Source organism: Mastacembelus armatus, chromosome 16 (assembly GCF_900324485.2).
Source record: "Mastacembelus armatus chromosome 16, fMasArm1.2, whole genome shotgun sequence".
In the NCBI taxonomy this organism is placed as follows: domain Eukaryota; kingdom Metazoa; phylum Chordata; class Actinopteri; order Synbranchiformes; family Mastacembelidae; genus Mastacembelus; species Mastacembelus armatus.
Window position 1 is genome coordinate 4,352,652 of NC_046648.1, and position 144,179 is coordinate 4,496,830.

The following is a 144,179-nucleotide window of genomic DNA, read 5'->3' on the forward strand; positions in this document are numbered from 1 at the left end:
TTATGCAGCTTTGTTAGTCTTGACTGGCTGACTTACGATTGATGGACACTGTAACACTGACTGTCAGCAGGGGTTTTTGTTGACTTTATTTTGGTCTACTGTGTATCTGATCAATCAATTTGAACAAAGACCTGTATGATGCTGAATATGAGCAACATGATGTGTGTTTTGCATGTGAATTTATGAGGCTGCATATTGTTTACTCCTTGAGTGGATGTTTACACACTGGAGGGACATGGTGTGATCTGGACATATACACATATAACTCAAGACTGGTGACCTTTTGCACATCAGACTCCTGTGGTGTGTTCCTATCACAAACATATTCCAAGTCTGAAATATCACAAGCAATAGAAGAAATGACCTGAATGCTGGGTTATCCCTGGTGTCAGTTCAGCCTGAGGCAGAGAATTACTCAGTTCACACCGATTCTTTTGGTGCATGTCACCTAAATGTCTTATTAATCCCCATGTTTTAATGTACTTACCAGCCTTACCTGCAATAACACATACCTTAGGGTATGATGTTAGAAAGTCTTATGCAATAGTTTTACAATACTCAGAAGGATAAAGTCACAGCTGCGTCTGGAGATAGCTAGTGCAGTGCGATTTGACCCTGAGTTGTGCAATATACATACCTCACAGCTACCAGTGTTTTTATTTTTGTGCTTGTCAGAGCAGGGCTTTTAATTACAAGTGTTGTCTTTAACTTTAGGTTTGCAGTGTACCGTAAAGGTATTCTTGCCATGCAACCACATTGTGATTATTTTTGGTCCTGAACGCTACGTTTGGCAATTAATCACTAACTTTGACATATAAATAAATTATCTTGTGCTCCCTGCTAGAGTCAGTAAATACATATAGCAAGTCACCCTGTTTATAAAAACCTACACAGTACAGACATTGTTCTGGCAGTGTCACATGGGTTTATAGAAAAACCAGAGTAAACCTGGAGACAGACCAAAAGATAAACCCTAAATGTTGCCCATGTCATGTGAGCTGTCTTTGCATTAATGGTGCGGATTACTTTAATGCATATATTACTAGCCTGTCTGCCAACGTATGGAAAACAGATTTATGACAGGAAGGAATTTAAATGTTTATATATCATGTTTATATATATACCTCACCTCATACATATGAGGTGATGCCATAGCTGCGTTTCATGGAGAAGAGAAATCACTTGTAACTATTTCTCTTTCATGACTTATTAATAAAAATGCTGGTAACTAAAAATCTTCAGTGTTCATCCACGCTGTGACCTCCTGTGTGTGTTTTATAACAGCACACACTGAGCTCAAAATTCATCTCTTCAGAAAAAAGAAAAGCGGAATCCTCTGGACACGCCCTTATTCCCATGAGACGTGAACGCCGCATTAATCACCCCCCACCCCCCTCGGTCTCGTGGGCGTGGTTTTGTGGAAAGGGGGTGGGGTTGTTTGCATGCGCGCGCGCGTGTGAGAGAGTGTGTCCTCCTCGGCCGCATGAGATGATCCGCCTGCAGTCTTTGCAGCCACTGTTTTCGCCTCCAGCGCCACCTCCTCCTGTCCTCAGTGTCTCAGTCCAGTCCGGGAATGACCCAACGCTGCCGACTGTCCCCTCGCCTCCACACTGCCACTCTCCGCTCTGGTCTCTGGGGGTCGTAGCCGCCTCGACTGATCCCATCTGGCTGTAAGGTGAGTGCGCGTTACCGAGAGAAGAAGCAGTTCTCCTGCTCCTTTCTTTTGGAGGGAGAGGGGGTTAAAGAGTCCACGGAGAGTGGGCAGTGAGCGCGTGTAATAAAAGTTTAATGCGCTGTTGTGTTTTCGTGTCGGAACACATGTGCGCACCGAGCACAGCCACCGACTCGGACCTGGCTCCAAGTCTTTCTTTCCAGCAGCGCAGCGGCAGGTCACTGAACTTTGCAACCAACTTCACTCACCGCACTGGGCTGTTGCGTTCAGCTGTACTGACTTAAGTGTGTTGCTACTCGTGAAAAGCTTCCGCCGGAGCCACCTCAGCCTGTTCCGGGGTTAGTACGTGTGGCGATAAGCTGCACAACACTCACCGTGGCTCACGTCTCTGTTAGGGGACACTATTTTGATCCCAACAGCCTGGTGCCTTGTTTACTGTTGCGTAACAACAGCCTCCAGTGGGCCATAGTTTACGTCCTATCCAACGGGACTCAGCTCCCCTTATTGCGCCCCCCCCCCCCCCACCCCACCAGCCACCCACCCCCCAGCTCAGTTGTGTGAGAGTTTCACCAGTCTCGCCTTTTATCGTCTTATCCTTTTGGCAGCATTTGTTTTGGGGGTTGGGGAGGGGTCGAAAGAAAGGCGTTTTCCCAGAGGTAGCTACTCATGGAGCACTGGTTCCCAAAGTGGGCTGCTTGGATGGTGTCCAGGGGTTCCCCAGCAAATCCAGGAGTTGTTGGATTTGCTTTAAAGCAGCCCCGACTTGACACAATAAGTGGAAGAAGTTTTTTTAATCACTGAGCTGACTGTAAAAAGTGTTATCAGTGCACTTGTTAAGCTGCTCTGGAGTGTGGAATCGATACCACACTCCCAGAGAGAGTGTGTTGGAAAGTCTTAGCTAACTGGGCTTGATGATGTGGGCTGCTTGATGTGAAAATCTTTAGGAACTCCTAAAGATGCTCATTCATCATCAAGCCTTCACTAAATCCAGCTACTACCTAAATCGCTGCAGTAAATTAATACTCCTCTGTTGCATACTTCTATATATAATATTCAGTTATGGAATACTTTGAGCGACTATCCTGAGTGATGGTAACTAACAGAGAAAGGGTGAGTGAGAGAGAGGCTGATCGTTATCTAATCTAACTTTATGTGCAAACGTCTTGACAAAGCAACCTTTCAGAGACAGTCTAATCTGCCCTGTCATTTGGGCATTCCTCCAAATCAATCTCTTTATTGGCTGCATGTAGTCACCGCAGCAGAACGCTGCATCGCCGCCCAGATTTATGATTCTGGGAGTCGTCCACATCGGCCTGTGTGTTTTGAACGTAGTACAGGGCTCTCAGTGGGAATGTGGGATTAGAGAGGAAGGGAGGAGGCACTTAGGGACTGATGTACAGGGTGAGACTGTGCAGGTAATGCACCACAAATCGGGCCTGCCAATGCACACTTTCAGGAGGTCTTGTTACTGGCATTAACCGTCTCTCTTCAGGGTTCATAAATTTAGGATACAACTAAATTTGGATTTTCCAGTTACTAAATAAAGCCAAGAGAGAAGTATGAGAAAGTACTGGTTCTTTTGTGTACACTCTTAGCATCCTGAATTTGTGGTTCATCCCCCCATGCTATATTGCCAGCTATTAGATGAATTAAATCCTGGTTTGCTTACGTTTATCAGTGAGTGTTCAATACAACCCCAATGTACATTTGAGAATTAAGGCAAGCAAAGTGCAGTCATCGACCTTTTCTGGACTTATTGAATGTGTAAATACCGTACACTTCCACAGTTGTCTGCATGTTAACTTCTATGTGTGGTTGAATGTGAAGTAGTCCCTGCCACATACAGTCTGATACATATTATAGTTGTGTCTTTTGGAGCGTGTCATTTTTTGACACACTCTCATTCATAACCAAAGAGGATTTCTCTTCCTTGCCCCTGCCCTTTATTTCCTGCTTTCTCTCATTTAATTATGTTGTGGTTGCATCCCTGTGCACATGGCAACTGCTCGAGCTGCGGTTTCTTTCACCCCTCAGCACCAGCCCTGCTATTTCAAGTCCATGCTCAGTAAGCACAGGCATGACAGGGCATGAACTCTGCAAGACTACAGGCTGCCAAAAGGCTGCTGACTGCTCATATTGCACATAATTATACTTAAAATAAGCCATACTCAACTCATTTAGGAATTCCCAATTGTGTGTTTTGTCTTTTGAAAAAGTCTTAAGAATTCAAAATTGATTTGGTCCTGCATTAGTATTTGATTCAAATACATTGTGCTGTTGCATAACAACAGCTTGAGCCTCATTTTCAACTTGAGTCCTTTTCTTGGATTCTCCTTGCCCGTGCTTGTATGCACATAGTTTCAGCTGCCATGGAAGGTGAAAAGTGGCCGAGATATCCTGTTAGCTGGTGTTGATGGTACAAGAGCTTGTGGTCCTGCTCCAGGCAGCATTCCGTTGGGTCTTGCGTCAGCCAGCAGTGATTCAGCACTGGTTAGTCTGGGTTTATATGCTGTTAATACCTCCTCACTGATGTCATGACACCATTAACCCAACCCTGCTGGGGAGCAAAGCACAGTTCATGTCAGTCAACTGACTCTGCCTGGATTAATAAAGCAGAGCAACTTTACCCTCTGCAGCAAATTGCTCAGCTGGACTGGCAGCAGTTAAAAACTATCCCAACAGTGTGAAGCAATGCTGCTTGTTTTCTGGCTAAAGGTTAAGTTTGAACTTAACTGCATGATCAGGGATCATTTTCTTTTATAGACACACTCTCTTCTATTGTTCTACACTGAAGTTCCCTTCCAACATACTTGGCCTTAGAGTGTTCCACAAACTTTTGCATTTGTGCCCATTTTTTTGTTGACATTACAACCCAAGTAATGCTTTGTGTGCTCGGCATCTCGACTTTAACTGCTGACTAATCATGCGTTTGCTTGGTGAGAAGTCATGTCTAAGAACCTAGCTCCTTGCCAGAGGAAAAACTTTGTGGTATTATTCTTGCCCCTCCTCCTCCATGCTGTATATATGGGTCTGTACAAACCCGATTCTCATCACTTTCCACTTGTGACCTAAGGTGATGCAATGCTTGCTTGTCTAACCACCACAGTGTACGGTGGATTGAGTTTCTCACCGTCTGGTGTTGGTCCAAACGTGGCTGTAACCCAAGCCTGCGTGAGGGGCAAGAATGTTGCCTTTATTCTGTAGGTAACTAAACACCTGAGGGACCACAGGCCCTGGGGGCACAGTGATGTATCACACAAATACACAAATGTTCCTGTTTCTCTCGTGTTCATTTATTTATTTTTTTTGTGTCCGTGTAACTTTCTCTTTGTTGATTTGTTTACCCCACTGTCTGCTTCCTTCTTTTTTTTTCTAGCCTCTCTTCTAGTTCCACTGTCTTTTATCTCTCCCTGTCTCTCTTCATTGAGCTATGTCTCATCCTACCAGCTGAAATCTGCAATGTAAAATCAAAACCTACCATGGTTAGTTGGCTTTTGTTGATGTACCATGCGATTGCAAACAAGAAGGGGCTTTTTTTTTCTAGAAGTATTTAGCGGTGCAAAAACTCTTCTGTCTAAACTGCACTTTGATTGTCTCTCATGCTCTAAATATAGCACATATGGTCATGTGTGCCTGTATTTTATTGTACATAATTACATTTTCTGCCCTCTGGTTTTCTAGTATTATTCCCAGACTTAGAAGTGATTAGGGCTTAAAGTGGTGTTCTTTGGTGCTTAGGAATAGGACTTATGCTAAGTCCTTGTTAATATGATTTTTTTTCAGTCAGCCAAGTTTTTTAGCATTCCTAAGAATAAATAAAATAAATCCTGTTCCACTTTCCTCTTAAGTAGTCACATAGAACGCCTGTCGTTTTCCAATATTAGTTAAATATTTGACTTAAAAAGTCTGTTTTATCTAAGTTTGATGTTTCCCTTTTTTGATGATGATGATAGTAAGGTTGAGTTTTTAAATAAAAGTGAATAACTCTGTGTATTTTTTACCACAATCATTTGTTAAAAAGGTTCTGTGCTTCTAACAGGTGTGGTAAAAATGGTGTCAAGAGAAGGCAAATCCATTTACTGTATTCCCTCTGGGGCCACCATTGAAGCCAACTTGTGCTCAAGTACCATTGCTCCCAAACCCCATCCATTCATCTGTGTCATTGCATAAGACCAGTTCTCTCAAGCAGCCTGATGAAATCCTCATCCAATTAGGCACTGTCCACATTTCCAAAAGGTCTTTCTATCATAGATTGGTGCTATTCAGCCTCCCCCTGCATGACATCAGGCCCTCTCTTATAGCTCACTTTACGCTGCTGCTCTCAGATAATGAAAGCTGCCAATTAATGACTAATCAACATGTGCAACAAGCACATCCAGTGAGGAGAGACTACCATCTGATCTGCTGATTAAAACAGAAAACAGAGATGCACTGTTCAACTCTCCCCATTTTTCAGTGTTGCATTGCTGCAGAAAAAAAAACAGCCAGACCACACACACCTAACGTACACACACATTCTGCGACAATCTTACGTGAGAAGCTTGAAAGTTGGAAATTGGAATCAATTGCAATTTTCATTTGGGAGTTTCCTAGAATACCAAAGGATTTGACCAGTAGTCCGTTTTTAGGGTAATACCACTGTCTGCAGTCAATTCTAATGGTTTAACCACTTTCAAACTCTATTCAGTGATAAGGTGTTGTTTGAAGGACTAATTCTCTTCAGCTTTCTTTCCATATTACTCCCCAACTCACATATGGCAGATTGGTAAGCCCTATCATAGGAAGTTTTGATAACTTACACTGTCAATAGTCTCACTTAATGCGACTGACTAGTTTAAACATATACAGCAGTATAATTGACCTCCCCATTCTAGGGGTTGAGTTACGGTCAGTACATTCACTTCACTGGTTCCCCAGACATTGAGTTGGATCTGTGCCATTTCTTGAATTAAGACGCTGTTTATGTTCTGCACTACAGAATGAGGGGAGGGGTCGGATAGAGGGGGCCGGGACTGTGTGAGGTTTTGTGTGAGGTTCATCCACTACAACGTGGATGAACACTGGGAATCAGGAGATAGGGAGGATTAGGTGAATTTGGTGAATGTGGCGCTTGAGGGAGGCAAGTATGACTCCTGTGTCTTCTCTTCGATTTAGAAGGATAGGTGACAGGGGCCTGTAACATTTCGTGCACCTTTTTCATCTAGAAATCTTTTCATAATATAATGTATTGTTGATGTGTACTGAGACACAACACACAAGGCAGTGTACAGATGAGTTTTGCCTTGTTTATGCACCATGGCACAATGATTAAGGATATCTAGGAATCCTTTAAAAACTCACTTTTATTTTGATTTATGTTTTTGTTGTAAAAATGCCATTAATTTATTTTTGTCCACATGGGGCCGGCAGAAAAGAGTTGTAAACACTTTATAAAGATAATGTGATGACCTTGTAAAGCAAATGAGCTCATTTACACATTCAGCTCCCTTATATTTCTGGCCACATGGTAAATATAAGTGGAATATTCACTCATCTTTTGACTCTGTTTTGGTCTTTACCCGTAGTGAACATTGGGTTTATCAGATCTTAATCACTGAAGAGTTTTTTCTGTGGACAGAAATACAATGGTGAGAGTGAATCAAGACAGTGAAGTTAAGGCCAAACCAGAACACTTGTGCTTCAAAGAGCTGAGGGTAGCTGCGGTATCAGGAGATAATTCACCGAATGTTTGTCATTACAGGATCCCCATTCATATCACACAAAGTCATCTGAGACATTATTATAAAAATGCTGATTAAAACAGCTCAAATGAATAAGAGAGCTGATTGCAGAAGGGAAGCCTTGACGTGTTCTGTTCTGTCACCCTCCATCCTGTATCATCTTTTCATGACTCATTTAACCTGAGATTGGTCTTTCGAGATTATAGGACATGCTGCTCTGAACTGTCTTTGGATGTGTGACTAACAATGTGTCTAGTTTGTAGCTGGAGTTATAGAGGTCACCTAAAGCTAGCTGAATACCCATCTGCTTAATTAAGATACATTTTCCTTAACCGCATATTAATCAACTTAATGTTCCCCTTTCCAAGTAATGCATTGCCTTTCTCTCATAGCCAGTTTAGTTCATCAACCCAGAAATTAGCATTCAATTCTTAATGGTTATGCATATGCTTGTTATTTCATTCATTCATTTTTCTTGATTGCTGCAAAGATTCCTTAATGGGCTATTTTTGTCATGTCCATGGCATTGGACTGTCTGACAAAAGAAGGTACAACCATTTGCCAAGTCTGGTTATAGAAATCAGCTTTTTTTCTTAATGCGAAGAAAAACTTTTAAAGGAATTATTATGAACCTTAGATACGAAGTTTAGATTAGCTCTAAATTATAATGCAGGCGTATACACAAATATTAGAACATTGCTCTGTCTAGGTGTACCAGTGGATCTCTTAAGGCCCTTTACTTTTCCATTTGAAGAGAAGTGATGTCAGTCTTATTCCAGCTCTACTGTCTGTCTCAGTGATACCCAAGGCAGCAGAGGGATTCTACGGGAACCAGCACAAATGCTGTAAATGTGCAATGTATTATTCTCATGTAGTCAGCATCTTTATCACAGGATAGCATTTCATGTACAAAAATATGAGAAGCTGTTTATTGCTAGACGTAACCTTGCACGTAAATGCACTGTCATTCAGTATATCACATGGAACCTTCCAGTAAATTTTTTGCATCAGATATATTATAAGATGTTCTAGGCTGCTATGCATTTTTATCCATCCATTAATTCTCTATACTGCTAAGTCACAGGTGGCTGGAGCCAATTCCAGCTGACATTGGGCTCGAGGTAGGGTATGTATATTTATATGTATAATATATCTCGTAGCCTATACAATGCATGAACTGACAATATATTTCTTTAAATTTCTTTCAATAACATCAGAAATCACCACCCAAATTCAAACAGTAACAATATCATTGTTAAAGGTTATTGAGGTCATTGTGAAGACCTCGGCCTCAGGGTGTCACAGATAAAACACTTTGTTTCTTGACACCACCTGATCCCTGGAGGTATAAAACAGTCAACTTTTGACCCCGTATTACCTAAGTAGGAAGCTTGTGTGTATGTGTGTGTTTTATGTGTACACGGTCATACACACATATTCTGCCATTTGCTCCTCACATTCTCTCATCACTATCCACCCTATCTCTGTCTCACCAAAAACATGCTGTTTCATGAGGTTGGGGTACGCTATGTCGCACTTGTTTTTTCACCCAGTACCCTATATGGAAAGAATGTGCTCTCTGCATTCCAAAGATGACTGAACAGAGCTGAACAACCCTTTGTTACACAGTTTCCAGTCCAGCTGAAGTCATGCTGACTGAGATGAACACATTTTACTGTTACATGCATAAATTTGACACAGATGCTGTTGAACAATGTTTGGTTTTGGTTTTGCAAGTTCATTATGTGAGAAGTTTCCTGGAAGGCTATTTGCTGGGCTATTTTCTTATAGATTTTTCTGTTTTTCTCAAAAGTCCCAGATGTGAAAACACGTGGAACCTGTGACACCAGTGTCCTTATCAGTAACTGTACATTTGTCTTACTGTGCATGCACTAGGACAGTAACCTGGTGTGCTGTACATTTGAGGTCAATTGTGGTGACATTTAAACAGTAATGTTGCATTTTTGTGTTCCAACACATTACACACACACAGGATTCCAGTATTTCTATTGTTCTAAAGAAATGCCCTGTTAGTTCAGTAATAACTTTGAGCTTTCACATAAACCTTCAATATATGAGCCATAGGTAATGTTTTGATTACATTCGGTAACACTGAATGTTAAATGATGTTTTGGAGTCAAGGAACTTCTTTCCTGCTATTTAAATAAACATGCTTGGAGGAAATGTGACAGAGCTCTTCCAGTATCTGATTAAAAGTTGGTTGACTTGCCTGACTTGTACACTACACATGTTTACACTAGAGTAGGTTTCTGGATACCCCACTATAAAAAACATTCACTATTTAGAATGTTTTCCAAATTAGTGAAGGATGTGAATATATATAGAGCAGTGAATGCCTCACAGAAACGTACAGAGACTGGCAGGCGGGTAGACTTTGACTAGACAGTTAGATACACAGTAAACAGGTAGAGAGACAGGAAGACTGATTGACAAAAAGCCAAGAAGGAAGGCAGACAGAAAAGCAGAAATGCTAACTGCACAAACAGGCATTTTGACAGTTAAAAAAGACAAACCAGATCAACAGACAGGCAGGTTAAAAAAAAAAAAAAAAAAAAAATCAAACCTACTCCTTAGTTTTGAGAACGATTGGCAGGGCAGCTCATTTCAGGTTAGGCTAGAGTATGTCAGGTTACAAGTTTAATGTACTGCTCAACAAAAGTAAGGGAACATTGAAATTGCACATCAGATCTTAATATTATTCAAGTTGAACATCTTTACTAATTTACACTGTAAAAACTATGTTATGGCCCCCAAGTGCCAGTATGCACCCCCCCAAACATTTTCGCCTGATGGGATCCCCTCCCACATCTGTTCCTGGATAATCTGTGTAGGGTGTGAGCCAGTCAACAGCATTAATGCCTGTTCTTGTCATTCAAGAACTACACTCTGGCCACATGAGGTTGGGTAAAGTCCTGCACCAGGAGGAACCCAGGGCCCACTGCACCAGCGTAAGGTCTGACAGGCACACTGAGGATTTCATCCTGGTACCCCACAGCAGTCAGGAGGTCTGTGCAGCACTTTTTTTTTTTTTTTTTGATTTTTTTTTTTGTTTTTTGTGAAGTGCCTTGACATGATTGTATTGTGATTTGGTGCTCCCCACCCCATCAGTGACCCACCACCAAACCTGTCATGCTCACGGATGTTACACGCAGCATAATGTTCACCACTTCTTTAACCCTTGTCACATGTGCACAGTATGAACCTGTGCTCATATGTGAAGAGAATGGGCCTCCAATGGCCGGACCTGCCCTTTCTTGTGTTGTCTGGCAAATGCTAATCAAGCTGCACTGTACTGGGCTGTGAGCATGAGGTCGTACTAGAGGAGGTCTGGCCCTCATGCCACCCTCACTGAAATGTCTCTAACTGGTCAGAAGCTCTCGCATCACTCCTTTTGTTCCTCCTTGCACAAAGGATCTGATACTGGTTCTCTGTGTCTCCATTGGACCTGTTGTCACTTTCATTTGCACCAAAGCAAGTGAAACAGATTCACAATCACTTGTGATTCCTAAATGGACATATTGATATCCCTAAATTTGAAGTGACTTGGTGTTATACTGTGATAATTAAATTTTCTCTTAATTTCTTTAAAGCTGTTTATTTCCTTTTTCATTTTATTTTTATTGCACTCCTCAGAAAGGTTTAACCCATTATTTTATATATAGTATATTTATCCTCATGGTGTTGGTTGTAAACAATCCTGCAGCCTCTAAAGTCTTCTTAACGATCACCTTTGGTCTTTTCATTTGGCTGGTCACCGATTCACCACCATGTGAATGAGGCGAAACTGTTCAGGGAAATGTTTCTACTGTTTCAATTAGGCTTTACTTTAAATAGCTCAGGTTTCTGTTGATCCCAGGCCTCGCCCTTGGCTCCTCTGCAAGACTTATCACCTTGGGATGTTAAAGCGGGACCCCTGAGATATAAGTGCATATCAGCACATTAGCCAATGGCCAAACTAGCATGTAGTCAACAAAATTTGCCAGATGCACATTATACCATTTGGTCATACAGCTGGAAGATCTTTGTTGTTCTATTTCAATACTCAGACAACTGACACTGAGCTTTGACAATGGCCTTTTCACAAACACCTTGCTTATTGATTTTCTTTCAGATTTACTTTCTCAACTATGACAGATTTATAGGTACAGCCTTCTAAAACAAAACACTAAATATGTCAGATGAATGTCGGTAAGCCCTTAGAGTAGACCTTCAGCAGTGTGTTGTATATTTTTTGTGAAGCCCCACTAGGCTGGTGCTGGTACTGGAAAGGATTATTCACGATGGGCATTACTAAGCACCCTGCTTTTGAAGTCAACCAGCTAACATTCTCCCTCATCCAGGTCTGAGCAAAAATCACTTAAATTAATCTGGGTGCAATCACTTCACCACTGGGTACGGCCGTAGCACCCCAAAGTCGCCCTTTTTAGTGAGGTGACGGCGGCTGGGTAATTGCACTGTCAAGGTCAGAGATGGTTAGGTTTCAGTGTACTGTTCAAGTGGAAGGAATTGAATCAAAGGGTCCTCAGAGGGCCTAATCTCTGTGCTGGAATGGCTTTGATTGTATGAAGAAGCAATTAGGCATAGGTTTATGTGTGTTTGGTCAATATATCAGCCACTGAAGTGTTCATATGCGCACTTTGAACCTCTGTAAGATATTTTAATACTACATGGAACGGCTGAGCTACACTATTGCACAATCTCCTGACTCCTAAAATATACTAAACATGAACATGCAGTTCAGATAGTCAGCAAGTCTGTGGTGCCTAATGAGGGGCTGCTTTGAGAGTCTAGGCTGATGTTAATTTGTTTTGTTTTGTTGTAAACTGTGTGTCTGTAAATAATGTGTAAATGACGAGCTGTCCTTGCATGCCAGCCAGTAAGGCCACACACATGGATCGACAAAGTATCACACACACAAACACACACACACACACACACACATACTCATTACAAGCAAGTCCTTTGAGCGGTCCTAGTGATCATGGTGCCAAGTTCTTTGTTTAGAATGCATTCATGTTTTGGTTATTATTTGCAGGTCCAATTTTGGAGGTATAAAAAAAAAAAAAAAACTTCCGGGAGTGTTTTGAGCGACCGTTTTGTTGCATCTCATCAGCTGACACAGTTTTCACGATAACCCAGGACTCATTAATGATGGAAAACTGCAACACGACACTTTAATCGCAAGCCCACTTTACAGGTTTACAGTGTGATCATTGACTCTACTGAGGACAATGTGGTCCTACCATTGTATACTGACAACACAACACCATAAACACAACTAGAGCTTCTTAAATACCTTAAAAACCCTTCAAAATAGAGCCTTTGCAAATCCATACACAGCCACACATGCACGGGATATGTAAACAGCCACATACAAACACATATGCCCACATACAGTACACGCTTGAATCCAGACGCACAGGCAGATACGCACACACATATACACGCTGGGTAGCAGGGGAGCCTGCTCCCAACCAATCCAAACATGAGATAATATTAGCTGTCTATAAAATGGCGAGTCATATTTTTAAAATACCAACAGGTGGGTCATGAACTGCTGCATAAAAGACCATCATAGTTGTGAGGCTGTGCTGCTTGGCTCCAAATATACCCTAGGGGTCTAACTTAAGACCTGGAGAGGTGCCTGAAGGGTATTTTTGGGTCTGTGTTTACAGGTGTTTATTCAGTGGCAGCACGGCCTAGAGGTTAATAGGATACCCACTTTAAGAAGTTTAAATAGACTAAAGTCCCTGTTGTTGAATTTGTGGTTATTTTGACCCAAGGATGGCCAGGTGGAAGGCTCCATAAAGCAACAGAACACCTTTAAAGTTATAACTTTTAAAGACCACACCACAGCAGATTGTTCAGTAATTTAATTACTGAAGTTGAAGAATGGCAAACTGCAAGTGCAGTATGAGTCAGATCTGTAAAAGCCACAAACCTAAGATAGAAAGTTTTGTAAAGAGGGACCCATTTAATTTTTAGTCTTTAGGCTTCATACTAGAGATGTGGATAATGGCAATAAAAAGTTAAATCAGCTCTTTTATCATTGAAATGAAAACCATTTTACCCTCAGAAATAAAAATAATACCACACCACATTATTATAGGGCTCTGCTCAACTTTGCAATATGGTTCTCCATTCCCACACACACATATGCCAGGGACTGGAAATTAATTATGAAAACAGGGTAATTTCATGCTTTCAGTCAAGTCCATCTTCTCCTCAGCCTCTTGAAGACAATCAGAGCCCCTTGAGGCTAATTCGTGATACTGCACTATATCAACCGTATTTGACTTTAAAGCTGGATTTCATTGTTGACGTCTAGTGACAAAGAAACTTATCTCTTTAATATTTTGGTCATAAACAAAGTATTTTGCATCAGTTCTGAATTGACATTTTGAGACAATATTTAGTACATCAGTGCTAAACTATCTTTTGAATAAGATTAAGTTATTTTGCATTGGTTTCACAATTTATAAGCCACCATTGTTCATGCCTGGTTGCTTGTTGTTGATTACTGTGGGTCTATGTGGGTTAAGAAGTGCTCTGTGCTATATCTGTCTTCTCAGAACTTAGACTTCATCTTACTTTCCTTCTGTCATCCTCCTCTCCTGACTTCATCCTGCCTCTCTTGGATGTTCTCACCCTCCCCCTTCTTCCTTTGGAGTTTTCCACTAACTTCCATTTGTCTGCCTTTCTTCCTCTGCAGGTTTTGCACTGTCCATCTTCTGTTGAAACTGATCAACCCAGACAAATTGTACAAAAGAGCTGAGAAACACAAACATGGCTGTGGCTGGATGTCCAGATTATTTTCTACATCATCCAAACTATCAGGTAAATAGCAATTTCCTGTTGTTTTTTTTTCATTGAGTTCACTTTTATTTTTGACCAGAAATCATGGTCATGGGATGTCTGTAACTTTGTTAAACAGGAAAACGAACTTTTGTGCCAGATGTGTGCCAGTGGATTATTGGATTCTCTCACCATTCCTAAACTATTGACTTTTTTCCACAGTGTATGGCTAACAGGCAAATGTTTCATAAATAAAATTTCTGGGAAGTTATTAGCTGAATGGGATTGTGAAATTTGACTTCCGTCCTTGCACAAACAAAGCACCTTATTATTTAAGTTTTATGGCAAAACTGATTGGAAACCATCCAAGAAGTACTAAAAGTACTGTACAGCTGCTTCCAAGAATTCTAAGAAGTAGTGTTAGTGTTTGTAAGTTGTCCCATAACAACCCTACATTTCTCAGCCTCTGTTGTTCAGCCCTTTAGATGATTAGTATACACTCAAGAGGGAAATAAAATAATACTTGATGAATATATACATTTCTCCACAAAAATAACTACACATATTTAAAAGAACAGCTTTTGATCAGGAGCCTGTCTGTTGTCTGCTCGTCATCTGGGTCATGGCTTTATTTATAACCTCAGGGCTGGAGGTCAGAGAGTCCAGCCTGGAGTCTTCCAGCTTAGAGAGACAGCTTTCATAAAAGCAAAGATCTACATTTGTTTATGTGAATGTGTATGTGCTTATGCACTTGTATTTGTCGTAGAGTTGGGACTCTGTGTATTGTTTTTTGGGTTTCTCTTATTGCTTCAGCTGCAAAGATGAATCCATATATGTTGTGAAAAGAGCATGACACAATTAATAACAGAATAACATTTTAAGGATCTAACCCACCAAATATAGAACTACAGTGAATAGGTGACACACAATATGACTAAAAGTGTCGGTACCCTTAGACTTCTTTGAAACAATGCATAGTTCTTCTTGAAATTATATAAAATCAGCCCAGAGTAAAGAGAAGGATAGTACTAACAGTGTGCAATCACGCCATATGTCACTTTCTGAATGAAAGAGAAATGCATTCTGGACAATGTCCATCAGACACATGGAACAAAATGAGAGCTTAATGTTCACAGAAGAAAAATTAGTTTTGAAAGAAAACACCATCCTCACTGTGAAGCATGGAGGAGGCTCAGTTATGTTGTGTGGTCGCTTTGCTGCATCAGATTCAGGGTGCCCTGAACCTGTGCAGGGCACAGTCAAATTTGACCAGGGCACTGTGGAACCAAACATACTGGTGAGAGCTCGTTCATGTCACAGGTCATGGGTCTTCCAGTGGGATAATAACCCTAAACATACATCTAAAAGCACCAAAAAGAAAAGAAAACACTGAGCCATTCTGAAATGGCCTGCTATGAGACCTGATCTTAATCCAATTGAACATCTAAGGCAAAAGCTGAAACTCACTGCTCGGAGAAGCAAAATGTTACTTTTGTTAGTTTCTGATTATTTCAGAGAAAATTTTATCTTTTCTTCTTTAAGTGGAAAGGCAGCACCACTTTTTGCTGTGTATGTGTATAATGTTTAAAAATAGTGCAGTGTAATTTTGCGTAGGTTAATCTTCTGTGCTTACCTTATTGAATTCACCATGAGATATATATATATAACTGTTGCCTCACAGCAAGAAGGTCGTGGGTTCGCATCCCGGCCTTTCTGTGTGGAGTTTGCATGTTCTCCCTGTGCTTGCGTGGGTTTACTCCGGGTACTCCGGTTTCCTCCCACAGTCCAAAAACATGCATGTCAGGTTGATTGGTGACTCTAAAATTGCCCGTAGGAGTGAGTGTGAGTGTGTGAGGTTGTCTGTCTTTGTGTGTCTATATGTGGCCCTGCGACAGACTGGTGACCTGTCTAGGGTGGACCCCTGCCTTCCACCCGAGAGAGAGCTGGGATAGGCTCCAGCGGATCCCCGTGACCCTGAACAGGAAAAGCGGGTATAGAAGATGGATGGATGGATGGATATATATATATATATATATATATATATATATATATATTTTTTTTTTTTTTTTTTTTTTTTTCTTCTCTGAAACACACCCTCATTCACAGTTGAACATATTGTCTTGTCGGTTAAACGTTTTTAATGGAAAGATGCAGTCTAGGAGGCTGCAGGCTTTGCAATCTGAATGAGAGAGAAATATTTTTAGCTTTTATATTGGATAGATAGATGCCGCTTAAACTACAGCATACAGATTGGAGTTTACACACAGAGCGGCCCACATGCACAGACACACTCGCTCGGCTGTTTGCAAAGCATTCAGCTATAACAGATGTACCTTGACTTGCTGAATGAGAAAACCCATTCACTGTGAAATTCCAGGGTTATGGAAGATTTTCCCTGATAAACTGCAGCAGTTCAGAACAGATTCAAGCCAAGATAGCAATTATACTAAATTTAAAAGATTATATTGCCACTGTAATCCTGTTTTTGTTCTTTAATTGACTGGGGAATAAATAGTATGTGCAAAGCCAGACAAATCTGATGAGGTAAAAAAGCATTGTTGGTAGTAGGATAACAGCTGATTAAGCATAATGAGATTGTGTGTTGCTTCCAATAACCTTCTAGTAATGCACCAAGACTGAATTGGATTTATTAGACTTTTTAAAATGTGAATTGAAGTTTGTCCAACTGAGGAACATTTCACAGAAAACATAGGTCATTGTGTATGTGGCTAAAGTGATAGTTATTAACCTTATAAACTTTGGCCAATAATATATTGAGAGTGAGCTAAAAATATCTAACATAATTGGTCAAGTTGCTCCTTGAATATTTTATTTTATGCTTTAAATGGAGCTTACTTGGTGTATCTGCAATAAATGGCTATATTTATTTTATTTATGATAGCCATTGGGATGCAGCCCTACAGAATATAACTTTTTTTTCCTTTAGCAAAATGTAGTTCATTGTTGTCATTAAATAGACCTACTTAATCCAGATACACTTGCTGTTCAGCAGGTTAAACCTTTCTTAATTCTGCTGACGTTCCATAGAGCTGTTCAAGTGTCATAATAAATTCTTTAACACATAACATGGGGATAATGGTATACCCCTCTCAGAGTATTAATATTTGCCAACTAAGAATATAAGAGCTAATCGCTTGTTCTACAAATATGCTGTGCTGTGATAACCTGCAGCTGAGTTTCTACAGTATAAACAAAGAGATAAACTACGCTCAAGAGCAGTGTGACCTTCTGATCTCATTCTGATTAATTACGTAAGAAGGAATTTACACTTCCTATCTAATTTTCATGTATGCTATAAGAGGACTATCCAGTATTGTTGTCAGCAATGATCTGCCAGAAGCAAATCTCAGGCCCTCAGCTAAGGTTTCTGTGTTCCTAAAGCTTTCTGAGAATATTCAGTCCTACACAGGTGAACCCAACCAAGATCGATCGAATCTCTTCTCAACTGTTCTCTCTTATCCAATGACACTCCCAATAGGTCAATTATTGATTCATATTCAATACCCAGTCTTAACATTTAACCTCAGTCTGTATAGGTTTGTCAGTCTTCTGAAACCTTTCCCTCTTGTTTGAGGCCCAACCTACAATCCTTTGTGTCTGTCCTGCTTTCAGTGCCTTAACTTCATCTCTGACCTTCCACTGACCCCTCTTAAAGAACTCAACCCTCATCCCAGTGACTCTTATTGGAAGATCCTTTCAACTTCATCAGTATGAAAGGGCCCTTATGTGCTTCTTGTCAAAACTTGTCCTTCCTCCAATCCTGTCTTGCCCCCCCCCCCCCCTTATAAGGACTTAAGCAAGAGGGGTATGTGTGTGTGCGTGCGTGCGCGTGTGTGTGCATGCGTGTGTGTGTGTGTGTGTGTGTGTGTGTGTGCGCCTGTACTTTTATGTCTCTTTGTAGAAGACAATACAATGTAAGAACAAAGATAAAAAAGAAAGAAAATCTCTGTGACTGCTAATCATACTGTGGTATGCCCACTGTGGTATAGAACTAAATATCCAGATTAACATTAATAGCCTCAAAAGCTGTTTTCTGTTGATAGCATTTACAAAAGAGATCAAGGTGTGTTTCACAGGTCTTTTAGTCCTTCTCTGTGTCTATTTGTGTGCCATGCAAAACAGCATTCAACACTGCCACAGTGCTGTTGGGGTGACTGGCTAGGGATCTGTCACAGTCTGGTAGCTGGACCCCCAGGCAGTGTGTGCTGATGATGGGGTCAGCTATGTCACAGGAACAGATGCTGTGATTCTTTGGATATTTCAGTTTTTTTTTGTTTTTTTTTTTAATTCAAAAGCAGGTTAGTTCCATTCAGAACTACAGCTCTTTTTTGGATCCAGCCAAGAAATCTAGAACACAAGGAAATATATAGACAGAACAATGCAACACAATGTTTGGATGTGTTTGGGGTAGTTGATATAGAAGTAGGGTTGAGGGGTGGCCGTGAACAGTTTCTGAATGCAGGCACCACTACAGACATTAAATGGAAATGCTAATTAGTTCTTTATCAATCAATATAGAAGTTGAAATCATAGATTATATTTTTCCAAAATATTCAGTCAAGCCCATGTTTTAAAGCATAAAAACATCAAAGGGGAATCCGACTTCAGGCTTTATTCTTACAGTGAGTTTCTCTGACCCACTCATTAAGTCTTGTTAGTGAAAGTACATCACATATTACATATTCCTATGGCACATAGGAAAATCTGAGCTATGCATTGAGGTCAGCTCATTTAAGAATGTCATTAAGCAGTAAGAAATTTACGAAAAAATCTATCTAAACCTTCCAGATTCAATCGGAGAGTGTTTATTTATAATGACTTTTATGTGTTTTATTATTCAGAATAGAAATTGTTTTAGTACAGCCCATCACATTTGATTTCTGCGAGTGTACATGAGATAAATTACATGATGAACTATCATTTAGACATTGTAACTCGTAAGGCAAAATCATTTGTAATAGAAAATCACACAGAATTATCTATCATGGTAAGAAGCCTGTGATCCAGCTCTGTCTGCACTTTCTGTCACTGCTCCAAACGATGCAGAACAGGCGACCACAGCAGCTTTTATTACAGCATCTGAGGAGGTCTGCTGTGTAAGAGAGACGCAGAGTCAGTAGCATGTTGTTCTAAACACAGTAGCCTGCCCCAGTACGTTCTGTTCCCACTCCTGCTGTTAGGCTCTGAACGGGACAGCAATCTGTGCGCACACACACACACACACACACACACACACACACACACACAAAGGATAACCCACAGCTGTCGCCTTCAGTAGTGCTAGAAACAAATCCAAATCAGATATGTTTTTAACCATTTACTTTTTACTGAAAAGTCTTGTTCTGTCTCGAATATGTACCAAAGGTCAGTGTAGAACATTGATTAAACAACCTTCTGTGCTCTGATACACACCTGAACATGTTCACACACTGTTTGTGTGACGCAGCAGTGTTTTTGCAGAAACGGTGTACAAAGAGTATAGGTTATCTAAACCTTTCTGAACACATTGTACGTTCCACACACTTTCAGCATTTCATCATATTTTGTTCAGTCTTTGGATGTGCTGAGCAGTTCTGTTTTGTTTTTTTTTTTTAGCAAGGTTATAGCTTTAGCTCCAACTACCTTCTGAAGGCTGGTGTTTCATGTAATGGAGACCTATGAGACTTAAATATTGCGGGCAGAGCCATTTTTCTTGTTATATTGATCATATTGGGATCATCCTGTGACGCTGGGGCAACAATCTTTTCATATAACAGTTCTCTCTTAAAAACACTGGTGTGCAATAGAACTAGACGTGCAATTTCTTGGATCTCTTCTATGATGTTAGATAAAAACATTTTTTTGTATGTCTACTTTTTTAAAATGAAAACAAAACAAAGTCATTTTTGACAATGTTGTGATGATTTACATTTAATGTGTTTGGCTCTTGTAACAAAATTCTCTCTTTATTTATTTCTTTTTTCTTCCTCCCTCAGCAGGACAATATAGACCGGTCCTCCAATCACAGACAAACTGACCTCATTGGTTCTCCAAGCCATCAAGGTTGGTTTTCAACATTTTTGTGTGTGTGTGTGTGTGTGTGTGTGTGTGTGTGTGTGTGTGTGTGTGTGTGTGTGTTTTCTAATGCTTGTGTATAAGAACTATCAAATATTTTTGATTTATATTAGTGGTGCATTACACAGAAGAGCCTATTCGGTTGCGCTCTCACATCAAGTTACATATGACTGTACTTAAGTACAGGGACCTGTTATGGGATACTTCATGCTACTGAGAATTACTGTATGACGACTTGGGGTAACATAAGCTTGCTATGGACTTATTTGACTACTTATTTTCCTAATGCAATAAGTCCAAAGGAATTACCAGAAAACCTGGTAGTAAATAATAAGGGTTTGTAAGTGTGTATGTGTGACCCTTGTCTCAGTACAGTGTGGGTAGCAGCTTGCTAGTCATTATCCTCCACAGGGTCGGGGCTGGGTCGACAGAGATAATATATATTTTAGTCTCTTTTGCTGTAAACATTTCAGCAGTTCAAAGGGTGATCTCCATGGACCCAGGGTGCCATTATAATTACGCCGTCTATCTAATTGCTCCATTCAGGGGTTCATCCATGACAATCGGAGCATGAGATTTATGTACAATATTGGCCCAGCATGGGAGGTAAGGGCGGGGAGTCTGCAAGCACTCAACAAGTGAATTAGAACGCTTGGTTCTGGCATGGGAAATAAATGGAGCAGAAATTATATTGTCATTTTTCAGGATGGAGGGAACTCAGAATGACTAGCGAGGCAGACGAACGTGGAAGATTTTAACTAACCAATATTTTTGCTTACATTGTCTGATTTTTAAAAAAAAAAAAAATCTGAAAATCTACCCCCCCCCCTTTTTTTTAACTGAGAAGTAGAGAAGATGAATTTTTACTGCTTTAACGTGTCTTAAAATACATTTTACACGTGTTGCTCAGTGTCTGTATCAGCTGAGCAGAGATTTTGAATTTAGCCCCAGTACCTCTGGGATGATAATCCTTACTGATGTTGCTAAGGTTGTTTTCCAGTAAACCCACACATTCACGTCATTCTTACAGTACTTGAATAGAGCCGCCAGCTGCTTGGCGTTTGCTATAATGCCAAAACAGTCATAAACCTATTAATGTTACAGGGAACAGCACGGCTTTGTTCGAACACAATGTGCCTTTATTTCATCTGTTTCAGTGAGATGCTATCACAGCTTATCGGGGCGATTGCAAGTCAATATTTGTAATCTAGAAATAGAATTAATTCCACCTGATATTCTCAACATGTAAACTATAAGTTGTGTCATGCGCATAATAATGTTATGATGGGGCATTACCTTTAAAATTAGTACTGAGCACAGTTTAATATGGTTTGCCCTAGTGCAGTTAAGACCTGTGACATTACACGTCTGAGTACCCTCAGTATGTCGCAGATGCAGTGTCACAGGCAAATGTCTTCCCTTCGCTGTGTCCCCAGCTACATGCCAGTGGGATGAGAGAGTCGAATGGCTTTTCTCATTGGCTGTAAAAATTTGGAGGTACTTTGTGATCTTTTCAAAGGAGGTTTGGGCACATAGTAAAGAGAATACAGATTACAGTAGCCTTTACAGTACAGGTTCTCTTGCTGCCTCACTTAATAATCACCTAACACCACTAATGCCTGTGTTATTATTATATTGTTCAATACTAAAATTTCAGTTCCAGCGTTTACATTTGTGCTGGGTTACTCTGACTTGCTAGGTCACCTCCCTGTACATATTACATGTAAAATTCAGTAAGTTAATCCACTGGAGTGGACGTGTGGCTGACTTATTGAAACTGTTTTGTAATTTATACCTTATGTGACTGGTACGCCACAGGAATTGCAAAACAAATGTCAAATATTTGTAACATTCACTTTATTTTATCAGTAAAGCAGAGAAAAACATGGTGTCCTGTTCAGCACTGTAACACACCATCAGTGATGTCTCAGCATAGTAGACCTAGAGTGAAAATGCGTGTTTATAAATGTGGCATGACATTTGCACTGCTTTGTTTTTGGTTCTCAGTAACTTTGTCCAAAAATTAATGGCACACACAAACACACCTCGGACCCTGGCTGCCAACAGGGAAGTGACATTCAGCTGCTAAGCATCAAATCCTGTCAGTAGTACCAATGTAGTCTGATGGTGTGGCTCTTGAATAGTTGACCAGCCATGATCTAAGGCCTGATCTCTGTTTCAGTGAGATGCTATCGCTATTAGGGCGATTGCAAGTCAATATTTGTAATCTAGAAATAGAATTAGTTTCACCTGATATTCTCAACATATAAACTATAAGTTGAGCCATGGACATAATATTATGAATCACCCATCTCCAGTTATGCCCTTGTAGAGGGAGGGTGACAGCCCACTGACATATCCTCACTGGCATATAGTATACATGTCAGCCCACATGCACTATTTATGCACCACATGCACTGTCACTGACAGACAGCAAGGGACCACATTAATGCATTGAATGAGCATCTTCAACAAGGGGTTAAGAAAGGGGGTAAGTGTGAAGATTTAGAGGTGATATGAAGGAAAGTGTTTTTTACATTGTTATATATATATTTTTTTGTTTGTTTGTTTTTTCATGTATGCATATCCTCCCATTCTACTCTTGTCTTTAGCTTTCTGTTTTATTATTCCTTTTTAATGTCTTAATTTCTAATTAAAGTCTGCTGCCATGTAAGCAGCTCTGAGGCTGGCACAGTGTTGATTTGAGTTGGATGCTAACACCAGCATGCTGATGTTTAGGTGGTAATGTTTGCCACATTTGCCATCTTAGTTTTGTATGTTACCATGTTTCATGATAGCTATCTTTTGATAACTAAACCTTAATAAAGGTCATCACAAACACCACAGTTTTAAAAATTAAGGCTGAGGATAGCCGTCCAGCCCATCAAGCCATTCCAGAGTTCAGTGGCAGTTTATCCAGTATTTGGTGCAGTAGTAGTAGTGTTGAACCAGGTGACTGACAGATCAACATTGCCAGAGCCACACCACTAGCTTGGCTAAAACCAATTTCTCATTTTTAAAACTTAAAATGTTAAAATTAAGTGTTCATGTGAGCCTCCTCTTTTGAATCTGCTCTCCTGTTCACCTTTTTCCACAGATCCCCATGAGTGAGAGTCTCTTTGTGTCCCTCTGTTTACTCCTGCCCTTCCCGATTTGACTGCCCCCCCCCCCAATCTCTCTCTCTTGCTCTTCCTGTTTCAATCTCCCTCCCCATCAGGAGGCTTGGCCCTCGGTGGGTGTGTATGATGCTGTCAGAGGTATTGTACTCACCAGTGCAGAGCCACGCTTTACAGTTTAGATCTGCTGTCTGTACTCACACTGATCCCTTTGAATGGAAACCCCTCTGCTGGGCCTATATTCAGAGGCTGTTTATCCCCTTGTGTGTCTCCTGTGTGTGTGTGTGTGTGTGTGTGTGTGTGTGTGTGTGTCTGTATATGTATATACCCCTTACATTCCTCTTTTCTAAAGAAGGGATGCCCCTCCTTTTTGTTTAACTAGCACTAATGAATAAAAATGCACAGGGTACATTCCTGAACTAGGGAGAGCAGTATGAATCGTCCGTTAAGACAATAGTCTTCTTTGTCTCGGGAGTAATAGTCAGAACAGCTTTTATGCAGATTCTTACCAGACATTACTTGTTTTACGGTTGGTTATACTGTATTTAGTGTGGATTAGACAATAGGGAGAGCTTGGGCTATTTTTACCCCTAATTTAAGTGGTTACAGGGTCTTAAAAGAGGAGGGAGGAGGCTAAACATGTCAGAGGAGGAGAAGAGTACATAAATGCAAGCCATGGGAGAAATGAAACAGTGAGGTAATGACAATAGTGTTATCCTTTGATTCATTTTGGTTTTATATTTTGCCCTAATTAAAAATCTAAAAAAAAAAAGGAATGGAAAATATAAACATCATTGAATTCATAATAATCACACATCTTAAAATAAACAATTTATTGCACTGTATTAGTGGTGCATTCAACCTCTATCTCATTTCTCTTTATTAAAGGGGACATAACTAACCTTTTGTTTTTCACATATATTTGGATGTTTCCTGTGTCTAGTGATCCAGCTGACCAGCCAGTTTGGTTCTTGTGGGCCAGCTTTATCAGTAACCCATTGTCAGAATGCCTTGTTTCAGAATTGGCCTCTTTTATACATCACAGGCAGGCTCAATAACATAGTCAGACCTCCTCAGTGTGTCTCTCCCCAAGGTATCTTCCTGCAGCCAACATTCTCGACCTCTGAAGGCATAGTGGCATAATTTCCACACGTACACCAGTGCCAGGAAAGAGATGAAACAAATTCACTAAAAGAGTTGTTTCTGTAAACCTTCATAGGTTGTCAAGTGCCACATGTGTCAGACATCTGAGCAAGATGGTATAAACTTATGTATCAGTAAATATACGTGGACAGAATATCAGACACCCACTGTAGCCTACTGTTACATGTTTTCAAAGTAGACCAAATATTTACCAATTTTAAAATGTATACAAAAGTACTCAGTGCATACTTTTAAACAGGTTGTCTCCTGTTTGTAATAAAACCTAATTTAGTGGATAATATGATATTATGTATAAGCAGTCACTTACATGTAAAAGAGGCAGAAGTAACCATATTTTCCTCTATACTCCAGTGGAGTTAACAACGCAGTATAAGTAAAAGCTGCATAATTAACATAATTATCATATAATGGTCAGACAAATTACATGCAGTTCAGTAGATATTTTGAGATAAATGTTTTCTGTAACCTCAAGCAACCTTGATTGAAGTTCTTATGCACATTTAGTTCAGACACATAGTGGCACACAAAGCCTCCCTTATTTACTCTATCACTGATAAGATGTTAGACTATTTTTTTACATGCCCCCATCCATTCTGGATCGCCTGCTACTGGCAGGTTGATAGGTGACCTGAGGTGGCTGATCCTCTTACACAAACACATCACAGATGTCTTCTTAGGACATCAGAGAAATTATTTAATTGTGCTAAAAGGGGGTATTTCATGTCTCCTTCAAAGCTCCTTATTAGCCCCAGTTTTTACTACACAATAAGTATAAACAGCTATAGCTAATGAATGAATGGATGGATCTCTGCTGCTTTTACAAATACCAGAGTCAGAATGTCTTTTAGGTAGATAAAGCTTTAAAAAAATCTTTTTCTGCAGGTGTTATGTTTGTTACTAGTAGCTCTCTGTTTTGTTGTGAACCACTTTGCTTGGCACAGTGTGGTGGGTAAAAGTTACCTTTGCTACTTCTCTAGTAATTCAAAATGGATGAATAATCATTTTAGATCTCAGGTGCAGATTAACGCTACATGTTACAGTTGATCTCTACAGTGGGAGTCTCCTTAGCAATACACCTACCGATTCTCACTGTCAACAGCTCTCTTTATACCTGTAGCTTTGTGTACTCCCTTAGCTGCTATGATATTCTAAGAGGATCTAATTAATGGCTATAATATTGTAAAGTCAGGTGTGCCATCACCGCTGTGTGTTTGGTGGGCATATATAAAGGTGTTTATTTTCTTTCTTGTGCCTGCTAAGTATCTGGCATAACTTCTGTTTCCATGTCAAAGAAAGAACAAGATCGTTTCCTGGTCCAAATCTTCATGGGTCTAAGTCCTGTGCGTGTATACCTGACTGCATGCTGTCTCTGTCATAAATCTGTCTGGCTTACACCAGGGTGCATGACGCGTCCCTTTGTTTGCTGGATTGTGAAATACATAGGTGACTGCGATTGTATGACTGATAATGACGCAAATCCTACATCCATGCTTGGGTTTATGGGGGTTTTTTTTTATGCAAGCAGCTCTGCCTAACCCTCAGCCAGAGTCCAAACTATGTCAGATTTATGAGTAAACTAGTTTTCTCTCACTAGCTTGAGGGTATGTGTCTCTTTCACCTAGTAGAATGATGGATGATAAACGGATGATGTGTTCAGTGTAAAAGGTTTTGAAATTTGCTAACTTTTCATGTACTTCCTGTTTTAGTCTTCCAGCAATCAAGAATTTCTTTAAGTATTGTCTTTGATTATCTATCTAGCTTGTCTTTCAGTTGTCTTACTCTGTTCTTAGCTTTGTGAGCAGCCTTGTATGTGTCCTGTGATGTGTAGCTCTTTAGCTCTCCAGGATATCTATAAGTAGCTGCTCCAGCTTACCTGTCACTATTAATACCTACAGATTAACCACCTACATTCACAAGCACCTTGACACTTGACACATTTTCAAGAAAACCTTCAGTTATAGTTGGTCTGTAGTTGTAGCCATGAGTGCAGAAGACAGAGCCATGCTGCTGCACCCACGGATGGGGGTGTTTACTAGCCCGCTAGCCTGTGGCTGAGGCTGTTGTTGTACTAGTTTGAAAAAAATGAAATAAAATAAAAATCTGCATTATTCTCACTGTTTCCTTGCGAGGCTGGGAGATGCATTTTGAAGTGAGCTCTACATTGCATGAGTCAAATTGCAGCTTCCATTAAATAGTTTTTATCTGTTTTCGAATGGTACAATCCTCACACCATCTCGCATCATGATCCAGTTGTCAGCTGTGGGGAAGTTTTGTGAGTCATACAGGGACCATTTGAAGTCCTGACATCATGTATAATAAAAGATAAAATATGATGCTTAATTTGTTGACATTCATTCATTTATGCACGATTATTTTTAAACCATTAGTTTGAACCACTGGTTGGAGTTTTTTAGGATTCTGAAGAAGATAAAGCTAATAAAATATAATCAGATAGATCATAATGCTATGGTTGAGCAAGAGACAGATTAGACGGTGGAGAAACTGAGAAAATCAAAAGCATTGTCCTGTAATAATGAATGTTTATTTAAGGGTGAGGTCATAGCGTAAAGTCTGTTTGGGGTTCCTTCACATGAACCCCTTTAGTTTGAGATAGAACGCCCTGTACAATTAGAGCATGTCCCCCTCTAGTGGATTAACTGTGTCATACAGTGTAGCTGTGGGATCTGGATACAGAGATTTGATGATGAATTCATGAGATACATTTCTTTTTCATTATTCAGAATTATTAATCATAAGTTACCGCTGCAGATTGTAATTTAGGAAGAGCAAAGTTAGGCGCTCAGTTTATCCAGATGAGAAAATTTTCACAGCATGAAGCAATTAGATGTGATCATTCCTTCAGCTGAGCTACAATACTGCTACAATATGCTCCTGGAGTCAGTTGAAATATTCACTTCATGAATTTAAGTATGCCTTGAGGTTTTCATGGGGGCTTTGAGCATAGGTTCCTCGTCTGTGAAGAGCTCCACGTACTGCTTTGAAAAACCTTTAAAAGCAGAATGTGTAATTCATGTGGTGAATTTAGATCAGATGCTTACAGTGCAATGTCTTTGTGGGAGCCTCTCTGGTAAGAGTTGAAAAATGTTATGGGCAGGTTTGTGCTTGTACCTGTTATCCTTGGAAATTTGGACAGCAGAATGTATGTAGCTAAGATAGACTTGCTGATTGAGCATTCTGGCAAAACTGGTTACCAATGTGTGTGTACTCGTGTGTGCCAGGGTTTCCCCCCCTTTTTTAAGTATTACTTGGAATTAAGGTGGTGCAAAATGAGGTCAAGGGTTCACATCTTAGCCACAGTGAAATGATAGAGAAACTGAAATAGAAAAAGGAAAGTCCCAACAAGATCCAGGGACTTTAATTCTTTTTTGTGTCTAAACTGCTTCAACCCAAAACAGCAGTCTTATGTTTTTTGTGCTTCAGGTTTTGAGTTTCTGTCCAGATTAGTCATTTTTGCTGCTTACTTTACTTTGGATGATTCACTTCCTTTCACTCATGCTCTTTGAAACTTACTTTTTAAAATCTATTTTACAATTGAAGAGATGGTATTCTTCATGTGAAGGATTTAGGCTTTTTTGTGTAACCTTTCACTGCGTGGTGTGTTCCTCTGCCCTTCTAGAGGATGACGTTGATTTAGAGGCCCTGGTGAATGATATGAACTCTTCGCTGGAGAGCCTGTACTCCACCTGCAGTGGTCAGCAGACAGAGTCCACCCCACTGCTGCACAATGGACAGACCTCTTCTTCTCACCAACACCATCACCATCATCACCTCCACCACCACCACCCTCATCATCATCACACACAACAAAACCACCCACGGCAGGGTCACCACTCACACGTGCTAAGCCACGTTTCCCCAGAGCTGACCTCTCCCTCCTCTTTGTCTGGGGAGTTGCCCCAAACTGGCCTACGACGGTCACAACCCATGCACATACTTGCTGTCAGGTAGGTGTTTACACAAAATATATCTGATGAATAATATAAAAACATTTTTTTTCTACTGCAACAGCTCATAGTTGGACAGGAAAGACAGCTGCAAACATATATTTTACTGCAGATTGGTGTAGTGAGTTAAGGGACTGCTCTTTGCAAAGTGTAAGGACCGCAGTGAAATACATAATCAGAAGCAGAAGGGCTCAAATGTGAATAAGTCAAATAATAAATTTTTCATGCAAAAAAGCAAAACACTACGTTGTTTCAGCCTGCCAGCTGTTAATATTTGCTGCTTTTTTGTCTTATATGATATTTAAATAAATTGTTTGGATTTATGAAACAATGAATTTAATATCATCTTAATTGCACATGCCTGTACTGTATGTCCTTTTTTCCTGTCCCGAAAGGATGATCAGGTAATGGACACTCAAACACATGCACACTAAAACTCACACACACAGACATAGGCCCTGACGTTCTTATTATTCAGGGCTAACCTCTGGATAACCCTGTTCTCAAGCACAGATGAGACGACATCAAAAGGCCTGCTCCCTTTTGAACTCACTGTGTTCCACAGAGAGACAGGGTTCGATAGAGAATGACAGACAGAGACTAAGAGAGTCTTTTCTACTGATTCTCTGGAGTTGTTGAGTTTGAATTTCCCAAACTGACCTGCCCAAAAAGAAAAAAAAAATGGAATCCTGAAAAGTTCATGATCAGCTGTCATATCATCATTTCTCTTTGAAATGAGTATGTGCTTAATTTAAACACTGCTTTAAAGAGATGTCTTGATTTAATATTAATGTGTGATAAATATTGCAGAAAATTAGTCAGCAAGCTGCGGGGGCCTGTGATTTCCACTTGCTGGGAGACTGTTCATTATGGGTAGATCAGACAGAAACAGGCATGAGTCTGCATATTGTGCAGCTCGGTGTTATTAATTTAAACTCTTATCTCTTGCACGCATTCACGTGTCAGTGCGTATCATTTAAAAGTTCTCCTACTTCGGTCTTTAAGAGGCTGTTCCAGGTCATGACCTTAAGCCTTAGTGATTTTTGCCCAATGCAATGCTTAGTTTAAGAAGGTACCAACCATTACTATATTATGACAATGTCTGTCCTGTCCTGTTTCCATTCTCCAGGAGGCTGCAGGAGGAGGAGCAGCAGCTGAGGACATCGTCTCTCCCAGCCATCCCCAACCCCTTTCCCGAGCTCTGCAGTCCAGCAAGCTCACCTGTTCTCAGTCCTGGGTCTCTACCTCCTGGAGAAGCATCCACTGGCAAATATGTAAGTCAAAACACCACAAAAGACACTGTTGAAATCTGTCCTTAGAAAATGTAACTTTCCAGGAGTTAAGAAAAACGTGTTTTACTCAGCCTTATAGTTTGATGTGATTGCAATGCAAAGCAGTATCTTCAGAGTATGGCTGACCATGTCAGATACTTTTCTCTCTGAAAAAGCAGGATCTAAGAAATCTGCTGATTTTGATTTACTATTATTTTGACAACTGAGACATGTGTGACTAAAGTTACTTGTTTGGAAAGATGCAGAATTTAAAGTGTCATAAATCAGCTGTATTTAGTGGTCAACTGTTTATTGGGCATAAGACCTTAGGAATTTTCCCTGCTCCAAATCTGCCCCATGTTTTGCTCATCTGAGGCACATTGATTGCTTGCATGTGATGATGGTACTGTATTTTACAGTGCACATGTGTGCACAGTGCACAGGGCTTGTGGCTTTGATTTGAAAGATAAGAATGAGGTGAAAAGTGGAGGAGCTGACTGCTTGTGAGTGCATGCGTGTTCATGTGTCTTCGTACCTGCACACGACTGCATTTCAGTTAGCCTGTTTGCATTTGTGCGTTGATGTGTTGACAAAGATTTAGAGACTGGTTTGTCTGTTCCTGGAAGTCACAGTCCCTCCGTCATCACTATAAATGAGCTTCATATGGGGCTAGCCAACACTGGTTAAAGTAACGTAAAGGTTTACAGTAATGTGTGGGTGGAATATTTCTCATAAATAGGCCTCCTGGCTATGATCCTATCCTGTTCTGGTCACAGCCCCTATGGTGCAACATCAGAAGCTGCAGTTTGTTTTGAGACAATGTGCAAGTCTGAGTTTAATATGACCTGCTCTGCTTTCTCAAATGGTGACTCATAAATCAGTTGATGAGTTGGAGATAGAAATTTTCATCTGCAATGTCAAGCCTTGCTCATATGGTAAATGGGTCAAAGATCAATGTGTCACTAAGCGGTTTGAAGATTTGATATAACTTGGCTCTATATAAGTAAAGCAGACATGGCTGTTAAATATTTAGAAACCAATATGTCAGACTGGGTGACCTGGTTAAATGGGAATGTATTTTCTTTTGAATTCCCAGACCGCCTTTTATAAGCAAAGTATAGAGCAGGAAAAGGAGTGGGACAGCAGAGGATGTGCAGGGCCAACTTGGAGATTAGCAACTGTGTTAAATTATTTTCTTCTTATCTTACAGTAATCATATGATTAAATCTGATGGTGTTTGTAAAAATGTGACTAGATGATCCATAAAAATTAGAGGTCGATAGATCGGCCGTTTTTTTGCACATGTTAATCAATCGGCATCAGCCCATTTCGCTGCACAGCAGGCCGATTTATAGGCAGGCACATATGTGACCAGCTAGGCGTTGTTGTGGAACACGTGAGGACCCCTCTTGCGTCAAGCAGGCTGTCACCACCGGTGTTCAGTGAGCTGATGTTCCCGTCTGCTGGAAAGCGTCCAAAACGGTAAGAAAGTACTTATCTTTCGTTTTTAATTTAGCCTTATACAATTCATTGATTAAACATGAAGCTACTTTTGGAGCGCGATTGTGAGTAACTTTTTGGGCCTGTATTGTTAGCGAGCTGTAGGCACAGGTACCAAAACATGCTAACAAGCACAGCGGCTAAATTATTATAGTAGCATGCCTTGTATGGATAAACTCATGTTATTCATTCTGTTTCTGTGCTGGAGAGTTTCTCTCCCTCAGCTAATGATGGCAGGGGAAAACCATTCGTTTCGAAAGCCTAATTACATTGTAGCGTATCAGAATTGATGCTGATCATGCTTATCATGTGTGCAACAAATCTGAAACTAGAAACACGTGAAATTCAGATGAATATTCTTGCTAAAACAGGCAGGATAACTTTCGTCAATAAATGTGTCTGTGCGTCCGACATACACACAGGAAGGAGATGAAGGGGGGAAATTAAAATCGGCCGAAAGAATCGGCATCATATATCGGCCATCGGCTGCCCTGATTTTAAATATCGGCATCGGCCATAGAAAACCCATATCGTCAACCTCGATCGATACACAGCAGACAAACTTAGCTTTTTTTGAGCCTCTGTCCTCTATTTGGACCTTTAAGTTATAAGTTGGACCTTTACAGTTATGGCTTCACATCACATCACAGCAATCCTGTCTTTGATAGAAGACCATTAAAGAGCAGGATTTAAGGGAGAAGGTAGGCTGTGGATGTTTGACTTAGAGCCAAAAAGTGCCTGCACATTTAAGAAAAATCTATTTTCTTCTATGTAATTTGAGAATATATTTCTTATTGGTCATATAGAGGTGACTTGACAATAATTGTTCAGTTTAAACAATAATGTTATTTTAATATGATGAGAAGTTTCTGTGACATTAGATTGTTTTAAACATTTTTTGATGAAGTTTGGTTGTAAGATCTTAGAACAAAGAATCGAGTGGGGGAAAAAAAGACATTAATGTCGTGGTGAAACGTGGAAATGTGCATATCATAATCTTCAGATTCTTGTAAAGATAAAAAATTCCTGCATATGGGAAAGTGCTTTTTACTGGTTTTTGGTTTGAAGAGACAATGCTGAGGAAGCCGTGGAAAATGGAGTTTCTTCTGTGTGTTTGCAGTGCACAGCTTACACTTGTGTACAATTGTGCGAGTGCACTGTGCATCCCATGCATTTGGGTGTATTTGTTTTTAGACGCATCTGTGTGTTTGTGCTCACGTCTGCCTGTTTGTCTTTGCGAGTTCTGTAAACTATTTACAGCATTGGCTGTGTGTATCCATTGTTGATGGCAATGGAAAGTATGTCTCATTGTGGTTGTTCTTCAGTGGAAATTCAATTCAGCACCTTTCCACAGCAAAAACTTCCCACAGAACCATCTCAACACACACATGTGATTCTGGTTCCAGCATCAGAGACATGAAGAACGCGGGTCCTTTCTTGCAAACACATATTTGTCCACTTGGGTGGTTCAGATACAGAAAGAACTGGGTGATCTGCTTAGGGTTTGAAAAGTAGAATGGTTATCTTATAGTTTCAGCCTCCTCTATGTTGACAGTGATCATTTTTTAACCGTGTGCTGTGCTCTGAGCCATTTGTTTTCCATCTTTATTTCTTTTTGTCAGTTTGTCTCTCTGTACCTATTTCAAAACATCCAGTCCAGTCAGCCAGCCTTCTGTTGAGAAGTTTACTACATTTTCTGACCTTCTGGCGTTTTGTGACAGACTCATGCTTCTGTCCCTCTATTCCTCCTCTCCTTGCTCCTTGGCCTCTGTGCTGGAAGCATGTGGATGCACTGCAGGGCTGTCAGGAATCACTCAGCAAGTTGTTTGACATCACCATATGATTCCCAGTTACCTCATCTTCCTCTGCTGTCCTGTTGCGGCTATTTTTCTCCATTGCACTACCCTTAGCCCTCCTTCTTGAGCTTGTCTTTTGGCTGCACACACTCTTAAAGGGGAAAAAGATGCATTATGTTCCATGATTTGAAATGATTCGAAATAAGGCGCAGTGTTGAAGATTTTTTTGTTTATTCAGTTAAGTTGATTCCTGCATTAGTTTTGTGATTTGTTTATGACAGGTGGGTGTGTGCCTGGTGTGATCAGGACTTATTTATGTTATTTAATCTTTATTTTTCTTTAATTCTTTTACTGTCAATTTTAATGTTGTTATGCTGTGTTCATTGGTGTTGAAAATGTACTATATAAATAAGTATGCCTTACTTGCCAAATTTGGGTTTAAGCTGTTATTCTGGGGTATAGCATCAGCAAAGCACACAAGGCTGAATCAGAATAAGTACACCTGGTTAGTTTGGGAGCTACAGGATGATTAAGAACATCAAATGGGAAGCTGCTATACGCACTGACACCAGCTTGGTGTGGTATGTGTTAAAGTATGCACAGATAGCACATATCCTTAGAAAACAGACTCCCTGCACCTGCTAAGAGTTATTACAAATATAATCCCAGTTTCATGGAATCCTTCAACTATACACATCTTTCCATATACGGTCAATAGGCCCATTAATAGGTATTATGTCAACACTGCACGTCAGAATATACAAGGAGGTTGGCCTGTGTGATTGATGCCATACAATGGAAAAATCTATAAGAACCTCTGAATACATGGCACTTAGCCAGTATATGCATTAACTTTCTTAGTCTCTTCTAGGTTCTCTATCCTCAGTAGTGTAATAGAGTACTGTTATATACTTATTTGGCCACTGTGTTCCCATAGATACTCCAGTGATTGTAGTGTGGGAACACTGATGTGATCCCTGGGTTGCCAGATTTTGCTGGATTTACTGTGCTTGGACTAGATGTGCTGTAGCTTACTGTGCTCTATGATATGTCAGCATACCCATCTATTGTCTCTGCCAGTCTAGTATGTGTTTCATTATCTTATTATTTGATTGTGTATTTCTGCGTGTCTTGAATTGCATGTCTGGGTTTGTCTTTGTCACAACTGTTTATGTCACCCTTCCACCCTTTCGCCCTTAACTCCAAACTTTTGGTTTAGCTAATATTCCTGCTAATCTTAACTAGGCAGGAGTCCTGTGCAGTGTGTGCTGTAACTATTTAACTCACTGGACTGAACGGTTATTCACAGTGATGAAGTAAGATGCCTGAAATAGCTCATTGTGCCAGACAAACAGTAGAGTCTGGGTTGGCACTAATAATCTTAGCAAATGGGCTGTTAGTGCTCAGTGCCAGAGTCACTGTGTAGCTGTGTAAGTCTGACTAAAAAATTATGCCACTGCTTTCTGTGTCATGCAGATTTAAGCAAACTTGCTAGCAGTCTGCCTACCATCTCTTCAGTTTCTAGCATTGCCAAACACAATCCTTTATTATTCTTCAGCAGGAGACATCTTAGTATGTAAATATAGGTTATACAACTTTTGTACCTGTTTATATTATGTAATTTTTTTGATAGAAGCAGATGGTGATGTAAGTAAAATGCATAGCCTTATGCAGACATTTTTATAGTAGCTGAGTCAGCCAGACTTTAAAGCTGTGATGTCTACTTATCAACAGAGTATTTTGTGAATGCTGCCTGGATTAAGTGTTCTGCATGCAACCTGTTTTTCATGAAAGAATGTAGTAAATGTAGTGCATGGTAAATAGCACCGTTAGCTTGTATCTTTTACTTATTCTGGGCAGGAAGAAATAACAAGGATATTACAATCCTTTAAAATGGCTCACTACACTTGACATGCTGCTGAACATAAAAGTTTCATAGGCTCCCTTTTAATGGTAGTCTGTTTCAGCAGTCTACAGAAATCTGTAGAAAATGTAGTAGTTATGATTGAATATGTGTAGTTTTTTTTTTTTTTTTTTTTGTACATATTCTCAGTCCAATAAAGACTGTGTCTGGGGAAATGTGAGTAACTGAGTGTAGCTTGAATAGTTGAATAGCTTTCCCCATCAAAAGCCAGAACAACACAAATCGGTGTCCCTTACAGAAGCAAAAAGGTCCTTTTCATAAAAATTAACCTCTCATATCAGAGGACATGACACAGACACAGTGCAACATTAGTTCATCTGTGGTTGTGCTAATATTGATCTGATTAATGTGATATTTATTTTATCTCTTTTTGCACTCTATTCCTAAATGTTGCAACATGTTCACCAGCTAGCTGTTCTCTATCTGCTTTTTGTTACTGAATAGGTAGTGTAGGTTTCCTTAAACTTCTAAGTGCCAATTAGTTAAATAAAGCCATTTTAAATAAATATTTGAAACATCCATTTTGTTTGCTGGAATAAATGCAGCAAAAAGTAAAGTCAAAACACCAAGTGAAAAATGATGGCCATCAGTCCATCACTTCTCTCACTCTCTTGGTACTGAAGCATGGCATTCCTTGGCTGCCTTGTTTCTGAATGTTGGAAATACTCTGGGTCAAAAGGCAGATTTTTCCACTGTAAATGGAAAAGCAGAGTGGAATGCTGTTGATGCCCAAACACTTGGCCTCGATGTGTGGGAACCTCTGCTTCCCTGTGTATGAGTGTGCATGTGTTTAAAACTAAAAGTATGTTTGTGTGGAGGGTCCGTCTTCTCTATTTTGCGTGTGCGTGTGTGTGTGTGTGTGTGTAATCGTGTGTGTTTGATGTATGCGTGCATGTATGTTTGACTTTACAATCAATGTTTTTTGTGTGTGGACATATGTGAGAGAGCATTTGGCTTTGTGTGTCTGTATGTCAGTGTAGTGCTGATGTGTTCTGCAGGCCTCACTGTGCAGAGATCAAAGGTGACACAGCGCCAGAAATCTGCTGGCTCACTCTTCTAGCAGCCACTCTGCTTTTAAATGAAGTAAAGTGAAGCACGCACACCCGCACCCACACCCACACACACACACACACACACACACACACACACAGACATACACTTGTTGTAATGTGTAATCACCAGCTAGTTACATTCATTTGTTTGTGGTGTGTGCATTTGTGTAATTTCTGTTTATGCCACTTGGATTGTTTATGCCTTTGTGGTTATTTGTAACTGATGTGAGTATAAATAATGCACTCAAAGTGGATGTTTTATTGAGTTTGTGCATGCAGGCATCCATGTGTGTGTATTTGATGGATGCCTGCCTATTGGACTTCCAATTCCCAACATCTATTCTCTAAATTCTGGGCACACGCATACACATGCACAAACCTGTATATGTGCATGTCACCTGATGCTCTTTGTAGCATAGGTAAAGAGAGTATGCAGCCAGTACAGTAATCCTCTGTCAGCATGTATGTCCCTGCTCTTATTCTGTCTCTGGCAACCATACACACATGAATACAACATATATACAAATTACAAATAGGAAATCGACTGGATTTGCGGCATTATTGCTGTGAAATACAAATTGTTTGACTGCTGTTGAACAGATGCCACCTGGCAAAGAGCCAGGCAGGTTGTGGTTGAGTCTGGAACATCTCATATGTCAGGACCATATTTATCCCCTGCCACTAAATGGAAACATGCCTCGATCTGCTAACTAAACCTGCTGCTGCTGCCACATACATACACACACATGCACACACACACACACGACCTGTTGAATAATAAGGTATGAGGATGATTAGCAAATAGGACTGGCAAAACCGCTTATGGAACATCTCATAGCTCACACATGAGAGACCTCAAGACCACTGTTATGTGTAATTTTGTTTGTGAATTAGAAGATTACTAGTAGTATTACTTTAGAAAATGTATTATGAGTGAGACACTGTCTCACCAAGCTCAAACTCCCACAGAGTTTCTGCAGCTAATGTACATTGCCTACAGTGTACCACTGTAAACTTGTAAAAAAAAAAAACAGCATATGAACATGATTTAAAGGCCTTAAACTAATCGAAAAGCAGCAGTGTACATATATGTAGTCTAAGATAAATCCCAACTGTAGTGAGTATGCATTTAAATCTATGATATTACTACTAAAATACTACCAACTACAATGCATTACTTACAGGCAGAAAAAAAGTTAGCTGCAATCTGCTAATACAAGCACAGAGAGTGCATAGTAATCTTGGCAAGACCTCTGAATGCAAGAAAAAATACATATATCCCTTTTTCCTTAGCATTAAGTTATTTCATCACAATTTTATTGGTAGAATTATGATGAAATCCCCTTGGAAAACTTGAAAGAATTAAAATTTGAATACCACAGACCTTAAATATTATAGTTGATTATTTATTCTGTGCCCTGTCCATCTCTATATACAACTCAGCTAAATGAATCTTTCTATAGGAACCTGACTGGACCACCTGGACACTGGGGATGATGCACCTTAATAGGCCATCTTTCACTGCTTGTCCCAGAGGGCAGGCAGTGTAATATTAGAAACCTCAACTTTCACCCAACCAGTACAGCAAGATCCTATTACTCCTGCAGCAAATTGGGAAGTCCTGATAGTGTTTGTTCTCTGCTTCATCTCCTTTCTGTATATTTTAGATTGTCTGAGTCACATGCACATGTTCATTCAAATGTCTATCTAACAGAAACTACTGATTATTGCAAAACAACATTGGCATAAAAACTCTTTACTCCTTAGTATACATGATGCAGTGTACTCAGAAGTATAATGCCAAATTTTTGTGTGTGTTCTTGTGTATTTGAATACCCACAAGTGCATGAATACAGGTGTACACAGATGTGTTTAGGGCTATGTGTGTCACAAAGAGAGCACATTGCTGCCTGTAGGCATTTCATCTGGCTAGAGCTGAACAGAGTTGTTGGACTCATGTAGGTCATGGAGACTGCATCTCTCTCTCTCCCCCTCTCTCTCTCTTTTTCTCTGTCCTCTGTCTCAAACCCCCATCCTCTGGAAAAGTAGCACAGCTCAGATTTCTGAAGCTGCTGTAAAAAGGTGGAAAGGAACAGGAATAAGTAGCAGAATAGAAAATTATATTAATAGTGATCATTTTTAAATGGTAATTAATTACATGGCACCTTTTTTAATAGATTATTTTTCTGTTGTATTGCTCATCTGGAATGTGCCGCACAAAACATTTTACTTTATATGCTTAACTATTGTATTTTTTTCAAGGTAAAAGCTTTATTGTCAGGGGGAAACAATTGAAACTGAACTAAAAACTGAGTTAGAAGACAGGATGGAAAAAATAAAATACCTAAAAGGGTGGGACAGGCCATTTTTATTTACAGTGAATCAAAAGACAAGCAGTGGGCTGACAAATAAAGGAAACAAACCTATGTGATGTCACTAAATTCAGTTTTGATATAATGGAACAGATTGAATGGCTGAAAAGCCCCCTTTGGTGACAGATAGGTGACCTGACTAAGAGTTAGCATTGAGATTTATGTCAGTGGAGACAGAAAGAAACTGTTATTGAGGACAGTTTGTACAGAATGGGAGAAGACTCTTGACCAAAGGGCCTGTAGATGTTTTTAGAGTGCTCTTAAGCTCTAATTTTGTCAAGTGTGTAAAGTTTTATTAGTATTTTGTATAGCTTCGTAGCCTAAACAACTTATACAATCAGTGCACTGTTTCCAGTGTATTGCCATTGCTGACATCTTTTGTTTGCCTAATCACAATACCACCACTCCTTCCTTCTGCCTTCCTGCTGTAATTGGACAATGGCTCCAAATCAGCAGTGGTCTGAAAAGGATATTTGTTGCCCAGCATTTGCTGGCAGTCAGCCCTGGAGCACAATTAAGCATCCGCTCACACTTTTACTCCTGTTGGTAAAATATTTGGCTCCATGCAGGGCGCTTCTCAGCAGGTAGTCACAGTAAATAGAGAGAGCTGGTCTTTGCATTGCCATAACCCTGTGTGGATGGTTTTTAAGAAGTGTGTAACCATATGCTGTTCATGTGTCACATCATAATGGAACAAGTCCTTGTGAGTAAACATAATGGATCGTCAGTTAATGTTTTCTAAAGTTTTTTGTTTTGGTGGACTTTGCACATTTAAAGCTGTCAAAATGCTTTTTTTCTCTCAATTTTTAAGCTCATTTGTTTTGTCTATGCCCTCTTTAGATTACAATAGGCATATAAATTCAATGCTAGATCTAATAAACCTCTTACAAAGGCTATCAGTTAAATAAACACTAAAAACTATTTTGGAAAAACAATCAAAATAGCTTATAGATGTGAAACCTAACAAGCATCAAATGACAGGAAAGAGTTATTTTAGCTTTTCCTTCCTCTTGCTTCTTTAAATATATGCCTGTTGTGATAGCCGCATACATTCCATGTTATTTCTGGCTAGTCCGCATGCCTGACCTAAATTTGTGATACCTGCCCTGCATTGCTAATTAAATTTGACCTGGCTTAGCTCCAAAATCTGCCAAGCTTCAATATTCTGAGTGAGTGGGCGCTAAGACTCCATTGTTTACAGCCAGAGCAGGCTGTGTCGCCTAACTAACTATCCAATATACAGTTTATGGTCTGATGCATGGTTGCCCTGAACACTGACTTTGGTTAATGTGTATAGGGAGCATTTTCCTTCTAAATTTGTCTTTATCCATCTCTGTCTCTCCCTATACATCCCTCCCTGTGTACTCTGCCCTTCTTTACTCGCCTTTCCCTTTTTTTTTTTTTTTGGCATCTTCCCACAAAATCCTTTTTTACATTCTTTTGCTTCGCTGAATCCAGATAGGCCACTAAGTCGTGGGACTTAATTGACATAATAATTGGATGACAAGAGAGAGTTCAGTCCCTTCCTCATGAGTCAGCACAGTTTTTCTGGCTGGTGCCTCCCACTACTGCTGAGCACAGGCACTGAGTTTGGACGGCCAATTGTACAAAGCTCATTCAGGTTTTTGTGTCTCCATCTCATCATCCGGACGTCAGTTTCTAGGGGTGACCCAGACCACACACAGCACCACATTACAGTCAGAGGCGCTTTATAGAGGGTCCTTGTTAATGGGAATATGGAGCTGGGGCAGGTTGTGTGAGCCAAATCAGCTTATAAATCACTACAGTTCTTTTTTGGCAATGTGTAGGGATTTTGTAAGACAGCACAAATAAAGGGGTACAGGGGTTTGTCCTTGCAAGATCAATGAACTGTTAAAGCCAGCAGCTTCTACTGTAAGCATCTAAAATGATAAAGGTGATACAGACAAGTAAATATTAGTCCAATAAAGTTGTAAACTTTGGTGAATTGTTTTAATAGTTGAAATCCAATGTGGAAACTAAGTTTAAAAATAAAATAATCTTAAAAAGTTAGGTTTATGTAGATTTTCCATTCTTGACATACCCTGGAGTGTTTCCATACAAGGAAGTAAGTTCTGTTGCAATAATCATCAGAGTAATTTTGTCTCATAAAATGAAATAATTTACATTTCTTGTTCATACAATTCAGTAGCCCCCTGCAGGCATCAATAATGTTCATTTATTCTTGTTACAATTCAAGTTAAAAATGCCACTCACCTTTACCATGCCTTGTCGGTTATGAAATTTTGGCACAGTCTTTAAATTATTAATTATTTATGAACAACCAAGTCGGTGGGCGGCAAAAAATTTAGGGCGTACTGTTTAAGCACTGGGAAGCTGATCGTTTTAGTCATAATTGTACACAGCCTGAAGGCTCAGTTCAGGGAATGAAAGTCCCTGTGTGTGTTAATTGGAAAAACTTCCCTGTTGCTTCAATATTCCAGGAAGAGCTGACATGGGAGCTGGCATCAGGGGTGCATATACATATGAGACACTGTGTAAAAACATGATATTTTTGGCATCAACCATGATTTGCATTTTTTCTTTTTTTGTGATGCTTCTGCTCTGCTGTTTCTCCAACCCAGATTTTCCTCTCCCTATTATCAATGTTGGATGCTCTTTTTCAAGTGCTTCACAACATCACTCATGTAATGGACCTAATGTGTGTGTGCAGGCTTGTATGCCTAATGACTAATAGTTTTTCGATTTGTAATTAGCCACAGTAACTCCTATCTGATGTAATGGCTTGTAATGTGTACGTAATACCAGTGGAACTATTTATAGAGCAGCAGCCAATTCTCAGAGAGATGGATGCGTGCATGCATGTGAGCTCCCGGGCGTGTTCACACATGCTTGTGTACTTCAGTTTGAACAGAGAACGCTCTCATCCAAAGCCGTTTACTTTGACTGTTTGCACTTGTTTCTGTGTGTGTGTGTGTGTGTGTGTGTGTGTGTGTGCGCGCGTGCGCTAGTGTGTTAGTGTGTGTGGTGGTTAAGTGCATTTATGTGCATGCAGAAACTCTACTATATATTATGTGCTTAGCCATGTGTGTCTCTATCTCAGAATGTGTATGTGAACACATCTGGGTTCCTGTGGTTTTTGTTTATATGTACTTGTGAGGACCAGTTTTGGAACTTGAGAAGGAGATCATTTTGCCGGGGCTGAGGGGTTAGGGAATGCATTACGTGTGTGTGTGTGAGAGAGTGTGTGTCTTGCTTAAAGTCTCTCCCTGGGGGATTACATCACAGTGCAGTTATCAGACCTGACTCATCGTCATCAGAGAGGTTCAGAGACACAGTTACTAGCATTAGAAGAAAAATCTTTCTTTTTCTTTCTTTCTCTTTCTGTCTTTCATTCGCTTTCTTTCTCTTTCTCTTTGTCTTTTTCTTTCTTTTTCTTGTTTTCTTTCTCTTTCTTTCTTGTTTCTTTCACTTTCTCTTTCTTTCTTACTCACTCACCTCAATTTAAACCCACGTGTCTATTCTCATTTCTTTTTTCTCATTCCCTGTGCAGGCAAGGCAGCCTAATGGCATTGCCACACTGCAAGATAAAATGAATGATCAGCTCCGGCCTAATTATTCTTGTGTATACCTTTTGATTTGCTTGTCTTTGAAGGCAGCCTCTGACAGACAACAAAAATGGACTATTGTATTGTTCAGGTCACTGGTACCAGTCAGAGTTTCTTGTGAATTAAAATGAAATCACAATGCACATGTAACTGTAGAAGAATTTTGTTCAGTAGAACTAAATCTACTGCTACTGCCATGGTCATTTAGAAAAGATATCTTTCTAAAGAGATAAAAATATGCCTTTCTGAAGAGTCATGCTAGTTATGCAGATACTGGTTATTATTTTTTGGTGCTTAATCCAATGAACTACCAAGTGTTTGTTGTGATATCTCCTTCCACCACCCAAGCCTTGTCATGGTTCTTTCCCATACTTGTGACTGAGCTAAGCTTTGGTGGAGTTACATAGGTTCTCACTGAAACTCACATGATTTATATAAATGCATGTATTTTGGAGTTTGTACCACTCTGTACAGATACTCAGTAAGCAACGGTTGTAATTGCAACCACCCACGATCCAGTGATCCGTCACTTAAGTTCTTACTGGCAAACACTGACCCAATAATGTTCAGTGGGGTGCCTGACCACTGTAGAAGCACTATTGGTACTGAAACCTAGCTTTCTGTAATGTTGGACAAATACTTTTTTCCCTTACACTAACTGTACACTAAATGTTTATATTGACATATTTAATTAATAATGTGACTTGTTGAGAAGTTGAACAAACCTCTAGGGCTTGGATCTTTGGACTGTGGTCCTAACTGACAACACCTGGCTCTTTGTTGTGGCAAAACAAAGGTCTTACCCCACCTCTGGATTATGGTAATCCTGTAGGTCTATGTTGAACCTTTCATACTGAAGCCAGGGCAGGTCACACAAGCTGTGTTGACTTATGTGCACCATTGGCAAACATGAGGTTTCCCTGGACTCTTGCTTTTGTGTGAAACAGCTTTTATAGTAACCATGTCTTCTAAGCATCCATATTCTGACAAAGGGTAGTCATGGTAGTCTACATGACCAACTCTTAAAATGACACCACTGAATGTGAACCTGTATTGCAGCATGTATGCAGCCCTCTTGGGGATTTCCCTCTAGCTGACTAACTGTGATGTAGATGAGGGTGTGTGTGTTGGTCTGCGTGTGTGAATGCAGTATCAGGGAGGGGGTGGGTGGATGAGACAGCTGTGCAGGCTCGATATGTAGTTAACAGTAGAAAGCATTCATACTACGCATTCTGCTGCAGTGTGTCACCGGACAGTCTCTAACTTCCCACTCCTTCCTATTCTTTCTACATTCACTGTTCATGTCTGACTGTCTCCAGCTTCCCCCCTGCCACACACACACACACACACACACATATACCCACCTACCCATGAATGTGAAATCATACACTTCTCTCTCTTCTGTCCCCTCCCCCAGCCACAGCCTCCCTCTTTACCTCTCACCATCCCTACCCAAAGTTTCCCGCTATAGTAAATTAAGTTGTATCTCTCTCACTGTCACCACTTTACCACTGTTTCCTCTTTCCTTCAGTAGAACTGTGGTTGTTCCTGGATTACTCCTCCCCCATATGCATACAAATACACATACACACACACACACACTTTCCTCCCTTCCCCTGAAGAATGTTAGGAAAAAGTTGCTTCAAATGCAAATATAAAGCTGTTCTCGCCTATCCCAGACTGGGCGTGTCAAGGCTTTTGTCTGTCTGATGCCATATTAAATATCGAAGTTAAAAATTTGTGTGTTTGGGGGGTGAACTTTGAGTGTGTGTGCAAAACTCTCCAGGTTTTTTTGTTCTTTGGAGAGAAAGAATGTTGGCATGAAGCTATAGCCACCAGGGGAGGAGGAGAAGGTCAGAGTGTTCAAGCGCTGCTCCAGGTTTGTATCATTTCATTTGCTCTGTAATGAGTCTTGTTGGTTCTGGGAGAGGCAAAGTTAAGCCACAGTGCTAGAGGAAAGGAGGGAAGGGAGAGAAAGGAAAAGACATACAAAGAAGTAGAGATAAACATACAAGCCAAGGCACCCTCACTTGAAGATGGCTGAACATTTTAGAGGCAAGAGACGTGACAAACTTTTTTTTTTTTTTTTTGTTACTCCTTCCTTTACCCTTTGTCCCTCTACCTACTTCTCCTCCTCCTCCTCTCTGCCCCACACCCTTCTCAAATGAACCCTCTCTCTTTGAGCTCTGAACAGAAACTGCAGCAGAGTGCTCACTAGAGGTCTGAAAAAGTTGGCTGTGTTTGTGCATGACTGTGCGTCTGTGTCTACTGAAGTGTGTGTGTGTGTGTGTGTGTGTGTGTGTGTGTGCGCGCGTGTGTGTGCGTGCGTGCGTGCGTGCGCTCGCCTGGGTCTGTGTGGGAATGATTACATCAGCCTGCTGCAGCTTTATGATTGGCTGGTGAGCGTGTGGTTTGATTCACTGTGCCTCGGAGCCCATGGCTGAGGCTGTAACCCTTTGTGAGAGAGGGAGGGAGGGAGAGGGAAGGAGAGGGAGAGACAGAGACGAGGAAAGATAGTTGTCAGACTCAACCGGCACTGGAAGCACTGTACTCTACCTGCTGCCATCCGATACGTGATTGCCTCTGTGTCTCTGTCCTGTGGGCTGTGCAGACACTGGCTTTAGGTCACCTAGAGTGTTTTATTTTTTTAGACTGAGCTGGTAACCTAGATACACTGAAGGGCTAGTCTATGTGACAGGTAGCACAGCCACTGCTGCCACTGAAATTTCTCTCTTCTTGAAGGAGAAAAGACAAACGAGCAGTGAGGTTTTCTGTCTTAGTAGCTGTGTGTGTGTGGTGTGTCTATGTGTGTATGTATGTATGTGTGTGTGGGGAGCCAGACTTACACCAGACTTACTCCTAAAATGCCTTCCTGTTCTCCGGACTGCTGCCTACTGCGGGCCATAGAGGTAAGACTGCTCTTTTTCTGTCTCTTGTCTTGTTTGTCTCTGTCTCCTTGTCTTTCTACATTTTAAGACAGTTTCTCTTTAAAATACTACTATGCCTAACAAGGGATGAGAATTGAACTGTGTAAATATGTTTCAGGCTGAAGACAGTTTGTCTCTTTCAAGATGTGAGCAGAGGAATTTAAAAAAGAAGAGTTAAATACAGCAGCTTTGAATGATTGAGGCTTCCTTGCTTTTTGTCTTGAGCATTTTGAGAGAGATTGAGTGCTTCCAGCCTGGTTTGTGTAAACAGTGGTGCAACCTGTCTTTTCACGCAAAGAGAACAAAATTTCTTTGTCATGATATATTATGTGGAGAGTGTATGTATCCATTACATGTGTAGGCTTAGTAGGCAGGATTCCTGTGTAGGTTAACAAGGTTGGATTCCTCTGCAGGTCATTTAGGCTGCTCTAGTTTTCGCTGTGAGCTGTGTTTCATAAATGTGACTACCGTATTTTCTGGACTATAAGTTGTGCTTTTTTTTAGTTTCCTGGCTTGTCCTGTGGCTTATATAGCAAAGTGACTTATATGTGTTAATTTACTGTTATGCGGTCGAATAGTCATTGGTGTTAGATGACACTCTTTTGACTCAATTGAAGATAATATTGTACTGCTGAAAAAGTAAAAATGCTAATGTTCATACTAAACTATAACTCCTAGAGTAACAGGTGAAAATGCCATCCAAAAGAAAGAGCTATACTGCAGATTTCAAGCTGAAGGTAATAAATTATGCAGCCAAAATAAAGTTTAGAGTGAGTGTCAGCATTGAGGCAACCCAAGAGAGGAGGCGGAGGACACGCTGCTATACCTTCCCCCTGACACTGAGTTTAATGTATGTCTGCATTTCATAATGCACTTCTGCTTCTTGTTATGCCTAGCCTACGTTCTTCATAGGCTAATTTAGACTATAATTAGGCTAATTAGAAATGCAACTTATACGCTGAAGTGACTTATATATGTTTTTTTTCTGTTCAATGAGGCCTTTTTTGCTAAAAGCAACTAATAGTCAGATGTGACTTATAGTCTGGAAAATACGGTATATCCCTACTGGAAGTAAATTCAGGACTATTTGCGTTGAAAATATGTGTGTGTGTGTGTGTATATATATTCAACATACTAAGTTATGGGAAAAAGAACCTCTCTTCATGAAGTTGAGCTTGAAGCATATTTGAGGATCATGTTGTATCTCTTTTTACTTAAATTACACTGTGTTGACAAGAACAGATGCTTGTTATACACTATAGTGTATTTGCTACTATATTACACCAACATGTCGCTATAATAAATGCTTGTCTGTGATTTCTAACACCACAATTGCTACATAGTCCTGAATGTCTGTTCTTTTCTATTGTGTGCTATAATTATAGCCCTGTGTATGCTATAGTGTATGGGGCGCTATATCATAAATACTATGTTAGTGTTTGAAGAAAATTGCTGGCTTCACCCACCTATTAAGCTTAGGGATTTTCAAAAATGGTTTGTGTTAAATGATTTTATCACAAATTCGTATCCCCTGTGGTGTACTCATAAAGATCTATATTCAGAACCTCTCTCTCATTTTGAATGTATCCTTTGCAAGTGTATGGCTGCATTTATATTTTTCTTCATTTTTCTATATGGAGGATACACACCTAAGAGTTTGAAGAGACGTGTGCAAGCAGGTTGGAAAGGGTGGAGGAAAGTGTCAGGTGTGATGTGTGACAAAAGAGTATAAGCAAGAATGAAAGGAAAGGTGGACAAGACAGTGGTGAGACCAGCAATGTTGTCTGGTTTAGAGACAGTGGCACTGAGACAAAGACAGGAGGCAGAGCTGGAGGTAGCAGAGCTGAAGATGTTGAGGTTCTCTCTGGGAGTGACGAGGATGGATAGGATCAGGAATGAGGACATCAGAGGGACAGCTCATGTTAGATGGTTCGGAGAAACAGCCAGGGAAGTCAGATTGAGATGGTTTGGACATGTTCAGAGGAGGGACAGTGAATACATTGGTAAAAGGATGCTGAGGTTAGAGCTGCCAGGAAGGAGGCCTAGAGGAAGACCAAAGAGGAGGTTCTTGGATGTAGTGGAGGAGGACATGAGGATAGTTGGTGTGGGTGAGGAGGATACAGAGGATAGGGTTAAATGGAGGCAGATGATTCGCTGTGGCGACCCCTGAAGGGAGCATCTGAACGGAAAAGAAGAAGGCACACACCTAAGAGTTGATTAAAACACTTGGTTCTTTAGTTTACCAAACAACCTTGATCATGATGATCATAACTGAACCCTAATCTGTTTTCCCCTCACAGATTGTGAAAATCTTCAGTGAAGATGGTATTGGTAAAGTGGTGGAGATCCCAGCCGACATGACAGCCAGGGACCTGTGCCAGCTCTTGGTTTATAAAAGCCATTGTGTGGACGACAACAGTTGGGCACTTGTTGAACACCACCCGCTGCTAGGGCTAGGTAAGGGGCAGAGCACTGCAAGCGTAAAACATTCACATACACACACGACAGTAATAGACACACACACTTGCTCACACAGAAGCTCATAGACTTTGGGTGGGCTGAACATGCAATATAAGCAGGAAATATGCAATTCTCTCTTTGCCCACTGACATACAGTACACATATATGCATTCACATGTGTCCAGGGGTATGTGGGCCCACATACGTGGGCATACAGAGATATTCAGTCACATATTCTCACGCAGGCACATGCTCAAGTATGAATGCATGTGCATACTACTCTACTAAGCATATCTACAAACTGAGCCACAATGTGTGAAGAATTGATGTAGCAGAGCTGTACTATGCAGAAGAAATACCATGACAATGAACACATAAATTGAGTTGCCTGTCACTAATACAAATGTGGGTTTAATGTATTGATTACCCTGTGTGCCCACACAAAGTGATAAAATTAGACAATGCATCACACATGAGGTAGTGACAGGGCCACAATTGATGTCTGAGAAAAAATAAAAGCATTTGTCTGTTAACTGACCTAAATGTACAGTAGATATATTTGAGATAGAACAATTGCTGCTAGATGTTAGAATTAGAGTGTGATCTGATGAATAGTCTTAAACTTTGTCACTGGAGAAGCTAATGCTAATTGTGTGAATCAATGAAAAGTTATTCTATGTGAGGAAACAGCACATTTACTGTAAGTGGAGACAGTCTTTCCCCTGTGGGGTTGATTAAAGCTTACCAATACTCTAGCACTGCTTGGGGAATGAGAAGAAATGCTTTTTGGCCCCATCTCATAAATTAAACAAACAGCAATTGATAAATTTTAGAGCCTGAAGCGTACATCTTAAAGGCCTACATCTTGAATCCTACATCTTGAATCCTTCACTGTTATTTTTAAGTCTGCCAAGCTCATGTAAGGTCACAAGACTGCCTGGATTCAGGTCCTATTGAGACCTGTTTTAAGTTCTTGTTATAAAAAAAATTGTTATGCTGAAACTTATATTGTGATGTAATTTTTTTATCTGCAGTTGTTACTGAAAGGGAAGCCAGTGTGTGAGAAGCTAAAGGAGGAAAAGATGATAAGTAAAGGTTATGAAATAGAGGATATAGCAGTATAACTGACATAACTGATGAATGCTGTAAGAAAACCTACCTACCAACTTGTTCTCTTTTCAGTATCAGTCGGTGTACTATTATTGATCCAGTAGTATAAAAGACATGGAGGAGAGATGATAGAGATGATTGATGAAGATATTAAAAGATATTTTCCATGTTAGAGGTTCTTTAGTTCAGGAGTGGCATTAACTGTGACACCACTGTCTCTCTGTCAGATGCAGGGATCTCTGGACTAATGTAGTGTAAAATGCCCACAATGATGTCTGTGTGCCCTCAACAGTGAGGAATAGCATGATATTTAGAATGTTATGTTTGATATAACAGGTTGAAATGTTGCATTTTAGTTGGTTGATCATTAGCAGAAGTAGCATATTATACAGTAGATTCTTCATAAATGTAGGAGTATGCTGCTTAAGGTATTTTGAGGAAGTGGAGGGAAGGTGCACTGTGAGCAGTGTCGCTCACAGCACGTAGTATGTTTGTTCCCATTAGCTAAAAGACCATGACAGTCACTGTTTTAATATTATTAAGCACCAAATTACAACTTTAAAGGGGAATTTTAAAAAGTCGAAAAAGATGCAAGGACTAATCAATGTATTTTAACTTGTTGCTGCATTAAGAAGGAAGGGAGCTTCATGTTTTAGTTGAAGTGATTTTATGTTAGACATGGCACCCTGACAGAAAGCTGTGGCCAGCTAAACGTTAGAAAACCCAACCTCCCCCTGAGGAGAGGGCTATTATAAAGCACTTACAGTAGACAAGTTGAGTCTGTGCTCTGTGCTCATGTCTGTACAGTTTAACAGGTGTGGGAGAGAAGGGGGTGTAGTTTAATATAGAGCAGTTCTCCTGGTCGTGAAATGTAGGCAGACCCAGGGAAAAACATATGTAAAAACACTTCATTTCTATTGTTTTCACTGACAACTTTGTCAGTGTATTTCTTTGTTTTATTTTTTTCAAGAATTTATGGTTAGATCTACACACAGGTTGTAATGCTGTCATGTTAGAAAACTTTTAGAAAACACATTGCATTAGTCAAAGTACAGGTCCCAAAGCGCTAACCTTATATTTCACCATCCATCATGATCTGATTACATTTGTCATCAGTGCTGCCAACACGTTGCTGCCAAATACAGTTAGGCTGACTTGCTGTGAATGACATAATTTTTGGCCCAGAGTAACTCTGTTCTATTATAGCCTTTATTCTATTCTGGCATACATGTACTGCAACCATATTCTTTTCAGATCTAGAATAACCACTTTTCTTATTTTTTTTTTTTTTGTTTGAGTTGAGTTTCAGTAAATGAGAAGTGATGAAGCAGCAGCGTGTTGATTGTTAAATTGAAGGGTTATGCCTTTGCCACTTCAGTGTTTGTGTGTGTGTGTGTATGTTTCTATATGTGTTCACTTTTCTTTCTGTACACATAAACTATCATATGAACCTTCTAAAGCTGGGAAATATTTGGGGTTGAATCTGGGTATCATATTTATTTTATATGACATCTGATATTTTTATTTGAATCTCATCTTTCAACCAGTAATTTAGCTTCTATGGAGCTCTGCTAATTGGTCCTATTCTATTGTTGAATCACCCACAGATCTAGCTAGACATTTGAAATGTATTGAAGCAGATGTATATTTCTGATCTTGTTGACAAAATATAATTTAAATATATGTTCATTGTCAAATTATATATTTAATGAATATTGTCTGTATGTAAAAATACAGTTTTTACAACTGTTTACTCATTAGAAGACAGACTTTTTTGTGACGATGATGCAGTATGTAAGATTCCTACTTCTCCCTACAGCTGCATTGCACATGTATGTGCTGTGATGCTTATTGTGTGCACATGTGGCTGGGTGGCAGACGAGAATAGTAGTTTCACAGAGACTGGAACAGTAGAGTTTTTGAATGCAGAGGCCTATTCCCGTACATTGCTGCCTACTCTTGGCATGCTGCTGAGTAGGATGAAAAAGTCCTTTGAGATAAGCAACAATGACCCCTCTACTCTTGAGCCTGAAAAGGTTAACAGCTCTGGGACTGGGAGGTAGTGTTGCCAGAATGAGTCACTGTCACGAACATGAGTGACTCAACAGATAGGCGACAGGATGAAACAGGAAAAAAACTGAAGAGTCGTGACAGTGTTAAGAGAGGTGATAAAGAGGGAGAGCGGTGAGACACATGAATTGAGATAAGGATGTGGGATTGTGCTCTGCAGATGAATTTCTCTAAAGTTCTCTGTTTCACATTGAAACTAGGTATGAGACCAAACAATGGTATTGCAAAAGTTAGTGAATCTGCAAAATTTTAATCAAATCTGCGGGGGAAAGGGAAAATGTCTTTGATTAAAAACATGACAGTTAAAGCATGTGAAGCTGAGTATCACAGACAAGAGAATATAAATCCCCAGGATCTCTGACCACATTCACACAAGGACACACTTTTAGTTAAATCACATTCAGTTCTATTCATGTTGAAAGAAAGGCCTTGGTCAAATCACCAGTCACAGCTCATTTGATGAGCACAAACCATTGAAACCAGCCTGCAATTTGAAAATTCCTTGTAGGCCACTGAACAGGTCAAAAGAAAACCAGGATAATTTTAGAGTATTTTCATCCCATTCACCGCTGTTCTTGTGTTTTATTCAGTGCTGCTTAAAAATGATTTAACTGTGAATGTGAGCAAGATGTCATTGCAAAGGAGAATTTGTACTTATCAGACATAATCTGGATTTAAAAAAAAATTTTTTTAAAATTCCATAGAAAGGTTAAGGTTGGTCAAAATGAAAACAGAGCTTAGTACACATATAAAGCTTAATTATCTCAAGGTCTCAATTTGGATTGGAAGTACATGAGATAATCTTATCTCACCAAGATGCTGTAATGTAATGTATAACAAATTGAGTGCGTGTGAATTCTTTGTGTCATTTTCACATTTATGTCGTTTCACATTTTCACGTTTACTTTCTGTTTCAGATTTACAAGACACACTGGTAACAGATGTTTACCCCAAATGATGATATTTATACAAGTCATTATACACTTCTGTTGAACCTCTGACTATATTAAAATCAGCTTGTCTGTAATTGTATGGAAAGGATGAAAGAGTTTAAATACTAATCTTTGTCACTGCTCCTGTCGGTGTCTGTCTGTCTCACCTCAGAGCGCTGTCTAGAAGACCATGAGCTGGTGGTTCAGGTCCAGGCCTCTATGACCAGCGACAGTAGATTCCTGTTCAGGAAGAACTATGCCAAATATGAATTCTTCAGAAGCCCCCTGGTAATTACTTTTTTGTGGACATTTCTTAACATACCATGTCACTGCTGAGAACCACTGTTGAAATATATTACACCTTTAGCCTATAAAAAAATTCTCCTGGGGATGTTGTTTTTACTTATTATTATTATTATTATTATTATTATTATTATAGCTCTTTTGTATTTTAAATGAACTGTTACAAACTATGATAAATAAATTGATAGCTTTATTACAGCACACTGCAGTATTTAGAGCACTCAGTTAATAGAAAATAGTGAAGAGTTTATTGGTATTTATTTACTCTAAAGAGTAAATTTATTTCAGAAATGAAATAAAATGGCGTGTTCCTTTAAAAGCTGTCTCTATTTGTTTTGCATAATGTTATGACAGCTAACTGTACAAATTTGAGATTTGCTAGACGTTTCTTTGTCTGTCACAAATCCCTACCCTATAATTATTGTCACGGTGGCTGATATTCTCTGTCTCTGCCTTTGCGTGTCTGCCTGCACCTCTCTCCACCTTTTTCTTCCACCAGACGTTTTTCCCGGAGCACATGGTTGCATGGTGCCAGGAAACCAATCACACGATTCCACCATCTCAGCTCCTTAAGGTACATGGAGTGTGTGTGTGTACACACACACACACAAACACACGTTTCTCTGTTTTGTGCAGTTTGTCTCTAATTCGCTCTCTTCATCCTGTCACGCACCTAGCTTAGTTTAAATGAAAGTCAGCACCTGCATACTGTGCAGTACATACTGTACACTCAAGCTGACATACCTCAGTCTTACCCTTAGACAGTGTGTCTCGTCAGAGCCTGCAGTAATAACTACTGTCATTCCCCTGTTGACACATGACCGTCTCAGGACATGCACCGCAGGCCCGACATATGTTATCGATGGAATTAGGCAGTCAGAAATAGAACCAACCGTATGTTTGCTCGGTGCAAATTCACTCACGTCATGTTAGTTATCTCACAGACCACTCATGGGCCATATAGTGATTTCTCAAAATGTATAAAGAAGGAAAGAAGACTGGGAGGATAGCTGACAAAAAGATTCTGGGGACTTGGAAGAGCTTTGTTCCTAATGGATGGAGGGTTTACATGCAGTATGGCTCTCTCCTGTATCATGTAATGGAGCTGTCAGAGACAAAACCACAAGTGGAATCCATCCCTTCACCCTTGCCACTCATAGAAAGCTTTTAACTCTCATGCTGATTCTATAGACGTTATGCTCCATTAAGCTCTATAAAGGAGTCAGTGAGCGAATGGGGGTGGGGTGAGCCAGTCTTGAGTCAGGAATCCCCAGTGTTTGACTTGTTCTAAACACAAGATCTTTACACTCAATTAGAGAGCTGTCCACAGCAAGACATTTTCCAACTTGAGCTCAAACAGGTGTTTGCAATATTTGCCATCATGTGAGAACTATATGTCAGTGCAAAGGTGGTGAGCTGCAGTGCCTCAAAAATAAAGGTTTTTGAATGAATATTGAGTGTAAACGTGCACTCCACAAATGTTGGAAGTTGCTCATGCATGAGGCCCAGTGTAGGATGTTTCCAAAGCACTGGGAAACATATGCTTTAAATATCGAAGAGTCCTCTGGAACACTTTACCTTTTAGCCGCAAGCCACAGATTCCAATTCGGCTCTAATAACTTAACCTGCCACTTAATGGTGTGAGACTTTTGTGAAACATGAAAACCGCAAATCTGTAGTACTCAGCCAGCCACAAAACAATTGCGCTTTTAGCGGTTCCTTGTAGGAACGTCCTGTGTGTTGATTTACTGTATTTGTTTTGCTAGACCCATAGTATAACATGAAACTTTAGTGATAATATAGTTTTTTAGGGTTTTTTCAACTTAAAAGTAGCATATAAAGATTTCTTAAAAAGTTCTCAGTGTTCACTTGCTGGTACAGGAGTCTTGGTGCAAATGTTCACATTCTGATGACATTGCCATTGTGGTGGTAATAAAATTATGTCTTTTAGCATTGAGGTCATAGTCAGTGATGGCCACTGACTGTATACACGACAGTGTCTTCTGTACTCTACACCCTGTGATTTTTCAGACAGTAGAACAATGTCTGGCTTTGTCGTGGTTGCTACCATGTTGTTTTTAGAATTCAAGCTGCCACCCATCTCAGCCATCGGCTGTCAGTCTTGCAACAATGCAAGAATCACAGCTGACACTCTGTTCTTTGACAAAAAGCAATTGCACCCTGTCTATGATTGCTTTCAGTATCTAGCTGTGACAGAGCGCTTATAGGCTTCAGATGGGATAAAGTGTTGCTCTCTTGAAACACTTGAGTCACTGATTGAGACCATTAGAGTGAATAAAACCAGTCCTCTGCATGCAGGTCAATGGCTTCATGGCTTTCTTGCTAACTTTTTCAGAACTTCCTGGCGACCAGTAGTTGTCCTGAGATTCAAGGGTATCTGTATGTGAAAGATTTTGGTAGAAAGTCGTGGAAGAAGGTTTACATGTTCCTGCGGCGCTCAGGAATCTACTGTTCTACAAAAGGAACCTCAAAGGTAACAGCAACTCAGCATTTCATCTTACAGTGAGTTTGTTGTTATTTTTACTTTGTAATTAATTCCAAGTCAGTTACGAAGATTAAATGTTATCACACTCAAAGAATCCACTTGTGTTGGTGGTCTCTCTGCAGACATCAGTATACCTCAGTATACCTCAGTATACCTCAGTACACCTCAGTACACCTCCAGGCTGTCTCTCTCTGTGATGCTCTGACTTATTTATTATTTCTATGTCCAGGAGCCAAGACATCTACAGCTGCTAGCAGACCTAGAAGACAGCAACATCTTCACTGTCATCACAGGCAAAAAGCAGCATGGTGCACCCACAGATTATGGGTTCTGTATCAAGGTGAGTTATAGAGAAAGAGGTTATTTCTAATTAAATATTATTAGCTGAGCAATGACTGACAACTTGTGCATCTAAAGGTTTTTGGCATGCATATAATTTATACATTTATATACTGTATATATCTTTGTGTTTTACCATATATTTTAATTTCTTTTTGTTTTTTATATGGTATAATTTGTGCAGATGAGCAGACACACAGATATGCCCTTATCAGCTCAGTTAACTCTATCAGTGATAATGATAATGTAATATTAGTAGTGGTGCCATAGCATAGAATTGGTACTGAGTCTGAAAAGTATTTGTATGAAGCCCAGTAAAGGTCGAGGGGAGTTAAAGGAGTTGCGGATGCTGTGTGCTGAGGATGAACAGGGCAGGACCTGCTGGATGACTGCCTTTCGACTTTTTAAGGTAACTCCATGACAGCCTCTCAGATGAACTATAGCATTGTTATAATACAGCTACAGGCCCTGTATGGTGGGCATTGTACTTTTGATTGTTTACAATACAAATAATAAGAGTTTTGACAGTGTTGGTTTACTAGTGTGTTCTGTTTTCTTGACAGTATGGGATTGTATTGTACCAGAATTATAAGATTCCTCAACAAAGGAAAACTTTACTTTCACACTTCTCAGCGCCTGTGGTAAGTTTACATCTCTACCAAAATTCAGTTAAAGCACCACTGAAACAACGATTTGGATCATCTTTAATTTAAAAAAAAAAAAAGTCTGTGCTGCTGTAATGTGTGCACTAGGGACATTTAACAGATTTGTACACAGCTGCACACTGGCATTTGTGCTACTACTGTCGTTACTACATTTTTAAGTATATCTGTCTCCCCCTAGCGGAGTGTATCGGAGAACTCCCTTGTGGCAATGGATTTCTCAGGGAGAATAGGCAGGGTGATTGACAACCCTGTGGAGGCTCAGAGCGCTGCCATGGAGGAGGGACATGCGTGGAGGGTGAGGCACAACCTCGGTTTTAGTGGCATCTCTATTAGGCAACATTTTAGCTATTTTAAGCTAATGACATTTGTCTATTCTAAAAGCTGATATGTGTGTGGGGGGCAGCTCTCAACATATGAAAAATGTCAGGTTTTTTTTTTCTCATGCATTTGAACCATCTTAAATGTCAGTCTACAATAAATAAGTCTAATCAAGTATCAAATCCCTTATTTACTTTTCTTCACAAAATCCATCCATCCATCATCTATCTTTCCCATCCATCCATCTATCATCCATCTATCCATCTTTCATCTAGCTATCTATTTATCTATCTATCATCCATTCATTTGTCCATCTATCTATCTAATCCCTGTTGTTTTGTGTCTGTGTCATCTCTCTCAGAAGAGGAGTCATCGAATGAACATACTAGGCTCCCACAGTCCACTACACCACTCCTCACTAAGCTCAGGTGAGTGCAAGGACACAAAGTAGTTTTCAGTTTAAATAATCTGACTGTTTTTTAGGATTTATTTTTAAAATTTTCTCTGCAGTCATCCACATAGCTCAGCTGTGGTTCCATGGCAGAATAACCAGAGAAGAGTCCCATCGCATTATCCACCAGCAGGGACAAGTAGATGGGTAAGGGAGTTGGAACAGTTTTATACAAGCAGTTTTCCTATTCACTGAACATTAAGGAGACACAAATTAAACAGTTATAGTTTTTACATTTGACAACTGAATTTTGTCCTCACAGTATCCTCATTTCTGTTGTTGCACAGGCTGTTTCTGCTAAGGGTCAGTCAAAGTAACCCAAAGGCATTTGTGCTCACATTGTGCCATCACCAGAAAATCAAACATTTCCAGATACTACCGGTATGCGTTTTATGGTGTTTAATAACTTTCTTAAATTCTTTAGAGATGTTTTTGTTGTTGTTGTTTTTTTCTAAACAGATGACATTGAATGCTAAATATACATATCACAAGAGCAAGTTGCAAGTAAACATTACATGCCTAAAGAGATGGGAAGAAATAGAAAGCAACTTCAGCCTTAATTTTTGTGTGGATGAAAATGATACATGATGTATATGGAAGAAGTTTGATGTAGATGTTGTGTTAGCCCGTTAACTTTACGTTATTGCTGACCGACAAGTGTTGCTGTTTTCTGTGTTGGTCCCAGATGACCATTGATGTGAATTTGGGCTTGAATAGGACAGTTGCTTGAAAAAGTGCCTCTATAAAAAATACTTGTAATTGATTGATTAAAAATTGTAAAATGATCAGCAATTGATAAAATATATAGGCTGTATTAATTGTTGTTGACATATATTTGCCCAAGCAGGTAAAATAATTGTTGTGGTCCTTCACAAGACAGTGTCATGTTCCTTTTTTCACCTTGTCCTTTCCTTTCTGTTGCAATGTGGCATCCCTGCTCATTCTTGCCTGGACACTTTCCTGCCAGTGTGAAGAGGACGGCCAGGTCTTCTTCAGCCTTGATGACGGCGCCACCAAATTCACCGACCTGATTCAGCTGGTGGAGTTCTACCAGCTCAACAGAGGAGTGCTGCCTTGTAAACTCAAACACCCATGCACTGTTGTGGCCTTATGACATCTTTGGATCACCTGACCCCCTGACTCTGCCTAAAACAAACAAAACATAAAGGATCTTTCTGTCAGGCGATTCCTTTGTTTTTATCTTTACAAGAAGCTGTTGAATTGACTGATGTTTGATTGGCATCGTTTTATATTGTGAGTCTGCCAGAGACTGCTGACCTGTTGAAATTTTTTTTAGTTTGCATGGATGTTCGAGGAGTCCGATGCACAATTTGCTCATGTGGTTCCTCAGCCAAGAAGTGAGAAGATAAAGGAAATGAACACTGCCATATGTGTCAATGCTATTGCAAAATCTTCCACAATCTACCCATAGTCATCAATAAGCTTGGATGCAGAGACGCTCAAGGCTTAATCACAGCTCAAGTGCAGACTGTATTTCTCTTCAACTGGACAATCAGCAGGACATTTCAGCCTTTTGTATAGACCACTCTGCTTTCTTTGCTCGAATTTCAAACTTTTCATCACCAAACTGTACATGGAAAGTTGATTGTCTCATATATTTGCACTCGGTGAACTGGGAGTGGCCTTCAACAGTGCATGACCTCTCTTTTGTTGTATTACTATAACTGTGAGCTGCCACCGCCTTCTAGTGTCATAGGCATACAAGGACATCCAAACTCGGATGAGACCTGGAGGTACAAAAACGGGTCTTATTTTTGAATCCTTTTGAGGTTTGGAGACTTTAGAACTTTGTCATATGAGACTACCCTGGAAAAAAAGGCTGAGGAGAAATCTGGAACAATTGAAACAAAGTATTTTCTTAACAGTGGACAATAAAAAATAGATTGTCCACTCTGACAGATATTTGTTTGCTCATTTCTGACCACACAGGGTTTCTTTTCTTATTGATACATTCGTTACATTTACCTATTGTTATCAATATTCTCTTATATGAGTTTTTTTAAAAATCCACTTTTGCATTCTTGACATTTGCTATTCTTCATTATTTACATAAGCTACAATTAGGTAATTCTCCGCTTATTTGACCATTTCACATACACATTCCCTTAAGTATCTCCAAGGCAACTTCTACAAAAAGTAAATACACATGACTCAAACCATGGTGTCCATCAGGGTAAAATAATAAATATAGAGCGACTCTAACCAGGTAGACAACTTTGGTGACTGTAATGTTGAAAATTGAACCCAGGTAACTATTTGAGGTAAATTGGCAAGTGCAATCATAAATGCTACCTGTTGCATGAGATAAAGAGGGACAACAGAGTATGTTTTTTTGTTTTTTTTTTTTTTGTTTGTGTGATTCTCCTCATATCAACATAGGGAAGGACAACCACTAGCATTTCCTTGAAGAGATGTAACTGTCAGCAAATCAAAGAAAACATCATTTGTAATACTCTTTGCCAAACCAAACTACTTCATCCTGGACGCACAGTGGAACCTCTGGGGAATATCTGTCCTGGTAGTTGACCTTATTTTTATTTATATTTCAGCAATTGTCTCCTACGTATTGCAAGTCAGTGAGATGTCATCTTATATATGGCTAAGAACATGGTTTAGTGTGCCCTGGTTCTACATAGATGTCAGCCTATTTATACAACATTCCATACAATTCAGACTTTTTCTACCTGGAAGTATGTGTGAACAAACAGTATCACATGTACCCCTGCTGCCTACTGCATTCCACCTATTGAGAATATTCAAAATAGGTCCTGCTGCAAGTTTATGAACAATGTGTAAGTAGAGAGTTTTGAGACAAAAGGTATCTGCCTCTCTCTTCCTCCTCTCTCCTTGTCTCATCACATTTTTCTTTAACCACACTTACTACATGATATGTTGGTGAGACAGACTGACAACAGAGGGCATACAAAGTTCCCTACTTTTTGTCCTTGATTTCAGAAACTTCAGTAAAAATCGATTGTTTTCCTAATGCCAGCCAAGGTCAATCAAACCCACAAAAAGTATTTTAATGGATTTCCCTTTGTGTTTTTAGCTGTGGTTTGTACACGGCAGGGAATGAGAGATTTCCAGAGAGTGTTTCTACATGACCTGCATCATATTTCTTTTTGGCTTGGCAGAGATACTTTTTGTGCACTGATTGATCATGTCTGGCAGAATGTCACTACATGGTAAAGAACAAACCCAGCTATCTCAAATTCTAGGGGGAAATAGGTAAATGCTCTAAATTCATAGCTGTGTGTATTTTGACACTTGAACTCAGTCTTGTCTGTTATTTTATACAAGTTAATCTTGATAAACTGGGTTCAGTCACCCACTTTGAAATGAATTTCACTTTTTCAACAGTTTTTTATTTTGCAGTTTTACATTTATGCATCTAAAATTTCTAAACACTCAAATTTATTTTGTTTTCAAGTCAGTTTTTTTTTTTTTTTGATTCCTGGCTCTGTTTAGGCTAGTTCTTTATACCTAACCAACATCAACAGCTATCTTTTATTGACCTGCATGCTGAACATCTGACATGCAGAATAGCCATACCATATTGATACTCTGTGCATGGTCACCATTATTTATCTAAGATGCAATGACTCAATCATTTTTTAAAGTATTGTTGTAGCAAAATGTATTTATTTATCTGGATATGACTGATTACTTGAAAATTTTTATTTCTTTTTCTCAGCGCTGTTCTGTACTGTTTTCTTTTGTCATTACCATGAATTGATTGACCAGTGACACATTATCATTATTAATATTATTGATTGATGACATAGATTTTTTTTTGTTGTTTTGTTTGATTATTCAAAAATTATGTTGTTATCAACGTTCATTATGAATTCATCTTTTAAAGCACACTGGCATCCATAGTGGTAACATTGTCATTTCAGTACATCACATGTGAAATGAAATTTAAAAAACAAACAAACAAAAAAAAGCAAAACAGTTTCCCACAGCACTAACCACCTGGGAATTTTTTAACCTTTATAATTATTGTTTTAATGTCTCCCTGATCTAAACAATTTTTTAAAATAATTTTGACCCTTTTATGTTAAAGATGATTTTTCATCATCACTGGCTAAACTAGCAAAAAAATAGATGTGATGTAAAGTAATAAAGCCACAAATATGTTAGGAAACGTCCTAGAACGTCAAGAACGTCCTCGTAATTCACTGTTTAAATACTTTGTTTTAAAGAAGAAATTGTAAAAATGTAGAAAAAAAACTTTACATTCAAGTGTCAAATCTTTACAGTGAAGATCTCTAGATTCTTATATTAAATGCAATTGTAGAAATAAATATCAGCTAAGAGCCCCAACACACACATACAAGGCGTTGTCATAATTTCCACTCAATGAATTTATACACTTAACACTGCAATAAACTGGGAATGTATATTCCATGTAATTCACATCATACCAGAACAACATTTCAGTTACAGGCCAGTTTCAGCATTGACCTCCTTTCAGCAGAATGAAGCGTATATTAGTAGATAGACTTTATCATTTGCATGAATGTGTATTTTGAGTTTATTGTGTAGGGATCACTGATTTGTAGTTTTTTTTTTTTTTTTTTTTTTTTTTTTTTTGGAGATAATACATCAGTTCATCTGTTTGTAGGACTGAGGCATCACAGAATTACTATTTCCTGACATTCAGTCTACCCTTCTGCACTCATCCTCAATTTCCCATTGTTACATTTTTCTTCCTGACTGACGTAAATGGTAGCAGATGTTAAATGGGATGGGTAATAAAAATGTAGTCTTAGTAAAATAAATTCAATTAGTGGATACACAGACAAATAAATCTAGATGTCCACATTTTTACACTTGAATGTAACAGGGTTGCTCAGGGTTGACTTAGGGCAAGTTAAAAACTACTGGTCCATCAGTTATCTTCATCTTTATGTACAGGATGATGATGGATGAATATTTTAGATTCCTTGAGCTGAGTGTTGTTACCTTTTCTCCATTATTTGAAAAATGAAGTACATCTAGTACTACTTAAACATGCATGTACCAAGGCAAGCCTACTTGCCTTGGTACATGAGCTGATTTAAAGCCCCATCACTAACAATGTTACTTATTAAACCTCAGTCATTAGATTGGGCATAAAACACTCTCATTTTTCATGCCATCAGTCCTAGATGGAATTAAAAGAAAAATATACTCTAAACTGGTCTTTATTATTCTGTGCCATCTGAAAAAGATCAAGTACACACTCTAACGTGTTAATATGCAACTGACTGGCTGACTGTCAGTTTTGATAGACAGGTATCCTGTAACCGGTGCCTCGTATGACTCTTCTTAAATTTAGACAAAGCTTACCCTTCAGAGAGGGCTGGTAAAAACACAAAAACCTTGCTGTTTTAATTAGTACTCTGAATATAATTTAACAGCAGAGAACAGCACTCTAAAAGATTCTGGTGAAAGGTGACTTTCAATTAATTGCTCGTATATGCAGTTGCCTTTTCAGTTTACCTTTGGAGTTCAAAATGAATTGGCCCCAATACTGCAAAGACAGATTGGTTGATTATCATCTTGGCTCTTGTGCATTTTCATAACATTGTCACAGTGCAAGATATCATGGCTGTAAAAATGAGTAAAGTAAAGATATATCTATATATAAGAATATAAACTATTATGTTTTTCAGGGAATGCAAAAGATGAAACAGTAACTTCTCTTTTTTGTAAGAGGAAGCTCCTGTATTCATAATGTGCTTTGCTTCAATCTGTAAATAGTTGAATGGCTTATAAATCTTAATTGTAACCTTTTCAGGTATTTTTGTACAAATAAGGGACTGATATATTCTGTTTATTGTAATTAGAATAAAACATTAATACATTGATATAAAAAAATGCGGTGGTTTGGTCTTTATTTACAGAAATCTCCTTTGAAACAGCTGCTGACTCACAAATGTGACACTACCATATTGTACAGTACTGTAAATTTCATATACAGATTTTACATTGGTATATAAATTTGTATTTTATGTGTATTGCTTGGCACAACTGTTACTCAAAAGTTATGTTATTCCAGATTCAGGTCTCAAAAACAATATGGTTCAAAATAAAATTTCCTATCCTGGACCAAACAGAATTTATATTCAGAGGAACTATTAGTTTTGCCACTAGATGGTGCAATGCTCTAAGTTCATGTGCTGCTAAAGCTGACCTATATATATCTGAGTCACTGTAACATACAGAAAACAAAGTAGTAACAATGAATGTGGAGTAAAAAAAGTAACTGTGAAATGAATGCTGACGCAAAGGACGTTAGGTTAATGTACTCTCCGTTGGTCCTATGAAGAATGGATTATTTTGACATCATCTGTGTGTTACATCATCTGTGTCTTAACATTTTGTTGACGGCAATAATAAATTGTAATTTTACAGACTGCTGCCATAGGTTCTTTGACATAATCAGTTACACAAGCAAGCTTTGTTTATTTTAAAGTATGTTTGACTTTGGAAGTAGAGAATAACTTAGACATATACAGGAATCCAATGCCAGCCCTGCAATAAATAACACCATTGTTAAGTTTACTTCATTATTGGTTGGCACTATGACACTAAAACTTAAAACTTGGGTGAGCTGTAGTTTATGTAATGTGTGTTTAATACCACCGATTGCATTTTACTGAAATTTGTTCCCCAAGAGAAGCTGTCTTACCTTCTTGACAAGATCCCGGCCCCTGACCTGTGGACCATGAACATATATATCTGCATCTGTGAGTAAAATCACCTTCATTTCTTTTCAAAAGGCTTATCTCTTCAGTAAACTGTGCAATTTAGAAACGTTTATATTCATTTTATGTCCTCTATTTATTTTTTCAGTAACATTTAGGTCTAAATAGTTTCAGTCATAGGTGTTTGATATAGGAGAGTAGTAATATTAATGCTGACATTTCTACTCGTACTCATACTGCTACTAGTAATAATAATGATAAACCCAGTGTAAGACATGTTTGTATGTTGTGTATCATTTACTAAACTATTCGCTCTCTTTGATCGAGCCATTTCCTAATTGTCACATTGTCAGCATCTTATTGTTTTTGTATTTGTCACATTGCAGATCAGATCTTTTTACATTTTGTTTCATCTGGATGTATGAGTTATTTTTGAAATATTTTTATGATGCTGTTTTTCCTGATTTGTCCATTTGGGAACGTGAGATTAACAAAAACTACTTCTTTTGGCCAGTTTTTCTGTGTGTGTGTGTGTGTGTGTGTGTGTGTGTGTGTGTGTGTGTGTGTGTGTGTGTGTGTGTGTGTGTGTGTGTAGAGGTACAGAAATCTTATAAAGCTGTATTTCTTGCATTGCCTGTGAGCCCTGTTCCTATTGGCTAGGCTAGTTGGGGTTGGCGTGATGGGGGTGGTTACTAGCAAGATAAAAGGAGCAAATGTCTCTTGTCCTGCTTATGCACACACAAACACACATTCACAAACACACTCACCACGTGCCAGGGTATCTGTCTGTCTGTTTGTGGACGCTAAAGAAGAAGAGGAGAGGATCCACCAACTACTGCTGAAGCTCTCACGTAAACGTGAGTATACAAACACACACACATCCATACAACACGTCTAATCCTATTTGAGATAAGGATAAGGATAAGGGCTCTGTTTCTCAACAAGGGAAAGAGACATGCAGGGCAAAACACTTGTTGAATGATGAAGTACTAGTGTAGAGCAGGCAGCCATGTTCATATGCTGTGTGATTTGATTTGTAAAGGAGAATATGTTTCAAGCTTTTTACTAAATTTCATACATTAGTTATGCAACAGGTTTAGTCTTTAATGTATGGCATAACATGGTTTGCACTTGTCTAGTAAATTAATACATTTTATTCCATATTTCCTTTATTGGTTGCACCTTCATGTGATCATATCCTGACATGGTTCTGTTTAAAACAGGTCTATGGAACCTCCATTAAGCAGACAGTGTTCTAACAAGAATTTCATAATAATATTACAATTCCATATAAATAGGCGATAAATGTGACTTAGATGTGGAAATGCTTTTCACTGGATAGCTTTTTATATCAGTTTATAAAGTGAAAAGAGAGTAAGCTGTGATCAGACTGATTTGAGGTGTTGGTAATTTCCTCATACATACATTTAAATTGTGCAAGCTCATACAAATGGTCTTGTTCTGTAAATGTTTATAGTGTGAAGGTAAAAGTACACACAGCTTAGATATCTTGCCCCTTTACCCCCCCCCCCCCCCCCCCCCCCCACTAAATGACAGTATGTTAAGCTTTAAGCTGCAGTTTATTATGCAAAGATTGACACTAAAGTCGTGCTCATAAATTGACAGACCTCAAGGACAATTTGAAAAGCACTGACCATTTTTAAAAGATATAATCATTCTTTATAAGCAGAGTGGTCAGATAGTATCTTTAGTAATTGCAGCTGTTGTGATTTTAGGCAGACTGTTCTGTATTTTCAGTTATATTTTCCAAAAAATGTCCAACATTTCTCAAATGTACCAGAGATAAGCAGATTCACGAGCTTTATGTAATCAACACCTACAGTATGTCTTGAGGGTATGATATGATTTAATGTACCACATTAACAGATATCTATTAATTCTATCTAAACAAATGAGAGTTTGGAAAATAGTAATGTTGCAGCTGTTATTAGTAGACTTGTTATACTTGCATGGCTTTCATTAATCATTATTTCATAAACAATAGTGTCTAAGGGCCAAAGTGGGTGCGGCTGTGTGATTAATTCACAGGTTCAACCTTAACAAACTTTATGGCACTTTTATGCAAAAAGAATTTAACTTAGGGCATGGTGGCTGAGTGGTTAGCACTGTTGAACCCACAGCAAGAAGGTTGTGGGTTTGCAATCCGGCCTTTCTGTGTGGATTTTGCATGTTCTCCCTGTGCTTGTGTGGGTTTTCTCCAGGTACTCTGGTTTCCTCCCACAGTCCAAAAACATGTGTGTCAGGTTGATTGGTGACTCTAAATTGCCCATAGGAGTGAGTGTGAGTGTGTGAGGTTGTTTGTCTCTATGTGGCCCTGTGATGGACTGGGGACCTGTCCAGGGTGGACCCCTGCCTTTCACCCAGAGAGAGCTGGGATAGGCTCCAGCAGATCCCTGGGACCCTGGTTAGGAATAAGTGGGTATAGATGATGGATGGATGGCATTTGTGGCTGACACATCAGAATGAAAATATGTCTTGACAGATATGAAAAATGTCTCTACTCATTTATGATTATTTGCTAATGAATGAATGAATTCAGGTGGTCAGAAGACACATTTTTATTGTAGGTCTTGATTTTATTTCATTTTATGATTTTATTTTTGCATGTCAGCCGTCAGTTTGCTTTTCTTGCACACTATCAAAAGCTCAGGACCTCACCTGATATCATAAACTCAGTTAACCCTACAATGATCAAATTATTCCTACCCATAAGATCAAAGTTTAAACTTATGTGAAAAGTGTGTGAATTTATAACTAAGTTTATAGCAATTTTCCCTTGTTCAGTTTGAATTTGTATCGTAACTTGTATTTGTTCTCTGTTCTAATGATTTCTAATCATTTTAAATCAATCAGTTTAACCAGCTGAAATATCAACTTCTTAAATCTCCCTTGGGATTAATAAAGTTTATCTTATCTTATCACTTACAGTGCTCGATTACAGCGGTAACATGGATGCAGCAGAGTTTCGGCGTAGAGGGAGGGAGATGGTGGACTATGTGGCTGATTACCTGGAGAATGTAGAACAGCGACCCGTTTACCCAGATTTGGAACCAGGGTATCTTCGATCCTTGATCCCCAATGAGGCTCCACTGGAACCTGAGAATTATGAGGATATAATGAAAGATGTAGAGAGAGTCATAATGCCAGGGGTGAGCTTAATTGTTGGTGATGTTTTTTTTTTATTATTAATTTCAGTGTTGTAGCAGCACACATTCCCATGGTCTGTTAATAGTGGTATCTACAGCAGTTTTTCTTATTGTTTTTTTTTTTTTTTGGACCAATGTGTACGGTGGCCGACAAGGGCAAACATGCCGCAACGGCTAAAACACATGCAAGAGAGAAGCGCTGCAACGGAAGTGCGCCAGGCCTGTAGGGGGACCCCGAACTGAGGGGTGCTATGAACAAAGCTTGGCTAACTTTTATAGAGGCGAGAGAGACACATGTAGCGATATAAGCCACGTCTCATTTTGGAGGCTGCGTAATGACGCAGCTTATAGTTTTAAATTGCAACAGAATGAGCTTCCTCTGATGTTTGTTCTAATACATTTGTTTACTTGATCAAAAGTATCATACAACGTTGGGAAACATGGGGGGGGGGGGGGGGGACTGAAGGTCCGTTTTCCATTTATTACTTTTTAAACACTTGGCCGTCATCTTTTACAATACTGTACTTTTATAATATTGTAAAACGTGATGGCCAAATGTTTTAAAGAGAAATAAACGGAAAACCTACCCTTTTATGTCGCCTCTATAAAAGTTAGCCAAGCTTTGTTCATAGCATCCCTCAGTTCGGGGGGGCCCCCTACAGGCCTGGCGCACTTCCGTTGCAGCGTTTCTCTCTTTCGTGTGTTTTGGCCGTTGCGGCGCGTTTGCCCTTGTCAGCCACCGTAAAATCTTGTTACAAAAACTTTAACCTTTCTTTTGAAATCACGTATGTGTCAAGTGTTCTGCCAGCGACAGTTCTCCCTTACCAAAGTGAGAATCCATGACTCATATTAGAAAATTCTAATATATCATTTGTACTACCCACTGAAACCAAAAACTATACCAGTTTATTATTTTACTTCTGACAGCCAATTGTTCATTAAAAAAAGAAAAATGGCTTGTGTCACTTTCAAATGATTTAATTGTTTGCATTTTTTACTGTCTATCTCCAGGTTACCCACTGGCACAGCCCATACTTCTTTGCTTACTTTCCAGCTGCTTCCTCTTATCCTGCCATGTTGGCTGACATGTTGTGTGGAGCCATTGGCTGTATTGGATTCTCCTGGGTAACACACACTTTGTTAAGCTGACTATCTGACTGCTTTGTATGTTTCATTCATATTTTAAGTTTAGATCTAAAAGCACAGAAATTTGTGAGCTTTGATGTTTGCGTTTTCTGTGTGTTTCAGGCCGCCAGCCCAGCATGCACAGAGCTGGAGACAGTGATGTTAGACTGGCTTGGAAAGATGCTGCAACTGCCTGAGTGTTTTATAGCCGGGACTCACGGACATGGAGGAGGGGTTATCCAAGTAAGAGTTTTGTGTACCCATTTATGTTTGTGTTTATTGATTATGAATCCTTCTAGGATTTTGTTTATGTACCAAAAAATCAGGAAAGTCTTCTGCTCATGTTTGTGTTTCTTATTAAAGCTGAGTCAAAGGCTCAAATTCCATCTTGAAACAAGCCTGTAAGAACCATGGCATTTAGTAGTCTTTCAGTTTCGACCATTTCTCCAGCTTACTTGTCATTTTGACTTTCAGAAGAACAAAGCTGTTGATAGAAACTCTGTGCCCCTGAAGGCATATGCATCAGCAATGTGTACTATTGATTTCTGTCTCTGCTTCACGCCAGCTGAAAATTGGCAGGAAATTGCCTTTTAATATGCCATCCACAGGCAGACAGCGATGACAGTGATGGTGCTGGAATTGTTTCGTGTGGCAAAGGGCTAAGCATTAATTTAGTGTTCCATTGACTGAAAAAGCAACACGGGATGCTATTTATACATGTGTATGTGTTTATAGAGTAGTGAGGCAGGAGAGTGCACTCTGATGACAGATCATTTCATGCCTCTTCTGTTGTGACCACCTGAGTGTGAATGTGTGTATGTGTGTGCGTGCTCATCTGGCTCATCGTGCTTTTGTTTTTGTCTTGCCACTCTCCTTTTTAAGTGCAGCTTTACCAGCTCACTATGGCAACGAATGGGGCTCTTCTCACTGCAGCAGGGCTAATGAGTGTTGTGACAGCACACTGGCAGCCTATTATTATAAACCTTATACAAACACATTTTTGGAAATGGGATTGTCTAAAAAAGACTCTTTTGGTGACCTTAGATTTGCCTTTCACTCAGGAGTCATTGGACTTTGCAGAGCAGAAAACTTTTCACCATGGTTAAAATAAATTACAAATGCTAAATCAGAAGATAAGCTGCAGGTAAAGGAGGATAGATGAAAACTAATAGACTTTTATAAAGGCTACTGTACTCTATTACATCTCACAGTAGTGCTTAGTGTGCTCTGTAAGCAGCGAAAGGGCAGGAAGTACACTTGGGTCCATTTGGAAAACAGTGTGCTTTAGCAGTCAGTATCAAACAGAATTTGGTTTAATTCTCCTTAGAGCTAGCACCCTGAGAATCACTGTAAGAGAAATCTACTGATTGATCTCTTCCTGTCTATTGATTTTAACCTGTCACAGAATTTGTTTTGACATAATTAACGCAATCTATGTTAGCCTGCTTGTTTGATGAAAGATGTATTGATTGAATCATTTGGCCATTTCATTGACTCGTGATAATGTCCCCTGACACATCTGAAGCCTTCACTTCACTACGTAGCTTCCAGTAGTTCTCTTTGTGTCAGCCTGGCTGGAAGATGACTCATGCAGTTTCAGTAAATACTGTGATTTCCTTTTCTAATGAAGATGTAATGTGTCACTGAACAAAATGCAACAATACAAATTGCTGATCAGCTTTGTGTGTGTCTGCGGAAATACACAGGATAGTAGATCATTCTTGCCATGTTTACAGTGTAACTGTCACTTAAGATCATATATTTCCTATATATTTTGAGCCAGAACAGGCTATTTCCATCCAACCATTATCTCTACCTTCTTATTCCTAACCAGGGTCCCGGGGATCTGCTGGAGCCTATCCCAGCTCTCTTTGGGTGAAAGGCAGGGGTACACCCTGGACAGGTCCCCAGTCCATCACAGGGCCACATAGAGACAAACAACCTCACACACTCACACTCACTCCTATGGGCAATTTAGAGTCACCAATCAACCTGACATACATGTTTTTGGACTGTGGGAGGAAACCAGAGTACCTGGAGAAAACCCACACAAGCACAGGGAGAACATGCAAATTCCACACAGAAAGGTCCCTGATGGGTTTCAAACCAGGAACCTTCTTGCTGTGAGGCAACCGTGCTAACCACCATGCTGCCAAAACAGGCTATTTTTGATTTTTAATTTATTAAGTTAAGTTAGATTAGGTTACTCACAAGATCATTTGAGCTTCACCAGTAGCTACTTAATTGGCCACTAAGCTGTTTGTAACATGGTAACTGAGACATTATTGTTTTGTCCTGGTTGCATCATCCAAAAGCAAAAAATCAAGGCTGCTCAATTCTTTAAACATTGATTTGATATTTTTCTTTTGCAAAAACAGATAACATTTAACTATGATATAAAATCCACAGCAGTGGGGCATCACTAAGCAAGTTTCCTTTAATCTTTCATCAGAGCACAGCCAGTGAGGCGACCCTGATGTCCTTGCTTGCTGCACGATGTAAAGCAGTTCGAAGGGTTCAGCCCTCCAACCCCAAAATATCAGAGGCTGAAATTCTCTCCAAACTCGTTGCATACACCTCTGAGCAGGTAAGCACAAAAATATATTTCCACTCTTACTTATGTTTCATTCATGGTTAAGCTAGTTCTCCATTTAATTTATTTAAGTTACTTAACACACTTTAGTTTAATCTGTCACTTTAAGATATACAACCACATTCCAACCTTTTTAACACTGTTTGTTGACCAATGCAAATGTTGAGCTGTATTAAAGAAGACTTTTACATTGACAGCAGATACAGAATATTATTGAACAGCCAATGATTCTAAAACATAATGACAATACAAATACAAGAGGCTCTGCAAATGTATTGACTTCTATAAATGATCTCACTTAAGAGCAGTCCATGTGAACTCAAATCATTAAAGGTTACCTCAGGTTTTCTGTGACTGAGTGAGACAGGGGGTCAGTCAGGGAGTAGCTAGCACTGATCAGGTTTGATACCAGGCTGACTTTGTGATTGAGTTAGGGAGTTGCCTGAGGCCCACACAGACCTTTGCAGAGAAAGCATTTAGTTGTTCTACTAAGACCAACTGTTCAGTTGTTGAAAAGTACATGTCTGAAGTATGAAGGGACTTGTCTTTTTATGACTCTATTGTAAAAGGTTAGGAATAAATAAATACAGTGGCCAGAAAATATTCAAACCCCTTGGAATTAACTGGTTTTCTGCATTAATTTGCAACCAAAAGTGAACTGATCAGTTAAGTCTTAAAAATAGACAAACACAAAGTGCAAACGCTGGTAACACCAGAGGAATTCTAATTCCTCATGTCTTTTATTGAACACAGACATTAAATATTCACAGTGCTGGAAGAAAAAGTAAATGAACCCTTGGTGTCAATAGCTGGTCGAACCTCCTTTGGCAGCAATGACTTTATACACTTTCAGTAGCTCTGGATCAGACCCGACAGTGTTCAGGAGGAATTGCCAACGTTGGCAAACTTAAAGCGAGCAGCTACATTTTTTTGCATGTGAGAGTACGCTTTCCTTCGTGGTGACCCGCCATGGACACCCTGCCTGTTCAAAGACTTACGTGTGGTAGGTCAGGAACAGTGATGTTTGACAGTACCAGTGGTGTCTTCAAGCCATTAGCTGTTACTCCTGGGTTGTTCTCTACCTCACTGAGGAGTCTGTGAAATGCCTTTGGAGTTATCTTGGCTGGGCGGCCCCTTCTAGAAAGAGTGGACATAGTCCCAAACTTTCTCCATTTATAGACAATTTGTCTAACTCTTGACTGATGGATGCATAAACACTTTGAGATGACTGTTCCCCTTGTATCCCTTTCTAGCTTTTATGCAGACCAACGACTGTTGATGATATGTCTTTTGTGAGGCATGGTTCACAGATGCTTCTTATGAACAGCAAACTTAAAATGTTTTAGTGTCTTTTATCAATGAAAGTAGCTACAAACCAAACCTCCAAACTCATTTCTTTAATTGGCCTCCTGGGCGTGTTCAATAAAAGCATGAGAAATTAGATTTTTTTGTGTGTTCTCAGCTTAAGCACACTGTGTTTGTCTACTGGGACTTAGATGAAGATCATATCACATTTTATGGCAAGTAATTGCTGAAAACCAGTTAATTCCAAGGGGCTCACATACTTTTTTGCCACTGTAAATAATGTAAGTTTGTGTGGTTGAGTGTGGTATGAAACTGCTTGCCTAACAAATCATTTTACCACAATAAATTATTTAGACTCTAACATAAGCATAAAATGAGCTGTTATCACAGGCAGGAGGGGATTCAACATTGCGACTCAACAGCTTCTTTACTTCACGTTTCTTATGGAAGTTGTGTCTCATTCTCCCAGGCTCATTCCTCAGTGGAGCGAGCTGCTCTGATTGGAGGGGTGATGATAAGGAAGGTTCCTACTGACAAACGTTATGCTGTCACAGGGGATTTGCTGAAGAAAATGGTGGATGAAGACAAAGCAGCTGGACTCATACCTTTCTATGTAAGAAAACATAAAAATAAACCATAGAGCTAACACACATTAACAGGCACACACAGACACATGTCCAACATTCAATATTTATTTTTTCAGTGGAGCTTTAACATGTCTGTGATTGGATTGTGATTGGATTGCTTTTGCTACATATGTAAATCTTACGACCTGTTGCACAACCACCCAGTGATGCACATGTAAAGGTCTGTGATGCTGCTGCACACACCCTGAGGCTTCTGCTGAAGGATAATATTGTTTCTGTTGAACCTGATATGACCTAATCTATCTGGTTAAGGACAATAATCTCTGTGTCATGTGGACCTACAGATCACTATCACTGTACAATTTTCAGGAGGCTGCGATTGTCCAGCAGCACTGAATCATCTGTGTGTGTTCAAATTGGCTGCATCTATCTGAATGAGAAATTGACATCAGTGGATGTATATAAGAAACACCTTAAACTTTTATTTCATTTTCTAGTACAAATATTATTTAGATCTGTTAATGTTGGGGCAGTGAAATGACAAAATGGCATATGTAGAAGAGCTCTTTATTTGTATGTGTGTTTCAGTTGTGTGCAACTCTTGGCACTACTCCATCATGCGCTTTTGATCACATCACTGAGCTGGGGCCCATATGTGAGTCACTTGAAATAAATACAAATTGGGTCACAGAAACACTTGATTCTCTGTAAAAAAAAAATTATATATATGTATATATATATATATATATATATTCAGTCAGTTTCACAGATAACGACTAACAAGTAGACGATAATAACCACTCTGTTTCTTGTCTGCTCCAGGTAATGAGGAAAATATGTGGATGCACATTGATGCAGCATATGCTGGGAGTGCATTTATCTGTCCTGAATTTAGGCCTTTGTTGAATGGTGTTGAGGTATGTAAAAACACAAGCATGTAGACCTAGTAGGATTATATACCAGGATTTAATCTTGATAGTCCCAGTATGTCTAAGATGGGTCTGATATAGTTTAAATATGGTCAGAAACTTGAACTGGACATCCACCTGCATAGAGTAGCTGCTAAATGACAAGAGAATGTAATTCTGTGTTTCTGAAAGATCTCCTGTAACATCTGTAAAAGGAAACACTAACCATACACTGATTATATCCAGCTGCTTTATTTCAGTTTGAAAATGGCATAGTGTTAACGTCAAGGAGTGAGTGAAAGGCCAAACAATTGGCATAAGACGCAGGAGCATGAATCTGCCTTTTGAGGCTGCCGAGGCAGCTGTGGCTTCCTGAGCTGTGCAGAGACGCAGAGATAAGGGCAGAGTAATTTCCTGAGGCAGCGTTAGACCTTTATATATCACTGTTTATTAGACACACTCAAGTTCAAACAATGTGGGAAGAGACAAAACAGACTTGGCTGTATCAGGACCCACTGTTGTTTCAGCTTTTTCAAACCTACAATTAGTTGTAACATTAGCTGTTGGATATGTACAATAACAAGATTTATTCCCATAATCTTACAATTTCACTTTTTTATTGTATTTTTGTGTAATGGATTTAAATGTACATTTTAAAAGAAGTGTAGGGGAAATTAGAAGTTAAACTTATTTAAGCCATATGTTGAAATATATTTGTGTACGGTACTGTACAATAGTTATAGTACATATTGTAGGTTTGAAACATTAAATCAGTTAATGGTGGGTACATTACAAAGGAGCCCAGTCTTTTTGGATGAGAGTGCAGCCCTGCTGAGGGGTTGGTTGCTAGGATATGAGTGATGGGTGAGCAGGCAACCAGCCCCTTTGAATCAGTCAGCATGGCAACTGTCAGCCAAGTGCAGCGCTGTGTTATTGCAGTTGTGGAGAAAAAGGATATTGCAAAAGTCAGCCAACAGAAAGATGAGAAGATATTAGCAAAGGTGTATTTCTCTTTGAATAAATCCTGACTGGAAAGGGTGCACGCTTTAACCTGTAAGCTCAATATTCCTCTTTTGCATTTCAAACAAGCTGGGTCTGCTTTAGTCTACATAATACTGTGAAGCTTGTCCTTAGCAATAATAAATTCAATTTTGTGGTGTTGTTACAAAAACTACATTTTCAAAGTGGGTTGACATGAAAATGATTAACTTGATATCGTATTCATATTTTTGCTGTTTGCATTACCTGTTTTTCTAGTGAGAAACTTTAGGTGACAATTTTTATTTGTTCTTTTGTTGCTTGTTTTTGCTTTTATTTTGTTTTTGTATAGTTTGCAGACTCTTTCAACTTCAACCCACACAAATGGCTTTTAATCAACTTTGACTGTTCTACAATGTGGTAAGAACCAAATAAGACTTTTACAACTCCTGTGCTGCTTGACATCTGTTCACAAAATCTGGCAATTCTAATACAATCTTTATACAGACTAGACTAATATAGTGTGGTTGACACACAATCTGTGCTATCTTCATCTGTCTGTACTATTTTTAGCCTCTAGTATCTTCTGTATTTGTCAAACATCAGAAGAAGCATTGGGTTTAACATGACTGACTCCTGTTCCCATTTGCTTATTGTCATCACACAACTGATATCCATCTACACCTTAGTTATTTGCACAGTAAAAATAGAAGTACGCCTTCCATCTGCCCCATCTTTCAGCAGCAAACAAAACAGGACATGCACTGCCCAAAGTGGAAACGGAAGTGTTTCAACCCACAACATGTCATGATGGGAAGAATTTCTTAAAACCTTTTTCCACTAGCTCTGACTCAATACTGTCATTACTGCATTAATTCCAGGTAGCATTGAGATATCATCCTGTTTTAATTGCCTGACACAGTATAACCATTAGGCTACATTAAATAACTTGGTTAACAAACATTTTAATATATGCTTAATATATTTATAGTGTTTCTGAACGTACATTTGTACTTTGTCTTGTATACTATGACAATTCTTTGTGGAAATTTAATCTACCATTGAGGATATGCTATACTGTCTAGTATAATTTAATGAAATATAATAATATTATGGTCTCATGTCAAATAAAAATCCCATCCCAGATAGCAAAATAAGACTTGAGTCAACAATATATATATATATATATATATAATTAAGATTATATGAACATTATGTTAAGATTAGGATAAGTCTTTAGCAAGTCTATATAAAGTATCCATGATGAATAAAAAAACTAGTGAGTGTGTATTAAAAATAATTGTATGAACCTAACATATACATATATACCTATATGTATATATATATATATATATATATATATATATATATATATATATATATACATCTTCCAGTACTTCCAGTAAAACATCATTCTGTGGTTGTCTGACAGTCCACTTGCCACGTACAAGGGGTGTGATAGATTCTAAGAACAGCTTCGAGTCTTTTCCTGTTATTGAGGCTAAATGAAGTGAGAGAGATTTTATAATTGCCTATGTCATGAAATGTATGACCTATGGTGTGGCATGATCAATCACTATATCTCTCTAGTACAATATTAAAAATGTCACCCCAGTATGCTTTGTTATGAAAATATATTATGAAGTGAAAATGATGCCTCTGTATATTATGTGATAAATATTATCACAGTTTTTCGTGAGCTTAAATCATTCAGTAATATTTTTTGTACTTGTCAACACCTCAACAGGGTGAGGGAGAGAGCAGACATTATTGGAGCCTTCAAGATGGAACCACTCTACCTGAAACATGAAAACCAGGAGTCAGGTAGAATCATTTGTCTTAAATGATCTGAACCCTGTTCAACCTGTGGTAACAAAATGACAGCTGTGACCTTGCTTGCTGTTCACATTGTAAGATAGTCTGTGTCAGCTTCTCGTTTAGGCCAAAATGCACACTTCTGTCCAAAGCCAAAGTCCATTTATTGTGTCTCCTCAACATTGCTCACTGGCTGTTGTTGTGGGCTCATGTGCACTTTCTCTTGATCAAATCCCATCCCCAGGGAGCAATGCAGTCACAGACTGTCTCATAAGGCCTGTTGTGGCAAAACAGCCGTTGTTGGATGAGCAATAAAGAGAGTGCAGACCGACTGTCTTTTATGAATATATTTCTTGCAAGAAAGGAGCAAACATAATTGAACACAATTGATCAGAGTCTTCCCATGTTGTTCCCCAGTTGCTCAGCCCCTACTAGACTGGCTGCTACTACTACAGACATGCAAAGTAAATGCAAATAATTGTTCGCTTAATCAGATAATTAAGTCTGTACTTCCCTATTGTTCTACAAAGTGATTCCCCAATAAGGCTATATTCTAAAACTCTATATTCTCATTCGACAGTTTAACCCTCCATCCTGGACGTGCTCTGTTGTACTTGTCCCTTCCTCACACCTAGTGTCCTAAGGAACCTTTCTCCCAGATACTCCTCACCAACATCCTTGAGAACACTGTATCCCTTAGTGTCAGACTATACTAGGTCAGGAAGAACATAAACATCAGACATGATTATGAAAAACACAAGTGTTAGTGAACTCTGTGAATCAACCTGTAAATGAAAACCTGTGAAACCTAAAAAACCAAGAATACAGTAAGAAACAGTAACAATCATAATCAGTGAGTATAATCAACAGGCCCCAAGGGAATGGTGCCTTCATCCAGACTTTATCTGGATAAGTTAGACATATAGAAGTAGTGTCTGTAGTTAAGGAGGCAAATAGAAGTAGTGGCTATGGTTAAGATTAGGATAAGTCTGTAGCAAGTCTATAAAAAGTACCCATGATGAATAATAAACTAGTGAGTGTGTGCTCATTCACAATAAAATCCCTAACTAATATTAAGCTGCGTTCCAGTTTTTGGTAAATGGTCTTCTATTGGTGGAGTGCTTCTATACACTCAGTTTGCCCACACACACACACACACACACACACACACACACACACACACACACACACACCACTCATTCAGCGTCTTGCCCAAGGACACTTTAACATGGACTAATGGGGCCAAGGATCAAACCACCAACCATTTGGTTCATGGCCAACCTACTCTATCTCCTGAACCACAACTGCCCAGTGTGACCTGGTTTAATGAATACACCTTGCATGCATTGCTCTGTCTTAGACATTCATGTACTTTTCTAGTGTCATTGTAAAGACATTTCAGCACTGAGAATGAAGTTTAGGTTTATGTAAGGGAATAGAGAAGTTCTACTACTGTGTGTGCTCGAGTCTTCTACCCTGCAGATGGGCTCTGATCAGCACTATAATTTGTCTGACAGACAAGCAGGCAGAAAGAAAGACAAACAGCTGCCTCCAACCACACTGAGGCACCTTACAAAAGCCTTCCCTCATACAATCTGGACTCTTCACTGTAATTAGTGGTTATTAGCACCAGCTAACATGGACCCCTGTTCTGTAGAGATGTGTTATCTGTAGCCAGTGAAAGCGCTGTGATCAGAGATATAAGAGTGGGTGCACTGATGGCAACACCTGGGCAATGTGACAACGTAATCAAAATACAACAGCTTTACAATAGAAGCCAATAATTTTGAGAGTCAGAGCAGTGATAATTTAACTTTATTTTTGTAAGATGTAATGTGTGTTAGTCTGTTGAGAAATTGTTTTTGATGTTGCACTGTAATATCCTATTCGTATCTACATGGTGCTAAAGGCATTTGACTCAACTTCAATAGACGTTTTATAGAAGAAGGTCCATTGACTCTGAAATAGCTTTGAAAATATATTCACAATCATTATGGCTATAATCGCTGCGTAATGGAAATCTGTTTTTCTTTTAACAGGGCTGGTCACAGATTATAGGGTAAGATTAATTATTATTGACTGAGTTTCTGCAAGTTGTAGGAAATCAAGTCGACATGTAGACCTTTAAATGCTGTCCTGTTCTTTTTCTCCTGCCTGGCAGCACTGGCAAATTCCACTTGGAAGAAGATTTCGCTCACTAAAGATGTGGTTTGTCTTCCGTATGTATGGGGTGAAAGGCCTCCAGGGTCATATACGCAAGGTAGGCAACTTAAATAAATGATCCATCATACTGAACATCCACAAACACAGCATATCTTTGCCTGGGTAAAGGAAGGTGTTTTGGTGTAGGGCATTCTTACTTAAAATTCAATCAAGTGTAACCTTGATGGTTCACAGGTAAATATTCAGAACAATACATGTCATTAGCAGTGAATCACCAAAAATTGGGTACTAACAATATTAATCTCATCCTAGTCTGCCCTAGTGTTATTAAGGTAATCTAAATACTGGCTTTCTTGTGCTTCATTAAAACGGCTGAACAGCAACAGGTCATCTGTCTGTGCCCCCCTGTCACTCCAGAAAAAAAGAAAACATTTATGATGATCACATATTCCAGATGCCACCCCCCTTTCCTTCCTTCAACTCTAAACCCCTCCTAATCCTCCTTACCTTTAAAGTCCCTTCACTGCCCTCTCTTCTCAACTCTCTCTCCATCAGTACATCTTGTTATATACAGTGCAGCTTCTCCATCTTCTTAGTGACATTTTCTCTTCTATTCATGCCCATCCCTTTCCCAGCGCCTTTTCTTCTTTCCTGTCTCTCCTGCTGATATTCCTTTTCCTCCCTCTAGTCTGGTCTGTCAATCAAATAAGCCTGTTTTGTGTTTACTCTTCATTTTATATGAAGCAGAAGGCACAGCATTAATCCCTGCAGCTACAACCCATTACATACACTTTACAATACAGTAGTCTTCTAGATTAGATAAAACATACACAGCTGTATTTCTGGTCTTTTGTAGTGAAATTGATTTTTGTAGTCAAACAATATGTTTAAGTGGAAACATAGCAAGTGCAGGAAAATGCAAATAATAAAAAAATTATTGAAATTTCTCTTTTTTTGCAAATTCCACTAGGTGAGCTAATCTGTAAAATGCATTTCAAAGACAAATAAAGTGGCCATTATCCTATACAAAATAAGCTTGTAAATTCCTGGAAGATGGATGGATGGAAATACAGATGCAAGATGCAAGATCAGCCAGTTGTCAGTCATTTAAGCTAATGTTTGACTTCATCAAACAGAAGCTGGCAGCAAGTGTAAAAGTGAAGTTGATTAGATGCAATGATTCACTTTTAGTTTCATCATGCAGTGAATGTCTCAGTGGGCTCTCTGATCATAAGAACAATAAGGAGCATGTTGTGGTCACACAGTGCTATTTGAAAATTCTTCTAAGGGGGTGTAATGACATTTCCCAGTAGTAGATTCTGATATTTTATGGTTAATTTTAATTTATTTTGAACTTTTTTAAACGGAGCCAGTTCCTCCTCACAGGATGTGTACCATGCTTTTTTGATGTAATGTCTTTGGTTATCATTGGTTCCACATAGTAACATTTACTTCATTGTAAAAGGTTATACTCAAGAATAGGAGGCTTTTGTAGACAATGATCTACCATCTGATCTGTATGGATTAAACTGTGATACACTACTGCCACCCAGTGGAAATCATAAGCATTACAGCCATTACAGCCCATTATAGTTGCTTCAATATGACAGAATTTTGATTTAAATGTCTACATATATAATTAATCATATGTAATTCTGAAATGGACAGTTTTCCCAGGAAATGCTCTGTTACACTATATATAACCTATTATACTTATGGTGTCATGTGACTTTTACCCAGTCTTGTTAAATTCATCAGAGTTATCATTTTTTTGCTGTCAAATTAGCACAAGGGGACTTTAAGATCATTACAAAAGTATTATCCAAAGTGCATGAATATCATTAATACCTACTGCAGCATAGTGCAAATAAGTCATAATACTGTGTATTTTATGTCTTCTGTTTGCAGCAAGTGGCCCTGGCCAAAGAGTTTGAGAGTCTGGTGCGAGCAGACAAGAGATTTGAGATCTGTGCAGAAGTCATCATGGGACTGGTCTGCTTCAGGCTTAAGGTAACAGCATCCCACATGTGACCTTGAATATTGAGAATTTCTTTTGTGAATGACCTTAATCCAGTGTGCTTTGTTATAAACCTGACTCCATTTAACCTATTTCATACCCACTGTAGATACAGTGGAAAACAAAAGAGAAGTAAATACAGAGACATAAGATTCAACTTCCACAGCAGAAATGAACTAAATTGTAGGCTTTTATTATTTGAATTGTTTTCAGTGACAGAGGAAAGCTTAGGACTGCGAAATATACTAATTATACTCACATAACAGTGTTGAAAAACACTCAGCTAAGAGGTGAGTTATAAATAATATTATTACCATTCCTTATTTAGAGTGGACTGTTCTAGAACAAGGTTTACAAAGTACTGTACAGAAACTAAAAACAAACAGGAAATTATTTCCAGTGAAGAAAATTGTAAGTATATCAAAGAATAAAACATATTGTTCCAAAACATAGAAGAAAGAGATTGAAACAAAGTTTTCAGTTTTAAAGGACAAGACCAACTCAGCCAACCTGGTCTTTTCAGGAAAGTTATTTCTCTCTGACTGCAGAACAAAAAATCCTGGCCGTAAATCTAAACAACTTGAGCTTCATATCGTCCTTGCTTCCTCCTCTCAGGGCTCCAATGAACTGAACCAGAACTTGCTGAAAAAGATCACCAAGAGCAGAGAAATCCACCTGGTGCCTTGCCAGCTCTCTGGCCGCTTTGTCCTGCGCTTCGCTATCTGTGCACGTACTACAGAGTCATGTCACATTCAGCAAGCATGGCAGCACATCACACAACTGACCTTTGAACTTCTGCAGGAGCCCAGTCTTTAACCAAACAGCTTTGAGATGACCGCCCACTCTGATGCCTAAATGAGAACCAAAGTTAGGACAAAAATTCACAGCTTCATGTTGGAATGAACAATGATGTTGTAGCTCACTTGTCAAGTGTCTCTGTCTGCAGCCAGATTATCCTATTAAACAGTGATTGTTATTTTGTTGATACTTTGATGTTGCAAATTCATGTATGTGAAAATAACTTGTTACACATCTATGAAAAGCAAAATGTGTCTAAAAGTAAATGATGCTGGTTCTAAATGAAATTTTCTAGCTGTAAACTGCTATTAACTCTATCTCCTGCTGTGTTATGTATTGTCCTCATTATGAAATCCCACGGCTGCAGACTTGTCTTTACTGTCTGTGTTTACGCTTTTGCGTCTTTGGTATGTAAAATTGGGTTTGGTTGAATTTGGGTGATGCTTTTCGGTTCTTCAGTGAATGTATTGTACATTAGTTTGGATGTGATTTTTTTTTTTTTTGTTGGCAGCTTTCTCTGGGTGCTTACACAGAAACAGCTATCTATGTTTAGGCATATATTTTAAATGAAGGATTGGGGATTGGAAATTGTTGTAAAAGTGATGATTAATTTATTATCTAGTTTTGTTATGGTATATTGAATGGAGGGCCTCATACAGCATTTGAGATTAAATACATAATGTAATAACTAATAAAGTTTATCTATCTAATCAGGTTAAATCTCTTTTATAAGTGCATTATTTTGTGTATGACATCATTAGGTGTTTACAGTTAATTTTACAGTTAACTTTAATTTAATGTTGCAGGGAATGACATGATTTATTTATTTATTTATTCATATTCAGATTCATATTGTGTCTTATACATGTCTAATGTCTGCCACTTCTCCCTTAGGCAATTAGGTTCCTTTCAGAGTACACAATATCTTATTGAGCCTATTCAAATCATTACAGTTACACAGGGAATTGTGGTATTCTCTATTCTGGTTCTGTTCTGAAACATGATCAAATGAATAGAGGTAAACAGAATTAATTAAATACTCTGCACACTAGTAAACACTATTTTTGGTGCTATAAAGGTGCACACCTCCCGCAATAGTGTCCATCATATACATTTAACTTTAATCTTCAATAGACAAAACAATGACATATGTTTCTATGGACTGTAGATTGGTGATGAGCCCTCACATCTGTCTATCAGGATGTAAGTAAATCTGTAGTGTGACACCACCACATCTGGTTGTTAATTCATATGTCTGTCAAAATCAGCTGCTGTTAATGGATCAAGGTGTTTTCTCTTTGGCCATGTGGTGCATGCAATGATACAGGGCTTATTATAATAAAGTCTATTGTAGTCTGCATGTGGTTTGGAGCTTTTATTGGCCATCATTAATACTTCACAATATATCAAGGTTAAGATTTAATTGTGCCTTACATGAGAGCAGTGCATTGATTAAATTTAAGTGCAAAGGAATCAAAGTCTCTTCTCTATTGAAATATAGTTATTCCATCTGAATATGACTGCTTCAGACTCTCAACATAGTAATGCTTCAAATCTCTTACCACAACAAATGTACGCTGTGTCACAAGGTCTGAAAAATACACGTGGTCTCTAAAAATTACAACTGGTTCTGATAAAATATATCTATTCCAGTAAAATATGTCTGGTCTCTGAAAAATCTGCCTGGTCCAGTAAACTGCATCTGCTCTTGAAAAATATGTCTGGTCTCTGAAAAATACATCTGGTCCTGAAAAATATGACTGGTCTTGGAAAAATACAACTGCTCCATTAATATATGACGGATCTCTGGAAAATACGACTGGGCCAGAAAAACATGACTGATCTCTGAAAAACACAACTCCTCCATTAAAACATGACTGGTCTCTGAAAAACACAACTCCTCCATTAAAACATGACTGGTCTCTGAAAAATTCGACTGCTCCAGATAAATACATAGGGTGTTGGAAAAATATGACTGGGCCAGAAAAATAAGGCTGGTTCTAAAAAAAAATCAGACGTTAAAAAAATTACTTATTTTTGATATACGTCTGGTCACTGAAAAATACGTCTGGTTCAGAGATATACGTCTGGTCTCTGAAAAATACACCTGGTCCAGAGATAAACGTCTGGTCACTGAAAAATACACCTGGTCCAGAGATATACGTCTGGTCCAGAGATATACGTCTGGTCATTGAAAAATACACCTGGTCCAGAGACATACGTCTGGTCGAGAGATATACGTCTGGTCACTGAAAAATACACCTGGTCCAGGGATATACTGTACGTGTGGTCCAGAGATATACGTCTGGTCATTGAAAAATACACCTTGTCCAGAGATCTATGTCTGGTCATTGAAAAATACACCTGGTCCAGAGATATACGTCTGGTCATTGAAAAATACACCTGGTCCAGAGACATACGTCTGGTCGAGAGATATACGTCTGGTCACTGAAAAATACACCTGGTCCAGAGATATACGTCTGGTCACTGAAAAATACACCTGGTCCAGAGATATACGTCTGGTCACTGAAAAATACACCTGGTCCAGAGATATACGTCTGGTCCAGAGATATACGCCCGGTCATTGAAAAATACACCTGGTCCAGAGATATACGTCTGGTCACTGAAAAATACACCTGGTCCAGAGATATACGTCTGGTCACTGAAAAATACACCTGGTCCAGAGACATACGTCTGGTCGAGAGATATACGTCTGGTCACTGAAAAATACACCTGGTCCAGAGATATACGTCTGGTCACTGAAAAATACACCTGGTCCAGAGATATACGTCTGGTCCAGAGATATACGCCCGGTCATTGAAAAATACACCTGGTCCAGAGATATACGTCTGGTCACTGAAAAATACACCTGGTCCAGAGATATACGTCTGGTCATTGAAAAATACACCTGGTCCAGAGATATAAGTCTGGTCATTGAAAAATACACCTGGTCCAGAGATATACGTCTGGTCACTGAAAAATACACCTGGTCCAGAGATCTATGTCTGGTCATTGAAAAATACACCTGGTCCAGAGATATACGTCTGGTCACTGAAAAATACACCTGGTCCAGAGATATACGTCTGGTCACTGAAAAATACACCTGGTCCAGAGATATACGTCTGGTCATTGAAAAATACACCTGGTCCAGAGATATACGTCTGGTCCAGAGATATACGTCTGGTCACTGAAAAATACACCTGGTCCAGAGATATACGTCTGGTCATTGAAAAATACACCTGGTCCAGAGATATATGTCTGGTCCAGAGATATATGCCTGGTCATTGAAAAATACACCTGGTCCAGAGATAGACGTCTGGTCACTGAAAAATACACCTGGTCCAGAGATATACGTCTGGTCCAGAGATATACGTCTGGTCATTGAAAAATACACCTGGTCCAGAGATATACGTCTGGTCCAGAGATCTATGTCTGGTCATTGAAAAATACACCTGGTCCAGAGATATACGTCTGGTCACTGAAAAATACACCTGGTCCAGAGATATACGTCTGGTCATTGAAAAATACACCTGGTCCAGAGATATACGTCTGGTCCAGAGATATACGTCTGGTCACTGAAAAATACACCTGGTCCAGAGATATACGTCTGGTCCAGAGATATACACCTGGTCCAGAGATATACGTCTGGTCACTGAAAAATACGTCTGGTCCAGAGATACACGTCTAGCGTCTGATAAATAGCCTACATCTTGTACAGAAACATACACCTGGTCTCTGAAAAATGTGTCACGTATAAAATACTGAATACTGTTTTAGATAGACAATACTATTATATTTTTCATGCATACGTTGTACCAGACATGCTATAAACACACCACCTTCAGTGCACTGTCAAAGCGCTGTCACTGACACACCTTTGCCGACTGTATCTTCTTTGCTCCTCCTTTTCTTCCGAGGCAAAAAAAACTGTCAGGCAACTGCAGCTGGTCTGGTCTTTTGACCCTGGGGGGAGTGGAGGAGACATAGGACATAAGTCTCAGGTATAATGAAACATTGTGCATGATATGGGTCTATGCTTGTGCTGTATATTAAAAGTTGTATCACGGAGTGTCAGCTATAACGATGCCAAAATAATTCATCATTTCTAATGTAGTCCATACATAAGTCAGCCCTAACCTGTTGGCACAGTCAGCACTTCACTTCACTTCAGCTAGACTTAGCCTCCAACCACCCCAGTCCCACAGCCCTAGGTGTGGGAGTAATTTGGCTGGGTGACTGAGCAATTTTGATAAAAATATTATTTATTTATAATTATATAATTATGTTATTTTAAATGTTAATTTTAATGTTGCTTTAGGTAAATTACAATTACATCCATACATCCCATATATATATATATATATATATATATATAAATAAAATAAAAAATAAAAAATGTGTGTATATATATATATTCTTTATTTGTAATTTTAAAATTTATGGTTTTAATCTGCTTTAAAAATGAAATAATAGTGATTACATGGGTCCCCTTGATGATTTTATGCAAATTAATTTCATATTAAAAGATTTTTCATATGAAGTGCACAAACTGCAATTTTCATTAAAAATAAAGTTTTCTCATATGCACACTTTCTCCCTTTGTCAGGAAAATGGGCCCCACCAGTCCAAATTCATACACTTGCAATACCATCTATGACCATGAAGGGCACTGTGTGAAACTCAAATGTCCCAAACATCTACCCTCTGGGGTCCAATTTTCTTTAAAAACACACACACACACACACACACACACACACACACACACACACACACACACACACACACCTGCTTCTGACCAATCCCTGAGGACAAAGTCCAGCATTCTATAAATACAGATGAGGACTCTGTATTAGAGGTTAATTCTACCCTGGATTATCATTCACTATTGGTGCCCCACTCATTCACTTTCTTCAAATCTGAATTAAGATTATTCTGCTGGAAGCTTTATATGTGTGTGACATCTGTGAAACTGTCATATTAAAGCTGGTTGAGAAAAATGCCAGGGAGAAATTGCTAAACTATATTGTAGCTACTGTAGGATGACTGGACACATGACGCAATAATGCTAATACATAGGTCCTAGTTCAAGTAGGCTACTTGTAATAGTGTACTTAACCTCAGTAACCTGTATGAATAAAATATGTGCTTTTAGTAGACACTCACTGCTTAGCAGGGTAATTGAATGAAACATTAATTCTACAAGGCCTAGATACTACAAATGTAAAAAAAAATCTGGAGTATTGCAGTTCCCCACACTAAAGCACAATGCTGAAAAAAATGTCACAAGCATACGAAAAACTATGAGACAATATTACATACATGACATTACAGTTTTCAAATTTTATAACCAAATATGACTGGATTTTAAAAGTTCCTGGCAACCTTGAGATAATCTTCCAAATCCTGATATGTTTAGTGGATGTAATATAAAAGAGAAATTAAATGAGTCTTATTGTTTGGTATTGACTGAGATTCCTGTAAATATCATCACAAATATTCTTTCAGTAAGAACCTCTTTATTGATATGGTGTGCTTTTCATGCCATCACCATTACTGCTTACTCTGAGGGATTAACTCAGTCCCCAGATGCTTTTAAAATTACTATATGCTCCAATTGTAATTAAACATTTATTTAAGCTCTGGGGCTGAGTCGATTGATACTGGCCATTGTAATGCACTTAATAGCCATATGCTGTAGAACCACAGGAATATCTTATTATCCTAGATGTACATTTGCATTTCTGTACTTTTTATACATCTTGAACATACAGTAGTAGAGAGCGCTGCTCTCCCTCAGTATACAGTACTGGTGTGTATTTGTGTAGCATAACATTTACATGGTATTGTTACACAAATCAGTTTCTAAGGGTCATAAATATGTCCAGATTTGCACTTTCCTACTTTGTCCACTTGAGGGCACATATAAACATGTTGCCAGAAGAGAAATCCTTACATTTTTCTTCAGCTGACAGCTGCACTACTCTCTTTGGTCCCACATTCCAGTATTTTGGGATGTGGGTCAACTGACAGCAACAGAAATACATTATATACATTAGATATATACATTACCTGATCTTTGAACAAATATTTCTTTGGGTCAAATATACTGACATGTCACAAGACACTGGACTTCACTGTCCAAGGCAGATTATGGTTCCTTTGCTTTGCAAAGATCAATTATACATTCAGTGTTTGTGCACAGATGTATAGCCCTGCCCTTTGCACCAATGCACTCTGATATTTCACTCGCTCTCTCTATTTCTATTTCAAATATATCAGTATGGTAGGCCTACTGGATTTAGTACATTTTAGCTACTACATTTAGTACAATTTAGTAAGTAAATAAAGTCAGGCATACAACAAATTAAATTTGCAAACAGAATCATGTTTTGTACTAACATGACTGTACTAATTTCCTATCAGTCGAATACTGATATATAATGTACATATCAGTATTGTTGTAATCTTTTCTAGCATGCATGTTTTATGAGCTCATTGTAATTTTACACCTCTAACATCACGAGACAGTCGTAACCCAATGCTGTATGAGACTGTTGATTCAGTTACCACACCCAAGCTCTTCTCCTTTTCCCTCTTCTCTTCCACCCAAAAGTGAGACCACTCATTGTGAAATTTGGAGCTAGAATATCTGCAAGTTGAAAGAAAGAAAGAAACCTGGGCCACCAAACACTATTAGCTTGATTAAAACAGTCGCAATTAGCATGCTTACTTTTCCTCTAAAAGATGATTAAGTAGCATTTACATCCAAATGTGCTATATGATACAATGACAGAGTAGACTAAAGCAGCACTAATTGCTGTTTTCATACAGTGAGGTATGAAAGCAGCTTGTTTTTAGTAAAAATTAAAAAAAGAAAGCCATAAAAACCCACTGTCTGCTGCAGCATTTAGCTGCTAAAGAGTCAAGTATTTCCCCCTAAGGGGTTTGTGAAGAGCAAAACAGATGTTTAAAGGGGAGGGAATATTGGACTTGCTTTAAATCAGTGGTCTACCAAATGAATGGTAACGCATCTGTTTTATCATATGAGCTACTGATTGCTATAGTTCAATATATCAACTGAAAAGGTGAAACTGCCCTCAAAGACAAAGATTGATTAAATCCTTAATCAATATGTACTGATTTCTGTTTGGGAAAACAAAACAATAACTTGACGTGACATACAGTAGGAAGTGTCTGATTGGAGATAACAGATACTGCGGTTACAGTGGAGTCCAAAAATATTTTAGCAGTCTAATTTTATTTTCTAGGTTTAAAAGAACCTGCACACACCCCGTATTTAAGCAACCTGAGGCATGTCCCTGTCCATATTGGACACAAAAAGTCCTGACATATTCCTATCAGGTGCTGAAAGGTCCCAATGAGCCCAGATGATGCATAAAGAAATAATGGAGTCCCAGTGTCATAGCCCAGTCCAACACATGATGTCAGCTCCATTGCTTACTGTGCACTAGGCTTAGCTGCCTTCAGACATGTACTTTTAGAGATTATGTACTTGCCACAGGAAATTTTTCACTACGGAGACATCAGATGGGAAAACATTACAATCTAGCAGCTATCAGCTCATAACTGCACTACAAAGGCTAATGCTTTGTGTTGGAATGTCCATAGATTGCTATTAAAACTAATTTTTAGAATTCTATTAGGATAAGTGTTTCCTTGTGGATAACTCAATAACGCCTTGATGAGTGTCATTTCACAGCTTTAGTATGCAACAGACATGGGGTTATGTTACGTGTCTTTTGGGGATGTCTCTCTGTCATATATAATAAGTGGCAGAGGACTACTTCCGATACTATGCAGAGGTTATGTCATTACCATAAAGATAGTTTTCTATAGTGGCTCCCTGCTCTATAGTGGAGTCCACCCTGCTCTTAACCCAGGATGAAGTGAATAAGGCTTATGACAGGGGTTCAGGGTGAAGTAGAATGGAGGGGGGCTGGTTTTAAAGTGCACCAGCCCATGCATTAGAAACCCACACTTTACAGACTTGATGGATCTTTTTTTTTTATCAATTTGACACAGCAGAATGCAGCAACAAGAATGTATGTACCTAAGAGTGACGTACATATGGATTCATTAATGTACAGTCTAGGTTCACCCTTCAAAGACTGATACTGTCATTGGTCAGACATAACATTGCAATATGTTTGGTAACAGATAATCAATTAAAGTTAATACATTCCAATTGTATGGCAACAAAATTGGGACCAATTTTTATATTTCTAATTTAATTGCACTGCATGTATAATCTGGGTGTGGGGGTTGGGGGTGCAAACAAGAAATATAGAGTCCAGGGATGTAGCAAATGTTAAAGTATGTAAAAATGTGTGAAAACAAACAAGAATAAAGCAAGACATCAAACCCCATTATCAACCATGGCCCTGAACTATTTAAATAGCAACACCATGGGTTTTTCTGTGCATTTCAAACAGCTCTGTCCTCTAATTGAGCTGGCCACACACTGCCACAACATTTCCTCCCTGGGTTGTGGCAGAGTCATCAGGGTGTGTAGTGCATTTTGAAAGCACCTACTCAGACCCACAATTAGTGAGAACAATGACAATTGTAAAGCTTTCCAAAGATGTAGAAGGTAATGCTGTGAGGCTGAGGGAACTTTGACTTGGTTGTTAAGAAGCGTACCAATCTTAAACAGACAATGAAATGTGAAATATTGTAGGTGTATTGCAGCATTTTCTTACAGTAAGACAAAAATATTATATAATGCTTTGATAAAGATAATGATGATAAATGATAAAAGAAGGGCATATTATCCATTGGCTGGGGGCATACTGACAGGTCTCAGCCTAACCTAAGCCTGACTTCTATCTATGAAATGTGATCTAATTACCGAAACTGGAATTAAAGCGATACTACCAACATTTTATTATAGGACCACCAGACAGCTGTATGGGACTGCTGATTGAGTTACCACACCCAAGCTCTTCTCCTTTTCCCTCTTCTCTTCCACCCAAAAGTGAGACCAGTCATTGTGAAATTTGGAGCTAGAATATCTGCAAGTTGAAAGAAATAACATAAACACTATTATTTGTAGATCTTTGTATATTAATAGGAAAAGAGTTATTCTGGCTGGCCAGGCTACCAGCAGATCCCCATGAGCCTAAATAAGAATAAGCAGGTATAGATAAAGGGCGCATGGACAACATCCATTGTAAAACTGACTGACACTGGCAACGGGACTGCAAGTTGTGCTGCTTTAGTCTAGTAAAACAAGGGTTATGTTTAGGGAAAGATTGCAGTTTAGTTAACAAAGCTAGTGGTTTTGGTTAAATATTGAAAAACAGAACATGTTGAGTAAATGTCTGTTATGCTTCATATATAGTATAGTAATAATAAGCACATTGAACAGATGCACATTTTGTAAGACATATTCATACTTTTTGTTTTTTTTTTTTGTTTTAGTGGTGAATCCATGAGCATAAAGAAGCTGACAGCTACTTCTGTGTTATAACCCTGGTCATAAGGGTTATGTTTGCTCTGCCTTGACCTCTCTTCTGTGTCTGTATATGTGAGCACGAATGCCTGTCTTAACCAAATCCCAGGTGTGTGTTTGTTTTTCAGGTGCTGATTGGTAACTGTTGCAAAACTGGGATGTTAGAAGTCAACTCCTGCTGTCCAACTAAGAGAGGCCAGCATGTGTGGACTCCAGTGTCAGCGCTGCATCTGTAAATAGTTATTGGTGTTACCACTGCTATTTCAACAGTACCCAGAGATGTAAGCAATACTGCTTGTAAAAAAGTGTAAAAATAAAGTGTTAGGAAGAAAATGCAGTGAGCAGCTTTTGTTAGACTTTAAGGATACATTCAACAGACTGGAGAACTCCAACTTGTTCGAAATGACACTTTACAACTGTCCTGCATCAGTGTTACAAGAATCAAGCAACACTGAAAAGAACACACCTCAATATCTAACAGGCTAACAGAAGTCCTGCAGCAATAAAGTGAGGGATATGTATGTAATCTTTATCCAGGAGGCTTGAAAGACATAAGTTAAATAAAAGCTCTCTGCCCTTCTTGTATTTCATCTCTCAGTGAAAATCTAATTTTCAGTGTCCAGTTTTTCCGGTTCATTCAGACCAGTTGGTTTCAGTTCTCACTTTAGGCAGCTAAAAATACTTTACCATTCAATGCCCACTGAATTAGACATATAATTCACTTTCACTGGCCCTATCAGTGTCTTCTTTGTAGACAGCCCAGATACCAGAAGACCAGCCAAATGCTGAAAAGTTAAGGAATCTACCAGAGCAGACACTGATACGCTGCAATGACTTTACCGTTATAGTAAAAAACAAGAGAAGAGAGATTTCCCCTGTCAGGGCTTTTAGTGAAGCTGGGGATCATATCTGTTTATAGTCCACAGCTGCTGTGGTACTAGAATGTATTATCCCAAAAGCATGCAAAAATATGATCATGAGAAATGAATTACTGTATATCACATGATATGATGAAGCAGAGTGGAGACAATGTACATTTGCAAGAAAAAGTAATGGCTGTTTGTGGCTTCCTGGTTTTCCGTATAAATTGGTCATGAAATATGATCTGATCTCCACTAGAGTCATAAATATCAACAAACAATATTTCTAGGCTGATAAAAAAACATAGAGCACACCCATTAAACATATAATTATACATATGCTTCTGATGTCAATAAATGTCAGCTAGCAACCTTGGAGTGCAATCAATGAAAGAGAATGGAGGTGTGGTTTAGAACTACCTTGACCACCAAAAACACACAAGCAGCATCAGCTGATGTGAGGCATGCCTCAGAGATCTCAGAAGACCTACAGTCAAGAGTTGTTGAATTGCATGCAGCTGGAATAGGTTAGTCAAACCACAGTTAGACATACTGTCTGTTACTAAAAAACTGTTTTTACTTTTTCCACCATTACTTTGGATGTTTAATGGATGTGTTGAATACATTAGTGTTTGTGTTTTATCAGCTTAGAAATACTGTTTGCAAACAGTGCCATTACTTTTTCTTGCAACTACAAGCTGACATTTTGTCCTTCATATGGTGTTGATCTTCCTCTGCACTTGACTCCAGCTCAGCCCTCATATTAAAGCTGTTACATCCAGCCAGCCTAAAACTCTGTGGGATAGGTTTCTAATCAAAAATGATGCTGATGCAGAGTTCATCATCCAGCTATTGACTGCTCTCTTCCTGAAACCTTCCCTTCCACCTTCTCACTAGAACGTAATGGCCTGTGTTAAAGATCCTATGTGAAACCGCCATTTTCCTCTTATAATATATAGTAACAGATATATGATATATATATATAATATAATTATTTAAGCATAACTATAACTCTACTCTACCACCAACTTTGTTATGGTAATCTTGGCCAGAGAGACTTCAGTCAATGAACCTAACTTAGTCTAACTCAGTCTAGATCCAGTCTGTACTTTTACATTTTTGGGGTGAGGCTACAAACTCCTTAAAAAAAACCCCTTAAACCCAGATTACCAATTAACACTAGACAACTCATGTATTGAGTGGAGATAAGGTGTTTTACTTAAAAAAAGGAAAAACAGTAAAAAAAAAAAAAAAAAAAAAGATTAAATGTTAATACAGTAATAGGTAATCTGTTGTTCCTTACCTCATATCCAGTGTGTAACTGTTCTAATCAAAAACGCCTTGGGTTCTGAAGAATGGGGCTCAGTGAAAATACAAATCAGGAAACCTCAAAAAGCATAAATTGCTTTCCCCAGAGACCGTAGTCTTAGCTGCTTTTGTGGAGGTGGAATTTTTGATTTACAGTAATTTAGTGGGCCCAGGTCGATTAGTGTTATCCTAATTAGCCAAAATATGTGATTGTATACTAATTTGACTTTAAGTAATGCTTAATGAGTTTGATTTTTTAAAAATAGACATCCTACTATAGATCACTCTTGCTCACAAGCTAAACCAAATGGAGCTGCAGATGGTATTATCAGTTTGTGTCACATAAGAGTCTACAAAACAACTGTGATAGTAGTAAATTGAAAAATATATTTCTGCATATACTCATTCAATGATAGACATTTCTCACACATATATTTCCTTACTTAGTATTTCAAAGTCTATTTTCTAGCTAACCCCCACCTCCTCTTACTGATATTTCCTGAGGGTTGCTCCATGAGTTCTGTTCTTTCTGTTGAGCTTGTGATTCCTTTTCTTCCTTAGTGGTCTTTCATCTGCACTGGTCCTGGCTTGGTACTTTATTTCAGGAGGGGAGGGTTTTTTACAGGAATTTTCTGAATGATGATGTAGACGTAGACTGGGGACATGAAATATGTAGCAAGAAAACAAGGTTTAAGGTACACAGACAGGTAAGAGGTACACTATTAATCACTGACATGGGTAACCACAGTAACAACAATAACAACACAGGCAAAGTGCAAGAGACAAATTGATGGGTGAGCATAGCACATTATGATTGGCTAAACGATTTAAAAAATGAATGTATTTATTAACAAAAGAATGAATTAATGAATAAAAGTGTTTTGGTATAAAAATGTTCAGGAGTATTCAAATATTTGGTCTGAAATGTTGTGGTCATTGATTTACACTGTAGAGACTGATGCAATCTGAACATTTTCCACTCCATTAATATGTCACATCCCACATATATGCAGGAACTCATGTTTCCAGACACATGAACAAAAAAAAACCTTTGCTTTCAGCTCCCTCCTCTGAAAGCAAAGCAAACATACTGGATAAGAAAACTATTTTCCAACTGTACACATATTACTTGGATAATGGATCATAGTTTTCACTGTAATAATTTGAACATATGTTTGAAGTGTAGCTTGCTGATACCAACACATCTTTCACTGCTACAGTACTCAATCATGTGCTTTTCACTGTCCATTGTCCGTAAATTCAAGCCTATCAAATAAAAGCTGACTTTGTGATAACCCATGCAGCAGATACTCAGCCAAACTGCACTTTATCTTATTGATTACATCAATTAACTTTACAACAGTGCCCCCTCTTGCTTCTCACATTATTTTATGCACACTCACAAATACTTGTACTGTAAATGTGTGTAGGCATTACACAAAGACAATGAACAAGTAACAGCCCTGAGTGCATCATAACTGACTGTTTCCTGGCTGCTCTTTAGCACTGGTGTTGTGGGAGTGATGAAAACTGGAGTTTGAACACATTGCTCCTCCCATGCTCCCTCTCACTCTCTGTTTTCTTGGGGTTACCACTCCTGTTCCTGTGGGCCAATCATTCATCATATTTCTCCCACCCACAGCACACTCCCTTGTTCCTGTTCTGTCCCTTCTCTTCCTTCCTTTGCTACTCTCCTGCTTTTTCATCCCTTCTCCAGCGCAATCCCACTCTCAGCTAGGATCTAAAAACCAGCTCTTCAAGGTAGGAACCAAACACATTTCCTCTTTCTCACATGCATTTATTTTATCTTAAAAAAAGATAATTTGCTGTAAATTAAAAAAAAAAGACAACAAAAAATTATGCTCAAAGGCTAATTCACACAGGTTAACTTTGTTTCATTGTGTGTGTTGCATAATACACTTTGAGCTGCAGGGGTGTGTTAGCCTTCATTCACATTTGGCTTACTTTCATGAAGACCAGTCCCCACAGGCAGAGGCAGTAACATACAAATATGCAGAAGTTATCTGACTCACAGCTACACGTCTGTCAGAGATATATTGTGATGGTTGGTGTTATCAGTGTGGAACTTAAAAGGAAACGTATGGTTGCCCCATAACTTGAAATGAAGCTTTTGTTTACATTGTGCACAAATGTAGATTAAGAGAAGGTTATTCTAAATGAGGATAGAAACCAAAAAGCAGTGTGGTTTATATTGTTTTTGGTGTGCAGTTTTAGACCAGTACACCAGTGTTATCCTATACGCTGCAAGCTGCATCATGTAAATTTGCAACTGCTTGCATTGTAAAAAGTGTAAATGAATAATGCAACAGGATAGACTCTCATCATTCTATAGTTAGGGCATTTTAATTCAGGCGCATAGATATATAGTTTTATTATTTTTAGTTTTAGATATTTTGTTGCTGCCCTGTGATGGACTGGTGACCCTAAATAGGAATAAGTGGGTATACAGTAGATAATGGATGGATGGATAGATGAGTTAACATTTTGTTGCTTTCCTGTAATTGTATTCACACCATAAGCACACTGTAACTCATTTAATAGCACTAAATGTTTGTGACAAACCAGACTGCAATGTTTTACATGTACTTAAAAAACGTAGTGATAGCTGTACAAAGTTCAAAATGACAGTAAATAACATAATAAATCAAAGCAAAACCAGATTACCCACATTTAATTAGTTTACTTGCTTTTACTGTGTCCTCACATTTCACCAATTTACAGCCAGCCAATCTGTAGTGCAAGTCAAATTAAAACTTAAACTGCGCACTGTGGAGTCTATTGAACTAAAACAATACAAACAATATTTGAGGGAAATTACTGATAAAAAACATAATAAAGATATAAAAAAAAAAAAACAAGCCAAAAAATATGATGGTGTCTAACCTGCAGCTGCTCTATATAAACTGAATTTGCAGGAGACAAATTTGTAGTACAGCATGATGTGACATTCTTTGTAATATTCACTATTTTCAGCCATAGTACTACTGTAAACAGTGACCTTGCTAGGTTAATTATAGTTTTCAATACAGATAAAGAACAAAAAATTAGTAAGTAAAAGTATATATGTGTGTTCAGGGACAAAAAGCTGTGTTTTGTGTTACAGACTAGGTTATATTTTGTGTTTAAACCTTAATTACAGCTATTTTCTGCTTCTGTAGGATTGGATGAGAAATAGATGCAAGAGGCAAGAAGAATAAGAGGCAATATTTGTGTATGAGAACTCTTTCTGTTATCCTACTGTATGCGTACAATTTCCTCATCAAAGCACATATGATGGATTTGGCACAAAACTCAAACTCAAAGCAGTTTCTGGCATGTCATGTTTAAAATTAGATCAAAGGTTTACTTTGAGCATTTTTCCATGGCCTACAATTTTGTTGTTCGTTCTAGATGTTATTATTCTCTTATGGAGAATCTCCGCAAATATACTTAATGTCTGGCTTTGTCTCCATGCCTATTATAAGTTAAATACAGAACAAATCTAAATAACTTCAATGACCGCTTTCTCTGTCCTCCTACAGATCAAAATTGGTCCTGATTAATGTGATTTATATGATTAAAATATCGTACTGTAGTTATTGCAGCCCATGATGAAAGATAGTAGTCAGTCATCTTTTCTCTAATTTTATTTCAGTGTATGTGTTTGTTAAACATGATGCTATTGCTCCGTCCTCTATCTATTAATGTTGCCAGCATCTTCTCCGAGGACAGACTAAATAAAGTTGCTATCAAACGTTTCCTTGTTTTTTACCCTTTTTGTTCTTGCCAACAGAAAATGGTTTCCAAGAGAAAAGTGGGCTATAAGTGTCGCATAACAGGAATAGTTCTTCTCCTATTGGCCAGTATTGCTGCCCTTGTTGCTGTTGCCGTGATCCAGGACACGTGGAGATTTAAAAAGTACAGCTCAGAGGTGAACATACACACACATGTCCAAGTGTCCACAGATGCACCCACATTCTCAGAGGTCTTACCCTTTAGCTGAAGGACTTTAGATCTTCATTTGTAAATGTGGTGCAAGACATTATCCAGATGTTGGGGTCAGTGTCTTGCAAAGACGATAACTCATCAGTCAGTGTGGCGATGGATGCTGGTCTTAATGGAATGTATGTTTTTTTTAAAAGGTGTGCCTGAGGGGTGGTGGTGTGGGGGTCGTAACAATCTTTTTGCATTTTAAAACAGTGTTTATAGCCTCAGCTCTTTGTCTGTGTAACAGCATCATTTAGAGCCTTTCAAGGTCAGAAAGCCAATCAAATAGACTGACCACCAAACAACATGACGTTGTAACATGATTTTTTTCTGTTTGTGTCTTCAGTATGGCATAGTGATAGACTCGGGTTCATCCCGTTCAAACGTGCATTTGTATGAGTGGCCAGGGGAGAAGGAGAATGAAACAGGAGTAGTGACTGAAATACTGAACTGCAGAGTTGCTGGTGAGTCACTGAATCTACAATGAGAAGAGACATTGCGGTTAGTGTTTAGTTTAAACAAAATGCAAAAAAAAAAAGTTAAATTAAAACTTTGGAGTAAATTGAGGTAAAATATGTAATGAAGAGAAGAATGAAAGAGACATACTCAGTTTGAGACATACTCCATCAGTCTTTGTTCATCTTAAGTTAAAAATGTTGGAAATGCATTTACTCTGCATTGTATTTCATGTGTTAGTGCCTGTACTGTAGAATATGATTTTAGCTTGGCTTTGTGCCCACAGGTGATGGTATCTCAGAGATGAAAGTTGACGCGCAGAAAGATGCTGAATCATGGAAAGCATTCAAAGTCTGCATGGACAAAATCATCCATGCCATTCCAGCTGAAAAACACAATTCCACGCCTCTTTTTCTGGGAGCTACAGCTGGAATGAGACTACTACAGTGAGAAAGCATCAAATAAATTGTAGTTTCAGATTATTCTTTCACCATTACCTTTAATCTATTGGGCTATGACAAAGAAGACTGACAAGATAAGGCATTAATTACTGAATGTTATAGTTACGGCTAGGATTGCTGTTAGGTCTGAAGTCCCTTGAACTGGCTGGTGTACAGACACGAGAGGAGTGTCCATCTGATTAGCTTACACTCAGCAAGAAAGAAAGTCTATTTTCTAAAAACTATTCCTTCTATTCCTTTAATGACATTCATTTCATTTTTGACTGCTACTGGCAGTAATATCTGTAATTCTGTTTCTTTTCCTGCTTTGCTATAAGTGAGAAGGATGAAAAGAGGTCCAATGAAATCCTGACAAGTCTCAGAGAATACCTGAGCTCTTTGCCCTTCTCCTTCCAAAATGCCACCATTATTTCTGGTCAAGAAGAAGGGCTGTATGGGTGGATCACCGTTAACTACCTCATGGGAAACTTTATAGAGGTAAGTCATTGTCAGCATTCTATTAGGGCTATGTTGATCAAAGTGTACTTCTCCCTTTTAATATTAAATAACCTATAGAAAGAAAAGAAAGAAAAACATATATGCTGTTAACCAACGGGGCCGCTCACATTTCTATATGCAGAAAAACCTCTGGAACACCTATGTACGCCCAGACGGGGCAAAGACAGTGGGATCCATGGACCTTGGTGGAGCATCAACCCAGATTGCCTTTGCAGTCCAGCAAGATCTTAAGGGTCCTGACTACATACATGTCAAACTGTATGGGTACCCTTACAATGTATACACACACAGTTTCCTCTGCTATGGTAAGAATGAGGCAGAGAAGAGAGTTCTGGACAAAGTGGTACAGGTACACAGCTTTTCTTTTCATCTTTTGTATGGCTCTGTATGGACCAATTTGTGTCAATCATTAAAGTTCATATCTCTCAGCTACTGCAAAGTTATTGGTGGTGGTTTTTCTGGGCTCACTCAGCCTGTACTGTATGTTTCTATGTTCCCATTTATGTGCATGTAGCAGTGGGAATGTGTGCATTTTTGCATACATAGGCAAGCCAAAATCCATTAATGCAGAGTTAAGAATTGATTAGTGAACAGTGCTGTTCCAGAGCTACAAACAGGCAAAGAGAGACCAGTCAAGGATGCATTATATCATTAAGAATATTGATTGGACCGTGAACGTCATCATGCTAGATTGCAAGAAATGCATTTTTTCTGGTAGCTTATAACTTCGTAAAACGAATAGTGAGGAGAACATGCCATACTGTGAGACTACGTAATGGATATACATTTCCATGAATGTTCTGGTGTAAACTGTAAAGGTGTTAATTACACTAGGGCCTGTATATGGCAAGGTGTAATTAAAGTAAATAAGGAGTTATTTATATAAATAGATGGTGTTTCTATAAATGGATACATAACACTCTCCAAACTCTTAACTCTAATTATCTCATGTCTCTTCCTGTTCCTTCTCTTTCTTATAATTTTATTTCCTCATTAATTCTTTTGACATTTTCTTCCTGCATTTAATGTTCCAGGAATCATCTGACCCATCCTACATTATAAACCCCTGCTACCCTGAAGGGTTTAATATCACTATGAACGCCTCATCCATCTATGACACAGAGTGCACAAAGAAACACAGAAACTACAACCCAGGTCAACAGCTCTTCATGGTGGGAGCTGGTGACTCAGAGAAGTGCAGGAGTATAGTGCAGTCTATATTTGATTTCAAGACTTGTTCAGCATCGCAATGTTCCTTCAATGGGGTTGAGCAGCCGCCAGTCAGTGGAGATTTTATGGTAACACACGGTGCAAATCTAACACATGCAAGGAGCCACATGATGATGCCAAATAACTTACTACTTTCTACTTTTCCTGCCAGGCATATGCTGGATTTTATTATACAGCTAAGATTCTACTGCTGAATGGCACATCAGATCTCGATCAGTTCAACTCCTCAATTAGGAAGTTCTGCCACACACCCTGGACAGTGGTAAGTTCTTCAAATTAGTATACAGCTGTAGCAAAGGAAGGAAAGCAATAAGAGAGTAAATCAAGAGGAGGTGAATGGTGGATAAGGTGAATGGAAATAAAAGACAGAGGAAAAGGAAACAACAAGGACAAAAAAATGCACAGATGCACAAACAGAGATAAGTGGCAGAGGTGCACTGCAATGGTGTTATTCCGTGTAAACGAGCTCAGTCATGGTTAACTAACACAAGTGGCAACACAATGGAACCTATGAAATAATCTGACAATGCAGCTACTCAATTCTCACACCAACAACTATTAACTAGCACAATAACTAGCACTACTGTGCACCTCAGCCACAGTAAATATCAAGGCGGACTGCACAGATTAATCCATAACCGCGCTGTGTGTAACACAGAGGAGGATTTTATGGCATGGGAAGACTTGATTGAGAACACATCTGTTCTTGACAAGGGGGCGGGGATGTCACTTGGATCTCTGCAGTCATTGCACGATGTCAGACTGCTCCTGTAACCATAACTTAAGCTCACACGTACGCAACACGAAGCCCAGTTACTTTTTATTATATTAGCCAAGCTATTTAGAGATTTTAAACAAGCGAAAATGTTTATGTAATTTGTTTGTTTCTGTCATGCCCTGTGATGGACTGGGGACCTGTCCAGGGTGTACCCCTGCCTTTCACCCAAAGAGAGCTGGGACAGGCTCCAGCAGATCCCTGGGAGCCTAAATAGTCAATACGGGGTATAGATAATTGATGGATGGATGTTTCTGGCATGTCAGTAAATATTTCCCTATTGCAAAGCTCTTTTCAGTGACCTAAAGACTCAAGTTTCTTTGAGATAGTAAACTTAGCAAATTAGTTTTAATCATATATTGTTTTGTCTCTGTCTTGTTGTCAAAGTCCACCATCTTCATCTTAATTTAAACATTGATATTTTGAGTTCAGTTCTGTGTCTTTTTATTCCTAATCAGGTTTAACTCTAATCATTGTTTCTCTTTCTTTCAGATGAGACAAGAAAAGCACTGGGTGTCTGACAGATACCTTAGGACATACTGTTATGCAACTCACTATATCTTCACACTGCTGGTAGATGGATACAAGTTTGACAAAGAGACCTGGAAACAGATTAACTTCAAAAGAGAGGTTGGTTGGACAAAACACATCATTTTCAATATGGAAACACCAACACTGATTTCTGATTTACACAAATACAAAGCCAAGGCATATCTACTCTATTACATTATTTATTACATTTCTGTTTACACAGTATAGTTCTGTCACAAACTATTGCTCATTTTATTTTAAGACAAAGTAAGAACACAACAATCAGAATATAGCACATATGTCATGGTGTGATGAGAGCTGTGCTGAGCTGTCATCAGCTTCTCATGCACAACACTGCCATGTACCAGACCTTAACATATAAAAGTGTGAATGAGACCACCCAGTGGGATCCATTAAGGATGGATAGCTGACATACCAATCATTTGCACACAAATCATTTAGGGCAGAATGAAAGGCAGGCAATGTATCGCTCTGGGATGCCCTGAGGATACAGAGTGCCTTTCATAATGGAACTCCCTCAACAAGTGGGAATTCCTGGTCTGTGACATGTAGTTCATCACTCTTGAGTCATAAAGAAAGAAGTATCTTTTAAAAAGTGACACATTATAGGCACAGACTCCAAATTGCAATGGCTGTTACCCTTTAAACTTGATTGTAATAATGTTCCTCAACAGCTGGCGATGTTCCCAGTTTCCAATCTTAACAAAAGCGTTAGTGTGGGGCGTATTCCCTTTGGCGTATCTGGGAATCTGGCAGTTGTCCATTCAGATGAAATTACTAAACAGACAAACTTTCTATTTAGGCCTGCTCTCTGGCTAGTATTACTCATCTTTTGCCCTACGGCTGTAACTGTGTAACTTCATGACAGGACTGGTTGATATTTTCTAGGCATGCAAAGCATGACAACGCATGCATATATTAGCTGCATGTACTACCAAGTATACAGCATGTAAATTCAGTTACAATTTGTGACAATCTCCTCTCTTCTCTTCAGGTAAAGAAAACCAGCATAGGATGGAGTTTAGGCTACATGCTGAGTATGTCCAACATGATACCGTCTGAAGTGAAAGAAATCCCTCCCATGACAGACCCTGTCTTTGCCGGCCTTATCTTCCTGTTTTCAGCTCTAACCATTGTAACTGTTGTCTTAGTTTTCATCATACTCATTCGAACCTGTTACTGAGACTATAAGTTACAAGGAGGATGATCTGACACTGAAAGCCCTGAAGGCTGCTGTATTTCTGTAAGTAGTCAAAGTGCTACAGTAGCATATAAAAGACGCTTTTATATGCTCAAAGTTGAAATGATAACGTAAATGTTTCTTTTCAGCTCAAGACATTTCACAGTTTTTGACAACTGAAGAGCCTTTAGATGAAAACCTCTGTGTGAACTACCTTTATATGTGAGACTAATTTCATATAGACAGTAAAAATCTGTTTCAAAATGTATTATAAACACAGTTATTTTTACCTCAGGGAAATTCACATAACTCGATCTTTCTGTGTGTAGTCTGCATGTTCTCCCTGTGCTTGTGTGGGTTTTCTCCAGGTACTCTGGTTTCCTCCCACAGTCCAAAAACATGTATGTCAGGTTGATTGGTGACTCTAAATTGCCCATAGGAGTGAATGTGAGTGTGTGAGGTTGTTTGTCTCTATGTGGCCCTGTGATGGACTGGTGACCTGTCCAGGGTGTACCCCTGCCTTTCACCCAAAGAGAGCTGCGATAGGCTCCAGCAGATCCCTGGGACCCTGGTTAGGACTAAGTGGATATAGATGATGGATGGATGGATGGAAATTCACATATATCTTTCTTTACTTAGTTGAGTGTAGTCTTCTCTGAAGGGAAAAATGCTATTTTATGATTAAAAATGTAACAGTGGTTTCCTGAGTGGTGCACAGATATAGAGCATCCAGAAATGTCCATATCCTCACTATTGTCACACATTATGTATTCTCAAAATTTTCTAATCTTAATCTGAAATTCTGTTCGTACATTCACACTCATGTGCTCATGTACAAACATGGGCTCTTATGAAAAAGCACCATTCATTCACTTATGTTTTTCCTGTTTTGTATATTAAGCAATTGCACAGAATGCATCAGCTTTAAATACAAATCGATGTCAATTTGTCATATCGTTACTGAAGTGTTTAACATAACTACACAAAAATAGTCCACATTTACTGAATTAAAATCATACTAAATAATGTACTGAATGAAAAACCTCCCATATTGTGTGTGATTTTAAAAACTAAACACATTATGTTGTATAGTTCATTTGCAAACAATTAATAGATTTAAATACAAGAGAAAACTATTGTATTTAAATCCAAATACATCATATTTACAGTGCAGTATATACTAACCTTGTATTGTTCCATGGATAGGTATGGTTTCCTTCTGTACACAAAGCAGAAGTATTGTTGAATAAATATTAGACATGCATAATTGGTTAAATTAGTAAAATAGGGTCAAAGTGAAGTCACTGAAATAGAAACTGCAGCAGAAATAGAGTGTCACATATGCCCAGTGTCTAATATACACATATACATGGTATAGTTTATATATAGTATTAAAGATATCTAATTGGATCAATATGTCTTTGATGAGAGACTGAAACAACAGAAACCCTGAGATATATCTAGATGGGAAAGGTTTGGCTGAGAGGGACATGACTGTCTGAGCTGTGTATGACAAGTACATCCAAAACATTTAAAACAAAGCTATTCCCTCACCGAGATATCATCATCATTCTGACTGTAAACAGCATGAATATGAGCTTAACATTTGTTTCAGTGATTTTTTTTTTTGCACTGGACAGTATTATGCATGATTCTCATGTGATGCACGTACTGTACTAGGTCTGTTTTGATCATTCTCTCTATATATAATAAACTTATGTACAAATGTAACTTTCATGACTGTTGCATTGTAACTCACCTTTACCGACGTAATGACCTTAGCTCAGCATGTAAGTGGCTCCTTCTTCAAATCTAATTTATTAACAAGCAGGGGAGATATTAAAGAACAATTATGGCTGTTTAAATCTAAAAGCCTGTTTTATCTGTGTCAGCTGACCAACTCTAAAACCCCTAGTGTGAAAACCACACAATGAGGGTGATTACCACACAATAACACAGACAGCTCTTCTAATCCTCCAACCCTTGACTTAAACTGTGGGCAATGGTGCATCCTGGTGGTACTGCCTTGTCCTTGCACATTATAAAAGATATTGACTTTTATTGACTGTTTGAAACATTTTTTATTGAAAGATTTGTCTAAAAAGAAAAAGAACAAGGAAAAGAGGCATTTGAAACTACAGCAATTTCCACTGGTTCTACAGACACTCTCAGAATCACAATTTGAAAGACATGGTAGGCATGTGACCAAGCAAATAAAAAAATAGCATCATCAAAGTTATTTCTGTTGCATCTTGTTTTACATACCTGTACAAAAAGATCTCATAAATATTACTTTTGTTCTTGCTTTCTCTACTTTTTCTCTCTCTCTCTCTTCAATAATTTACTTTCCAATAGAGGTTTGTATCTGCTTGATTTTGGTTAAATCATGCTTTTTGTTTGTGTATGTTCCTGCATTTCCACTAGCTTCCTATTATCGATACATCGTTAGGTGGGTGTAGCTTCAAGAGTATGACGTCAGAGCCAGTGTTGGTGCCAGTTAAAGTCCATACTGTGTTACATTTTTTTCATTGTTTATTCTCTACTGATGACGTGAACTTCAGAATAATGCAAATTTCTATTACTTACCCCAGCTGTCATCCCCCCCATAACTGTCACTCTGGAGGTGCACCTATACCCACCCAACACAAGAAAACCTCAACCCCAATACTGAAAAGTCTTTAGCAGCTCACGCAACATAATCAGTTTTCAAAAACAAAACAAATGAAAACAGAAGACACAAAAACAACAAAAAAAATCCTCCTTGTTGTTTAAAAGAATGTACATATGCTGAAATGATATTGTTCAAATGAAATGCCCTTACCTCGTACAGAGATCATCACCCTGCTCACATTTTAAATGGCTTGGCATTGGCAAGACAGCGGCATAAAACAGTTTAAGAATACAATTATTAAATCTAGGGCATTCGAAAAGCTGTCATAATGAGTTACAGCATCTCACTGAGGGCATTTAGGGTGCCAGATTAATTGATTGATCAGTGCAACCAGAAAAGGTTGAGTGTATATCCAAGTTCAGTGCACACACCAATATTCCTCAGGGTGTAATGCACGTCTGCCTCTTTATCATTAAAGTATCGTAAACCAACCTATCCCCCTAATATACCTACCTCCCCCACTATCTCCAACAGGATGTCTAGTCTTTTGACATTACTTTATGACCAAACACCATGTTTGGTCATCTGACAAATCAAACATCCCAGACAATAATTTTCTGGCTGAGACAATTATGTTAGAGAGAAACTACACGTTCTCAGTCGCTGATAAAAATGATCTCACACACCAACACCATGACATGCAATATAAAAAAAAAAAAGAAATCTCAGTTTCAGAGGTGAAAAAAATAAAGAAAAAGCAACATAAGGAAGATCTCTTCACTACCTAGTTTCTTCATCTTTGGTATAAAATATGCCACCTGTCAGCTGCATGTGTAAAGAAAGACTCAAGAAACTGTTAACAGTTTAACTAAAACTATTGCTTTTTGCACATTTTAAAATCCTAGCGTTTTTTTTTCTTTCTGCTTTTTCAAAGTCAGAAATGTTCCTTTTCACTTTTCTTTTTGCAGTGAGACAAGCAAAGCAGGCAAAGCAAAGATTTTTGGAAGGTAAAAAGACTGCATTTAAAAAACAAAAAAAGTACAAATGTGATGAAGAAACAAGTTTTATCCCATGATTTAACTAAACTGCATTTTCCAGGAAGCAGTGGACTGACCCTTTCCCCAAGTCACATTAAAGAAGATTTTAATTTTTCCTACCAACCAACATCAGCTGCACTGCACCACATAATTTAAAGTCATCTCCATACAAATACAACCTTATCTTTTATCCTGTACAGATAACTTCGTAGATTTCATCATAGAGGCTCTCAGAAACTCCAAGAAACTCTCACTCAGTCAACCACTCAGTTTTTTTTTTATAATCCAACACTATGAAAATGTTTTTCCCAAAGTTGAGAAAATTAAGGCAACAAAGATTTACCAAACATTGATACTCTAGAAAACTACTCAAATAATAAAAAAATGAAAATAATGTAGCTTAATATCAAAGGAAGACAACCTGTTTTTTCTAGACTTTGCTTCCTTTCTGTTTTAATAAAAAAAGTCTGAAAATCTACCTGCACATTCAAATGTTCTTTTTTTTCTGTACATCTTGATGGTTGAATTTAGGTTTCAGTCTATGTCTTTTTTTTTTCCTTTGGAGGCAAAGTCCAGTCTCACTGTGAGAAATGATATACTCAGAGTTGCAGACTGTGTTTGATTTCATTGTCCTCAAGTTCAGCAAAACCATTGTCTTTTCTTAGTTCAGCTTGGTAAGAAATATAATTTTTTTTTCGTCTTCATTTTGTGTTTTATTTGGTGCCTGTGCACAGTGGAAGCATACTCCCCTTGGTGTCATCCATGTCACCTTTTTTTTCTTTTTTTTTGTCTCCATTTTATTTTGACTCTCTGTGTGTCTCCAGCGCCTCAGTGCAGTCCATCTAAAGGCAATGCAGCAATGACTCCTACCGATCTTGTTATCTAAAGGAGACAGAACAATCAAGTCAGGGAGAAAAGGGGTAACTGAGGAAACTGTGGACAATGTTAGTTTCTAAAGAAGGCACAGCAGGGAATATTTTACAAGCTCAGGTTGACATGATTCTGTGACCTGAATCATGATGATTGCCTGATGTTCTCCCTTTTCAGGGTCTTATACATGCAATATACTAAACAAAATATAGAATATAGACTAGTTAAACATTTTGGGAAATACACTTTTTTTGCTTTCTTCTCTGCATGAGGAACATAAAACTACAGCCAGCAGCTGGTTAGTTCAGCTTAGTGCAAAAAGTGGAAACAGCTGGCCTGGCCAGCAGCTTTAATGCTCACCGATCAACATTTTATACAGTATTAGTTGACAGGTTAGTCAATTCGTGAACAAAACTAAGTGGAGGAATAATTTCTGTGCAGTGGCTACTCAGGCTAGGTACTTCCAGCCCACTATCCTTCCATTTTTACAGAAACTCAGTAAAAGGTTTATGTGTACAAGTACACTGGCTTTCTGCAGCAGCAATTCAGCTTTGTTGCTGTTACGTTTTTCCAGACTAGAATCTCACACCGGCAGCCTCCTTTCTACTTTGTATCTATTTTCAGCAAAACTGTCAACTTGTTGTAAAGGTAAAACCATAGAACAACACTTGAACAAATCAAAACAGCACACACAGTACAGCAAGGATGTCATAAAAATCAAGCGGTATACAACACCCACTTAGTCTGCTGGTAAGAGTAGGCGGTGGCATGATCTCCTGTATTCTCCACTGACAAAGGCTGCTGCCCGCTGCCATCCTGCGAGGAGGGGGCGGCTGTCTGTGGAGAAGGGTCTGTCACCACGCCCTGAAACACAATTACAGAAACAAGTCAGACATGAAACAACCTCAAGCTGCCAGGTTCAATTTCAACCCTTGTTTAGACAAGATGAAGTAAGGCCAAACAGTTTACCAAAGATAAAAGGTCACTTTGTATTGATTAAAATAAAAGGGTTTAACCTGTCAGACAGGTGAGACAGGTGTAACTCCAGTTTAAGAAATAAAAAATAGTTCCTGTATCTATCCATCCATTAGATATACCCACTTATCCGATGGAGGGGGCTGGAGCCGATCCCAGCTGACATTGGTCGAGAGGCGGGGTACACCCTGGACAGATCTATCACAGGGCTGACACATAGAGACAAACACTCACACATTCACACCTGCAGGCAATTTAGAGTCACCAATTAACCTAACCCCAAACTGTATGTCTTTGGACTGTGGGAGGAAACCAGAGTAGCCAGAGAAAACCCACCCAGACAGAGGGAGAACATAAAAACTCCACTCAGAAAGGCCTCCTGATATTATTAAGGTTTACAACCTGAAATGCCCTCAATGGCAATAAATCAGTAACTGGCAATGCTGTATTACAGGATAGCAATTATAGTAATATATATCAAAACTATAGCCATTCACAACTACAATTATTCACATCAGCTTAATATATAGGCCTATAAGCCTATATAAACCTGCTACAGAAGTTGGTATAAGGAATGACTAGTCAATAAACAACTTCTTCTTACTTCCACTGTGATGGCAGAGGGAGGCACTGCAGTGTACTGGGGAATGTAGGTTCCTTGCATAGGAGCAGCTGCTGCAGCAGGCATGTACTGCAGAGAGAGGAGGGGCACAGATTATAATATAGTATAGGCACAAAAAAATAAATGTCTTCCAGAACCCCTGATTAAAAGTAGTGTCTGAGATTCCTGCTGAGACAATGCGTTTTAACATTTCACAATACATTACATAACAACAACCTGGCTTGGACCCAAGGTCATTACACATTTCACACTTAGCAAACAGTACAAGGTTCTTTTGGTAATAACTATGTGATTTGAAATTACAGCTTATCACAGAAATGTAAATACACACACACACACACACGGAGAGAAGGATGGTTGCAGGAGGTAAAAGCTGTAACTCACAGTGCCTGTAGTGCCCAGAGACAGGTGGTTCATCTGTTGGGTGAGAGGAGCCATTACACTGGAGGGGTGAAGAGACAAACTGGGCTCTATGGCCGCAGCTGGGGTGATGACAGCACCCTGAGGCAGGAAGGGAAGACACATGACAAGCCAAGTTATAGATGTTGTTGTACAAGGTGAATAATCCATTAGCTCCAATTAGAAAGTTTTCTATTACAATCAGTGGAAATAACTGTAACAAACAAAAGTACCGTTTATAATGTTCGGCTTAGGCAAATATTTAAAGTGATCACAGGAGGAGGTATATAAAAAGATGGTGTAGGAGAGAAGATTGAAGTAAGGCAAATGTGAGGCTAGGAAGTACAGGAAATGGAATTAGAGGATGATAAAATAGTGTGTAGAAATCCAAAACTCCTCCTTTCAGTAAGACTAAAAGTACTGACAGTAAATTATTAGCACAGCAAAATATGTCACTTGATGTGTTTTCTGCAACGGCAAAGATGTTGGTTTTTACACCAAACAACTAAAACATTTTCAAACACTGAGCCAGAAGAAGTAGCTTAGACTTAGAGTAACCTATTTAAGAGTGATACTGCAACTGGTTTCACTTTGTACATTGCAATGAGGCCATTCAACTAGCTTGCCAGGCAGGCTTGACAGAACATGCCTCTGAATGGAGTGGAGAGGCTTTTACTGTAAATCTCTTGAATATGATGGGCTTTCATGCATCCTAACACCTTGATGCTCTGAGCTCCACTTTTGCAGTACAGCTCTGCTACAGCCTTAACAGCTCTGTATAGATTTAACAGGAGAGTCTGAGATTACTAGCAATGTCGGTGCAGCTGTAAACATTGTTCATTTGTGATAGCTGTTTTAACTACACTTCCCATGAGCACAGAGTATCTGTGGATGTGTGTCAGGATCACTCCAGTGAGTCGTCAGCTTTTCTGTAGCTGCATGTTGAGACAGGATGCTTGAATACAGGTATTAAATTGAGACATATTAGTCAACCGCCCAGCTGAATGGCATTTTAAAAAGCCTGTATCTGCAGTGTTTCCTTGGGAGGCTCAAAACAGTACAAACACACATAAGAAACACATATTGAGTGATGAAAGTTCTGGCTGTGTGAATCACACTAGTGCGCCCACAGTCTATCAGAGCTGTTCACAGCTGCAAATCTGTACAGTAAGTGAAGATCCTTATGTCTGCTCACTTCAGATGCAAGGCACACACACATATGAAGTACAGATAGGGATTGTCAGAAGTGCTGACGGTGGAGAGTGCTCTTCCTCCTCACTGCTGTCTTCATAGGGAAATCTATTTGAAGAACACAGCAGTCTGGCTATCAGAAATGCTCTGTCAACACCCTCTCAACAATACAAGTGAATGAGTGGCACTTCTAAACACACAAACAGGCATCCACACATGCATCGACACACAGGCGCATCAACAGAGCTACACACAAACCCTCACAAAGCTTTGGCTCAGGGAGGTACATTTAGCAGCCAGAATCTAGCTAATACCCAAGCTTTTTATCCATCTATATAATGCGTTGTCTTGTTTAATGAGTTCTCATCTTCCCTCGCTCTTTCTCTCACTTCATCCAGTCTCAGCAGGCAACCATGCAAAGAGAAAACCTCATAAAACAAAAGGAAACCCCCAATGACTAATTGTCTTCTCTGATTTATAGTTGTATAAGTGTTAAACATGCTATTTCTGCATGTGTCTGCATGCAAACACTACGCATTAGTTGGTGTGTGATTGTGTGTATAACTGCATGCGATAAATCATGAATGCATGTGTTAATACTTTCATGTATCATGAAAGTATTAACACTTTCTCATTGAGGTAAGCAATAAATGAGTCTGCAAGACAGACGTCTATCTTTTCCCTGGGGACAGGAGAGAAAAATACGAAAAATAAGATTTGCTTCAACTTTCAACTCGTTCTTTCTCTCACTCACTTACTTGATTTCCCTTTTTTTGCTGTCATTTTTCCAGTAGGGAAGTGAAGCTGACTAGCAGAATGCTGCAGGCACCATGCAGCATCAAATACACAGGATTAGCGATAATGACACCCATTTATCGAGAAAACCACTAACCGCTGCTGTTGTGATGGAAGCACTGTGTGTGAGCATGCAAGGGATGTGAACTGGTGCTATTCGTGCTATTTCAGGTGATGTCCTCAGAAAAGCAGATGTTTCTATTATTCCACAAAATTGATTTTCTATACATAAACCACACCTTTTTTACACACAAAGGCACACAGGATTTTACAGGACTACATGAAGCAGAAAGCATGCACCCACATGTGCACTCCGGTGTCAGCTTTGCACACACAGGATTTCAGCGTTAAATAGAGAAACAAATCATGTACTGTGCTCCATTTTCAGGCTCAGATATGTACGGAAATGCACTTTCTTCCTACACATTCATAACCTGATTTGTCTCCTCGAATGGGTTTAGCATAGCAATTTAACTCAGGAAGATCTGAAATTCCAATTCTTTGGATGTCTCATTACAGTCCTCCACAATAAGCTGCCTTCCTTGTCTTCTTGCTTTGCATGGTTAGAGTAATGCATTCATTTCCGGTAGGGGGATTTGTGAGTAATTATGCACAAAGACATCCTTTTACTAATTAAGATGTAAAGACAGGGAGTTCAAGTAATCTGGGCATTCCACCAAGGCTCAGAAACACATAGTCCTCAAGGCACTCTACTGTGTGTATAGGTGTCCTTGCTTGTACTGTATGTGTGTGCATCTGAATGAATTTGTGTGTATTATACTTGCGTCTTTGTGTGAATATAGTTCTGCTAGTGCTAAGTGCTGGATTTGTCCCCTAGGAATTAAGATGCACTGTTTTTATTTCTCTCATTCTAACCTTTTAATTGGAGTCTTTCATTTCTCTAGAAACCCTGCGTCTACAGTGTGTGTATATAAAACTACAGCATGTATATTTATCAGTGAGCAACCTCCCAATACTGGCACTGCAAATATATAAAAGTCTCTACCTGAATGATGGACGGTTGAATGAGTGCTCAGCAAAGGCGTGCTTATGTGCATCAACCTAAATGTGTCAATGAGCACACACCATTAATCAAAGTTAGTAGTCATTAGCTGTTGTATAGCAGTTACAAAGCCGCTGCTACTATAGGAACAGCTCTAAGTTGCTGTATCTCTCTCAGTATCCCTCACAGATACAGCTTAAATTTGTCATGCTTTTTCTATCCAGGAAATACTTTGACTAGCCTTTGCCCTTTGCCAGGGATTTTGACTATGCAGAGACAAGACTAGGGAACAGGCATGCAAAGCTCAGACATGCTTTGCAGAAGTTGTTTTCTTTGTTCTATATTCCTTGTAATCCGTTCTTCACTCTCACTTCCCTGCACCTGCCTTCCTCCCCTGTCCTCCCTCTGTCAAATGCAGGCATTTTCTCTCCTTTTCTCTTAATTCTTTTTTCTGTTTTCTTCCAATTTGTAGAGTAATATCTAGCAGCCTGCCAAATAATTAGCAGGGACATTTGTTTGAAAACACATTTACAGAGGGGTTTATCCTCTTTCACAGACATCATTTTAATCAGACGTGACAACAGAATGTTTTTCGGAGTTGGCAGAAAGATACAAAGACACAGAATGACAGACAACAGAACAGAATCTGGAACTAGCTTAACTATTGACAATTAAATCAGTTCCTCAGTACATAGCTGAAATACCATATCTGTGTTGCCTCTATCTTCCACAACCCTGGAGCTGACAATTTCACTGGAGCATTCTGCAGGTGCTGGCAAGAAATCTATTCACTAAAATGTGGTTAGACAGAAATCTGGATGATACCATATGTCATATATCATCGTTTTGTAAAAGAAGATAACTTTATTCTCTAGAAAAATAGCAACAGTGTATGAGCCTTACAATACAGCTATTCTAAATCCTCGTCTTCCAATGCAAAATACCTAGTAAAGAGAGTGCTGTCATAGGATATCATTTCTGTCCAGCCAACGTGGTATGTCTGATTGCTTCTGCTCGTTATGGTGGCCAATATCCCTGGATTGTGCCCTTGTCTTGCAATGAACTTTTCTGACTGAAGTTTTTCCCCTTCAAATGAACGCTCTCCTAAGTGAGGACATTTTCATAACAGCTATGAAATGGAATGCATGAAGTATAACAATGTTTAACACTGTTAAACTAGCCTATATTAACAGAGGTAATGTTAAAATGACTAATATAGAGTATACATGAGCAATTGGAACTGGTGGTGAATAAATATTTAAGAGGTGATCAAAATGCACTTTAATCCTTGAACCAGTTAAAAACAGAATAGTATAAACAGTATAAACCTTGGAGCATGTGTCAAGGTTATGTTTGTGTGTGACAGAGTATGAGAGAACTGAGGATCTTTAGGTAAGTGTTGTTTATGGTGAATATTGTCTGGACACCTACGATCACAGTCAATATTTGAGATTATACTGTTTGTATAAATATAATGTAAGTGCAGTTTCTGTCAAATTTGTTTACGTGTGCGTGTGAAAGAAAATGTGTGCATTTGTGAGTGGAGAGGAATCCTTCAGTATACATCAGAGCATCATGATACGACTTTGTTTTATTTTTTTGCATTGATATTATTATATGTATCACTGTATAAATCTGATCATTTGCCTTTTACTTCAACATCAGCATCATGTTTACCACTACACGTGCGGAACTCTGTGCTTGCAGTTTCATTTCAAAACCAGCAGGGAGCAATCTTTCATTGCTGAATTCAGACTGTGCTCCACTGAGCTCCATGAGCTGCTTTAAGGAGGTTATTTACGGGCTGAATCAGCAGCAAAGGACTACGATTCAGGGCTAGAGTTTTTTACTGGTCTGACCTGGCTTTGGTTGTCATATACTGCTGCACCTGTTGGAAACCCAGTGTCATTTTTTTTCTTGGATTTATGTGCTTTTGGTGATTCATAGCACTTCACAAGTGACTCTGCACCATGATTTACACCACATTATGAGCTAAAAAAAAAATCTGAAAATATTAATTATTAAAAATTTTAAGCAGCATTATAGAATAAAAGAGGCCTGATGGGTTTTTAGGAGGGATGGGTTTCTGATCATAAATTCTGTGGCTGTCAATATGACAGACAAAGATACTGCTGGTCAAGCTTTTTCAGATGAGCATTGCCACAAAATATCTTTATACCTGCTCAAATGAGTAGACTGAAATGACCATGACCACATTCTGAGGCATGCTTGCACGTAGAGATGACAGATAGGAAAGTAGTGTAAAAGGGAGGCAGTGAAAGGGAATTGAGTAAAAGACTCCAGTGGGAAAAGACAACATCTGACACAAAAAACAAAGAAGAGGCTGGTTCAGTAACTTACTGTAGGTTGCATAACATACTGTTGATGTGGCATCCAAGATGTACTCTGTACCTGTGGACAAGAAAATAGGACAGCAAGGAAGAGAACAAAAGAGATGAGGTGATGAGAGTAAAATCAGTGATGATGAAGGAAATAGAAATAAGGAAGATGGAGGGTTAAAAAAGGAAGAATGAAAAATAAAGTAATTAAAGAGGGAGGAGATGGGTATAAGTAGGAGGATGCAGAAGGGAGGTCAGGATCAGATGAGAGGAAACAGAAGATCAAAAAGAAGATTATTATGAGTGGGTAAAGAATTGAGGAAGAGAGAACATAAAGAAGGACAATTGCAAGACCGAATGACAGGAAGAGAGTGAAAATGAGAAAACCATAGAGGAGAAGAGAGAAAATTAATCTTTAGCTCAAGTCTTTACAAGCCCATTTCAGAGCCTCAGTCCCTGTGGCAGTGTGGCTTAAAGAATATTAGAGCAGTAAGTGAGGGTCCACTATACACTATGTTATGTTGTAATTACAAGAGGATATGAAGAGCACAGAGAGCAATACAGTCTAATAATTACTTCTTCACGATGGAGGTTTCATCATCAAAGCCTGTCTTGGCCACAAATCACCACTTTCATCTGCTACCCACTGCCCAACCCCAGCAGGAGCAGAAACAAATCTCCCAAGCCCCTTACTGATATGTAAACTACAATACACATGTAGTATGTACATACACATTATATGAGAGCATGTATATGTTCGCTTACCTGTGTTTATGAGGAGTTATAGTAACACAAGATAGGTTAATGTGTTCGTGTGTTCTCCTCAGAAAGCAGGATGTGTCTCTGTGTAATTCTGCACTGCTGAAGGTGTGTCTTTGCATTTGTCTTTCTCATTTAGAGCAGCTTTTCGTGCTAGAGAGAAGCTGTGGGGGAGGACTGGTGTTTGTTTTAAAGTCTGCACACCTGACAAACTGAGGATCAAGTGCTGAGTCAACCTCTTACAGAACCACAGCCACATCAGCAGCTAGCTTTGACATGAATTGCTATATTATTTGTATGTGGAAGAGTGAGGGTGAGACACATGGGAATATAGAAAGACTAAAGAGACTAAAGGAGGATTTCCTAATGAAATATCAATGGGAGGACTGCTACAATAGTGTTTTGCAATTGCTAGGCTAAGAATGATCGTGAATGGAGCGGGCTAATAGCTCAATTTCTGTGTTAAAGTTTTTCATAACAGAGAACTTGCTTGATCTGAACGTTCAGGATCGACACACAGATCTGTTGATGGGATCAACTGAAAATATATTTTAAAAGCCCTTAACTTATGCAATGTTACTGAGCTCTTAAATTCACTCAAGATGAGCTATGCTGTAGTTTTCTTACTTTTAGAAAATGCTATGAAAAGATCAAACCCAACATTGTGTTTGTCCATCTCTTAATACTTTTAAACATTCCTCCCCAGTGCATGGCACTCTGCACCAAGCCATAAATTCAGACATAAATCTTTAAAAACAGGCCACAAATAATTTCTGTCAGATTTTCAAAAGGCTGAGCAAATTCCTACTAAATTCCTGAGCAAACAGCTGGGCACTACAGTTTTAAGCTAACATACTTAATTGTAATGTTGTTTTTAACTAATATTATTAAATGATAATATTGCATCTAGGTAACGTTGGTAAATTGTAATAGTAAATTGTCCATTTGCTGGGGACTATTTTGCACTGCAGATGTCAAGATATTTGTTACCTTAACAAAAAAAAAAAGAAAAAAAGTCACCTGAATATTATAAAACCACAGCAATAATGCTCGTTTCAATGTTTTTTTTCTACTGAGTTCTGAATGTCACATGCAAAGCAGTGCTATCACTGCTAAATGTTTGCATTGTAGCCCTATGGGATGCCAGACTAAAGCCACATACTGACTGAAAACATTAGCTGCTTTGTAAAAACCGACGACTTATCAGCAATCAAGGTCCGAAAGAATGTCAGCAGCTGAAACTTGGGGTGTTTTCCAGACAAAACTGCTTACGAAAGTAGCCTGCATTTGCAAATAAACTGACATGATGAATTTGCTGTTTTAGCGACAAGGTTATTCATCTAAACTCACAATGGAACAGCGCCCTAAAGTTCAATATAACCCAGCAGAACTCAGACAGTATCTACCTGATATGTGGAGACAGGGGAAGCAGCGATGAAGGGTGTGATTGATGTCTGCGCAATCATCCGATTGGTGGAGATGCTGTAAGGTGAGGAGTAGAACCTATGGAAGAAAAACAGAAAAGGTTTCTATTTTGACATCACCATCAATTTTGACAAAAATCTGTAACATCAGTCAATAGGCCACTCTGCAAATTGTTTCACTTCTCCAAACACAGCCACATGAAAAGCTGACAATGAGCCTGTACATCTTTGTTTTTAACTATCCAATACACTTTAAGGCATCACTGACAAATGGATCAAGCACCAACAAGGCTATCATGGAAATAATAAATATTGCAGCTTCACTCTGCGCCACACTATCAGAAATATATTAGAAGAGACTTGATACTGCACCCAAGTACACAACATGTTACAGAAGAGCCTGCTTCATGGCTATGCATAATAATGAATTATTACCTTGATGTGCGAGTGGGTGAAATACACATTTCAGTATTGCCCATTAGGTTCCCACCTACGTATAAATCACTTTGCAGAGAAGGTTACAGCTGACATTTGTAACATACTCCACTCAGTTTACTTCTTTTCCTATACATTTATTTGCCCTTATGATTGTTTTCTTTTTCCCTTTCATTTCAAACAACCCCAACCCTGTATTGGTAGAATGCTGTGGCTCTCGGTGCTTTATTTATCATTGTGTACCTAGAGAGGACATGTTTCATTCGCCAGGCTGTGTTGCTGTGCCCGATCGATCCCAAAGTGTCTGTTGACTGAATAATGGAGCAGGGGAGGGGAGGGGGAGTGAGTGAATAAGAGGGAGGGAGAGCAAGAGAGGCAGAGACAGACAGAGAGAAGCCCTCCCCTATCTGTTTCTGACAATGCCATGATTGTATAAAAAGACACTTGGCACAAAGCAAGTGTTCCTAAATGGGACTGAGAAGTACTTTAAAACAAACACACCATTGGTTTACTTTTTAGTGTTACTCCAAACTACTACTAAGAAATATCTTATTATTTAACGTTTACTGGCAGCCTGGTGGCTGAGTGGCAAGACAGCAAGAAGGTGGTGGGTTCGCAACCCATCAGGGGCCTTTCTGTGTGGAGTCTGCATGTTCTCCCTGTGCTTGTGTGGGTTTTCTCCAGGTACTCTGGTTTCCTCCCACAGTCCAAAAACATGTATGTCAGGTTGATTGGTGACTCTAATTTGTCCATAGGAGTGAGTGTGAGTGTGTGAGGTTGTTTGTCTCTATGTGGCCCTGTGATGGACTGGTGACCTGTCCAGGATGTACCCCTGCCTTTCACCCAAAGAGAGCTGGGATAGGCTCCAGCAGATCCCTGTGACCCTGGTTAAGGAATAAGTGGGTATAGAAAATGGATGTATGGCACTTTACTGTTGTAGTTATCTACTATATATAATAGAATACACAGTACACTAAGATGGCAGTCAGGCTCAGCATCCAGCCAAAGACAAAAAAACATAGATGGATTGGTATTACTCCACTGGGATGCACACACACATCTCATTTCAAGGGTGAAATGGGTTCCTGAGGTACCCACCTGTTCTGTTATTAGACTTTCTGTTTCACATTACATTTGTACGGTCAGCGATAGCACAAGGAGTTTTTGAACCTTAGTTGCGAGATGCAGACGTTCTGATATTTTAAACTATCGCAGCCCAGGCCTTGTGGATGCAGTTGGATTGCAACAGTCTGTGATAAGCTCCTGAGCGTGATTGGGCTTCACACGCACTTGCAGCCTCCCCTTTGGATCTTTATGCTCTATTTGGTCTGTTGAACCTCAAGTCGTAGTTCTACATGAAGAGTACAGCTAAGACAGTTGCTCTCTACTTTTCAGAATACAGTGAAAAACAATCTCATGAATTATTAGCACTACATATTCTCTGGTCTACGTGCAGGTTGATTGTGTGTTTTATTTTAGGTGCTGGCTCAACTCCTTGAAAGGACATAGATTTTCTTAAATGTTTTCCTTGCACCCTTCAACTTCGAGTTACCTTTCAGTGTTCTTATAAATATAGCCTCAAAGGAAACTATGCATATTTCCATCTATACACATGTTCTATATTTGCTGTGTTTTTGAGCTCTTATACTGTATGCCCTAATTTATTGACATATTTTAGCTTTAGAGATTTCTCAAAATTCAAAGTAAAGAGAAATAAGTTAGAGTAAGAACTGGAACATGGAATGATCAGTGTCAAGACAAAAAACTCCTTTACTGAGTGTACATCCATCTTTTTGACTGTACGATTAATGTATGACTTGCATTAGTGATACTGTATTACTGTCATTGATGAAAACAAATGAGCAAAGGCAGCCAGGTTATTCAATATGGTTCTCTTATTGTGTTTATTGTATTTTTCATTAGAGTGATGTGTATTGAGAGAGAGAAACAGTAGTTAGAGGACAGATCCAAGGTTATTGATGGAGGCTATTAGCCCTGGGCAGTTCGCTGCCAATATGGACTCCAGAGCGGCTGTTTAAACAATACACTAAACATGTAATTGCAAACAGAACATTACAATGGGATTAAATTTAAAACCTCTCTGTGAATCCCTGGTATGACCTACAAACACTGTCAGGAGTTTGCCCTGAAAAAATTAGCCACTGATCTAGTGCCGACCTCAGTGAATTATTCACTGGACAAACGTGGGCAGGCATGCTAAAATATATATGTGTATGAGCATGTGTGTGGACAGGAGATACAGAAAAGACAAAAAGGATAGAGAAACAAAAGGACAGTGAAGACACCACCAAGGAGGTGGGAACAAGATCCAGAGAAAGCAAATATTATGCCTTTCTGATAGGGAGAGGACAAGTCATTTGCCAAAGCAGTCTGGCTGGTTGGGACATGTGCTTCCAATAACATGAGATTGGCATCAGATTCCAAGAAAACAGCCTTCCTCAAGCATGGAGATACTTGCAAACCTGTAATTGATTTGTACCCTTCCCCTCTACTTTGGCTGACATTATTTTTGCCTTTCCCCTCTTCCTGACCCCACCCAGCCTTCCCTTTTTTTACCCAACCCCTTCCATCCCTGCTTTTTGCCTCTCTAATTAGCTGCATTAGCATTTCACAGTCATTTAGTGCTTCGCCGGAAGGAGCTCTGATGACCTCAGAAGAGAGGTCAGAGAGGGCTTAATCACCACAAACGTACAGATGCTCGTGTGAGCATGCATTTACACATGCACAAAGACACAAACTTATGAAGAGATGCCTAAAAGAAAAGCAGATATCTTGGAAATGCAGAGTAAGAAATAGAAACAAATAACACACAATCATGATGTGTCAAAGGCAAAGAGAAGAAATAGTGAAGACCTAATTAGATTAGGTTAGAGAAACAAGAGAGAACTACTTTAAAGGTGTAGAGCACAACAAGACAAAAGAAAGCAAGAGGAAGAAAAAGGAAAGTAGAGCGTAAGGAGGACTAAATTGACAAGAAGGAGGAGAAGAGAAACACAGAGTTGGAGGGAAGCATCCCCTGAGATCGCATCACCAGCAGCATTCCTAGCAGACAGGACCTATCTCCAATTTCCCCCCGAAACAGGCAGACGCCGGGCTCTCTGCATTCAGCCTGGGAGCACTGCAGAAGAGCCTCAGCTGACGAAAGTCTTACAGCGGCACTGCAACACCACCCACCTTCCCTGTCTGCAATCAAAACCTACATGTCTGACAGCTTGTATGCATAGGTGCATAAATAACTGCTCTGTCTGCATCAGTCAGATGTGAGAATGAAGGTAAAGCAGGAAAGAGAGACAGAGAAAGAGCATATATATGCTGTGTGTTAATGATCTGGGTGTCCTGGATTTGTTTTAGTGTGGTCTGCTCATTAGCATGCAAGTGCAAGTACTGCCTGGCTGATATATGTACATCTGTGCAGGTTTGCTAGATTATATGTCAGTTTTGCAAAGGCTCAGATGGAGGTGCTGAAGTTGGGACTCCATCAATTTTGTCTAAAAGATATAAAGTTGAACACACAATTTGTAAATCAAGGAAGAATTTTCCGCCTACCCGTTCTGCATTGCGGTGGGATCATACGTCAACGCCATACCACTCTGGAGAAAGAGACAAAGAAAGATTCACTTCAAGGTTAATATAACTGGCATGCTGTTTTGAATGATTTGTGTTTACTGTCTCACTAAGATTTTGACATGTAAACTGGCATTTCAAACTGATTCAGGAACACTGTGAAAAATGGTCTAGACAATAATGAAAATAAAAAAAATATAAACAAATGAGTGGGGCACAGAGACCACGGCTGATGCCCTGAACAGCCCAAAATTGAAGCCTCTAGAAATAAATGATTTTGAATCATTGTAAGTGAGCCTGCAAATTTCTTAAAATTACTTATTTTTAAAAATGGCTCTCAGCTACATTAAAAAATAGTGTAATGAGAACTATTTGGATAAAAATATCCTTAGTAAAACAAAAACCCATTTCAAACCAAATGTGGTAATTGCTTCAGTTTGTTCTATTTTCATTTAACAATGCGGAGCACACAAGTCATCTGAAACCATCACACACAGGGAAAGAGATAAATCCTACACTGGTCACCATGAACTGAGGTGACAGCACATCTGCTTGATTTGAAAATGTTTCACATCGAATGAAAACCAATCCATTATTCCCAATTGTATGGCTTTGTCAATGCACAAAGGAAGAGTGAGGAGACAATCTGGAGAAAAATGAGAGAATATTTTTCACACAATTGGTACTTGTTGTAACATCTGCACCGTTAGCCAGGAACCTAACAAAAAAGCACCAAAACTATCGAATAAATTGAAACAAGACCAAAATGTCAATTCACTGAATGCAGATTGTGCAAACACACGCCCACAGCTGTAAAGGTTCACTTAATAATATTAATTTTAAGTTTTCAGCAATTTTACGTATATCATCACCATATAGGAATCAATCCACTATGTGATGGGAACTGCAGGAAATGCTTGTCTTGGAGCAACAAGCAGTCAGGATATTGTAATTTTCCTACTGAATAACAATGTCCATTATTGGCAGGGTGGAGTTACTATGACAATACTAAGTATATATAAAAAAGATATGAATTTACACTCCAGCTACATTATGTCAGCATCAGAAGTCAGCCAATTCTACAAGAATGTATTTTAATATCCTTTCCTGTCCATTAAATGCTGTCCCTATTAATTCAAGTACTCATCATTAAGACACTTTTCTTTGAATATTTTCTATCGTGTCTTGCTTTCTCATGTGTAAATGAATAGACTTGATTTCTCTCTGCTGAGCTTTGAAAAAGATCTTCATCCTTTTTACTGCATCTTGGCAAACCTAAAACAACAATAGTGTTTTCAGTCATCTAATCTTGATTTTCTCCTTCTCTATCTTACACATGTAATTTGTACTTTTCTATATTCCACACAAGGCTCTTCTCTCCAAATTGGCACAAAAGTTGAAAGTGTGCCCTTATGCTGAACTCTGCAGCAATGTTTCGTTTTTCCCCAAACACTTTTCTTAGCCAGGACAGGGGAATACAGACTGCAGAAGCAATAAAAAGTAGTGCCAGACAATGATGACATCAAACAGAAAAAAATTAATCAATCCAAAACCTAGGATTTATTTTCATACCAGCTGTCAAACAGACATAAGATTTATAGCAGGTAACATTTACAATCACATACACAAGAATTCTACTTTTCACCTTGAACCAAATTTGTATTCAGTGTTTGTTCCTCTGCCAATCTATTGAATTGTCTTTTGCAAGAAAGGATTTCTGAGCCAGGGTTGGAAGAGATGAACTCTGTGAAGCCTTGTGATGTTTGCATCTTGTCCTCTGAGTATCCTTTATCTAATTGCAAAACATCCCTTAGCTGCTGCACAAGACCAGTATCAGTCCATGAATCTGTATGTTTAGGTATGTGTGAGTGAGATATACACAGTGTATGTGTATCCATAGTGTATTCTTACAGATACTGGATGAGCCTAGTGCAGAAAAGGCCAAGATGCTGAAAGGGTCAGAGGTTCCCCTGGACCACAACAGTCTGAAGGGTCAGTTACATTTTTTGTTGAAACTGTCCATGAAAAGATGCTAAACAAGGCAACAACAGACAAAAGTGATGGCAGACACAAAATGCCTATAAAGTGCTGCAAAATGATTACAAAGCAATGCAAAACAATTACAAAGAAACACAAAATGAACACAGACAACTATTGAGAGACACAAAACGACTACAAAAAGACACAAAACACCCTAATAGACGACGACAAAGAGATGCAAAATGACTGTAGAGATGCAATATAATCACAGATACACAAAATATCTGTAGTCAAAACATACACAAATGTCTTTCTCCCCCGTAGGAAGGCTGGGAGGGGGTACATATTCCATGGCCATTGCCTCATATCAACCCAGTAGTTCATCTCATAGTCTCAACACAAGAGGAGTGTGGGATCGTGGAAGATTAGGATTGGCTGACTGAATCTGAGGATGTAGCGTGGCCAGATGTCTCTTAGTAAGAACTGACTTGCAGACCTGGCTAAATACGTAAACTCCTGATGTTTTTCCTTACCAGCACCAAGAGGGACTTGTCAGTACTTGGGTCTCTAACAAATGTGTGATAAATCCCACTGACAACACGATTCATTTATTTTAAGTCCAGCTGACAATTCACAAATGTTGACAATGTTATCAGAGCCTCTAATGTTCGCTAAGCCCTGATGTGATTTGTCACTCTTAATAAAAACTGTTACACACAAACAAAACAATACACTGTTGCATCCTGTTTTTGTTGTGGCGGCTCGTGTTTCTGCGTGCAGTTGTTTGAGTCTGGTTCCGTTTCATTTCGCTTCACAGCCCTGCTCTTTCCCAACCTCCATGTAGTGCGAATGCTGGGAAACTGTTAAAAAACTGAACTCCGTGAGTGGGTGGTGACATTATTATTCACTTTCCCTTGTTCTGTAAATTAAAGCTTTGGTATCGACACTAACAACTTCTGAACTCTTTGCATTGTGCAACAGTCAATCTGCTTTCAGTCTGCTGCACAAGGTTTTATTTCTTCTCAAGATGACAGACTGGAGGTGGGAGTTTCAACAAAAGAAAAACAACCTCGGCATTGGGGTCTTGCAGAAACCTTGTATTTTAAATTTAACAACCTTCATATATGCCAGCTTTCATACTGTCAACAACATCTCTAATTCAGTGTGTTATTGGAAATGAAAGCTGATAATGACCCTGCAGGAGGGCCTGTCAGGCTTTTCAGATTTCATAAAATGTAAAAAAAGAAACTGGTGGGACATCAGCTAGATATTTCAGATTGATGAGAAGAAGAAATGACATTTTGGACCTACAGAAATTGTTTCTGTGAACAGCTGTGGACACTGAACATTGCACTCTATGGAACAATTGTTCACTTTCACTTTCACGAGATAACATTACTGTTAGGAGAATGCTTAATCGAGGTTCGTGGATCTGCTGTACTCTAAGTTAGGGTAACACAATTTTTGTTTTTGTTAACATCTGCTATTTTTCTTTTTTTTCTTAATTACCTCTCAGAAAAACACTGTACCCATTCTGATTGTGAAAACTGAAATTCCATTGTTGATTTAGGAAATATCTGCTGCAGCATAGTTCTGCCTGAGGAAAAATTCTGTTGTTTTTGTTTATAGAGGAAGAGGGTAAAAAGGATTATGTTGTAACAAACCAAATGAAACACACGGCTCCTGTGTTACAATTTGGTTTTTCCACTTAGGTTTCAAGAAAAAAAGCTTCTGTAGCATTTATGCTGGGTATCGGGAAGATTTTTTTCATGATTAAGTAAACCTTTAAGTCTCACCTCTCCTTCCCGTGTCCACGGTCGACCATTCTGGGGATACTTGATCTGGGTCTGCCTCTTCTTTTGGCCTCCATCAGCGAACTTGCACAGCAACGGCTCTGCCGGGGCTGCAGATTGAATCACACAGAGAAGGGGACAAGGACAAACAGAGATGGATTAATCATCTTAATAGAAGGGAAAATAAAATCATGCATTAGTTTAAGAGTTACATCTCAATGGTAAGATTTAAAGACTGAGTGTTCTGCTGTAGCTTAAACAAAAACATATAAATCAGTTGGACATGAAAACAGCATTTCAGCCCTTACATCTATCTCTTCCACTCTTAATCCAAACATCTAAACAATAACAGTTATCATGCCATCTCTACAACTACAGTATCTACAACCATGCTTCAACAAAAGCAGCCCTGACATGGAAACAGAGCCAGGGGCTAATCATCAAAGCATGGTGAGCACGAGCAACGACAAACCAAACAGGCATATTTAATATGCTAAATAACTCCACACAGCTTGACCGCCGGGCAACAAACTGCGATTGTGATTGCATGGTCCTTTTCTAGACCATGCAATCACAATCTGATGAAGAAAAAAGCCCTGATTACAAATAGGATTAGCTGAGTGTGACCTCCCATTCAAAAGTTCACCAAAACTCCAACTTCAACCCCATAGGCTGCAGGCTCAAAGACCATCTAGGCTTCTGAAATAGCAGAAAGCAGCTGGATTGGGGCAGGGTTATCCTTAAGAAAAAAAGGCTTTGTTCTGTATCAATTTATTTTATTTTAAAGCTGCATCTTCAGAATTTGTTAGAAAGCAAGAGAGCGTGAATAATGGCTTCTATTTCTGGGAAACGCTCCAGCATGATTCAACAAACATAATAAAAAGTATTACCCTGACATGAACCAGGACACTCAGATAAGACACTTGATGGGTTATGTAGTCAGAGAGTTGACAGGCAGTCTTTTGTTTTATGTGATCTCCAACACTAGGCTGTATTTCTTCTATATTGTTCAACCACACAGGGGTTGGGGGTGTGACATTAATAGAGAAACAAAATGTTATTGACCACTGCTCATTATCAGTTTTGTGCCTAAACCTTAGCCAACTTTTATCATTGCACTGTCACATCAGAAAACATATATTATTCAATGACTATTTAAGAAGCTTCTGAAAAATCACAGATGTTATCTTGGTGACATGGGTGTCAGTGCAGACAGTACAAACTACACTATACTCTTTGTTCTTTGTTCAATTCGGAGGACTTTTTGGAAAATTAAGCATTCCATCGTATGTCTTCTGGTAAGCTCAGTTTCTTATTAAATTATTCATTAGACTAATATTTTTAATTAGTAAGAGTAGAAGTTCAATAGCAACTAACAAGGCAAAACAAATCATAATAATACTGCCATTATAGAGCCCTGAACTGTAATTTGTGACAGTGTAACACTGTCAAACCAGCAAGTGTTCTCTTCATGTCCTGATTCAGTTTTATGAAGATGCCTCTTGACCCTGAAATTGAATAAGCCACCTACTTTTATGCATTGCCTCTCACTTGCTACTTTAATACATCCACCAAGGCATGTTTGACTCACTGATGCATCTTTAAAGAGGCTATTAACTGGCACTCTTGTCCTATTTAACTGGCAATGATTTCAAACTGCAGAGAAGTCACATTGTTGAGCCTCATTACTACCAGTAGCTTAAAAACAAAGAAATTCTTAGACGATATCAAATTCTGTGAACTAGCAAAGGCAATATCAATACACTGGCACGGATTCACATATTATAAATGCCAAAATAAACTGCATAATTACCTCACCTACTTCAAGTAAAATGTTTTTTCATCCCAGTAAACTGTAAAATGAGAAGAGGTGTTCTGTGGAGAAAAGCATTCAGAACTCAAGATTGGTACGAGAGTTATTTGGAATGCCTGGGGCCTGGATGGGCTCTCCAAAGGTAAGTAGACAGAAACAGAGTTCCATGTGATTATGTTGCATTTAGGAGTACTTTGTCATTACACTGTTTTGACTTGACTTCGATCTGAAAAACAGGCTCCACATTTGGACCTTTGTTATCATCCTTGCCTTTGCCGTTCTTCTTTCTCAATTAATTTCCATCTCTTCTTCTTCTTTATGAACCCTCCATGAATTGTGTGTAAGTGTATGTATGATGTATGTGTGTGTAATAGAATTTAAAATTCCTCTTCATACATACAGTACAGAGCCTTTAATGATCAAGCTCCTGTATATTGCTGATGTGCAGTTACTGGCCCCACTAACCTGCAGGGTTTATTTGTGGGGTTTATTTGAGGGATGTTCTTTCGACTATATTATTTGCAGTCTTAGCACTAGAAATAAAGAATGCTGGACTAGGAGTACCAATTGATGATGCAAATTTTGGCATTTTGTTATATGCTAATCATATTGCTTTGATTGCTGAAAATGAGATTAAAAAAATGAGATTAATTTGCAGTGTGCAACGTTATGAATTGTGGTCAATGTAGACTGGCTAACAATCATGAAAACACACAGAATACATTTTGGACAATATCAACAAACTCAGGGTAAATATAACTTTCATTTTAGAACAGTCTCTTTTGAGTTACACACATTTTTATAAATATCTTGATTTTGAATTTGATGAAAATATTAATTTCTCTCAAAGGAGGAAAATATTGGCAGAGTCAGCAGGGAGAGCATTAGGTTCTGTTATGAAAAAATTTAAGCTGTGTCCTGACACTGGTTTTTCTACATTCACAAAACTTTATGACTCTATGATAGCACCAGTGCACCAGTGCTTTATGTGACCTTGGCTTGATTGAAATGAGTTTAATTTTTTAAGTTACTGTCCTCTGAACTTTGATTTAAGACAGTGTATGTTTGATTAAGTTTCTTTGAAAAAGCCAGGCATGTTTTTGTTACAGGACAGTGATATTTTGAGCTGCCTTTTTAAAAATGAATCTTTTGTTTTGTTGTTTGAAGACTGAGGCAAAGCTGTTATGGGCTGGTCACCCTGGTGCGGGACACTCAAATAAAATGCATTAATTCATTGCTGTTTATTGTTGCTGTTCTTTTCTCTCCTCTATTCACTCACCCAACTGGTCGAGGCAGTTAAACTGAAGGAATTTAAGCACAAAATGTAACAATATATTGATGCTGCCGTTTATAAACATGCTTTCATGGTTTCCTTGTTGCATCTTTGATGCACCTGAGAAACTGTGAAAAAAATTAGTCTAATAACAGATTATAACAAAATCACTTGTCCATAATTTCCATGGCTGAGGAAAAAAAAAAAACACATAACAGCAGTAGTTAGGTTTAAATGTAGTGCAAATTTAAACCAAATTTTGAGAAAATTGACAAATAAAATTGCAAATTACTGCATGCTTCTATCAACTACCATTAAGTGACTATTAGGAGATCATTTGTTGAGATTAACAGTTGGTGATGCTAATTCTCCAGTCAGGTGCCATAAAAGGATTGAAGTAGAAAAAATGTGCAGTCTGTTCATCCATGTTTTCACCTTATTTTTGTCTTCTCTGTGGAGCAAAAGCAGTTTCCATTACACCTGCTGCCATTACACCTTTTGATTTTATCAACCTACCAACTCTTCAATAAATATATTAATGGCCAGTAAATAACATAGATATAAAATAGTTGTGACTTCTAATATTCAATTTAAAAAAAGGTTAGACTTTGATTATGGTAAAAGACATTTAACTGTCAGGTTTATGGGTGGAAAGAATATATTTCTGCTCTCACAAATCAGAACTTCTTTGACACGTGTGTATTTGTGTGATAAATGATAGCTATTTCAAGTACAACAAAATATGTGATGTGAGGACAGATGCACACAGAGATAGAGACTTGAAGATAGCTTCTGTGTTCAGTTTTGTTTTATTGGTATGACAAACAGAGAAAGCCACACTGTCAATGGTTGACAACTTGTCAAGTCAAGCCAGGACACTGTCTTCTCTGCCTTTCTCTACACTACCAACCAAAGATAGCAGGAAAATCCAACTGATGAAAAACTATTGTTTGCCCTTGATATTTGCGTAAAATCTCTGGTTTGATTGAATCTGTTATATTTATTCAGAGGGCTTATAACAGACAGCAAAAAGAACGAATGTAAGTGAGAGGAGAAAAACTGTTCTACTTATTGTGTAAATTAGTGATGCTATTAGCTGATTGTGAGAGAGCTCTAAAAGCAGAAAGTGTTGCTTGCTGTGCCTGATGTTGGCCAAAGAATGACAGACTGAAATCTCAGCATACAAGCAAAGCATGTAACAAGATTTCAGGAAGAAATTTATGTAGAGTGACTCGCTTGTTAAAAGTGACATACAACAAGAGGAGGGACACTGCCATCATTCCATTTTACATAATTCCCCTAGCAACATACAGACACATAGACAGCCATTAAAAATGCACATACACAACATTGTTGCTGTAAGCTGTTTTTTTTTTTTTTTTTTTTAAATCAGAGCTGGTGAAATGACTCCAGACAATAAACACTGGTCCAGCGCTATGGGGCAGTGTTTACATGTACAAACACGCCTACGCACACACTTGCAATGCATCAATATTGTTATAATGGTTTGGTTGCCATAGTGGATCTGGAGCTTGAATGCAGTGCTCTGGGAGTCCAGCATTAAGGTTTTGACAGGCCCATTTATGAGAGAAAGCTGTTTCTTTTTCTCTAGATAATTCAATTTTTGTACATTGTTGCATGTTTTAAGTTTAATCTTCTTATTTAAATCTGACATATTAGATTATAATGTCATTTCATAATGCTGCTAAAATAACACATGAAAAACAACAGATATAAAGTGTTTGAGCTGTCACTTAAGACCATGAAGTGTAATAAATAAATAACTTAAATCAACCTAAACATATAGATTTAACACAAAATTATGTTTGAACCTGTACTGTGTGTGGCTGTTGTGAAGCTGTTCCTGTCTGAGTGAACGAGAAGAAATTCATTACAACTACATGTCTTGCAGGAAAAGATTTTTTTTTTTAGTTGATTTTCACCTCCAGAAGAGGAGGATATTAATTATTTATGGCATATTAGACAATACTGCAAAACTTGTCTTGCAAGCCAGAACTTTAGTAGGGCACAAGTTGTAAGAGGATTGGCTTATAATTAATCATCACCGATTAATGTACAAAAATGTAAAGGGATACACTGCAAGAATCAACCGCGCTAGCACTCCTGTGTATAGTGCCACAGTACAACAGCAACAGGCCAAGAAATATCTAAAATCCCTTATTTGGATCATATTCCAGCTATAATGTAAAAACACACGTGTAGTATCATTACTGTCACTCTGAGGAAGAAAAAACCCTACAATACACTCTGCATTTAACTTTATATTCATTCAGAACCATGGTCACAGGCCATAAATACAGATGATGATAATGACAATAATGAATGTTATTTAGTCCTAAGAGAGGAACTTTAGCTTCCACACAATCAGGAGGCAGCAACAACCATAAAACACCCAGAGACAAGATTACCTGTACAAAAAGCTGCTCAAACTGGGGCATCAAATTAATTATTCAGCTTGCTTTCACAGCTACATTATTACAATCTGTTGCATGTCACAAGAGGGCTTTACAAGGAAGAAGGACATTTTTAATTGTCAGTTTGACCCCCGCTGTTCTCACTCTTGTGGCTCTGCAACACAAAGTGATGAATTCATGATGAATTTGCGTACAGCTGTGTTGCCCTCTGAAATGTGCAATTTTTGGGCTTGTTGAGTTAATTAACACTGTCTGAAGTTATTTAGATATATAGAGAGTTGAAAGAGATGTACATTTTAGTAAACAGGACACTGAGTTGAAGAGTCAGAAGTCCAAACTGAATGAGGAAAAAATATTGCTAATAACTACTGAAGTCATACAAATCCATTTTTATAGCCCCAAGCAAAATCATAGTCTTTTTTTCCACAGCCATTGTTTGTCTCATCGGAGTCCCGACAGATAAGCAGAAGGGGTCTGACACTTGCTGGGAAACCCCAAGCACCATTAAAGCAATGGTGCTTGGGGTTGCAGGGCAAACTACTGCACTGTGGAGACAATAGCTCAGGTCTCAAAGAAAACTAATGGAGACTGAATGGGCTGCTTAACAAAAACAGTAGGTGTGGACAGTCATGGTGAGAAGGCTCATGGAAGGGAGAAAAAGCTGTCAACAAGCAACTTTGTAAATTTTTCACATTTACTCTGTTGTTATATTTCTCCAGTTACATTTCATTATGTTTGTTATCCATAAAAATGTTAGGAGAGAAAATTTAGATTTTAAAGTACAAACACTGGGGGTGTGCAGTTTTGATTCGAGCTATATTTAAGGTACAGAAGGTGATGACATTAGAAAAACAGATGAAATACAAAGTTTATGATTTATGGAGCTTTTGTGTTCCAATGATTTATCAATGGTTTCCATGACCTGGGAGTGCATGCTGTCCAGGTATTTAAAATAAAAAAAAAATCCAAACAATAATAGTAATGTTAATAATGACAAACCTAAACTATATTAATGTCTACAAATCTTATAATTAAACTATTTTTAATATTTTAGTGTTTTAAAGTCAATCTGACCTCCTTGCTTTGCGTTGCTGTAAAAAGTAGTTCTGGGAGCATCATCTGTAGTGAAGAACATGTGAATTCAAATACTGAAAGATCAAAAATAAAAAGAAACACCCACTCACTGAGCTACTGTGTGTGACTATATAACTGGTTTGTTCACAAACTGGGCTCTAACCAGGTTTTCCAGTGGCTTACAGGACTGACAGTATGACACTGATTTGTGAATTGAATCCCCTCCATCCTCTCCATTGCAATTTTAAGGGAAAGGTCATAGAGCATAGTGGTAGATGGCAGTGTATATAGAGAAGGAGTAAGCACTGTAATTTCCATTTCTATAGATGAAAAAACTTGACTTGAATAGTGAATATTCTGAATATTCCTGCTCTAGTTTTTGTGTTTTCTTTGAATTATTTGTGAGGAAAAAAACTTGATATCCTTTCAATGCATGGGCGGGCAATGCAAATAAGATATAAAAAGCATGAAGATAGCAAGAGATGTCAGAAGAATAACAGAGTGACTTGTTTGGTATCATTCTGAAGATTTGTGTGCACAGTTGAATGCTGTGGAGTGAAAAACAACTAGTTCTTTGCTGATTTGAACTGGAGATTTTGATGTGTGGCATTGTGTGTTTAAATGTGCTTGTGTACATAGGTAGCAGGGTGGCTGGCTTCCACTGTGAAGAGTGAGGCACACACAGTTACCAGTCATTGGATCTGTGGGATATTGCAAACTGCAGTAGGGTAGCATAGAAACTGTTAAAACTCCAGCAGAGCAAACAAATATATCCATTTCGCTTGTGGTGAGAAGGACACAGTAAAGGAAATAGGAGTTATAGAAAAACACATGGGAGGAAGAGACATACAGGTTGAAAAAAGGTTAGATCAATGGTTCCCACAATTTTTCTGCAGAGACCCTGGTTTTTTGATACACACACACACTAAGCACCTACCCCTCTGTTGGTATGGAAGAGGGGTGATATAAGTGGGAATTCATCAAATGGGAAAATTCCCATTTAATATAAAATAACACAACAGCTAGGGGTAGGGCACAACATGCACTCTGCACGTTTACTTCAAGCATCACACATGAGAGGAAGTCAACTATTTGCACTTATAATACAAAACATACATTAAAATGTTAATTAATATTGTATTTTTATTTAATTAAAATTGTAATGTATATTAATAAAAATAATAGTGATGGCTGTATGCTTAGACAAAAAGTCAAATTTAGAAAATATTTACACTTTTTAAGTTAAAAAATGTCTCCATCCTGTGTCTTTCTCTTATTTCACTGTTACTGACAATGCCAACCACTCATGAAACCATTTCCTAAGAGCACCCACAGGGAACAAGATATTTACTATACTCATTGAACCTCAGGCAAAACAGAAGGAAGTGGCTACGGGAAATGTAGGATTAAAATATACTGGTGTGCTGATGTATTTATTGGAGAAATTAATTCTCCAAATGATGTGCAAATAGCACCAGATTTACTTGTGATTTTCAGAATTTTATAGCATTAATGTGATTTAGTTAGTGCTTTAAAAGCATCACACCCATAGCTTTGTCTGAGTGTTGAATAAGTGGCTCCAAATAACACACATAGACTGACTGCAAGTCTGACAGTGCTTTACTGCCACATAATTACACAATCTTTTTGTCAGTGCTGCTGCATTCAGTTCTTTTTCTTCCATAATCAAACATCAAATAAAATTCATTTCCCATTTATGAAAGTATTGAACTACTTTGGCAACGAATAGGGACCTAATGCCTCATGATCATACCAGGCACATAAAACTATAGACATTTTTTAAAAGGCTTCTGATTATTATTGAAACCACAGTGTAATAATGGTCCTTCTCTGAGATCTGGAATCTTTTTATTCTTGTTTTTCCATTAGGGGATGGCAGGACAAAAGGTCTTACAAAAACTACAACATTATATTCCGATAGTAGAAGCTAAAGAAAGACATAAATATAAAGAGGGATGGAAGAGTGACGAGCAGATCTAAATGGGTGAAGGAGAACCAGGAATGGTCCAAACAGAAAATGGGAAAATTGCCATTTGGGGAGCGAACCCTGCTGGAAATGATGAATTATTTACTTATTTTAAGAGTTTGTTTAAGCAGTATCTGTCCTGGTCATATGCAGTTGCTGTTTGGGCAGGCGAAATATTTACCAAATTTCAAATAAGCATGAGTGAACAACAGTGCTTGAGAAACTCCCAACCTTTAAATGACTTTTTGTGGCCAAGTATGGCGACTCATACTCGGAATTTGTGCTCTACTTAACCCACCCAAAGCGCACACCCAGAGCAGTGGGCAGCCAATGTTGTGGCACCCGGGGAGCAGTTCGGGGTTCAGTACCTTGCTCAAGGGTCTCACCTCAGTCGTGGCATTGAAGGTGGAGAGAGCACTGGCTATTCACTCGGTCCCACCGACAATTCCTGCCGGTCCTGAGACTCTATCCATTAGGCCATGACTGAATGAAGGGTCAAGTGTATTAGTGGTCAGTGTGAGGCATGAACTAAAGTTAATACAAATTGCAAGTTAGACGGTATATTTTGGGGGATTACAGTATATTATATCAAGATCTGACATGATGTCATGATGCAGCTGTGGAATATATGCTCTCTTTTAAGGGTAGATAAGGGCAGCCAAAGATTGGGCAAAAGATTATTAAAGCAGCGCAGAGAGAACAATATTACAAGATAAAATAAGAAAAGATAAGATACACTTTATTCGTCACCAAAGGAAAATTAAGGACATAGGAAATACTTGATACTTGATTTAAACCCTGGACTGGAATGTTTAATTTTGCATGATGGCTCTTCTTTTTAGAAGTGATGAGGCATTAGGAAGAGTAAAGATGTTAACAACATACAGTGGTGTGAAAAAGTGTTGACCCCCTTCCTGATTTCTCATTTTTTTGTATGTTTGTCACACTTTAATGTTTCAGCTTATCAAACAAATTTAAATATTAGTCAAAGATAATGCAAGTAAACACATCATGCAGTTTTTAAATGAAGGTTTTTATTATTAAGGGAAAACAAAATCCAAAACTACATGAACCTGTGTGAAAGTGTTTGCCCCCCCTGTTAAAACATAACTTAACTGTGGTTTATCACACCTGAGTTCAAGTCCTCTAGCCACACCCAGGCCTGATTACTGCCACACCTGTTCGCAATCAAGAAATCACTTTAATAGGACCTGCCTGACAAAGTGAAGTAGACCAAAAGACTCTCAAAAGGTAGAATCATGCCGAGATCCAAAGAAATTCAAAAACAAATGAGAAAGAAAGTAATTGAGATCTATCAGTCAGGAAAAAGTTAGAAAGCCATTTCTAAAGCTTTGGGACTGCAGTGAACCACAGTGAGAGCCATTATCTACAAATGGCAAAAACATGGAACAGTGGAGAACCTTCCCAAGAGTGGCCGGCCGACCAAAATTACCCCAAGAGCACAGCGACGACATCCAAAGAACTGAAGGCCTCACTTGCCTCAGTTAAGGTCAATGTTCATTACTCCACCATAAGAAAGAGACTGGGCAAAAATGGTCTGCATGGCAGAGTTCCAAGACGAAAACTGCCGCTGAGCAAAAAGAACATAAAGGCTCGTCTCAGTTTTGCCTGAAAACATGTTGATGATCCCCAAGACTTTTGGGAAATTGCTCTGTGGACTGACGAGACAAAAGTTGAACTTTTTGGAAGGTGTGTGTCCCATTATGTCTGGCGTAAAAGTAACACTGCATTTCAGAAAAAGAACATCATACCAACAGTAAAATATGGTGGTAGTTAGTGTGATGGTCTGGGGCTGTTTTGCTGCTTCAGAACCTGGAAGACTTGCTGTGATAAATGATAAACCATGGATTCTGCTGTCCTGAAGGAGAATGTCCAGCCATCTGTTCGTGACCTCAAGCTGAAGCAAACTTGGGTTCTGCAGCAGGACAATGATCCAAAACACACCAGCAAGTCCACCTCTGAATGGCTGAAGAAAATCAAAATGAAGACTTTGCAGTGGCCTAGTTAAAGTCCTGACCTGAATCTGAATCCGACTGAGATGCTGTGTCATGACCTTAAAAAGGCTGAATTACAACAATTCTGCAAAGATGAGTGGCCAAAATTCCTCCACAGCGCTGGAACAGACTCATTCCAAGTTATCGCAAACGCTTGATTGCAGTTGTTGCTGCTAAGGGTGGCCCAACCAGTTATTAGGTCTAGGTGGCAAACACTTTTTCATACAGGGCCATGTAGTTTGGGATTTTGTTTTCCCTTAATAACAAAAACCATTTAAAAACTGCATGATGTGTTTACATGTGTTATCTTTGACTAATATTTAAATTTGTTTGTTGATATGAAACAAAGTGTGACAAACAAAAAAAAAAAAAAAGAAATCAGGACGGGGGGCAACACTTTTTCACACAACTGTATTTTACCTATGGAAAACTCAAGCTGTTTTTTTACAAGGAAACTTAAAGAAAATCTGAAAAGAAAGGAAAATGGATTTCTATAACATCTATTGCTTTCTGTCTGAATAAAAGGTAAAGTGCAGAGGAATAAAAGTCTGTGGTCTACACTCTAAAAGGACACACTGCGAGACGTTAGAAAGCTGACAATCAATAGACTTCCTGTTAACAAGGGCTGATGGGAGCTCTGGTCATGTGATCAATGTCTGCAGCTAGAGAGTAAAATATTACTTCTGCCTGTCAATACATCAGCTGGAATGGACAGACTGGTATTAATCACGAACACACAGACCGCACACATCAGTCAATGATATGCTCACATACAGTAACACATTGCACAGTATCAGCACAGTGGGCTTGACCTTTTATAATAGTGATTTTTGTGGTGTACTTGTAAAACAACAAATGTAAGTAATAAGTAAACTGACAACACGGCACAAGAGGCTATCACTATGTCACAGCAAGAGCCCTGGAAATGCCACACCGTCAGTGACACAGAAAACCCATACATAAATCAACACAAACTGGCTTAAGACATTTCACTCTAGATTGGTAAGCACAATGTACACTTATGTGTGTGCGTTTTGCGGATCAGTACACAGAGAATCTGGCTGGTCATGTTCTCCGAACATTCATACAATTGCTCCCATACATGCACCAACACACACCATACAAAGCAGCAAGGAGAAAAAGGACAACCTTGGCCAAGGTAAGCTGTTGATGAATTTGCTTGGAATTTAAAACTGCCATATTAATTTAACAGGATGGCAAAGAAAAGATTTTGACATTAATCATCCACAAAATGTTAATCCACATCTTTCAATTATTCCAGAATTTTCATTGGCCAGGGTAAAACATGACAACACTGAGTAGAGCAGCTTTCATTTTATGAAGTATGTATCAGTACACATTAGTAGCTTATAAAATATATAATGCTCTATTATAGTAATAGTGTAGATAAATTATTAAACAATAATCTGTGATTATTATCAGATTAACTGGGACAATAATGCCTAAGACCTTTTTTTAAATTTTGATTTATAATGGAATCAGTGTGTCAATCTGCACATACGTGTGACTTTGTGATTTTGAGGACTTAAGAGTCTGTATTTCTCAGTTCTCACATACAGAAAGAAGCAACAATTGATGGAATGACACATGCATCATTCACTTTCTATAAAATTGCATAGCTATATCTTCCAGTCTGTAGCAGAATAACAATGTCTGTTTGTGTGTCCAGGTGAGAAACTGATCTGCTAACCATGCTTCACCTCACATATCATACTGCCAGAGCACGGGCACAGCTCTCTCTGTGTGTCCTTCATTTCCATTTTTTTCACTGTGGCACGCCTCCAGTCTGTCTGTATCTGATCCATCTTGTATCTCCATCCCTGTTCTCTCATTCTGTGTCACATTCAGTTTGGTTCTCCCCACTTCAGCTTTTTTTAAAAATTTTGTCTTCCACTCTGCCCTTGCTCAGTTATCTCTCTCATTTTTAGCCATCCCACATGACTTTATTTATCTATATATCATTTTCTCTCACACCCACACAGGGAACTTGTCCATCTCCTCCTCTCTTTCTTCCTCCCTTTCCCTACATACCACCCTTTCCCCTTCTCTCTTCCCCTCTGTGTTAAAAGGCAGAAAGTCCTTGCTGTTTATTTGGGGGACAATCAAAGACAGATTGTTTGCTTTAGGGGTCTTCCATCTGCATATGAACGCGGTGCGTGTGTGTGTGTGTGTGTGTGTGTTTTTCAATCTGTGTATGCTGCACTTTGGAGGAATTAATCACTCTGATCTTCCTACTAAATCATCTCAAGGTGGTCTTAGGATTGGGAGACATATACTGCAGGGTGGCAGAAAACAGAGGAGAAGATGCTGATATATTATCAGTTGCACTGACAGTGCTTTTTGCACAGACAAACTGAACTGATACCAACTGATAAAGCATGATTCATTCATGCAAATATAGTGATAGCTGCGACACTAAAAATCTATATAAACATAATGAATGTGTGGGCCTATGAATGTTTTACAAAAAAAGAAAAATATCCCCACTTGTGCTGATTTGATGTAAGGCAGTATTTGTCTATTAAGCTGGTTTCTCTACAGCATCCATTAATATTCTATGAAACAGAGATAATGTTCATGGCACTACAGACAGAGGATAAGCCATTTTCCTGCAGCATGAAAATATAGAAAAGTACTGATGCTTAATGCTAATGTTGAACCTCACAGAGTACAGACAGTGCATTGTATTAAAGTTGGCTGGTGCTGGCATTATAACTTTCGAGCAAGCTCAATTTATTAAGACTGTCAACAATCTCATGATCTGCAGGATACAAAGGAAGACTTCGATTACTCTTTATCAACAAATACAAACCTCTGAGTTTATTCTAAGTACTTTTAAAGGTTGGAGTTCAAGTAAAAAAAAAAAAAAAAAAAAAAAGACATTTGAGTGCAACAACCTTTGTGTTTCTGAGGGAAGGTTTAGCATATGATACCACATAGTGCTGCATCTATATGAGCACCATGACCTATAGAGAAGCACCTTGTTCTCGTTATAGAAAAACCTTGGCTTAGAAAGTATGAAGTGATTGTTTTAATGATCAATACCTACCTGTCATGCCTGGAGGAGTTTTCAAGAATTTCCCATTGAAATTTTGGATCACCACATCACACTTCTCTGTCGACTCCATCCTAACAGGCAGAAAGAAAAACAATGCAGTAAGTGCATTAAATGCCTGCATATTTATCCATCTGTGCTTGTCTGTTTGCCTGAGCGTGTGTATGTGTTTGTGTAACTGTGGGTTTTCTACAGGGTTTCCTCTCCTTTGTCCTGGTTTAAAAGCTCCATTCAGTCTGATCTGTTGCATGTCATGTCTTCTTTGTCTGCCCCTATTCAGCTCTGTTCACCCAATCACAGCTCAATGACTAATTGCCTGCTTGGCAAGCAAAAGCCAGAGTGTGTGTGTTTGTGTGTGTGCGGGGGGGTGTGTGTGTGTGACATGTGGTCATGCATGCCTCTGTGTGTGTCTTTGCTTTTCTTCTCATAGCCAATGACCCTGAATGCAGCCCTGAATGCATTCTAATCACTGGCACACGCTAAAGTGTAACTGAGAAGACCACACACACACACACACACACACACACGCACAGAGACAGACAGACAGACAGACAGACAGACAGACAGACAGACAGACAGACAGACAGACAGACAGACAGACAGACAGACAGACAGACAGACCGACCGACCAAGGGGCCAAGGGTACAGAAATTTGCAGTTGGAGCATGAGAACCTGCACCATGCTGTGCCAACTACAAATCAGTATTATTTTGTATCTGATGAGAAATAAAAATAAGTTATCCAGCAAAATCAATCACTTAAATACATTTAGATTTGAGTGACAACTAACGTGTAAGATTTGTCTGGACCCACACCGACAGAACATGAGGTGTGCACTGTACGTGTCTCTCTATGGATACCTTGCAAAGCCAACACCTCTGCTCAGGCCATTGGCATCCCTCAGTATCCGTGTAGAAATGACGTGGCCAAAGGGCTTTAGCATGTTCTCCAACTCCTGCTCGTCCATGGACACTGGTAAGTTAGAGATGTAAAGGTTGGTGGGGTCCTGTTCCTGTTGCTGTTGGAAAAGAGGTAGAAGATAAGGAAATTGTTATCACTTTATTTGATTTACATAAGCAGGTACTGATGGAAAATCCCTTTAAAAACAATCATTGGTACTGGGTCTCACAGTAAATACTCACTGACCTTATGGAATGTGAATTAAGAATAGAATCTGTGCTGTGTATCTAAATACTTAAAACTTTACAACTGTCACTGCATCAGCATCTCATACACATAAAAAGTTCACAGATGGTGAAGGGTTGAAATGCTGGATTTATCTTCATTTCAGCAGGATAAATCCAGACATGAGACTGTCCTTGTGCCAAACAAGTAAAATAAAGATAAGAATAGAAGATTTGATTATAACCTGCCATTAAACGCCAGTTTTGCAGCAGTAAGTGCATAAAAGGTTAAGTGCCATTCAAGCAGTTTATTTTCATGTATGACTGAATATCCCACTGTAAAACATCTGTACATTTAAATCAAGCAGCAACCTCTCCTCAAATGAGGAATTAACATTTCATTGAAAAGGCAGTGCACCGACTTCATGCTCAGATCCCCTGAAGCAATAAGGAAACCCCCTCAGGATTCATAGATGTTAACAGAGTTGCATTCATTTTTTCACAGGAATGAGGGAACCTCCTTCTAATGTGCCTCTCAGTAAGTTAAACTAGTATACTTCAATTATTTTGTTCTGTTTGGCAGCATTCCATTGAAATGATCCTCCACAGGAGACCAAATCCTGTGTGCATGTGTCTGTGCAACTACACAGCTTGCAAATTAAAGAGGAAGGGATGCAAGAGAAGGTTTGATGAAGGGTGCTCCATTTTACAGACACTTGCTATTGACAGTAACAAAAAAACAAAAAACAGCATATAATGTATGCATGTTCTTGTATGTTATGCAAGTTACAGCATAATGACATGATTTTAACCATCCATCTATTCAGCCTTTTTGCATTTATCTGGGAACAGGTTCCTCTCTACAGCAACAACAACCTTCAGCTCTACCTGGAAGATTCTGAGTTGTTCCCAGGCCAGAGGAGATATATAATCTTTCCAGTATCTCCTGGGTCTGCCCTGGGCCCTCCTACCAATTGCATGCTTGTTGCATGAAACCTCCAATGAAAGTCATCCAGCAAACATCCCAGTCAGCTGCCGAAATCATCTCAATCTCTTCTTCTTTTCCTTTCAGGCTGCCTCCATTTAACCCTATCCTCTGTATCCTCCTCACCCACACCAACTATCCTCATGTCCTCATTCACTACATCCAAGAACCTCCTCTTTGGTTTTCCTCTAGGCCTCCTTCCTGGCAGCTCTAACCTCAGCATCCTTTTTCCAATGTATTCACTGTCCCTCCTCTGAACATGTCCAAACCATCTCAATCTGATTTCTCTGGCTTTTTCTCCAAAACATCTAACATGAGCTGTCCCTCTGATGAACCTCAACATCTTCAGCTCTGCTACCTCCAGCTCTGCCCCCTGTCTTTTTCCCAAACCACCTCAGCCTGCTCCTTTAAAAATGAAGGAGCAGTGGGTCTACTCCGAGCTCCCGTTGGAAGTCTGAGCTCAGCACCCAATCTATAAGACCAGGCCTAGCACCCTTTATTTTGGTCACTTGTGGTTGCAAATTGAGGGCAGGTAAGTTTCTGTCTCAGCTTAATCTTCAGCACAAGAATATACCACAAAAGCAGAGATGCAATTTTGAGGCAACCAAACCTACTGTCTGTCTGGCAGTGTCCTCGGTACTCTCCAATCCAAATCATCACCAAGGGGTGAGTGTCCAACATATACTGTTTCAGATCCGATGACACAACTACAAGGTTGATCATTGATGTTAGGCCTAGGGTGTTTTGGTACCAAATACACTCAGGAATTGCACCGTGTTCAAATAGTGTTCATCATGGACAATTCATGACTATTAAAAATTGAAAATGTAGTTGAATCTAATTTGAGGCTCTGACAGCCTTAGTGGCTGCAAAGACATGCAGCTTGGGTTAATTGGTGACTCTAATTTCCTGTAGGTGTAGGTAGCATGCCTCGAGTTGGGTGGGATTGACTCCCATACCCCTGCAAGTCTATGCTAAATAAATAGTACAAATAATACAGTGGTTGCAGAGCGGTTAAGAAATTATGGGAAACAACATTTACATAAGTTCTGGGTTGACAATCTAGTCATTTTTATCCACAGCTGCTGCAGGAAACCCTTTCAAAATAAAATTGAGAATGCTCATAATTACGTTTCCCATGATTGAGCAGTGACACACTTTCTAAAGGCTGAAGCTAATAAAAATACTCCCACAAGCAAGTTACCGGTATTCGGTAAAGGAATCACTGAAGAAACTCAAACACATTCATAGCCATGCCACAGTTTCAAAATTAGTAATAAGTCTGAGTCATTCAAACAAATTAGCTCCAAAGTACACCTGAGGCAACAGTATGCTCTGTTGACTGTGGCTGTATTATCAATAATAACAGACTCAACTAGACACATTTTCACATTTTCAGTCAGCTACTCTTTGTGGAGCAGAATTTCCTCTGGTCATCTATGGAGACAACACTTCACAGAATCCTGTTTTCTCTGTTTGGAAACAATGAAAAGATTAAATAGGAAAACTGAAGATTTCCTATCCCTGTGGTCAATGTGGTTACATGCTAATTTAAACAAAAGACAATGTGTCTTAAATAAAATCTCATAGTGATTTGCCCAATTTCAACAAAACGCAGGTCAGCTGTTCTGTTTCTGCACACAGTTTCCAAGTAGTTTGCAGTTACTGTTGCAATGAGAATGAATACAGATTTGTGTGAACAAGAAGCTGCTATAACCTCTTTTCTGCCCTTCTGATTATAATGTATGCTGTCTATTCCATTGCCTGCTTGAAAATCCTTAATTTTTTTGTACCATTTACAATGTCTCAATCCAGGGAAATCAAGAGTGAGATGAGCACAAAATCAACAGGGACACCAGGGTGGTTTATTGAAATCATATTACACTTCACTACACCATCTCTAGACATGGTTGGCTGTAAAACACATTTATTTGCACAAGTGCTTCTGGGATATGAACTAAAGTGCTTTGGAGCACCCACAATGAACTCTGCGTGACTTTGCTCAAAGTTGCCATTTGCACAAAGTTACTTCTCAGTGATCTCTCACTCTGCATGTTGCAAATGACTTACCTCTCTCGCTCTCACTCTTTGTCCCCCTCTCCCTCTGTCTGTTTGTCTCTCGCCCTGTCCCCTCTCTCTCTGTAACATCTGTCATGAGCTGGAAACAGCTTCACACCAGCTGTGCCTCTCCCTGACTGCATAGCCTGCCTGCCAGCCAGTCAGCCTGTGTTTTCAGCCCCATTAAACCCTGCTGCATCATTATAGCAAGTCTCTGCCTCTTATCATGCTACTTCCTGGTTACCTTGCAATGCAAACACCTGCTGAAGAATTAGAGGGTAAAGAGAAGACAAAGCAATAGTTAAATATATTGAAAAAAACCGGTTGGGTCAGTATGCGCAATGGCTGGATATGAACTGAGACGGTACCCGAATGTGACATTTCTTCGTAATTCCTCTCGCATCTCAAATAGCAACACTTCACATCAGAATCGACACATCACAGCCTCCCACAACTCTAAACTACTGGAATGAGCAGTTATTGAAAATGGATGGCTGGAAAGACACAGGCAGAGAAATGCTTTAAAAAGTACTAGTGAGGCACTTTTATGAGGAAGCAGTATATGATTAGGGAGCCCAGACTTTTTATTCACCGTGTTAACTCCTTCCTCCTACTGTTCCAGCTTGTCTTTTGCCTAATCCTCCTCATTTCCTCTTTTAATCCATCTATTGTTCTGTCTCCTTTTACCTCCTCCAGCCCACCTCCTCTCTATCCTTAACTTCCTCCTTTCTCATGCTCACCCTTTTCCTCCTGTCCTGTACTCATTCCCCTACTTGCTATTCGCCCCTCCTCTCCCACAGATTAAAACCTAATCTCCTATAATGGTAGCCTTGCTGTCTAGAATGCTATCTGAATGCTTAATTAATATTTAAAGAACAGATTTCTTTGTCCTCATCCTTTTTCTCCTTTCCTTGCTACCCCCTACCTCATTTTCCTCATCTTTATTCTCCTTCATTTCCAGTCATTTTTCACCAACACCTCTTTCTCCCTCTGCATTTCTGCCTTCCACCATCTTCCTCTTCCTCAGGCCAAGTTCTAATCTTTCATAATGATCGGCTGGGTGTCTAAACGCTCTCTAACGGCTTAATCAATAGTTAATGAACATATCATAAATACTTTATGAACCCTAAACCCTGAAATCCCCAGGGTTTCATTAGCCATGGAGATATAAACTTTCATCCATCTCCATGAAATCAACACTGGCTACTGATTACTGATTTAGTCACTGGTCAGTTCATATTAGTAGGCATGGTGCTTGGCTGAAGCTGCCTCTAACATACATGTTTGTTCTTGTGTATGTACTTGTAAGGTGTTATTTTAATCAGTTATACATAGACTGCATGTTCATTAAACACACCATCCCCATGTCAATTTACTTTTATGTACAATATAGTTTTGTATTGTCTATATATGTCTTCTGCATAGTTAATCTACTTTGCTTGTTATGTGGGTTTATGTACCTGCATGTAAGTGCATTATTAGAAATGGAAATGGTTTCAGCCAGCTAAAGACCATACTAGTAGTCAGGCAAGAGATGCAGGAGAGAAGCTTGTGGATGTAGAGTGTGCACCATTCAGCACAGTGTTTCAACTGGTTATTTCTTCTATATATTTATGTTGTCTCCAGAGTCTCCAGAGAAATGGGTTTAATATTTTTAACTTTTCAACTTTGAGAAATAACGTTTTAAGCAGAAAATAAAAACACTAACAATGATCCATGCAAATTCTAAGATCTACACCAGGTTTATACTGTGGTTAATTGACCACAAAGGTCAGTTATTTTAGCAAACATTTAAAAAGGCTGCGCTGGCGCTCAAGCATCATTAGAACTGGGGTTAAATCCTTTTCATGTGATGGCATAGTTATGAAAATATTCAAAAGTAGAAAGGCTTTTTTCCACTATGTGGCTCTCCAGTGGCTGTGAAGTGGCAAAGAAACTAACTATTCAAAGAAATGGCATCACACTTGACTAAGTGAGAGACTGACTATGTTTCAATGTTCAATTCAATTTAGTGATGGGCAGAACGGTTTTTCCTCCTTCTGGCTTCCAACACTGCCTGTGTCTTCACACTCTGCATGACTCAATTAAGGCAATAAGAGAAGTCTTTCTAGATAATGGGGACTACACACACGCACACACACGCACACGCACGCACACACGCGCGCGCGCACACACACACACACACACACACACACACACGCACACGCACACACACACGCACACACACACACAGTCTCTAGTCACACATGCAGCTATTACTCAATTCAGCCATTAATTCATGTTTCCCCCCCTTTTGTCTAGCCCCCCATTCTTTTCTGAAACTTTTACATTGCTCTCTATTGTCCTAACATTCTCATTACAATATTTGTTACATTGTTTCTTTCCCTGTCATTCCAGCTTTCTCTCACATTGCCACTACTATGTGTATAAAAAGGTCAGTAATTAATCGTAAAGGGAGAGCAGTCCCTGCTGCACACCAGTGGACAGGATACTTGTCAGGCAGCTGTCCGGAGCTGGAATAAAACACCCAATGCTGAGACACAAAAACTCCCAGGGAGGGTCAGACAAGAGACAGAGAAGCACTGGGTGGATTAAATAAGCGTTTCCTGGACTGAACACAGATCAAAATCTTTAATTTTTCTTTGGGTATGATTTGAAATAAAAACAAGATAAATCGATAGATACATAAATAGATTAAACAGCAACATTGTCTGATGTAATTTAATAACTATCATGCTTTTTTTTGTTGTTGTAGTAGCTGTAATTATTTACTCTTCAGACTGACCACAAAAATACAGCTCATGAATGTGCGCCTGATCCCCAACAGCTGAGGGAAGATGTGTCATTTCCTGTGTTATGTAGTTGTTACATCTTTATGGGTTGGTCTTGAGCCCTTTTCAACTCATTGAAGAGATGTAATGTTTAATATCAAGGGAATGCACCAGAAACAGGCATTAGGGTTTAAGATGGCAATTTCAGTTCACTGGTAATGTCAGAGCTTCACTGTGGGAAAACACATTTTTGAAGTGTTATGCTACAAAACATAAAACATATGTTTATGGACATAAACACAAAGCCCATTTGTGGCATGCCGCTCATAACATAGATGGGCTAATGTTAGACTGTTAAAGGCAACTGACCATTGCAAGATTTGGCTATATATATATATATATATATATGGACCACATAACCTTGAATGTAGTTGTATGTACAGTTTGTACATACTGTATATCCTAGCTTCTCTTCTTCTGCATTACTGAATGCTGTAATCAAAATTAATGGGACTCAGCTGTCGGCTAGTCTAAATACCTGGAATGCAGACGACTGATTGGAGACACAGGCCTACACTGACACGCACACAGACACAGAAATATAAAAATATACATGCAGTATAGTAGTAGATTCCACAGACAAGTATTTTCTTTAATGCACCTGCCATTAAAGTAAGTGTGTGTCCCA

At 38.9% G+C, this 144,179-nt stretch overlaps 4 protein-coding genes across 12 annotated transcripts in view; 3 read left to right on the forward strand and 1 right to left on the reverse strand.

Annotated features, from left to right (window-relative positions):
• The first annotated feature begins 1,470 nt into the window (after positions 1-1,470).
• LOC113122175 (growth factor receptor-bound protein 10-like) lies at positions 1,471-60,061 on the forward strand. Of its 3 annotated transcripts, none has more exons than XM_026293279.2 (17): positions 1,471-1,675; positions 14,126-14,250; positions 20,205-20,271; positions 28,201-28,528; positions 29,658-29,802; positions 47,258-47,414; positions 51,702-51,817; positions 52,332-52,406; positions 54,189-54,326; positions 54,568-54,678; positions 54,988-55,086; positions 55,241-55,318; positions 55,521-55,637; positions 56,022-56,088; positions 56,171-56,258; positions 56,399-56,492; positions 57,079-60,061. In XM_026293279.2, the coding sequence occupies exons 2-17, from the start codon at positions 14,200-14,202 to the stop codon at positions 57,223-57,225; spliced, it is 1,878 nt and encodes a 625-aa protein (XP_026149064.1). In that variant the 5' UTR covers positions 1,471-1,675; positions 14,126-14,199; the 3' UTR covers positions 57,226-60,061. The 3 variants fall into 3 exon arrangements, with proteins under 3 accessions (XP_026149064.1, XP_026149066.1, XP_026149065.1); XM_026293281.2 differs by having other exon boundaries at positions 56,025-56,088; XM_026293280.2 differs by having other exon boundaries at positions 20,208-20,271.
• Positions 60,062-63,581: 3,520 nt separating this feature from the next.
• Positions 63,582-80,503, forward strand: ddc (dopa decarboxylase). The gene is made up of 14 exons (XM_026293951.1): positions 63,582-63,684; positions 65,777-65,997; positions 67,006-67,119; positions 67,243-67,362; positions 69,572-69,706; positions 71,487-71,630; positions 72,193-72,259; positions 72,427-72,521; positions 73,843-73,910; positions 75,238-75,314; positions 77,345-77,364; positions 77,467-77,565; positions 79,377-79,478; positions 80,101-80,503. The coding sequence occupies exons 2-14, from the start codon at positions 65,797-65,799 to the stop codon at positions 80,299-80,301; spliced, it is 1,443 nt and encodes a 480-aa protein (XP_026149736.1). The 5' UTR covers positions 63,582-63,684; positions 65,777-65,796; the 3' UTR covers positions 80,302-80,503.
• A 13,063-nt stretch (positions 80,504-93,566) lies between these two features.
• entpd3 (ectonucleoside triphosphate diphosphohydrolase 3) lies at positions 93,567-101,479 on the forward strand. Of its 2 annotated transcripts, XR_003294904.1 has the most exons (11): positions 93,567-93,684; positions 95,717-95,854; positions 96,257-96,374; positions 96,653-96,812; positions 97,145-97,304; positions 97,447-97,674; positions 98,360-98,623; positions 98,707-98,817; positions 99,823-99,960; positions 100,877-101,125; positions 101,212-101,479. XR_003294904.1 is itself a non-coding variant. In XM_026294366.1 (10 exons), the coding sequence occupies exons 2-10, from the start codon at positions 95,720-95,722 to the stop codon at positions 101,063-101,065; spliced, it is 1,503 nt and encodes a 500-aa protein (XP_026150151.1). In that variant the 5' UTR covers positions 93,567-93,684; positions 95,717-95,719; the 3' UTR covers positions 101,066-101,479. The 2 variants fall into 2 exon arrangements, 1 of the variants encoding a protein (XP_026150151.1); XM_026294366.1 differs by having other exon boundaries at positions 100,877-101,479.
• A 1,896-nt stretch (positions 101,480-103,375) lies between these two features.
• Positions 103,376-144,179, reverse strand: part of LOC113122796 (RNA-binding motif, single-stranded-interacting protein 3) — a 113,023-nt gene continuing 72,219 nt past the window's right edge. For 2 of the 6 annotated variants that reach the window (XM_026294367.1, XM_026294368.1), the window contains 10 exons: positions 137,414-137,571; positions 136,548-136,627; positions 122,884-122,990; positions 119,090-119,133; positions 115,070-115,166; positions 112,927-112,977; positions 107,562-107,678; positions 107,160-107,246; positions 106,320-106,444; positions 103,376-105,592 (listed from right to left, as the gene is read on the reverse strand). In XM_026294367.1, coding sequence (XP_026150152.1) covers positions 105,589-105,592; positions 106,320-106,444; positions 107,160-107,246; positions 107,562-107,678; positions 112,927-112,977; positions 115,070-115,166; positions 119,090-119,133; positions 122,884-122,990; positions 136,548-136,627; positions 137,414-137,571 — 870 coding nt within the window. In that variant the 3' untranslated portion in view covers positions 103,376-105,588. Of the gene's footprint in view, positions 105,593-106,319; positions 106,765-107,159; positions 107,247-107,561; positions 107,679-112,926; positions 112,978-115,069; positions 115,167-119,089; positions 119,134-122,883; positions 122,991-136,547; positions 136,628-137,413; positions 137,572-144,179 lie in introns of those variants that run through there. The other 4 variants (XM_026294371.1, XM_026294370.1, XR_003294905.1 and 1 more) reach the window with 3 other exon arrangements.

Bases quoted from the DNA above. Each gene is read 5' to 3' on its own strand.
- LOC113122175 (XM_026293279.2), top strand. From the start codon at position 14,200: ATGGCTGTGGCTGGATGTCCAGATTATTTTCTACATCATCCAAACTAT. The intron at 51,818-52,331 runs GTAATTACTTTT...TTCTTCCACCAG, and splicing joins AATTCTTCAGAAGCCCCCTG to ACGTTTTTCCCGGAGCACAT. The intron at 55,087-55,240 runs GTAACTCCATGA...TTTTCTTGACAG, and splicing joins CTGCCTTTCGACTTTTTAAG to TATGGGATTGTATTGTACCA.
- entpd3 (XM_026294366.1), top strand. From the start codon at position 95,720: ATGGTTTCCAAGAGAAAAGTGGGCTATAAGTGTCGCATAACAGGAATA. The intron at 95,855-96,256 runs GTGAACATACAC...TTGTGTCTTCAG, and splicing joins TTAAAAAGTACAGCTCAGAG to TATGGCATAGTGATAGACTC. The intron at 98,818-99,822 runs GTAAGTTCTTCA...TCTTTCTTTCAG, and splicing joins GCCACACACCCTGGACAGTG to ATGAGACAAGAAAAGCACTG.
- ddc (XM_026293951.1), top strand. From the start codon at position 65,797: ATGGATGCAGCAGAGTTTCGGCGTAGAGGGAGGGAGATGGTGGACTAT. The intron at 67,363-69,571 runs GTAAGAGTTTTG...ATCTTTCATCAG, and splicing joins ATGGAGGAGGGGTTATCCAA to AGCACAGCCAGTGAGGCGAC. The intron at 71,631-72,192 runs GTAAGAAAACAT...TGTGTGTTTCAG, and splicing joins CTGGACTCATACCTTTCTAT to TTGTGTGCAACTCTTGGCAC.